Genomic DNA, 144,179 nt, shown 5'->3' on the forward strand with positions numbered 1-144,179 from the left:
CCTATTAATTTCACGAGAAGTGTATTGTTAATTAAAAGACTGCCTCCTGAAACTATTAACGTTAAAGAGATTTCTTCAGTGATTGGCATTCCAATATCCTCTTCTTTCCTATTATGAGTTCCATTAAACCCCAGAGCTTACTTAGTCAGTAGTATTGACAAAAGCACACTTTGAATAACCCTGGTGTGTTGCTAAATAACATTGGAATATTAGTATAGAATAGAAATCATGAAAGTAGGTGTAATAGCCTCAATTTTTCATTAACTATATTGTAATAATACAAGTACTACTGACATCTGAGATATGTGTTTCGGGACCCACTCTATTCTTCTGAATGCAATATGGTTTAACTGTTTTTACTTCTGAATTTAAAATTGTTGTAACCTATCCTGAACCTGTTGGTGAAGGGTGGATAATAATGTTGTTGTTGTTGTTGTTGTTGTTGCTGCTGCTGCTGCTGTTGTTGTTGTTGTTAAGAAGAAGAAATCATGTTGCTGTTATCTATAGTCTACAACTGCCCATTGATGCTGAGCATGACACAGTAATTTATTACAAAAATAATAATAAATCATGGCATAACTGAGTGAACTACACAGTACTCCACTCTTTACAGTTGTTGTCAATAGAGGAAAATCCTGGCTCAGTGTGCCTCTTCCAGGAATGAGTGCCTCTCCCTGACACTTGCTTATCTGACCAGATACTATACTATCCCTTATGTAATCAGAAAGATGATGTATGGGATGGTGCTAATGGAATGGGGGTGTGAATTCGATTAATCAGCTTCAAAACAAGAGACTCTGAACCAAGATAATTTTTAGAGGCATGTCTCAGCATGGTGATTTTTCTTGGCATTGAAAAATTCCTTATTAGCTAGAAGAACTGGTGAGCAGATGAAATGCCTCTGAATCCACTTGGAAATCACAGAAAGCAGTACCTTGCATACAGTGAAAAAAATACAGCAAGCATGGCACGATGCAAACAACACACCAAAACCTCCAACCCCCGACTTTGTTGACATGTTAAGCAGTCTTTGTTTGCATTATTCCATTTTATGTTTCTGTGTTCCACATTCATTTGGGCTTAAGCCAATCTCTGTCTGCCAAGTCGCAATGATTTCTGGAGAGCTTTCTCAGGAGTCCTTCAGGAACGTTTGGAGCACCAGCCCTCCCTTCTCTGAGCTGTATGAGACATTCCCTTTCTTGATGAAGTAAGTTGGCAACTCCTCAGCTTCCTCCTGTGGGTTACACAAGGAGAAAGCTGTTATTTGAGCATAGAAGAGTATAAAAATGCTGGCTCCACCACCCCTGTGTCTTTCCTTTTTTCAACATTCATGCTACTTGCCCCTCTAGAAGCTTTCCTGCACCTTTCAGCACTGTCAAAATGTCCAGTCTATGAAGCAGAGCAACCATTTTCAGTGTCTGGTGCTGATGATGGCATGTCACTGTTGATTAATGGAGAAACCACAATTTAAATACATATTATAGAGCATGTTGCAGGCATAGGACCTGTTCATGCAGAACGTACCTTGTGGGAACACTCAGTCAAGATGAATGTGATACTGTGAATCCCTGTTTTAAGCAGAACTCAGGTTTGGATATGCGCTAAGGAAAACTTACACACGATTCCAAGCTAGACATGAATAGGGCTTTTCCCCATTCAGGCGGTCCTTTGCAATTTAGGCAGTAGAGGTCTACCCACTGCAAGTTCCATCTGATACATTAGCTTGATAGGGTTTTGAAAAATTCAGAAGACTGAAGAAGCAAAGGAGAAATCACAAATATAAATGGAGCAATGCACATACTGCACCACCATGGATCATACACAGCCTCAGTATCTAGAATGTGATTGATAGTAGTTCATAGACATATTTGCCCTTGTTTGTTGCTTTACATACATTAGTGGGTTGAGATGAGTGGAAACTGCATTGAGATCCCCAGCATGGTGTCCATGGGCACCAGTGTGCTACCAGTACCTCCTATGGTGCCTGCAAAAGATCTCAATACATATCCCATCAATACATGAAAGACTGTTTAGTCTTCCTGCCTTTTTACACTAGCTTAGCCTCTCCTACACTGAACGCATATCTTGAATATGCCCCAATTTCATTGGATGCCTGGACTGGTCTGGACAACCATTCTCCTTTCTACTCTGAGCAGAGAATATGTGCAAAGAGCTTTTTTTCCTGTGAGTGAGCATGTTGGTGGCCGATTTGGATGCCTTTTCCACCATTGACTGGTAGGCTGATGGGAAGGAAGTCTGCACCATTTTGTGATCCTGTCTCTCTTTCTGCTCCTTCAGACATGGCAGTCATTTAGAGTTATGCCATATCCTATGACAACCATTTTTTGACTGGACTCTGTGGCACTTTCCAAAAGTTCCAAATGTGCCCACTCACACAAAAAGGTTGGCAACTGTTTTCCTGTACCTGTTTTCCATTTCATGGGTTAGTGTAAGAAGTTCCTATATTGTTTAGGGGGAAATATTTTTTTTAATGCTTTATTGAAAGAAAAACAAACAAAATCCATCCAAAAAGTAAAAACAGTAATATACGTTACCTGAGATCATGATAAATTCTTCTTATGTCTATAACGACTTAGGAAAAAAGATTTCAATGGTACCTTCCCACCCTCCTACTTCTTATCACATGAGATCAGTGGCCCAAAAGAAGTTTCTGAGGCATCTGTTAAAATTTTCTGAAGCTTGACCAATCTGATTAGGCAGTTTATATGCCAGTAAAGGACAGGGCAATTAAGCACAATGTTTATCAAGGAAGCTTCTGGAAAATGAAGTCGTGCCCAAAGGCCCAGCAATGCACAACATGATGTGCTTTTAGTACATGTGATACTGTATGATTGCAATCAGTTTCAGCTGGTCAGGAATATACCAGACAGCAAGACTGCCTAATGTTAAAACAGCTTCCCCTGTCTCATGACAGAACTTTTCAGAACACAATGCAATTCAGTAACATTGTTGCTGAGTTTAGATGCTTCGGCCTGGGCAAAAACTTTTGAGGGATTTTGGGAAAAGTGAAAATATTTGCAATAAAGTAGTGAAGTGTGTGTGTGTGTGTGTGTGTGTGTGAGAGAGAGAGAGAGAGAGAGAGAGAGAGAGAGAGAGAGAGAACCCTGATTTCACCTAATGGGAAATATAAGGTGAAGTAAGAGTTCATTGCTTAGATAAAACCTCTGATATACTTTAAGGGAAAGCTAAAAAGACTAAGAGTTGTGTGGAAGATGTATGTACCAAATCCTTACATATGAGCATAAGAACTGCTGGATCAGCCAAGCATTCAGTTCTCCACAGTGGCCAACCACTTCATGGTTCACCATGCATATTTCTCAGTACACAGACACAGAAAAAGGCAAGCCAAATTATCAAAGGACTGGAGCAACTTCTATATGAGGAAAGGTTCTATATGGGGCTTTTTAGTTCAGGAGGAAAAATAAGTCAGGGGAGACAAGATGCAGGTGTATAGCTGTATCATTTATATCATTTTAACACAACACTATACACAAGTACATATGGAGAAGTTTTTTCTTCCCGTCTCATAATACAGTGGTACCTCAGGTTACAGACGCTTCAGGTTACAGACGCTTCAGGTTACAGACTCCGCTAACCCAGAAATAGTACCTTGGGTAAAGAACTTTGCTTCAGGATGACAACAGAAATTGTAATGTTAACCATAATGTTGCACTACATGAGTGATCCTGGGGTGGGCCTCAAACTTGTGTGCTTTAGCACCCCTGTGATGTGAAGATTGGAAGCATCCACTTCCTAGTTTAAAATAAGCAGAGTTTTGGGTTGGTGGAAGAGGAGTTTAAAAAAGAAAAGAAAATGTAAGCCTTGGAATTCATTTATGAATACAGTGGTACCTCGGGTTACAGACGCTTCAGGTTACAGACTCCGCTAACCCAGAAATAGTACCTTGGGTAAAGAACTTTGCTTCAGGATGAGAACAGAAATTGTGCAGCGATGGCGCAGCAGCAGCGGGAGGCCCCACTAGCTAAAGTGGTGCTTCAGGTTAAGGACAGTTTCAGGTTAAGAACGGACCTCCGGAACAAATTAAATTCTTAACCTGAGGTACCACTGTACTAGAACTTGGGACCATCTGGACGGACAAGTAGTTTTTCATACAGCGCATCGTGAATCTATGCAATTCACTTGCACAGAATGCAGTGGTGCTCACCAATTTGAATGGCTTTAAAAGAGTATTACACTCATTCATGGAGGATAAGGCAATCAGTAGCTACCAGGCTCAGTTGCTATGTTGGAGGCAGGGTGCCTCTGAATACCAACTACTGGGAATCACAAGTGGGGAGTGCTGTTGCACTCTGGTCCTGCTTGTGAACTTCCCATAGGCATCTGGTTTGCCACTGTAATAACAAGATGCAGAACTAGATAGGGTTTTGATCTGATCCAGTAGGACTCTTATGTTCTCATTATTCCACACAAGATGTGCAGATGGTGATTTGCTTAGTGCTTATCTTATGTGATTCCCATTTCAAGTAGAGTGTCTCATCTCATTTATATCATTCCAGCTCAGAAAATCCATTTTCATATTTTGCAATGTTTTTAATGCTCCTGGGCAAGAAACTGAATGGACAACCAGTGAGATTGATTGAATGAATTCCAAGGTCACTGGACTTTGGTCCACAAGATAGAACACCAGTGGCTTTTGGCATTAGGACTGCAGCATGCTAATCTTCAGAATCCTAAAATTCATTTCACCTTCCATTGTCAAGCAAGTGACCCTAATTAAGAATGACAAGTTTGTTCTTCCAATTTGTCCTTAAGTATATTTCATTCCCACTGTAAAACTAGCGCTTATCATTCTGAGTTTTATGATTGTCCTGAACTTAATTTTTAAAATCAAATGCTGCTTCTTGTGGCAGGTTTGCACAAAACAGAAGTCATAAACAAATGAACAACATTGTCTATCATTCCAATAAGCAGGATGTGTTTATTAAATATGACAAGAGCAAATTTTCTTGCTAGAAAACAGAATCATGTACTCTGCTGCTAGAGGTTAGAAAGGACTGCACCAAACAGTAATGAAAAGAGAAATGAAAGTTTGGACCAAACATTCTGTTCCTATGAAAGCAAATAGGAAAGTTTCAGTTAACTTTATTGGGGCACTCTTAGTTGCCTGGCAACATTTCCCTAAGTGTGTCATGTATCTGAACCCGAAAGTTTCAAAAGAAAGTTAGATGATACAAGCTGAGACGTGGTTTGTAGATATGACAGACCTTGCAAAAAAGACATTTCTGGTCCTCACATATTATGTGGTGTATGAAACATTTGTGTGTGTTCCTGAGCAGTTTTCTAACTTTGTTTCATGAACAATTGTAAGGGCTTATGCAGAAGATTGATAAGAAAGACAGCTTGCTCTGAATTACTGATCTCCGCTCTACAATGCATTGAGTCCAGGAAATAACATGGTTATTATAATTATTATAATTCTTCATTAGGGTTATATGAAGCCTCCAGATTTGGAGGCAATATGCCACTGAACACTAGCTGCTACAGTTGGTGAGGACTAACATTCCGTTTATTCTGCATGACCCGTTGCACTACGGAACTGTGGCTTTTTCATCGATATACTGCCATGTCACATTTACTTTCATTCACACCAGTGGGTTTAGTGTGACACAACAGCAGGTGTCATTATGCATGTCATAACAATAACGTGCATGCATGCTTTGGTCCTCCACGTTTCCCCTTGCAGGAAAGAGCTGTATACCAGAATCATGCCGCAAATTTTGTCACATGGCATGTTCCATTACAGTGGGGTGGGGGTGGGGAATTACAGTGCAAAACTCCAACAGTTTTGTGTGTTAATGGGGTTGCAAACAGATCTTTTTTTCTGGAAGCAATTAAGACAGAAAGGAGCATCAAACCTCTGCTAGATTTCCAGAAGCGACTTTTACATTGTGTGAAAGCTCACATAAAATGTAAACATTATCAGGTAAGGAAACGTCTGGAAAATGGAATAAAGTGCTGTCTAAATGCAGGTACAACACAATTAACATTTGAAAGTAAATTCATCACTTGGAAAATAGCTTAACTATGGGTGTGATTGACCAAAGTAGTTCCATTAGTGCAAGAACTTCTGGCTGAGGAAAGGAACTTCCCCTCCCTCTCCTCTCCCCATGCCTAAATAAATTTGCCTAAGTAAATTTAAAATGACTTGTTAGTTTACATTGTGTAATGCCTTTTAATGTGATTCACACTGTGATTTAATTAGAGCAGTAGTTACGAACATTTTATTATTAAAAGGTGACAGTTGTTCACAATAGGTCCATTGACAGCTACTACCCCGAAAACCTGGTGGATCATGAAAGCATGCTGTGTACTTTTGAGAACCATCTCCTAACACTCTCCTCTCCACTATTCCAAAACTGTGGTGGCTTCCAAGGTGTTGCTGGGATGTATAGTTTGAATTCTCCAGCACCTCTGCTACTGAAGAGGACTCACTGGGGCACGCCATCTGGTTCATTTCTGCTGAGCAACAAAGTAAACTCCATACTCGATTAAGATGAAGAGGTATGAGTTGGAGTGGGGCTGTGAGTTTAGATGCTTAATGTTGGAAGGGTGCTTACCTTTACTTACCTGCTAATGACAAGCTGCTATCCTCATCAGTCAGGTTACACTTTGTTTCCTTAGTATTTATTTACATAGTACATTAATGCTCCTGTTTCCTTCCATCGTGGAACTCAAGATGGCATAGCCTTCTCAGGTAGTCTTTCATCCAAGCACTGCCCAGACCAGACCTGCTTATCTTCAACAAGATAGTTGCATCATATTCCCCCCAGGCCATACCCTGGCACATTTTATATTCACCCTGAAATCAGTCACCACCTATTCCCAGCAATGCAATATTTTATACAATTGTACAGGACAGATCTTATTGTGACTTATGTCTGATGAAGGCCCGCATTCCTGAACACACTTGAGGACTGAGCATGCTTCCTGAAAAGAACACCCCGCCGACTTCATTCCGCAGTAAGTGTCACAGGATAGTGGCCATCCTATGGCATCCAAGTGGCCGCGACACAATAATGTGGCCGGGGGGCAGACAGCTTTAAGAGTTGCGTGGTGCAGAAGAGGGAATCCGGTACAGCTTCTCCTGAAGCAGCGCGGCAATCTCCCCCTTCCGTGCAGCCATTAAGGGCGCAAGGGCTCTTTTTCGTCTCGCGGCCCTAAGCCCGAGTAGGCTCCCTACTATCTTTAGCGAGACCCTCCCCTCTGTGGAAGAAGACGCCCTGTTGAATTCGGCGGGGCTTAGTCCCATGTCTGCAGGCGTTAGGCCAGCCTAACCAAAACAGGGCAGCAGCGTGAGGGTGAGAGAGCGCCAGCCTCCTTTGCGCCTTACAGCGTCGGGCTGAGAGGCGGGGAGGAGCTGGAGCCGAAGAGGCAGCGGTTGCTGCTCCTCCGCCTGCGCTGCCTCCGCCCCTCCATGGAGTTTTATAACTTGCCGGGTTTCCGCGTCCTGTGACTCTGGTCAGGTGGTTCCCTCGCTCTCCACAGCCGCCTGCGGGAGGACGCGCCTTCCCACCAGAAAAGACGGAGTTGAACAAAGAAAGTTTGCCGAGCGGCTGCTGCAAAGCTCTAGGAACCTTCCCCTTCTCGCCCGGCTCCCCCTGAGTGTCGCTGGCGGCTGGGGAGCTCCCGGGGCAAGGCGGGCAGGCAGGCGGGCGAGGGGCGCGAGAATGGCGGGGGGAGGCGAGAGAGGCGGCGGCGGCGGCGGCGGCGTTGGCGCGGGGCAGCCGGAGAGCCGGGAGCATCTGTTCAAGGTGCTGGTTATCGGCGAGCTGGGCGTGGGCAAGACGAGCATCATCAAGCGCTACGTGCACCAGCTCTTCTCGCAGCACTACCGGGCCACCATCGGCGTGGACTTCGCCCTGAAAGTGCTCAACTGGGATAGCAGGACCCTGGTCAGGCTGCAGCTGTGGGACATCGCAGGTGAGGAGGCGACAGGCGGGCGATGCCGGCTCTCGTATGGAAAAGGCGCTCTGCATGTGCTCGGAGGCCATCCCTCGTTATGCGGGCTTTATGCGCTCTTGAGTAGAAGCTTGCTTTTGGTTTTGCTTACTTGGATGGAAAGTCAGTGTGATGTAGTGGAGAGAGGGCCGGGCTTGTCTGGGGAAGATGCGAGTTCATATTCCTGCTCACTGGGTGTATCTAGGTCAGCCAGTTTCTGTTTCGGCCTTAACTCGCCTTATAGGATGGGCATGATCAATAGGGGAAGTAGAATTCATATATGCCACTCAGAGCTGCTTGGAGGGGGGTTTACCCCAATGGGTCTGCCATTATTTACTTGTTGGGGAGGGGGAAGAGCCACTTTCTGCCTGTCAATTTTCTAAATGCATATGTTTGTGTTATTTGGAGATACAGTTTGATAAAGTTTTTCATGTATCTTATCTATGCTTTTCCATGCACACAAGTCTTTTGTATATACCCACATGCAAGCAGAGGTACTAAGCCTTAATGTGCAAACCATGTATATGTGTAAACTTTTAAAACATGGGCATAGGTTAAAGGTCTGCATGTGTGACAGCTGTGGAGGTTGTGGGGGTTCGAAGATGTTTCTACTCTTGTGTTGCATTCTGGATTTTCCAGAAGTTATCAGTATCAGCTTAACTAAAATATTTCTAAGTGTACTTTTTACATTATTCCAGACTTCTGGTGAAGTGTGTTAAAAACTCTGGATTTTGGAAATGAGTGTTATTCTTTATGATTTATGGCAGTTGCTGTGTTGTTCAATAAAAGGTGTTACTTCTTGTTTTAGACAAACTTCTAGTAACTGTAAGTTGCAGGGAGCTTTTGATGTGGCATTTTCTTCAGTTGCTTCACTACAAGGATGTAGTCTTGAAAGAGAAGTCTTCCCAGTTTTGCAAAATTTGTTGTAATAGTCTCTTCGGTTCCTCTTTTCCTTTGCTAGCTCCCAGTTTGCTCTACCTTTTAAGACTACAAACTGTTTTATATAGCAGTGGAATGCAAGAAGGATTTCTTTTTCATCTGCCAAGTTGACAACCTTCCAGTTATGGGATCAGCATTCTCTTCCTAGTACCCGCTCCCTCTTCACAACTGAGTCCAGCAACTATTTATCATAGAGTGGGTCAGTTAGGGGGAAAGCTACTATAACTGCAATCCCCCCACTCTTAATTTAAAGAAGTAATGTGATTACTGCAAACCTTTTGCTCTTCTGTCCTTTTAGTTGGTTGAATTGATGTGATTGCAGAGCAGCTTTGAATTGGGGGTGATGCATAGGCCGATTTGCAATGACATATTTGGATAGGCCAGATTGCATGCAGCAGCATTTGAGCTTTGCAAGTGTACTTTAACCTGGGTGGCATCAGGCAAGTTGCTCACCTTCAAATACTAGCCTGTAAAAGTGAATCATAATGACTAACTTAATAAGGTTGCTAGGACTGTAAAGCAGCCTTTATATAAATGTACTGTTAAAAACTCCATTCTGATAGTTGATTAAAAATGAAGGTTGGTCACTTCTCTTTTGAACATTTGTGTTACCAAAGCAGTCACTAATATGGGGAGTATTTATATTGGTGTGATTTTTCCAAATCCGCTAGTAGCCTAGAAATGGTCCTTGTTACATATACTTACATTTACACAACCAGTACAATTTAACAGTGCTAACAAGCACCACCTGTAATTTCTATGTTGCTGTTACTGCCTAATTTGGGGGCGGGATGGGGGAGTGGGTCTGATTATTGATCTCAGATTCATTTGTAATAGCTCAGCAAAGGTTTCTGACACCCAGTTGTTAAAGAGCAGCAGTAAAATGACTTTCCCAGCTAAATTAGGCTGTTGAATGAAACAAGCAAATCAGGAATGGATTTTTGTGTGAAAGAACTATGAACTTGGTACAGTTTGGCATGGAAAAAGAATTCCTGGACTCAGAATGTGCTCTGAGGGAACTTGTTGATTAATTTTAACAGTATGTCCTTTGCATCTGATTCTGAGGGGTAGGTCTTTGTGTTCTTCTAGTAAACAAAAGTACATCCGACAAGCCTGCCCACCCCAGGTGTAATGGTTGAAAAAACAGAACACCAGTGTTCAGTAACATATATATGAGTCTCAACTGACAGCCAAACTGTTGCAAATGTTTGTTTCAGATGCTGGGTTTCATCGGGTTCTATTGAAATTAGCTTTTCAAGATGAGGTTGCAGATTGATGTACTGATCTGCAGATATTGGGTGCTTTTGATCTAGTCTTTTATTTTTATTTATCTTAAGGCTGTTCTACAACAATAAATCTAAATAGTGTTTATTGTTTTCCTCGATAGAACAACAGAAAATGACAACCTGTTGGCAGTACTAATGAGACTGATGGTAAAGGACTAAGTTTCAGATATTCCACATCTTAACCTTTCCCAGACAGCATCAGATATGGGAATAGGCATGACAGGGACAGGGATAAATGAAGTTATGCAGCATCCTATAACTGCCTTCATTCAGCACTTGGCATAACTTATGCCAGCAGTGTCACTGGTGTAACTGAAATGCACCACATAGGAGTCAGTGGAAGGGAAGCTAGTGAAGGTTTGTGCTGGCCCCCCACCCACCGCAGGTAAAAAACACAAACCTGGCCAGAAGCAGTTAGAATGTGGCTTATGTTGCACCAGAGATACACGGGCATGGTTAGAATTCCTTTGTGACTGTTGTATTTTCATCACATCAGGATGAGAGAATTGGCTAGTTTAAGTCTCTTGTCTAGTTGGTTCCGAAGCACAGTGTGTGAAGAACCAAATTCTGGTCTCCAAAGCTTTGTGTTACTTAATGGTCTGATCTTTCTGTGGTCTGGCACCTTTCAGTTTTCAGCTAATCAGTGCCATGAAATGTACTTGTAATTGGTTGCGCTTCATAAGTTAATGAAGTGCAAGTCAGTAGAGCGAAACATAACAATGCAGAGAATGCAACCTACCTGGCAAGGAGCCCGCTGAACCAGTGTTCCTTTTGTCAGTCCCCTAGATGTTTTGAAGTGTGTCCAAAACAATTTTGCTCTGCACTTTCTACAGAAGTGGTTACCCCAATAATAGAACAATATAAACATTGCAAGATACAAACACAGCGATCACGTGAAGTACTGAAACCATACGTTCTTGGAGAAACTGCCAAAATGGAAAAAGCTGAAGTTTTACTAAGGTAGCTGTGTAAATTCTGATTATTCCTTTTATGAGCAGTCTTCCACACAGTGGAAGTCTTCCCCACAGTGGTAGAAACTCATATATATGTAAACTAGGCACCAAATGGCTCCTCAGACCAGGGTCACAATCACCAAAATGGAATGCCTTGTTTCATTTTTGGGCCAGACGACTTGGAAGTAGTATTTTTCAATACGACTTTTTGGTTCCTGAAATTCATTCTGATTGTGTAGATAAAATATAATGGATAGAATTCTACAGGATGTGTTGCTAGTGCAATGATCCCCAGGCATGTACCTCCAGATGGTGGAGACATCAGGTGCCATCTGTTGCCAAGAAGTGGTCAATAGCCAGGTGCAAAATGTGCCTGGCAACCTTCAAACTCTGCTTCCATGCAAGCAAGTCTCCCTGTCTGCCCATAGAAAGCTTCAAGCCGTTCAACCTATTTGTACTTGCAAGATGCCATTCAAAATCTTGTGACATACAGCCATTACTAATGTAACTTAATTTCAAGTGGATTTATTGTTACATGCTGAATTTTAAGGCCAGGAAATATGTGTGCCCAAATTAGGTTACTGAGGCATCTGAGTTGATGATTGCAACCAGGGAAGCTAAAGCACACATGTCTGACAAGAGCCACTCTGACCCTAGAGCCGATTATCTTCTGAAAGAAACAAGTAGGATCTACAACAAAATATTGTCATTGTGGACTGCTCTACTTCTATTTTCCTGCCAGTGCTTTCTTACAGGATACTCCAATCCATTAGTAAAGAGACCCCTGGCCATTAGGTCCAATCGTGACCGACTCTGGGGTTGCGGCACTCATCTTGCTCTATAGGCCGAGGGAGCCGGCATACAGCTTCCGGGTCATGTGGCCAGGATGACTAAGCCACTTCTGGCGAACCAGAGCAGTGCACTGAAACGCCGTTTACCTTCCCGCCAGAGTGGTACCTATTTATCTACTTGCACTTTGACATGCTTTCGAACTGCTAGGTTGGCAGGAGCAGGGACCGAGCAACGGGAGCTCACCCCATCACGGGGATTCGAACCGCCGACCTTCTGATCGGCAAGTCCTAGGCTCTGTGGTTTAACCCACAGCGCCGCCCGCGTATTAGCACACTAATGCAAAACTTGGAGTTGCATAAACATACTGATGTTCCCTCTTTTCCCCCTTCACTGACTGCACTTGAACTCCTGATGATGCTTCCCAGCTGAGTTTGCTATAAGAGGAAATAATGAAGGTTAGAAGTAGAGGTTCCAAGAATATTGGGGGGGGAGGTGTGAATGTTGAGCGTCCCCTGTAATGGGGTAAGCCCTTAACTAGGCTCTAATCTTGGTACATGCTAATGTCAGTGTCTCTGTGTATGTGCATTACAAAACCTCATGCTAGCACAAGTTGCCCAGGATTTCCTAGTTTACTCTTCCAGCATAATTTACGTTGCCATCCGTTTAAAATTGGGAACTAAGTTTTCTATGGGCTCTTATTTCAACGTTTGTTGATTTCAACAACTTTGTTTTTGTTTTTCATGATAGTCGGCAGGAGCCAACTCTTTTAAATGTTAAATCATGAGGGGTTTGGGGTGGGAAGGTGAGGAAAGCATTTAGAAGTAAGTTCCATTAAATTCAGTGTGACTTTCAGTGTAATCCTCAACATGACTACTCAAAAGCAAGCTCAGATCAACTCAGTGGGGTTTACTTCCAGGTAACAAATTATAGGATTATGGCAGTGATGGCCAAACTTGGCCCTCCAGCTGTTTGGGGACTACAATTCCCATCATCCCTGACCACTGGTCCTGTTAGCTAGAGATGATGGGAGTTGCAGTCCCAAAACAACTGGAGGGCCAAGTTTGGCCATCACTGCCATAATCCCATTGCAGGGGACGCATACTTGTAAAGGAAATGATGAGTAGTAATGAAGAGCAGGCAGGCTGTGAGAAAGTTATAGTAGGGATATGAGGCTGCTGCTCAACTGTTTGCTAGGCTGAATATGTGGTGCCTGAACATGGAAGTTGCTTTTCCAAAGAGAGTATCCACCATAGGCTAATGGGAAGTGGTTAAGCAGCTAACAGGAGTGTTTGAGCAACAGAGTTTTTTAAAAATAAAAAGTGCATGGCAGTAGACTTCTCTGAAGTACCATTCTTGATAAAGATAAATGAGACTCTATTTTATTTTACAGTAGTCTCAAATTAAAAATGGTCTTTTTCACTTGAAGAATTCAAAAGGAACAAAGCATCACACTGATAATCTCTTAACCATTCCTCTGACAACTCACCCAAAAGAATTGTAGGCTGCAGTCCTATGTGTGTCTATTCTGCATTACAATAAATTGTCCTTGGTTAGGTACCAGATGAATGTTTCGCAGCAGTAAATATGTTTGGGGTGCATGCAGATAGTAAATGGAAGGGTCACAATGTTCCTACAGATGAGTTCCAGTTGTCAGATGCATTCATAAACTGAACGTGCAAGTTCTTAGTAAAGCTTGCCCTTTAGAAAAAGGGAGTGACGATCCAGAGTGAGCATGTGATAGTCATTCTCTTTAATTTTTCATATTGTCTGTCTTTGCAGTATTGATGTGTGGCGACAGGCAAAATAATTCTAGGCTTGTTTTGTTTTTTAAAATGAAATGTGGGTATCTGAAGCAAATAGGGAAATGACTCATCTACATAAAATCAAGCTTAAAATCAATCAAAGTTGGTATTTATATCATGTATAAAAACAAATTGTATTTTCAAGTGGAAATGCGTGGCTAACTAGGGGTAGAGAATTTAATTGCAGGAATCAAGAGTGAGTTGAGACTGTTTCAATATACATATGATGGCTGCTGCTGATGTATAAGACTTGGTACATACTTCCATGCCTTTTCTTTTTAGAGCTTTGGTGGGCGCAAGTGCTGCCCGCAAGTAATTTTTTGTAGCCACCCTTTGGTTGGCTGTGAGTCTGCCTCTCAATCCAAAGCCCTTTCTGAATGGGCTGACTGGGAATCCAGGGATGGTGAAGCTGAAGTGGGGAATGGAATACAAAGGCTACCTCATCTCCATTGATGGTTACAAGAGCATGCAGCTTGCAAATACAGAAGAATATATTGATGGTGCATTATCTGGAAACCTTAGTGAAGTTCTGATAAGGTGTAACAATGTCCTTTATAATAAGGGGTGTGAAAGAAGATGGAGAAATGAGAGAATAACTATTTTTGACTGTGTTAATAAATTTAGCTGTCAGGTTTTGTGTTTTTGTTTTTATATGAGAGACTTGGTGTATAATTGTTTTGGCCATTCTTCAGCGAGTACTGAGTGCAGCCAGTAGGATAAAACTACAACATTAATTTAGGGCTCATCCACACTTACTTTTTGCCCTGTGCTTTCAAGGCACAAGTCTGTGTTTTAACCCTCTATATCCTAGCACCTTCCGTCCCACCACCTCTTTCCACAGGAAGACCTGCTCTTTAACATTGAATCGGAATTAATGGAAATTTGGGTTTTCAATGAATTGCCATTTCATCCAATTCAGCAGTAAAAAGCTGGTTTTTGTGTGCCTAGAAACCCGGCAGAAAAGAAAGTATGGATAAGCCCTTGGACAGGCATACCAGAACTATTGGGAAAGATACTTGACAGAGCATCAGGCTTGGAATTGATTATGACAGCGTGTCTCCCCCCCCCCCAACAAACCCTAAGCACAAATCTTGAAGAAAGCTTTTCTATATTTATCTTTTGCTGGTATTGAGCACCCTTAAGGCTTAACAGGGTAGAGAGGAGAACAGATATACGCTGAAGGTGTAAATCGTGAGCCACGCTGATATGTCTGGTATTTTTGGTTTTGCCTGAAAATGTAAGCCTTCTACAGAGTCATAATAAATTAAATCAAACTTGCAACAGGATATGTCTCTTCTGAACACTCATTAATCTTGTCATTTGGCTATGCATGATTTGGTTATGTCAACGGATATAGGATTGTTACTTCATTTATTAACAGTGGCCCATATGGCAACTTGTTTTAACTGGGGGGAAAACTCATGGACTCTTTTGTCAGACGAGTGGATTTTGCAGGTCTGGAAATTGGCAAATATATTCTACTGTAACAATTATATGACAGTGAGGGAAGGTGGACAATCTAATGATTTGTTTATTGAAAAATAGAATTATTCTTATCCTTTACTGGTGCAATAAAATGTGACAATTTCCATCCGCATTTAGGAACACCATAAAGATATATTGAATGGATTTACTACTATTTGGGAAGAATTTATGGATAAAAGAAAGTTTTGTTTACTTATATTGTGATAATTATTCATCTGGCTACTTTGTCTTTATAATTATTTTATTACATCATCTTTTACTATACTTTTCATTGTAATAATAATAAAAATTTAAAGTAAAGTAGTTATTGGTAAGTAAAAAACATGCCTGTGAGCGAGTGGAGTTAGGGAATGTGCATATTCTGGATAGGATTGTATGCCCTCCAAAGATATGGGTATGCAGTCTGAGGAGACTCCTTGATCCATTTTCATCACTGGAAACCCAAGCAACCTCTGTGTCTAACGAGTGCCTTTTGCCTGTTTCAGCCAGTGCACCAGCAATAACCATTGGCTACTAAAGCCTGGCCACAGTACATTAGCAACCTGAAGACTAGGCTACAGCAAATGAGTGTTGTGTGGGGTCGCCCTTAAGATTAGCTCAGAAGCTGCAATTGGTACACAACGCAGTGGTTGAGTTGCCAAGTGGGCCATCCTATTGTGCGTGCGTAGGCAAACTAAGGCCCGGGGGCCAGATCCGGCCCAATCGCCTTCTAAATCCAGCCCACGGGTGGTCCAGGAACCAACGTGTTTTTACATGAGTAGAATGTGTGGTTTTATTTAAAATGCACCTCTGGGTTATTTGTGGGGCATAGGAATTCATTCATATGTTTTTTTCAAAATATAGTCCGGCCCCCCACAAGGTCTGAGGGACAGTGGACTGGCCCCCTGCTGAAAAAGTTTGCTGACCCCTGCAAGTATTGCACATATATATGACTCCTGCCTTAAAAAGAATTGCATTAGCTGCCAAGCTAGCCTGAAAAGGCTTCATATGCAGGAGCTGTTTCAGGAGAAGTCCTTGCCACGACCCAAGGCACTGTGAAACTAGGTATATATTTACAAGGGGCTTTAGGCAGTTGTGCCTTGAACAGCAGTCCTGTATGAGAAATCACACATTTTTTAAAAAAATGGTGGGAGAGGGGAGAGAATTGGGACTTGTACTGTGCCTGTTAATTGCTGCTTGCTTGCTTGTCTCCTCAATTTTAAAGCAGAATTTTTTGTTTAAAAGTTGGAATAAGCTGCTCTTGGGTGGAGGTGGGTAAACTTGCCACTCATTTGCATACACAACTGTTTTCCCCTATGCTTTATCCTGGAAAGAAGACTTAAACATATAAATAAATAGCCTTTGGAAGACAGATTGGCAGGAGTAGCAGTCCAAAGCAGCTAGAGGGTAACATGTTGACAAATGCCGAAATAAGGCATGTTTATTTCCCCTTTTGCAGTAGACTTCCTCCTATGTATGCACTATGAGTGTTTCAGTGTGGCATAGGAGTCAGCTTTTCTGGAAATGCAGGCTCCTCTTGATCCCGGCCCAAGTATGTTACTTGCTTAATACAGGTGGTGGATTGCAAGAGCAGATCACAGTGTTCCAGTTCAGATACAACTGCCACAGAAGGCCTTCCAAAAATGAGTAGTGTGTGCTAATGCAAGACTTAAGCAAAAGTCCCTGAGGTCTTGTGGCTTGTGGCTTTAGTTTTGCTCTTGTGGAAAGACATGGTAAAATGTAGAAGTGACTATTCATTCTTTTTATCACATGAGCTAAGTCTTGTGAATGGAGATCCATTAGCCTGAGTTTTAAGCTTATTTTCAAGACTCCCGATTAAGCAAGATAATAAGGAAGTGCTGTTTTGTGTAAATGTGTGGTTTCAACTCGATTTTGAATTAGAAATTTGTTTCCTCTAAAGCAGAATAATATGTTCAAGCTTGTGCCAGTGTGCAAGTCTAGGGATTGGGGGTTCAAATCACAGGCTGCCAGAAGTTGATGAACATCTGAGGCTAACTAGAAAAACAGGAAAAGTTACAGAAAATAGCTGCAACGCTTGTGTCTACCCACTAACCTTTCCCCGGTTGTTTTAAAAGAGTATGTCTTGAAGATAACTTTGTCTACTTTTCAAAACGTATAAACAACATCACCAGAGTAGGAGGTAACAGAACAAACAAACAAAACCCCCCAAGAAAATTATAAAGTTGCAAATTAAAATGGCTAAAAATGAAAAACACAGAAGCGGGATAAAATCCAGATTTAAAAGCAGCAGGATGGAATCACTTGGTATAAATTCTAGGCACTGACATGAAATCAGCTGGGTAAATAAAATAGTCTTGGCATGACAGTTGAGAGGAATGGTGCCAAGTGGGTCTCCGTATCCAATAATAATATCATGGAGGCCCAAATCTCCACTTGGCCATTAAGGCTTCTGGGTGCCCTTCTGGGTGCCCATTTGTGGTGGTAGACTGGTGATAAGTGGACTGAAGATGGTAGAGCATAAAAGTCTTAATCTCAGGGTCATGGGTTTCAGCCCCATGTTGGGCAAAAAGATTCCTGCATTGCAGGAGGTTGGACTAGATGGTCCGTGGTCCCATGATGCACAACCACCCTAGGAAGAAGCACCTGTAGCAAAGAACCCAAACATGAGGTCCCCTGCTTCTCTGCAAGGAAGCTGGGAGGCAAGCACTTGCAGCGCAAATTAAGTTACTTCCAGTGCAAGGCTTGCCAGGACATTCGTAGAAGGGCACAGTCTTGACTGTGAGCAGAAGAATCACAAGCCTCCAACTGTAAATCTAAAATGAGAAACAGAAGAGACTGGCAAAATTAGACTGGGATATGAGTTTTAAAGCTATGTCAAACGCTTCCCCAAGTCTGCTTAGATTAGGTAGTAGAAGGTGTTGAAAGAATACTGAGGTAGAAGGGATTTCCTTTCAGATATTATTAGCAACATAGTGTGCATGTCTCCGAGTCAAGTGGAGCTCTTAAGGTTAGTTTATGCAGTTTATTAGATGTCATTTCCAAAACAAGACTCATGGCATTGCAGAGCAGTTAAAATGCACTAAAGTTCAAAACAGTGCAACCCCACCCCCACCCCCAACACACTAACACATCAGGGATAACATTAGTGGAGGCCAGTACAGTGGTACCTCTAGTTATGAACTTAATTCATTCTGGAGGTCCGTTCTTAACCTGAGACTGTTCTTAACTAGAGGCGTGCTTTCGCTAATGGGTCCTCTTGCTGCCCCTGCTTCGCCGGCACACAATCTCCGTTCTCATCCTGGGGCAAAGTTCTCAACTCGATGTAACTCTTCCAGGTTAGTGGAGTTTGTAACCTGAAGCGTTTGTAACCTGAGGCGTTTGTAACTCGAGGTACCACTGTATGTATGAAATCAGCCCCTTGTATCACATTTTATGCAAATTCCTGACTTGCTTGAATTCAGTTCCCTGGATTCGTGTGTGTGGCTAAGAAAATGGTAGCCTGGAGAGAAGAACAAGCTGCACATGACTCTGGCCCTGAAATTTCTCTGCTAGATACAAATAAGTCAAATAACTTACAGCACATTTTAGCAGTTAGTTCAAGTCTCTTAAAAGGAACCAGGAAGAAGCACGCACCAGAGGTTACAACACCTCCCTCTGTATAAATTGGGTCATTCCTCTAACTGTTTGTGTTACTTCAGAAGATGAATGGCCTTTAAAATTTCATAAGGCAGAAGAGATGATAGAAGTGTGGTATGGCAGGTCTGCCAGTTCAAGAGGTTTCAACGTGTTTAAAACCTGTGATAGTTGTTAGTTGTTGGCAGAGCAGAATAATGTGAGAGCTTGCTTCAGCATGGGCTGTAAAGTGCCACACAGTATTGTGCAGAGATGTTAGACTGGCTTTGTAGCCTTGGCTGCTTTCCAGACAAACTTGTGGCAAGCAGATGGGAAAGGAGGGAAGAAATGAGAGAAGAAGGTGCTGTCACACCACTTGTTATGTTGTAACTGTTTCTCATTGGGGCAGACTATCTTTCAGTTAGGGTCTGGCTCAAACAAGCAGGTAAGTCATGGTGGATTATTATTATTATTATTATTATTATTATTATTATTATTATTTGAATTGAATTTATATACCGCCCTATACCTGAGGGTCTCAGGGCAGTTCACAGAATAAAATCAAGATATAAAACCACAAAATACCTAATAAAAATAAAAACAACAACCCGATAGCCCCCCGCCAAAAAAACCACAAAATTTAAAATGGCATAGGATGTAAATCGGATCAACCAAAGGCCTGGTTAAAAAGGAGCGTTTTTGCCTGGCACCTAAACGTGTATAATGAAGGCACCAGCGAACTTCCCTGGGGAGAGCATTCCACAGACGGGGAGCCACCTCAGAGAAGGCCTGTTCTCGTGTTGCCACCCTCCAGGCCTCTTGAGGAGGAGGCACACGAAGGAAGGCCTCAGAAGATGATTTCGGGTCTGGGTAGGTTCATATGGAAAGAGGCAGTCCTTGAGGTATCTCATTCCTGAGCCATTTAAAACAAAAGGAAATTGTACACTTTGCTTGTAGTCAGTGGTGATCAGTTGGGGTTTCCAGTATGCAACTTGTTGCCGTTTGTTTTTGCAAATATAGAAACCTCCATTCATTTCTCCACACTTGGATTCTGTACATGGAGAACCACTGAACAGGGCTGAAGTGTACACACTGTATGAAGCGTTGAAACCCCTAAGACAAGGCAAGGCGACTGTTGAAACTGGTTTTGAGCAATCATCTCTTCAGAGCTGACAAGTGCATTATGTCTTCCTTCTGTTAAAGGAAGTGAATTTTCAGTATCCAGAGCTGTTTTAATTTTAGGTCAACTTTTACCCTTAGGATGACAGGAAAAGCAATTAAAAATATATCTAAAACCAACTATAGCCTTTTAAAAAAACATACAATGGAACATACATTTCAGGGGGCTAAAACTGGTTTGTGACTTCCTAACACACTTCTATACATATACATATAGCCCCATCAAACATTGTTTGGTAGAAGCTCAACTTTACCATGTACCTGCAGCATGGGAAATGTTGGAGAAGTACCCAAGATGTAAGCAGGATGTGGTTCACCAGAACTTGTAAAAGAAGCATGAATGGTTTGGGGAAAGAATAATGAAGGTTCAGAAGGCAACAGTCACAGAAGAGAAGTGAGCTGACATGCATGGAATAGGCATTCAAGACTGAAGGGGCCTGGCCTTGGATGTGGATTTGTTTTTTTACTTTTTCAGGTGCAGTAGCAGTAATTTGATTCAGCAACTAGAAATAGTGGACCAGTGGTGGGGAACATGTTGCCCTGGATGTTGTTGAACTCTGCTCCCATCAGCTCTAGCCAGCATGACAACGGTCAGGCCTGATAGGAAATAGCAATCCAGCAACAACTGGAGGGCCACAAGTCCACCACCACTGGAGTAGATGGGTGGTCTCATCCTACTTACAAGTCAAACCCTACTAATCCTATTGTGTGCAAGCTAAAGAAACTTTGAGATCCTGACTTTTCAGTTCTGTGTTGTGCTTAGCAGAAGACCATGTTAAAGGGTTTCTGTCATGTTAAACTTCAAAACTTTTGCCCAGTTTTGAACACCTACAATCTAACAAGGAAGCTCTTGTTACTATAAGTTTTGACAGAATTTGCCTGCACCCTCACCATTACCTCATTGACTTGTATAAATATCCCTGGCTTCATCCAATTACTGGTGGAAGATGCTAGTTTTATTACCATTGTCCTAGGATTAATTCATGGTAAGTAAGAGCACATATGACCATTAGATATGGTAGACGTTCTGAAGACTAATTAGGCTTGCACAATGCTGGTGCATGTGCAGAGTTCCAGTTAAAGTAAGCTTCTCAGTAACAGTACAGTGGTACCTCAGGTTACATACGCTTCAGGTTACAGACTCCGCTAACCCAGAAATAGTACCTTGGGTTAAGAACTTTACTTCAGGATGAGAACAGAAATCATGCGGCAGCAGCAGGAGGCCCCATTTGCTAAAGTGGTGCTTCAGGTTAAGAACAGTTTCAGTTTAAGAACGGACCTCTGGAACAAATTAAGTACTTAACCCAAGGTACCACTGTACTTGCTGCTGGAGTTGATGCCCACATGAGTAGTGTTTTAACAGGCACTGTGTGCAATAACTAACTTTGTGAATTGAGAATTCCACTTTTCTCAAACGTGATATTGCAGAGAATACCAAAGGATTCATGGGGCAAGGTGTTTTGTGTGTTTGCCCTTGACTTGATCTAGGGATGGATTAAGGTATATTCTAGAACTGGTGTCAGCTTCAGTTTAGCTGATGGACCTAGTTTCAGCAGATTACAGAATGCTGCGTTGTAGCCAGATATGTGTGACTTCATGGGAAGCTGAAAATTGCACTGATTTTCTGGTGCCAGATCCATCATCTTCAAATGTTTTATCCTAGCACCTGAAGTATAGTTTTATAATGCGTTTAGTGAGAGGCTTTTATGTCATTAACTTGGCTGGTTAATATTACAACAGTGCCTACATGAACAAATTACAAGATAAAATGTGGAATAATGATCCAATTTTTCATTACTGTGCTGACCCCAGTACCATAGAAACAGCCTCCCCGTGCCCTGTTTAATTCTATTGCAATTTTTAAGATCAGCATGCATAATCCTCTTTTTGACTGTGTGATTTGTCTCTACAAAAGATAAAAGCCTTCCATGCAAGATATCCAAGATAACTTGGATAGTTTATAATTATACAGGTTTTTACAAACTTGGCATATGTGGTCAGAAAGGGCGAAAGGGAGGACTGGTTGATATAGCGTCTTGCATTGTTGCAAAAATCAGTTGATGTGGGGAGGAGGGGAAGAAAAGTCTTGCATAGTAGGAAGTCTTGTGGAGCCCATAACCCAAAATTGCTGCGGCTACTGCCTACCTAAATCGACTCAGTCAAAGCAATTCTCTGATAGTGGAAGAAAGGTGTGTTCTAAGTCCTAGCCCAATGGCTTCGTTAAGCAGCCTGCTCTCAACAGGCCAAAAGCCAATTAAATCCCCACACACACCTTAAGTGGTACTGTAAAAATTCTAAACATAGTAGCCATGTTAGTAGAATTGTTCTGTAAAACACACATGCAGTAGTTGTTCACAGTACTACCCATGAAAAGTTGGTTCATGTTGGGCTGCCCAACCTATCATGTGACAATGTTGGCCCGAAAACAAGAAGCAGAACTAGATGAACCATTGCCCTGATCCAGCAGGCTCTTCTTATGTTCTTAAATGATAGAATTTCATATTGTGGCATAATCAGGAGTCTGAGCTGTTCATGGTATGTCAGCTAATTCAGATGCCAACTCTGTCTACCAACAACTTGCCCAACCTTTCTGTCAACATCTTCTGGCCTAACTGTGAGCTATTAATGTTTTAACTGAAGTCCCTGGCACAAATTTGATAATTTTGTGGTGAAGTGGTTAAACTTTGGAAGGGAATCCTTGAGCATGGAGCTGGATGGACTTTTTTCTGTTGCTAGGTGGGTGGGTGTTGCAGTGGGTGAAGCCAGCAGCATGTGGTTTTGATTTATCGATCCAGAATTTGCTTCAGTTTGCAACATGGCCACCTCTCATTACAATTCCCAGTACCATACAGATCTCATTGGAAGTAAGCCCTATTGGTTTTAATGGGATCCCCTCAAAAAGTCTACAGGGGGTTTTGTACAACATTCCAATACAGCTACTGTTCTGGAGGTTAAGTTAAAGTCATTCCTTTCTGACTTTAGTGTGCTATATACAAATACACACACCAACATATATAATCATAGTAAGCAGTTAAGTGGCAGAAAACTAACAATTGTTCCCAGACAGCCAGGGGCAGAGGAACGTGGCATTTCCCTAACCAATACATCCAGGACTAAAAAAACAAACAAAAAAAACCCTGTTAACTTTTATTCTCTTCCTTTCTACGTGAAATGAGGGGGGATGCAGTTAGGAAGTCAGGAAAAACTTAAGAAGAAACAGGAAGGGAAGACCTCTGGCATGGAAGAACAGGGTAGATTCAGAAGGGTGCAGAGGACACACAAAACGATGTCAGGGACTTCAGGTTGGCCACCTTGGCATGTGCTCTGGTGGGATCTTTAAAAACTTGCTCCTCCTTTCTACCTTGTACACAGGGTCATTAGGCAGATAACCTCCAGCACTTGACAAGGGATCTCAATCTCCTGTTCATCAAAAGACGTCCTAGCATTCTTAGTACTTACTCAATGCTTGACCGTTAAGCAACTAGAATTCTTTTAAGTTATTATCAATGTGTAAATGTTAGTTTAATCCCTTGGAAATAGGGTACATGAATTTTGCAATAAAACATGCACACCTTCAGCCATGAATGATGGCTTTTGCTTGAACGACTAATCCACTGTTAAGCTGAGTAAAGCTATTGTTTTGGGGATTAGCTTGAAGGTAGATGTGGCCAGGGTGTGTCTGTGTCTCAAGCCTACTTTGCAACAACAAGGGGTTGGGCCAAAGGTTATCTGAAACCAGAATGGGTCCCCCAACATCTCAGGACATGCACACACCCCTGTGCAGACATCCTAGGCTCTAGGAACATAGGAAATGTCTTGCATACAAGCAGAAGAGCTTGATGCATCAGGCCAATGGCCCATCTAGTTCAGCATCCTGTTCTCACAGTGGCCAACTGCATTTATATTAAAAGCCTGAAAATAGAACCTGAGTGTAACAGCACTCCCCACTTGCAATTCGCAGAGTCAAACCACTGGTCTATCTAGTTCAGTATTGCCTACACTGATGGGCAGCCACTCTCCAGGGTTTCAGACAGTGGAAATTCCTAGATCTATATGGCGATGCTGATGACTTTCTGCATGCAACGCAACACTTTCTGCATGCAAAGCACCAACTTATGGCACTTCCTCCAGGCTCTAGTGCATGTCTCTGATGTCCTCTACATATCCCAGACTTCTGCAGGACTCTGTTCACCATAGATGGACAATGTGTTCAGGACCTTGTACAAATCGTATTCTTCACTCTTCCAGTTGACCCTTCCAGAGTGCCCAATCTGTGCTGTGCAGGCCAATGGTGTTTGGCCAGATCAATTGTTTACTGTTGGATTCCCTAAATTCTGTAGGGGGCGGGGATCCTCAAAGTCTTGTGCAGGCAGACTTCATTATTTCACTCATCTCTAGCTCTTCTGAGTGCTAGCTCAATTGGACATACATTTTGCCATATTCACATGATCGGCTGCCAGCTGCCACATAACCTGATTATCAGTATTGAACAACCCCTTTTTGCTTTGGCTACTTTAAGAAAACAGTGCCTAGTGCTGCCCTTCGTAACATTTGCCCTCTTGTCTTTCAGGTCAAGAACGTTTTGGCAACATGACCAGAGTGTACTATAAAGAAGCTGTCGGTGCTTTTGTAGTATTTGATGTCACAAGAGGCTCAACATTTGAGGCAGTTTCCAAGTGGAAACATGACTTGGACAGCAAAGTGCTTCTCCCAAATGGCAGCCCAATCCCTGCAGTTCTAATTGCCAACAAATGTGACCAAAAGAAAGACAGTGGCCAAAATCCTTCTCAGATGGACCAGTTCTGCAAAGAAGGAGGTTTTGCTGGGTGGTTTGAAACCTCTGCAAAGGTAAGAATATTCTTAAACCAGGGTAAGCTTTAAAGCTTATGTGTACATATGTGAAAAACAAAAGCTGTGCAAAGGCACACTTACAAATTGAATTACAAAAGTTTCTGGCCTAAATAAATGTTTGTTATCTGATTTCTTTCATATATCGGTCTGATTTTGTCTCAGATACAGTTTTGGGGAACAGCTATTATTATTATTATTTCAATTATTATTAGTATGATTACTTTCTTGTGACAAATTCTGTTACAAAAGAGAAAATTTGAATACAGCTCTAAAATATGGCATAATAAATTGGAAAAAAATGTCGCACAATGTGTATTCACTATCGCCCTTACCACCGAAGTCAATCTGTGTTTGATCATGTAAGAAGCCAAATGTCCCAGAGCTTATTGCCTATCCTTTATTAATTTCGATGTGGTTCTTAATTTAGTGTAAATAAATCTTCTTGCCATGTAATTATGTGGTATATGATACTTATTTGTTTTAGTCATATGGACGGTGAAGCATTAAAATCCAGGAAATGAAACTTTAGACCAAACTTTATAGTTAATGGCTGTGCTTTTGATCTAAAGAGCACATCGCCTGAAACAGTAACGGCTTCTAGGAAGCTCAGACACATGTGACTCTTAAAAGAAATGCAACCCCACTGCTTCTTGCTTTGAGCAAACATTTGAATAACTAGAATCACAACCCATTTCTCATGATAAATGTGTAAGGAAGCATAGCTCATTGGCAGAACATTTGACTATAAGTTCCAGTTCAGTTCTGGGTGTTCACTCAATAGTGGTTCTTGAAAGGAAGACGTGTAGCTCAGTAACTACTGTAAGTATATCCTTGATGTTCTAAGGGACCCCAAGTTCTAAGTTTCATGTATCACTGCTTTAAATGGCTTGAGGTAGAACAGCTGATGCTGCCACACATAGCTGACTAATTGGGGCAAAATTGCAGATGGGAGCTAGTATAATTTTATCCTTCTGAAAATCACGCATTCAGGTGCAGATGTTGTCCACTTTTGATAAGGAATGGGCATTCAGGTCTAAATAGGCACCCACATTCTGCCCCAACTACTTAATTGAACCACACATATGTAGATGCAGAGAAATCTTGCCCCATAGCAATGGTGGGCAATGGAACTGCTTGTACAGCAAGATAGAGAGATGTGAATAAGGCACTAGGAAGTAATCTTGATTGATGTGAAATCTCAACATGTTCACTGTCTGATCCCTGCTTAGCTAGGCTCATGCAGGGGAGAAGCAAGCTCTGAAAATGGTAGTGATGCAGCTGCAGGAGTGTATCTGTGCTGCCAAAGCAGCCCCCCCCCCCAAAGACAGGAAACTAAATTAAAAGCTTTTTAATGCAGCAGCTTCCATCCACCTGAAGATCATTTTTCTGTGTAGAAAATGAAATTCAACATGGCACTGGTTTTGCACTGGCCTTAGAAAGGTAAAGTTGCAGACTTTAACCTTAAACCAATTGCATGGAAGCTGAAATAACAGTCATGAAGTGCTTTGCTTGTAAACTTTAGTTCCGAACAGTTTTCATAAATGGTTTGAATCATTGTATCAAAACACCTTTTACACATATACAGCAAGTCTTCAACTTACGCATGGGTTACGTTCAGGGATCGTACCTACAGCCAAAATAGTGTATTGTCAAAACCCATTGAGTGCATTGGTGGATGGGATTGCTGAAGTCTTTTTTTCCTGGATGCCCAGCCCCTTTTTGCCCCCTTTTAATTTTTTTTTAGAAAAGATTTGCCGAGCACGTAAAGCTGAATGTGCATTAAGTTGTGGGCTTGTTGTACAAGGCTTGCATGCTGAAGAGGTGGCGTTCTTAGATTCTTCTACACACGAAAGCATTAACTTATCTCCTATGGTTTCCTCCGCAGGATAATATCAACATAGATGAAGCTGCTCGGTTCTTGGTAGAAAACATCCTTGCAAATCTCAAAGCCTTTCCTAGTGAAGAGAATGATGTCGGGAGACTAAAACTGGAACCGGGTCCTCTGACAGCAGAAAGCAAACCTCAGTGCTGTTAGTTACATCCAATCTTGCAGTGACACACTATGTCAGAGCAGCGAGATTCCTGCTCCTCATGTTGGACTGCTGCTATGGTGCTTCATCATGACAATCCTAATGGGGAATTGTGTTTTGTAGAGTTGATCACACTCCAGGCGTTTACACACTTTTTTCCTTGTTAGGTAGGACTTCAAATTGCCTTCTACGCTATATCATTGTCTGGTTGTGAACCATTTAGCACAGTTGAAAGCTGCCTCCAATACGAAAAGGCAGTATTTATCCTACAAGGCAAGGGTCAGTATGAGTGACTCAATCCCAATATTTATCTTTCACAGTGCAATTTCAGAACTAGAATAGGAACATCTGTCTATGAATGAAAATGTTCATTTTGATAAGTGCTATTATCGTTTGCTTATATCCCCTTTAATGCATAAAAATCCTGTAGCTGCCCCCTTTTGCTTTTCCCATAATGTCTCCTCCATTCGTCTTGAGCACCAGGGTCACCAAGCCTTTAGGGACACTTGGCACCCAAGAACACTTCATTTCTGAAAAGCACAAGACTGATATTAAGCAATGGTAATCTTAAACTCTATTGCTTGGAAAGTCGGGATAGGAAGATTATGCTGTTTGGAAGGGAGTGATAAGGATAAGTCAGTGCTGTCCCATCTGACTCAGATAATGGAAACAAACATTCCAGTACACTTGCATACATTGCATCTGTTCACAATTAAACTTTTAAGGAAAATCTCCCTTCTTGCACAAGCACAATTCTTTCTGTATGTTCTTATGGTATCTGATGGGTTAAAAATGAATAATGTGCCTGATTAAACTGTCTCAAGAATTTTTAAAAAATGAAATCAGATTGCAACACAGAACTGTCAACTTCGATCTTTTAACTGATAGGTGTACGAGTAGAGACCTCTTCTTAATCATGCTATATTTATAGTACCTGTATTTTTCCACTTTTACTATTCTACACAAGGAGTCACACTTGATTCAAGTCTTGCACAAGAACAATTTGCAAATGTGGAATATATTATTGCTTTTATTACTATTGCTATCTGCTAAAGCTGTGTGTGCAAAAATAAGAAATCTGAAGTATCTGTGCAAAAACTGCCTTATTCTTATGGTGTGTGAAATGGGGTGACTTCTGTAAAATATTTAACGCATTGCATATTACAATCTTAAAACCTGTTAATCCTGTTTTGGTTTCTGCACCTTACACCTATATAACATAGCATGCCAGCCACTAGACATCTTGAAGTACTTTTGACCTAATATTTCTGAAGGCTTAAACTGGGTCACATCTATTTATGTGACCAAAGATGTTTTGATATGATTTAAATGCCAGGCAAATATTTTTTATGATGTAAATGCACAAGCCTAGAGTTTTTAGAAGGTATGTTCAGGCACTTTGTCAAGAATCCAAAGAGAACATCTCATGTTCCTAGACTTCTGTTCTAGGCTTGCACTAATTTTGTTGAATTCCACAAAAGTCAAAGCCCCTTTTAATCCCGAATCCCCTAACCGTTGTGGTTTTCATTTAGTTTTCTAAAATAAGTAAAAACATTTGGAATAGATTTTAATACACATGAAGTGCAAACCCAAAATGTGAGGTTGAGTAACTCATTGTTTTAAAAAAATCAAAATACGCTTCCTAATGGTAAATGTAATGGTAAAGCATCCTATAGCCACCTTCTGCACCCCAAACTTGCTGCATTGGATGTGGAGGGGGTGGGTAATTGTGTTTACATTAACAGATGTGTGCAAATGAACATGTTTATAAAACCTCATTAGAGATGCAGGCTGCTAGCCTCCAGCACTTCTGAGTAGGGCAATAGACAAGAGACATTCTTTGGGGGCTCATTTTTGCCAGGCTTTCAGTGTTCTGCTTAACATGGCAGTCCTTTGAGCAGAAGTAATCTCTGCTTGTAAGGAAACAATCTTATGCACAGGTCAGCAAGACGGATAACATCACACTACTTGTTGATACTTGTCCAATGTGAGATCAATTTACAAGAAGAAGAAAAAATAGTTTTGTATACTTACTGTGAGTTCATGCTGTCCTTGAGAAAGCATTGCACCACTTTTTCTTAAGAAGGAATTCTCACTTCTGCAGCTTTTTAATTAAACAGTTTAGTTAAATCTTATCTTTCCAGTTACACGTTTTTGAATATTTCTTCCCAAAATCTAAGTGAGAAGTTTACATTGCATTTTGACAGTGGGTGTTTAGAACTCTGATATCGGCAAGCTCCTCTGATCACTTACAGAATTCTTAGAACATTCAAAAGCTAAACTTCATTGTGGCATATAAAAATAGGCTGAATTCATATCACATGATTTGTGCTATGTAATGGTAAAGCATCCTATAGCCACTAGAAATGTACCAAAGGTGGGGAAAGAGACATCTGCTAGCTTGGTGATAGTAGCAAGGCATTAATTCATGCTTACCAAATATTTATTGGTGTGCCTATTTAACTATTCAAAGCACATTACTGTTGATAGGGGGTCTTCCATGGATGTTGTATTGTTCTAAATGGGAGCAAAGCACTTGCATAAAGGGGCATGGTGGTGCATTTTGGCATAGGGGCCATAGAGTACTCACTGTTGGACCTCAGTCTATCTGTATAGTACAGAATGTGGTATTAGCTGTAGAACTCAGCTTAATTTAAGAAAACAAACAAACCTTTTGTGCCTCTTAAACTAGCTTAAAGCATGTAGGCAATGCTTGGTGGAGCTCAAAAGCCAGAGGCAGTATTATATGTAATCTCTAGTTTGGGGGGGAAGTGAAGCATTAGTGCCTGCTGTTCTCTGTGAGTAGCGGAAAGAATGTTGTAAAGTAAGTTGTTGATAGCTCCCTCCTTTCTATATCTTTTAACCTTAGCAGCATAATTGTATAACTTGACTTCCGTGCATGGCTCTTCAAAAGTCACTATTGTCCAGAGAAGACAATAGTCCAACAGCAGTGACCCCCTTTCTCCCTTTGAAGTTCATTCAACTCTTGTCTTATAATTGTCACTCTTAAATTTGAAGGGTAAATGAAATGTGGTTTATTCCCTGGCTTAATTTCGTGTTTTTCTCAAACTGCACAGTGACCTTACTGCTCCCTGATGAGCGACTGAAGGGCTGATGCCTTCCACTGTAGAATATTTAGTTAAAATCCCTACACTATAAGGGCTGGGAAAGATCTCTGCTATGTGCTTGGACAGCTGCTGCCAGTCAGAGTAAACAGTACTCGGGAAAATGGAATGATGGCCCTGGTGTGTGAAGCCTTTATATTTGTATTTCTAAGCTAATATTCTCCCTTAACAGCCTTGTCGTGAGGTTAATTTTGACATGATTGCCAGGGCTAATGATAGTTACAGTCCCAAGACACCAGAAGGGCCAGGATGGAGTAGGCTGGCCTAATTCGATTTCTAATTTCCTGAATGATGGGCAAGAACCATGTTCTGGTTCCCCCCCCCCCCTTCATTTTGCTGTGGTTTGTCCTCTAGTTGAAATGAAAGATTCTGTAACACTATACATACATGTGTGTACATGTACAATCACTGTTGTTTTTCATACATCTGTGTTGTCCACTAGCTCTCCGGGATTAAGAACAATTTCTTCTCTCGGAATAATTTTTCTTCCTGAGAACTAGTTGTCTCAACTTGCTTCTGTGTCCTTTTCTTTGTTCCTAATTTACTTGCTCCCGCCTTAAGTTTTTAACCATACTTGGGGATGGTCAAAAATTAGTTACGAAACTTTGGCCTTCCCCAATCTTGAGTCTCCAAATATTGTTGGACTACAGCTGCCATCATCATTCCTGACCATTGGCCTGCTGGCTAAGGATGATTGGAAATTGTAGTCCAAAAATATCTGGTAACCCAAAATTGGGGAAGGCTGACCTAAAGGATCCTTGCCACAATAAAATAAAGCTTGAGACCTATTGTATATATGAGATGAATAAACTGAGCCAGCAGGTGTAAAATGAATGCTTAGGCTGTGTCCAAACTGCTTACTCACAGAATATAACCCATGACATACTGGCAACAGTTGGTGTCCTTGCATCATCCTAGTTGTTAACCCTGTTTGGGACTCTTGATTGCTTCTGTATTTTTGGGTCCTGGTTGGATGTGGCACTTTATAACCATACAAGTTCTAAAATATTTCCCACATTAAGGGCATAATCTGCTGCCTAAGAGTTATATAGTGCACTCTAATTCTCATTGTTCAGTTTAGCTGTTTCCCTGCTTAGCATCAGTGCATAGGTGCATGGGCAGGTAATGAGACAAGGCAGTTTGGGGAATGTGTAGCCTGCATATTCCTTCCACATCCAGCTTGTGCCACCCTCTGCATCAACACTAACTAGGAAGATGGGTCTCCACTGAACCCTTTTGGAATCCAACATGTGTTGCCTGTGTCTGTTTAGGCACTAAAATATGTACCATATATTCTAAATATTTTTGGAAGAAAATATATGTTGGTAGTTTTTCTACTTTGTACACCAAGTTTTTAATACGAAATCCAATTGTGTGTGTAAAAGCAAAAGCAATTGTCTACTTTGATTTGCTCCAATACAGTGCTCAGGATCTGTTCTCTGTTCTCATCCTTGCTTTTTTGACACTATTTTTGTTTTCTAAAACTTTAAAGTGCTCTTTATATTTTGTATAAATAAAATTTGTAGTCAATACATTGTGTTTCTCTTCTCTTCAGTGGGAGTCAATAATTATCCCATGTGGGTTAAGTACTGTACTGGGAGATGTTTTGGTAGAAACGGAGTATGGATTAACAAACGTCCAAAGTAACTGAGTAATTCATTTCCCCAGAAGATCCATTATTCCCTTAAATTCTAGGAGGCTTCATGAGCTTTCATTGGACAGGTTTTAGAAGATGCAATGATCTGTACATTCCCTGCCTGCCCTGTAACTGCAACTGATACTGTAAAAAAGAACCCCAAGCAAGTCAAACAGTTCACAGGAATGAGTCAGACCCAAATCTCACCAGTCTTAATAAGAGAACTGGATAGGCTGCATCTCTCTGCTGTGTACATTTAAGGCTGGTCCGCATATGTAGCAGAACAAAGCTGTCCTACATGGGACTGCATATTTCAGACTTGTTTCACTTTTTTTCAACACTGCTATGTTAAACCTCTCTGCAAGCAGAAAGCCAATGCAGTTGGACAAAAAATCTTTCTCTCCACTGCATTGTCTTCTGCTTGCAGGATTTTTTTAAAAAGCAACTACTCAAAAGTACCGTAACACCACTCACTCCTTGTCTGAAGTGATGCATTCCATTCTGCTGTATGTATAGACCAGTCCTTCAGACGTAGTCCAGCTGGAGGACCACAGGATCCCCAATCCTTGCAAATCTGAGTTACTTGAAAATCTGTTGCATTTGAATGCCAAACTCCTTCCCCTGTAATGTTTTCTTTCCCTTGTTTCCAAGAAGTATTTTGCTTTTACTCCTCTTTCCTTGAGTGTGCCTCACTGCTTGTACTGAGCACAACAATTGATCTGGTAAGATACTCCCAGGGCAGGCCCAAGACATTTTGGCACCTGATGCAAACTGCAAAGTGGTGCTCCTTCCCTGCCAGGAAAGAAGAGGTGAGTGAAGATCTACATCAAGAATAAGGGTGGGGAATAAAAATCTACCTAGGGATCTGCAGATCCTGCTACCTGAGGTGGTCACCTCACCTTGCCTCATGGGTGGACCAGCTCGGGGTACTCCAGTATCATTATTCTGTACTGTAGGTCATAAATTTAAGAGTGGCTTCTGACACCCTTGTAAAAGGTAAAGGTACCCCTGACAGTTAAGTCCAGTCACAAACGACTCGGGCGTTGCGGCACTCCTCTCGCTTTACAGTCCAAGGGAGCTGGCGTTTGTCCGCTTCTGTAGACAGTTTTTCTGGGTCATGCGGCCAGCATGACCAAGCCGCTTCTGGCGAAGCCAGAGCAGCGCATGGAAACGCTGTTTACCTTCCCGCCAGAGTGGTACCTACTTATCTACTTGCACTTGGATGTGCTTTGGAACTACTAGGTTGGCAGGAGCTGGGACCAAGCAACGGGCGCTCACCCCGTTGTGGGGATTCGAACCACTGACCTTCCGATCGGCGCTCCTTGTAATGTAGTTGACTAGTATTGCCACGTTAGTGATAGAAAGACATCACAACTATTCCGTCTCGAGATCTACTTCTCAGATTAGGCTAATGTTAACAGATAAAATACTTGCTTTCAGTAACTCCTCTGGACAAATAACTTCAGTATGTGCCTTGCCTCCAGCAGAAAAGATGTACACCGTTGGGTTTTTCAAATTGTTTTATTTCTCGTGCATTATATATGTTTAAGTTGAACTCCGCCCCGCCACCTAAATAAACAAACACTAATGCAGATTTGAAGAGCCGTCCCCTTCTCACGCTTTGTATTTATGAAGATATTCAACACGTTATCAAGATGTGGACAGGCAGCGGAAGAACGACTTACGCAAGATGATATACAGATACTTGATTTTGTTGACAGTATGCAATTCAATTGTATCTAAATTCCCTGAAAACACACAGCCACACCGTCCTCTCTGCGCTCAGCTGCGCGCGAACCCCTTGCGCCTCCGGCATTGTTCACTCGTCGGGCTTTTCGCCCAACAGCGTAAAAACACAAACGATAAATAAAAACAGGAAGCCAGGAGGCGCGTGTTTTTATCTCTATGGACTCAGGGAGACGTCCATCTACCCGGCGGCAGCTCTATGGTAAAGAACATTCCCTGTCTACTGTGCTTTGGAGGGAAGGTTCCGGAGCGGAAGTGGGCATTGAGGACTGCGAGGCTGGTGTGGGCGACTCAAACTTTCCGTGCTTTTTATTTTGCCGGAAGTACGGGACGCGTGTCACTCTATCCCCGTTTCTATCTCTGCGGCTGAGTTGGCGTCTCTTAGCAACGGAATGGACGCTGACGCGGCCGACGCCTGAGGGAGGCGAGCTATTGCGGCGGCGCTGAAGCTCGTCTAAGGGAGCCTGGCATGTCGAAGTTAAGCAAAAAGAAGGAGCCGGTGAAGAGCAACAACGTTCTCCAGACGCCCTTCCCCGCTAAAGAGTAAGGCTCCAATACCCTCCGCTTCTCAGGCGGCCCCCGTTCCTTGCGGGTTGCGCACAACTCGCCGCCTCTTTCAATGCATTTCTGTTTCTAAGGTTAAGGACTCGCTCCTGGAAGATGTGAAGCGATAATAGCGGGGGAGAGTGTTTCTGGGCGCGTGCAGAGTGCACTATCCTTGCCAAAGCAGTGTCTGAGGTCTAGGGAAAGGTTGAGTGTATGATGATCAATTTTTTTCTTTCCAGCTGCAGTTTAGCTATATCTAGCCATCAGCTACTCAAGTAAGTCTTGCCTGTGCTAAATGTCCTTGATTCTTGTTTCTAGGCCACATGCTGTATTCTGCCACATGTACTTTGCAGCTGTCGGTGGCCTTGTTTTGATTCTTGAGGAACTGCTGCACCTGGGATTGCCTGGGACTCAAAACCTTAAATGATTCTGCATAGATTGCGCATTTATTATCTCTCCCTTCCTTCAAGAAACTTGGGAAGGAGCTCATCGTGTGACATACACACTTCCCTTTCCCTTAACAATAGGTACAGGAATCGGCCTTGGTGAGTGTGAAGGCTGAGCAGAGACTGAAGCTGGGTCTTTCCTCTGCAACCATCCTTCCACTTTCTACTTTTCCTTAAAAAAATAGATACTGTATCTTAGAAGTGTCAGATATTTTCCTTGTCTGGAATATGCAGACTTGCTATAGAAGTGTTGCTGTGCACCCAGAAAATGTAGTCTAGGTGGAATCCAAGACAGGCTGGTTAGAGGCAGCGAGAGCAGTAGGGGTCAGGTAGAGTCAGCCACACTTAAAAGCAGTAGCTGTGTTTCCTTGTTTGCACAGATGTATGTTAAGGGCAGCATATAAAGCAGGAAGGAGAGGCTCCTAACTTCAATGAAATTGACTGGCAATAGGCTCAGGACAGATGAAAGGAAGGACTATTTCACTCAAAACATTATTAACTTGCAGAATGTATTACCACAGGATGCAGTGATGATTGCTAGCATTGGTAGCTTTTTTATTACTAAAATTCATGGAGGATATGTTTATCAGTGGCTATTGGCTTTAATAGCTAAGGGCATCCTCCATGTTTGAGGAAAGTATATCTTTGAATATTGGACACTGAGGAATTATAAACAACAGGGAAGAGCTATTGCTTATACCCTCTGCTTGTGAATTCCAGGAAGTATTTGGTTGATGAACCTTTTGTTTAATGCAGCAGGGCTTTTTATGATTTCAGAACACTTGGGGATATGTTTTGGGAAGATAAGGTTAACTGCACCTCTCTGTGTCTGCTGCATGTTTGCAAACAGGCTTTCCTCTTCACATGTTATGTGCACCCTGTTGGTACACAGCAAGCATACCTGCCGTGGTTAAGAGTGAATTCATACAAAATATGGAAGAACTGTCATCAGTGGTGTTGAATGAGTGCTATTGAGATTCTGGGTACAGTACCAAATTGCTGGGTGTTGTACTGTCTCTTTGGTTTAGTAAGCCTTGGATTTTCTTTGTCTTCAGTGATGTCTGTTTGCCTCTCTCACCACCGCTCCCCCTAATCAACTAAAAGAGGAGATGCCACATCAGTCTCCAGGAACTTCTGAATGAGCCTATCAAGCCGTTTCAGCTGTTTCCTGGTAACTGGGAATTAAATAAGTTACTATATCAGAAAGCTCTCATACTTTTCTTGAGCCTTGAATACTAACGTCTTCTGATGCAGAAAGAAAGGAGTATAAGACTGCTTGTGTGGCCAGAAGACATGTCATGCCTACCTGAGAACTAACCATATTTACTGTTTTTTGGAAGGGCTGGGACAGAATTTCAACAGAAGTTGGCTAAACCAGTAGCTGATTGGTAATAATAGTTGTGCAGGGTCATGCTAAAGAGCCATCAATTCTAGCACTGTCAATTTGATGGTGGCTAACCACATGCCCCAGCACAAGATAATGACAGGTATTCTCAGCAGCTGAGAAGTGTCAAATACACTTACATCCATCATGGTTAGTGGCCACTGATAAGCAAGTCTTTGGGGTATTTATCCACTTTTATCCAATTCATTTATTTGCTAATACAGTGGACATTTGGGCTGTGAACGTGATCTGTGCCGGAGGCACATTCGCAACCTGCAGCGCCACATCTGCGCATGTGCAGGTTGCGATTTGGTGCTTCTGCGCATGCACGAGCGCTGAAACCCAGAAGTAACCCATTCCGGTACTCCTGGGTTTCGGCTCGTCTCTATCCCAAAAACGTGCAACCTGCAGCGTCTGTAACCCGAGGTATGACTTTATAGCATAAAGAGGCCTCACCTATTCCTCTTGAAAAGGGTACAAAGGGGAAACCTGGGGATGAACAGGAAATAAAATGTAGTACCAAATATAATATAATTGTCTGCTTTCCCATTTTATTTTAAAAAGTAGAGCACACCCCACAGCTGGGCTCTATATATGTCCTGGGTCCCTTAAAAGTTCAGCAGGCAGAAGTTTCCAAGCTCAGTTTCTTTGTTATAGATGGATTGTTTTGCTGTCTTGTCTAATATGAAAGTGGGGAAGAAACCCTTAAACAAATAACCTAATGACAACAACAACCAATCCTGACATTGTTCTGCAGATTGACCTTAGCCAAGTCACTGCTTATATATCCCAAAGGATATATATATATATGAAGTCTTTTACGAAGCTGTACTCGAAATAGTGTCAGGTCAGAGCAGCATATCTCTCTTCTACTTTGACAAACCACCAGCTAAGCCTTCTGGCCCCAGCTGTCAGGAAATATTTAAGTTTAGTTACTGCTGAACTGTAGCTAGTATTTAAATCAAGAGGTTGATGGCAGCTTGTTGTCATCTATTAAGTGACATTTTTAACTATAAAACTTTCAAAGAGGTCAGTTTCTTTCTCCTAGCTTGTTGGCATACGTCTGTATGCATAATATTGAATATTTAAGTCTGTATGTTAAAAATAAAGCACCTGGAAAGTATTGGGAAGCCTTCCAGCTTTTAAAAATTGGACTAATGAACACGCTTTTCCATAAGTCTGAAAAGCCCCAAATGCTGTAACCTTTCCTCTTAGAGATGTGGTTCCAGCCCTATGAACATTTGGTTGCCCTTTTCCACACATTTTCCAGCTCTACAGTATGTCTTTTTGAAGTAAACAAAGACACAAAATGTTATCTAAGGAGCTGTCACAATTCAATATAATAAGAGGAAATGAATTACCACCACCCTACAGACTATTACACAATGGGAAAATATTGGAAAATCTGCTTGTCTGCTATCTTGCACTTCACCTGCTTTGTTAATTTCTCTTGATGTTTGCCTTAGAGGTACAATAATGAAGACATGTTGAAGAAAGTAATTACTATGGTCTTTATAGACATTTTATGGAATTTTTTTTTATAGTAGGTACTTAGAAACTGGGACGCGGGTGGCGCTGTGGGTAAAACCTCAGCGCCTAGGACTTGTCGATCGCATGGTCGGCGGTTCGAATCCCCGCGGCAGGGTGCGCTCCCGTTGCTCAGTCCCAGCGCCTGCCAACCTAGCAGTTCGAAAGCACCCTCGGGTGCAAGTAGATAAATAGGGACCGCTTACTAGCGGGAAGGTAAACGGCGTTTCCGTGTGCCGCTCTGGCTCGCCAGAGCAGCTTCGTCACGCTGGCCACGTGACCCGGAAGTGTCAGCGGACAGCACTGGCTCCCGGCCTCTAGAGTGAGATGAGCGCACAACCCTAGAGTCGGACACGACTGGCCCGTACGGGCAGGGGTACCTTTACCTTTACTTAGAAACTAATCTGAATTCAACTAGTAAAATTCAATTGTTGGTACATTTGGGTTATTTTTTAGTTTTATTTTTTATTAGTCACTTGCTACCAAGGTCTCCAAGGGACTTACATTTAGGAACATAAACATAAATACATTATACTGTTAAAAAATAATATAAAACATTAGCATTCTCATACATTCTCCATACCTTCTCATGCAGACACCTACAATTAATGCACCCTCCCATCCCCTGGATAACATCTGCAGGAAACTTTCAGCAGCACACTAGCAGCAGAACAAAATCAGCTCAGCTTTGGAAAAAGTCTTCACCTAGCACCAAAAATATGTCATGCAGACCTCACTGGGAAAAGTATTCCACAGATGGGAAACCACAGCTGAAATGGATAGTGGTAGAAATGCAACAGCAGTGCAAGAGCAAAGTTTACTTCTCTGTGCAGGTGCAGACATTTAGTCGCAGCCCCAGTGAACATTTATATTATGTAAAGGATTCATTTGAGCTTGGTGAAGGGGTGATGTGCACTGTTTGTCAATAAGGCACCCTTGATTATCAGACTGGCACAACGCTGAACAAACAATCTCACTTTGAATGTCAAACAGCTCAGAGGTAACTGGCTCTTCAATTAGATGCTGCTGCTACAAGTAGAGTTTTCACTATTTCCCTGCCAACTGGCTAGTAGGCTTGGACAATAATGTCCCCCTCATTATTTGGGGTCATTTGTCTCCACAAAAGTTGCAGGCATTTTTTTAAGACTGGAGGGGGAGCAGTGTGTGTTTCAGGCGGGTTTCCTGATCACGCAGTAGAGCATTGTGATCTGTCTTGTTGAAACAAAACAACAAACAAAAAAACAACTTGCTGCTACTTCAAGTAGTGGCAGAGCTACAATAAGCAGCAGCCAAACAGCGTTCTTCCTTGTGAATGACCAATGGGAATTGCATTTCATCATAGAATCTTTCCCAGGGTCGTTCTAGGGAAAATAAAGATTTTTAAAGAAATGCTGTTCCCATTACTACAAGACTCTTGTTTTGGTTGTAGAAATGGTAATTGTTTATACTTTTTCTGAGGGACTGTGAGCTGTGTCAGTCATAAGGCACATATAATAAGCTGCTCAAATGATGTATTTCTTATCTCTTCATTTTATTTGTAGTGATAGTACTTGCATGGGGTTCAAAATGAAGATATTGTGCTTGCCAACAGTATGAAACTGAAATTAGAATAAGAAAATTTGGAAGTTGATTACCATGTAACTAACAGCAAGTTCTCTTCTCGTGCTCACGTTTTATTTCAGCCTTTGGGGTATTACTGGATCAGTCTCTAGTGTAAACCCTCAAGGTCCTTTGGGTGAGTCTAGGAAACCAAGATTTCCTATCTGGCCAGAATGGAATGAAGCAGATATCAATGTAGAGAAGTGGGATGCAGGAAAAGGTGCAAAGGAAAAAGATAAAGCTGGAAGAAGTCCTATTTTAGTAAGTTTTCTGTAGTAATCAGAAAAGTTCTTTCAGATTCATCAGTATTTGAGAATATGTATTAACCCTGTATCTTCTTAAGCACACCTTTTAAAGATTCATCATTGAATGAGTGCTCGCCATTCTAGTAATGCAATGAGGCTTTTCATTAAACTAATATTAAAGTTAAAAGTGCTTAGCTGTTCCTGAATCATACCTTAGCTCAACCATTGCCAACTAGTGGTCACATTTTGCATTTTAAGAGAGTGATGTGGGCACAAGTCATAACACAGCTGCTGGTGGAAGCCAGCAAAAGGACTACCGCAGTGGGTATCTCAGCACCCTCTCCTCCCTCTGTGTGCCCTCACGCCTCCCCTGAAACCACCAGGAGAACTCCCAGAACAGCATGTAGAGGAAGGAGAGCACTGCACTGATAGAAGGACCTTGTTAGCACCTTCTGATCAGGATTGTGTAAAGTTACCTCTCTGCTGGTATCTTTCACTAAGAAGATTGCTTCCTGTTGAGGAGGCTACACTATGGTGGTGGTCCCAACTTTGCCTAGGTGGGCAGACACCTACTGCTGGAGGTTTTCCCACCAGCAGTAGAAGGAGAAAGTCTGTAAATGAGGCATTTCTGAGTGGGATCACCAGTAGCTTTGGATATGCTGATAGGGTCCAGCCAAAGTTAAGGACTTTTTGGTTGAACTGCTCAGATGTGTGTACATCTGTGTTATAACCTATATTAAAATCAGTGAGATTTAAAAGTTGAGCTCCCCAATTTTTGGCTGACCTTCATGGGCAACCAAAATATTGTGATCTCTGGGATCGTACAATGGGCAACCAAAATATTGTGATCTCTGGGATCATACACCCTCCCCTGAGGGCCAGAGTCTTGTAACTGACTTGGTGCTGTGCTTTGAAAACCCAGTGTGAGGCTCTCAATGATTACTATCTGCTGTTCTCTCCCACTCCAAGCTATGAGCTAGAAAGCATTGAGAGGGATTTTACACATAGTAATAATGAGCTCCCACCCCTCAACAGCTCCATGCAGAAGGGGTAAAGAGCCTTGTGCAACTCTGTGCTCACCAAGTGCTCCAAGTGACTGGCAAGCACAAAGCCAAGCCAACATCCTTCTTCCTCTATCTCCGAGCTGTAGGGTGGAGGCAGAGACTTGTTTTCCAGTGCTTCCTCTTCTCTTCCCCTCCACCTGCAATAGTTCCAGGACTGAGAAGAAGCCTGAGACCCGTCACACTTCCCAGAGCTATCTGTGTACTTATCACAATGTGAGCAGCAAACAAAATAGTATCAGACTTTGACTGGTACATGTCCCAGATTAATGATGATGATGATGATCATGATGCTGGTGTTGATGATATATTTCTGAATGGCCTTTTACATGCGTCTCAAGGCAATTTACAAACATCATAAAACAGCGAAAATAATTTTGTGGACTGCACAAAGAATAGAAAATAGGTTTTAAAACAGTGCAACATAAAACCCTAAGGCAGCTGGAAAAGCTTGTCAAAACAAAAAACAACTTCAGTTATTTCTGGAAAGTATAGATAGTTGGTGTCCTGAGTTACTGTGGAGCTATTTATGCTCTTCTAATGCTAGTCTTTTAATGCTTGTCTCTACAACACACATTGTTTCTTTCCTTATATGATTGTTGTTATGCTATCTATAAAAATTCAGAATTAAAAATAATTGATAGTTTCCATTTCATACAAGTGTTTTATTTCTCTCAGTTGTTTAAGCTTTAGTTTTTGATCACTATTAGAATATTAGATATGCTACTAAAAAAGACTTGCAAGTGAAAAGTTTGCAACTTTTCTTTGAATTGTGTGTAACTGAATCTCTTCAGGATAAGCATATTTCATATATATATATATATATAGTAAATGAATGCTTTTTACAGCATGTCTTTGAAGATCCAGAAGGAAAAATTGAATTGCCCCCTTCTTTAAAAGTGAGTTTCTGGAGAAGGCCACAAGAATTCTTAGTCACTAAGGTGAGAAGATGTTTCTTATTTGATGTTTATTTTATACAGCAGAGTTGCTAACCCTGCACCCATTAGTACCCCCACCAGATTAAGACCTAAGAAAGAAAGAAAGAGAGAAAGAGAGAAAGAAAGAAAGAAGTGTCTCCCTTCCTAGAAAGACAGTTATGAAGCAAAATATGCAGATATAACCAATTTCTGTGAAAAGAGCCAGCCTGGCTCTCTTGCCTGTCAATATTTTAGCCAATGAGTGTCAGAGGTGTGATTGATAAGTGAGTTGTTTGGACACCAGACAACATGAATCCATTGAGTCCTACAGAGTTTCTGTTTCCTCCCGCCCTTTAGTGCACTTTTCCAGCTTGTGTGTGTTTTTTTAGCCGCTCTGTTTATTTTGTTTTTCTGCCTGTAAGTCAAGGGGCTACTTGAAAGGCTCTTTAAAAATGTCTTTGTTGTGGTAGTAGAAAGAATGTGGGAATTGCCTGTCAGTCATTTTGCTGCCTGCAAAGTTGTAGTGGTGGGGGTTGGGGGGTGCCCATTTCAGAGTCATCATTATGATCATCACCATTTGTTCCTGCCTGTTCCCAAGTTGTTTGAGTAGGGGAGAGCATAGTGCAATTGTAGAAGCATAATTACAATCATATCCTCATACACCTCTAATTTTGAGACACATGTAGATGACTTTCCTCCTCAAACATTGTCCAATCTGGGCCAGTATTATTTAACTATCCACCTGTTACCTATATTCAAAGGTTTTGCGGGTGTTTGCCTTCAAAACTTGCCTGACCAGTGTATGACAGTGGGGGGGGGGGCATGTACCGTATGCCATGGGAAACAATGGGAAACAATGCCACTATCACACTATTGTGTGTCATCCACTGATTATTTCACTAATGTCCAAACTCAGTTCAACAACAGTTCATCAGTCTTTTACAGAATTTTAGCATTGATTACTTTAAATTACCTTTCTTAACTTTTGATTAACATTTTGTAGGCAGTTATAAGTTATTTCAAGATTTTGAACATGTATAAGCGTTCATAAACATTTTAATAAAAGAATTACAATTATCTTTTTAGGTGCCTGTGGTAGTGAAAAATGAAGCATGGTTTGACCTTTTTTCAGCCAATGAACATTTAATGGGCAGTGAGGTATGTGTACGATCTCTTCTTAATAAAGAAAGCATATTAATTGTGTAGATGAGTGGAGGAGACTTTTGATGTTGTCATAAAACAGGTAAAATGCCTTGGCTAGGGCAGGGATGGCTCTACCATGCTGCAAGGCGAAGTGACCTGTTGCAGGTGATGCCACAGAAGGAGGGTTAAATGAAGGGAAGAATGAGCGCACTTACATTTTCAAAGTGGTGTAAGCTACCTTGAGCTATTTTAAAATTCAAAATGAACTGAGTTTAAAAATTCAGCTTGGGGGTAGAGTCCCAGCTGCTGAAGAGCTAGCTTATATGAAAAAATATATGATAACACATGGATTGAGAACAATTTCCATCCATTTTAACAAGGGGTTTGGTGTTATAGGGGAGCTACTGAAAGGGAAAAGTGGGGGGATCCAGGTGAATTTAAGCGTGTTGGGGTCTCATTGATGTCATTGGCCTTAAGGATTTGGATTGCATTTCGATTGCACCTTACAACAACAAGGAGTATGTTACCCTAAACCCAGTAAGGCTTGCTTCTGAGTAGGTAAGAATAGACTTGAACTGTTAATTAAGGGAGGACTACATACTAGAATACCTTAGGCTTTGGTTAAAATAAACTAAAGTTCTTGGCCTCAGTCTAGAGACTGGATGCTGTTCACCCACAACAACATACAGGATCTTCCACTTTGTCCCCATGCACATATGATCCATGCTGTCAGAGCTGCTGCTGGTGAACAACTGTGTGGTGACAGGAGAGGAAAGGAGTCGTCTATTCTCCCAGATGACAGGGTTCTGCTCCTTCTCCCTAACAACATTCTTTTGCTAATGTATGGCCACATTTGGTTCCAGATCATGCTTGCTACTTTAGGGTGTCTTTGTTTCAGATTATTTAATACTGACGCACCACCTGCTGTGTGTGATCCAGGAAGAGATCCCTCAATAAATTCATCTGGAAAAGTGTTCCCTGCTTTATTTTGATTTTTCTTCTGCTTTTTGATTGCCTACTTTTATAAATCACCATTGATTGGTGATTTATAAATAAAGTACTCTCTGCACCTTTTAATATGTCTTTCTGTCTCCCATATCCTTCTCTCTCATGTCATATTGGTGCTTAGATTCTGCTCTGTTGAGCACAGACTTCTTTTTTTAATGTTCTCTGTGCAGCACTTGCTTTATTAGCTTCTATACAATTAAATGGTGTTGTTATCGTTATGTATTTCATTTTAAAGTAGAGTTAGACTATATATGTATATATGTATGTATTGTGAACAAAACTGACTTCTTTTATTTCCTTCACCACCCAAAAAAACCCCTGACTTCAGCTGATAAGATGGATAATAAGTGAAATCTATGCAGTTTGGAAATTGTATAATGCACCTGCTTTAAGTCCTGATCCTAAAGCTAATGCAAATGAAGCACCTCAGCTTTTGTGGAAGCCATGGGAACATATATATTCATTATGCAAAGCTATCAAGGGACATATGCCATTGTACAATAGCTATGGAAAATATGTGGTAAAGCTTTATTGGATGGTAAGTATGCATCAATCTTTTTGGTATATATTATGCACATCATTTATTTTACATAGGTTGCAGTCCTGTTGTGGGGAGGGGTGGTTGAAGGCTGAAAGCCTTTGAGCAGCCTCATCCAAAGGCTTAATGATCTTTCGCTGGAAGGGTGGAAGTGAGGTTCTTGCACTCTTATGTCCTTCTCCAGTTTATTATTTTATTTTACAGTTTTCCTTTCATTAGTAGCAACAGCTCCAAAACTGGCATGGTTTTCTTCTTGGTTTGTAGGGGTGGGTGTGCCAGAGAATTGGACAGGCTAGGAATCCTTTGAATCAGTGCCTTCCCCCAGCACACACCCCTTTCACTCCTTTCCACACAGAGGCTGTGGACACTTCTGCAATGACAGGGAGGGGCCATATAGCGTTGGATCTCTCCATGTCTCTCTCAGATCTGACATGGTCTGCAGAAAGGGAAATCCAGTGCTTCCTATAGCCTTGGGCTGGGGAAGCTACAACTCTCCAGGTGTTATTGGATTGCAACTCCCATCAGCCTCAGCCAGCATGGCCAACGATTTAAATAAATGAATGACAAATTTTGAACCAAAATACTGACCACTATATGTTGCATGAATATAAAGAGATAGCACAGGCTGAAACCAATTTCTATCTCTTCAGCAAGAAATTATACATTTTAAAATTTAAGCTGTGCCCACAAGCTATTCAAAACCCAACATTAAAGCATATAAATTATAGTAACATTTGTTAAGGAGAAACCACACTTAGGTGAATGTAGGTTCAGGTTGATAAAATCCTGTATTGAAAAGGAGTTCAATCCCATATATGAGATGTCCTATATATACAGCATAGGCAAACAAGGAGGAAATAATTCTCCCTTGTTCCAGATGCTTTGGAAAGTTCAGAAAAGTGGATTCTAATATATTGCCATGGAAGCATAAGAAGCCATTCCCAAAGTACCAGAACATTCCAATAACATTCTCCCTCAATGGTTGTTCAGTGGCATCTGAGTAGCACACTTTGCCCCACCCCTTATTTCCACTTCATATGAGTAATAATGATAGATGACAAACTGCTTTTATCGTTGTGCTTTTATAAGGTGAGAACGTTCCAACTAATCCTTTTAGTTCTGAGAGGATAGTTTTGCATTGGTGAAAACCACGAGAGCTGACAACTGAGGAATAGCTCATCAGTACCCTGCAAACAATTTCGAAAGTACTAGCTGTGCTGCTTTCCATTGTGCAGACAGAATCTACTGGACTTTCATATTTGCTCTCCCTATTTATTAAAATTATCTATAATGAGGGTCAAGTTCTTGGAAGGTCACACAGATTTTCATGCTGACACAATTTTTCATTGCCACCTAATCACATTTAATTTCCTTTCTCTTTTGCAGGGGAGCTGGCGAAAGATCATTGTGGATGACAGCATACCTTTCAATGAAGACAATGATATGCTGCTTCCAGTAACAACATGTGAAATTGAACTTTGGCCACTGATATTATCCAAAGCCATAATTAAACTAGCAAACAATGAGTATGTTTTCTAAGCTTTGTGTCTGTTTTGAGATCAAAATAGAGCGATGGGCAACAAAGCTAGAATTTAATACATAGGGTGGATGCTTGTTTGTTAAGAATGAATGAATTGATAGGGGTGCTTTTTGAACCCTATAAAATATAGTAAACAAAGGAAGATCCTCAGCTGCAGCCAAAGTCAGTGGGTATGTTAACACATAATATACTAAGCCATAGTTTAATGCTACATGGATGAGCCTGAAATGTCTGGCTGCAGCATTAGCTTACATCCTCCCTGCTTTACTCCGCTTGCACATCTGGGAGGAGGACTTTGGCAGAGTTTAGTCCTACTTTTAAAGAATCCCAGCTTATTGTTAAACCAAGAACATTGGTTTAAAACAAACTGGTTAGTTTTAAGAACTGAGCTTCATAACCCATGATTTGAAATTGTTTTCTTCTGAAACTTAACCAGAGTTTGTTTTAAACAGGAACTCTGGTTTGAACATAATGCTAAACTGGGATGCTTTGAAAGTTAAACTTGGCTCTTTCCAGCTGTACAGGAGAAGGAGAGAATGCAGTGCAGTAGCTTAGACCTTTTACTCAGACTTGTTCAGGCTCATTCACATAGCAATAAGCCATGGTTTAATGTCACATGTAAATGCAACTGGATTATATTTACATTAATGAACAAACACTTTCATTTCAATCCCACAGAGGCCCAGGGTGTCCTTGATTTTCCCTTCCCTCTGCTGCAATCTGTACCCCACTGAACACCTTCAACACTCACATGAAGCTTTTTGAAGTAGACATGAAGTTGTAGTAGGAAGAATGAAGTGGGGAATCCCTATTCCATTTTTGGAACTCATTTTGCAGTTGTAGGTTCTAAGGCTCTGTTTTGTTAAGGAAGGATTTATATTGCACCCTTCAGCCAAAAAGGCTGCCAAAATGACTTTTTAAAAAATCAGCTTTAAGATGGTCCCTGCCCTTAGGTTTATGATCTAAAAAGATGACACATGAGGGAAAAGGAGTGGTCGGGGAGCGAGGTAGAGTGGGGAAGCAAACTGGAGCTCAATTTATAATGTTACAGTTATTATAACTGTTATAAGATTCTGTTTGTATAGAAGAACAGCATCTACTCACAGGTGTCAGAGGCAGTTATGGCCAGGGCTTTATTCACCAGAAGCACTCCCCTCCTCGGGTCCAGGAGCAGAACTGCTGAACAATGTGCAGGACAGAGCAGCTTCTGCCACCGTTCTTCCCTAAGGAAGCTGCCGTAACTGACTTGATGGCAGTTAGAATCCTCTCGGGAGGGGGCTTGATGGAATTATTTCCCTCTTCAGCCAATGTCTGTGGCAGCATGGGAGCTATAGACCTGGTTTCTCAAAACCCAAGGCCACCCAAACAAGGAAATGCTAGGAATGTTGGGGGGGGGAGATTCGGGGTTTTAGGAGGGCATATGTTATAGAGCTCACTGCATTGTAGATCATGAATTGTGTTGGCAGTTGGAAAGCTAACACAACAACTAACAAAGTACATTTGCATTGCCACCCTACATATTGGTCTGTTTGACCAATAATTCTATAACTTTGTGTCTAGCAGTTTCAGTTGCATAGCTTTGGAACAAATATAATGAAAAAATTAAAGAAACGTAGATGTTATAGCAGCAGAATTCCACCTCCATTGTGAGAGGGCAGTATTCCTCTGAATTCCAGTGTGCTTCTGAATGGCCACTGAGAACAAGATGATGGATTAGATGTGCTATTGACCTGAACCAGCAGGCTCTCTTTGTGTTCATACGTTAAAATTTTACTGAGAAGATGTAGAATGGCAATTTTAAATAGATTTATAGATGGACATTTAATATGAAAGCATGTCTTTATTGTCATGAAAGTTTATGGCTCAAGATAAATTTTCATTTTTCAGTTACCTTAAGACTAGCTGGCTAACATAAGTTTTCCTTTGGAATCTGTCAACTGAATTTGTTCACTAAGTTACAGCAAATTGTGTTGCCAATAAAAAGGGCCATGGTTTTTGTTCTAATTTCTTCAAACCAGGCTTCCTCAACCTCAGCCCTCTAGATGTTTTTGGCCTACAACTCCCATGATCCCTAGCTAGCAGGACCAGTGGTCAGGGATCATGGGTAGTCTCAGAACATCTGGAGGGCCAAGGTTGAGGAAGCCTGCTTCAAACCATTGAAAGCTTGAATTGCTTAATGCTTCATTCCTATCTGATGCTATATTTTGTTTCTGCGAAGAAAAGATAGGAGGCCTGTACCCTTCTGACTGCAGCTGTACTGTGAATTGATTTGTGAATATTCTTGTTTGCTTGCAGTGGAAATTATATATGAATTATGAAGAATTTGGAAGGATATGAGTGACTGTTGAGACAGAATTAATATCTGAATAGAATATTGATCTGCTTATATGCATATTTGTATTTGTTTTAGCATAAATGATGTAGGAAAAAGGGAGCTGGGGGAATTCACAGTTCTACATGCACTTACTGGATGGATACCAGAAATTATTCCTCTCCAGTAAGTTCCACTTTTATATGCAGTTCCTTCAGCTTTGCGTCCTGTGTACAGTGGTGCCTCGCAAGACGAAATTAATTCGTTCCGCGAGTCTTTTCGTCTTGCGATGTTTTTCGTCTTGCGAAGCACGGTCCGTCGCAACTGCGTCTCTTCAAGCGGCTTTAAGAAAAAAGCGAACAAACTTGCAAGACGTTTTCGTCTTGCAAAGCAAGCCCATAGGGAAAATCGTCTAGCGAAGCAACGCAAAAACCGAAAAACCCTTTCGTCTTGCGCGTTTTTCGTTTTGCGAGGCATTCGTCTTGCGGGGCACCACTGTACTTGGTTGATCTGGTGTTTGGGGTGGGATGGGGTGAACAGATACACAGTATAACTCAAAACTTAAAAGCAGTCAAAATCAACTGAACTCTGTGAATTTTTAAAAAAAACTTAAAAGATCATAAGTTGATTGTTGCTGGGATCTTTTTCTTGTCTTCCTTTCTGCCTGCTCAATACTCACTCGCTATTTAATCACTTTATGACTCCTTTAGTGAAATATTACCTTTTAAAATGGTTGTACACATGTTTTATTTGTTGGGTTTGTCTGGTAATTAATGGTGTCTATAGGATTCTAGGCTAAATGAATTTCAAATTCACACTTACCTGGGAGTTAGACCTGTTGAACTCAGTAGGGCTTTCATCTGAGGAAACATACATTGGATCGTGCTGTCCAAGGATGTAGGGGGAAAACTATGTTCATCGTATCAAACAATCATTTTAAATATCTGATTTTGAAACTGCTTGGTTTAGTTTTTTGTTTGTTTGTTTGTTTGTTTATGTTATTTCTGAATGGGTTTTACAGAGTAATCTTAACCTTCTGATCTGTGCTGCTAGAGAGAGTTAAGATAAGATGATGTCCCTCCACCAGTGGAGGACTCCATCGCTGCCAAAAGTGCAGGGGGTTGAAAGGCTGTTTCCAGCAGCTAGTATAGAGCTCCAAAACATAGCCTTATAGAATCATTAAGAGCGTGGGGCAGGTACAATGCAGAACCAGCCATAGATCCACTAGATGTAAAGCTGCTCTATCCCCTGAGGGGAGTGCCAGCATAGAGCCCCTCAACAGTATCAGCCTAGAGCCAGCATTGCAAAAAACATATTGACTGGCTCAAGTGGCAAGACTTGGGCATGTGGCCATTGTTCCACCACTTTACTCCCCTGGTTGGGGTTGCTTTTGCTTTGTCCCTAACCTTTTGGCAAACAGTTGTGCTTGTCTTCGTTAGTTATTTTCTCAGTACTCCAGAAAAAAAAATAGGTTGGATTTCTTTTCAAGGAGTGGATACATTCTAGATGACACTAGTTTCCAAGAGTGACTAGAATGGTTCCAGTGATAACCAGACTATTTAAATGGTAGTAAAATTCAGCATGGTTGCTTGACTTGACTTCTACTTGAAAACTTGAGTAGCATAATGCATATGCAGTAAATAAAGAGCAGACAGAACTACATTTCAAAGCAATGTTTATGTATATTTTAAAGATCTGGATATTTGGATAAAGTTTGGGAATTCTTAAGAGAGACATTGCCAGAATTTAAGTTACCAGAAGAATCCGTTCCTGAACTTAAGATGTCACTTCAAGACACTAAAAAAGATCTGAAATCATCTGACATTAAAAATGATGCCGTACCTACTGTTAAGCCACCAGAGAAGGTAGAGAAACCTGAAAAAACTGCCAAAGGTATGAAATTTTAAAGACTGTAAATGATATGCAACAAAGGACACCTTCTGGACAGAGAAACCACATCTTTATTTCTTTGCACTTTTCTGTATAGGCGTCAAATAATCACATTAAACTCCAAGGAGTTACCAGACTTGAAGGTGTTATGTGTATGTGTGAGAGAGAACTGAGGTTCGAAGTAAGTCTGCAATCCAGTGTACAACAAAGTACCTTTAAATCCCATTGAAATCAGTGCAACAGTGTGCTGGATTGAAAATTTAGGACTGCCCTCAGATAACTCAGCACCACTGAACTTAGTGAGACTTACTTCTGAGTAAATATACAGTATACTGCCACAGTAGATACATTAAGCCTTATTGATTTCAGTAGACTTAACTGTACACGGGATAGTGATGTGTAAGTTTGGTTGTAAGTACTGATCAAATAGGATACAGAAAAAATATTCTCCATGTAAGTATTTTTTAATCAAGTCTTAAATATTATCTCGGGTTTTCTTCTTTAAATGACATAGTTTGGAGGCAAAAACATTTACACCAATAGCAATTGCATGATTTTTTTTAAAGTAAATAGCAGGAATCACAGGAAGGTAAAGGATCTCTGTGGCCCGTCACATATTCTCTTTTTCTCTCTCTGTATATACTGTGTATATATACAGTGCACTTTCTAATTGCATGGAATGGGGTCATGTCAAGTTTGGCCCTTGGAAACTGAGGAGAGCTCTACTTTTAGCACATAGCAGCTTCGACCAGGAGTGCTGGTTTTTTTGCTTAGGTCTTGTGAGGCAGCTGTGCCCTTCCCTGGAGAAGGCTGGCCATCCCCACACATTCCTTAGTTATCTTGAAACTGGATTATTGCAGCAATTTATATAGGGTTGCCTTTGAAAAGTGTCCAGAAACTTCATCTACTGCAAATGGTGGCAGAAAGCGTTTTACTTAACCTGATTCTTTAAAAAATCAAATCAAATCATTGGACTCTGCTGCTTCATTGGTTTCCAATTTGTTTCTGAGCGCAATGCAGGTGCTGGCTCTCACCTTGAAAGACCTGAAATGGTTGTAATCCTGCCCATGCCACTTAGATCTTTAGAGGTTCTGCTCCATGACTAAGTGTGGTTGATCAGTATGTAGTCAAGACTTTTGTTGTTGTCGTGCCTTACCTCTGGAATTCCTTCTCACAAGAAGCCCAGATTAACTTATTATTTTTGGTGAAAACATTTTTCCATGGGCCCAGGCTACTGGGATTTGTATTTTTTATTTTATTTTATCCCCACTGTAGTTTTACTACTATAATGTTCTATAATATTTTATAGTTTTGCATAAGCATTATATTTTTATTCTATATGAATAGTCTTTATCAATATTGTTGTTAAGTGTCTTAAAGGTTCTTTAGAATGGAAAGTACAGTGTAAAAACACTTTAAATAAGAAAGAAAGGTGACTATTCGTTATCCTTTGTGCTTTGTTCTGCTATAAAACCGCTAGGCAGGCCAGTAAACAGGCATCGTGTTAGTTCTTTTCCAGAGAGACTCATATTATCTGCTCACGAAGCCCCTGCGTTGGCATTCCAGTCTTTGCTGGGGCTTTGCATGGGGGCATCTGTGAAGATCACAGTCTCTGCGTGGGTTATTGATTCTCATAGTTGCTAATGGGTGGTGCTGGACTATGGCCAGGGTTTGAATCCCCACTCAGCCATGAAGCTCACTGGGTGATCTTAGGCCAGTCACCATCTCTTAGCCTAACCTACCTCACAGGGTTGTTGAGAGGATGAAATGGGGAGGAGGAGAACCATGCACACCACCTTGAGCTACTTGGAAGATAAAGGTGTTATATAAATTTAATTAATTAATTAATTAATTTAATTAAAATACGTGGAAAGGTTATAGACAAGATATGAGTGGCGAGCCGTTTGTAAAGGTTGCCTTGAACACAGAATCATGATTTATCTTGAACTTAACATTTATCTAAAACAGAGGCATGAATTTTGGTTCACGGTTTTCTGCACTACCCATTGCTTGAGACAAGGACCACTGGGTGTTGTGTGACTATGTATGGTAGTATTCACACGTGCATTGTCTTTCTTTGGTAGAGAAGCAAGATCAAAAAGATGTTGGAAAGAAGAGAAGCAAAGATGGTGAAAGGGATAAATTTAGGCCAGGGCCTCATTCTGGACGCGTATCTTCTGACTTTCAAAATTCTCTCCAGCTGTTTCTTGATGGTAAATTATAATTGTTCCTAGATGTATGTAACAACTGATCTCAACAGCGAATATTTTATTGACTTCTGCTCATAATTAAGGATTGTAGGCTTTTCCTCAGCTGAATGAGACTGCAAAAGATCACACCAGTTTGCATGAAACACAAATTAATCTCAAAGGCAGGCAGAAAGTACTTCAGAGTTGGTTTCAGCCTCAGGGAAAGTGTATATTGCCCCACATTCCCATCTTCTTTTAGGTGGTCTGAAGAAGTTAACCTCTTCAGGTAAACTGCAATCCTGAACACGTTGCTAAAATTTTGGGTTTGTTGTGGGAAAAGCAGGAAGGTACATGGAACAATTCGCTTGGAGGTTGCTAGTTCCTTCCATGGTTTGGCTAGCTCTTTTTCTGCTCTAAGCACAAGAGGTCACGTAGGGGCAGATCAGTCTCTAGAAAAAAAAGTGAATAAAATGTATGCCGTTTAAGTGTAAAGCCCTAACTGATCATGAAACCACTGTTCTAAAGTTGCTCCATTCATCTGTGCCTGGAAGGTTACTTAACTTGAACAAAATTGGTGAAATCAAGTTTCATTTCTTGCCTTTATAGCAACATAGCACCTAACAAGGTCTATAATAGTTATGATAATATTGAGCTATTATCTGTGGCAGCATTTCAGGGGGGTTTTGTTACTGTTTTGGAGTTTTTTTATCTTGTATTTTTATCTTGTGAACTGCCCTGAAATCTTTTGATGGGTGGTATATAAATCTAATTAATAATAATATGCAATGGGTTCTTTTTAATAGGTTCTGCAACACCACTGCAACCACAGATGGTGGTATATGCTTGCTATATGCCTCTTTATGTGTCTGAAAGAAAGATATTTGTCTTAGGGAAAATGGTAAGGCTTTGTTTATTTTGCCTTCAAAATATGAACTAATAATTGAATAAAAACAGCAAATATATCAACAAAGAACACAAAACATATTTGTGAAAAGGGCTGTTTGTAGACCAATTTTCTGCCTCTGTCCAGCTCAGGTTTGTGGTTGGTTGGTTTTATACCTTAAGTGCTTTGACTTGTTAAAAAGAAATACATGTTTCATAAACATTCCTTTTTTGAAACTTGGTACAGCAATGTGCAGTTAATTGGAATCCTGGCATATATATCATTCTTACCATTAACAGGGATATCTTCCCAATGTTACTGGAGACTTTCCATGTAGGTCTAGCCAAGAATAAGTTGCCCATCATAATGAAGGATAATCTAGAAGTAGACAGGGCTGTAATTATGCTAGTGACTGGCCAAGTTTGCCAACAGTCTTTGAGAGAAATTACAGCTCAGTTACAGTGCAATATTTTATTTTCACTCCAAACCTGAGTCTTATTGTTTTTACAGGACTGTGCAGTTGTTCCTATATTCCTCTATATTCCCCTTCTACCTCCTTGATACTCTGTCTTGGTAACTGTAGGACTGGAGCGCTCAAATGGAGTTTAGGGCTGTTAATGGCCCCACATACAGAGGCAACACGGTGCTCTCTGTCCTAGAACAATTATGGTAGTCAGAAATTACATAATTGTGCCAAAATTAGTTTCCTCTTGATATTTTTATGTGTAACACAGCCTCCATTGTGCATTTTATTCCTCTTTCTTTTGCAGGCTGATTCATCTGAGCAGTTGCGGCAGTATGGTCTTTCCCACATATACAGTCACCCTGCACTGCTAACCAGAACAAGGTCTGGTCCCCTGGTAGCCCCTCCAAAACCACCACCTATTCCTCGTTGGAAACTTATCCGCCAGAAAAAAGAAACAATTGTAACTGATGAACCCCAAGGTTTGTCTTTCCAGGCTTTGCAGTATATTTTAAACTAACAATAAGCCAAAATGTAATACTTGTCTCTTGATTTCACCCACACTGCCATTTAGAGGATCAAAAGGATTGATATATGAAAATTCAGATGCTTTTTACTTTACCTAATAAGTATTATTCTGTGCTTGAAATGAATACTGAAAGTAGTACTATTGTGTGGTTTTTGTTGTGTTTCCCTTGTCTTGACCACATTTGAGACATAGGGATATATTGTGTCTTCTGAAAGCAATCTGACCCACAGCAATACACATACATACACAAAATATAGTATAGGACACTTCTCTGGTTTGGCACAGAAACTTGCAATGTGGAAAGTGTTATCATATTGATGGGAGGAATGTTGACTTTTTATTTGTTTGGGCCAGACTAATGAGAAAAGAGAGTGGCAGAGAAGAATATTACTATCATATTATCCCTCCCTCAAGCTCCTAATAGTCAACATCTGTCTTTGAAGCTTTACAGCTGTGGCAGAAGCAGCTGGAGGACTCTAGGCATCTGAGCCTCTTTTCCTGCCCACAGGGCAAGACTGCTGCTGGTGGGCTGACCCCAAAGGGGTGACATGAAAGGGGATCACCCAGTTTGGGTCATTGTTTTGGTACTGTCATGAAGGTGAGGCTGATGTTCTTTACAACATTAAGAATATTTTTTTCTTGTTAAATCTGTGCTGTTAACATTTTAACATAAACCTGCTAACCATGTTTGTCTGTGTGCACATTTCACCTTCCTGAATGAAAGGCAGTCTAATTGTATAGAACCTGCAGATACTATTCGCTGGATTCAGGTTGTTATTTTTCAATGAGAGTCTTTTTTTGTCGAGGGTTTCTTAAACTATGAAGAACTCCTGTTTTTGTTCTTTACCTTCCAGAACCTGTCATTAAAAAGCCAGAACAATTCATTGAACTTGCTAGCCCGTTTCTGAGCTATAGACTTTCTCCAATACCAATACCAAGAGACACGTAAGTATATGAACCAGTGGGCTTCAGTGAATTATATTTGGAAACCTACAATCAAGCGTTATATAAAATTTAATAAATAATGGTATTTTGTGCAATAAAGGTGAATTCAACAACAATTTAACACTACAAAGTATTAAAGGGGTGTGTTTATCAATAGAGGAAGAAAGGGAGGAAAGGAGGGGAAATGTGCCACAAGTGATTTGTATTCATAGAAGTTCATGGCAATGCTGTAATTTGAAATAACCTGAACTTCAAAAATCCCATTAGACATATATAACTTCCTATATGTCCAAAAGACACTATGTTGGAATCAGACTTGCATTCATGTTAGAGGAAGGAGAGGCACTTTTCTCAGATTCTTTTCCACCCCCCGAAAAACTGAACCAGAGGATTTGGAGATTCCCTAGAGCAGCACGAGAGGCAGCATGCATGTGCGAGGGGGGTGGGCTACATAAGCAATTGGAGATGATGATGATGATTTTATTTCTAATGTGTATTTCCCTGAAGGTCCCAGGGCAGGTTGCAAAAAATTTAAATACAACATTAAAAACAGATTTAAAAACAAAAAAGACAATCACAAAAAATAACTACCAGAAATGATGGCTTACAATTTATGCTTCAAAAGTACTTGTGCAATGGATGGTAATCAACACGATGCCCTTGTTTTCTCCCAGGCAGTGGTTTCAGCCAGGAGACAAGGTTCTTGCCCGAGTGGTAGCATATGCTAGACCAGGCTTCCTCAAACTCGGCCCTCCGGATGTTTTGAGACTACAATTCCCATCATCCCTGACCTCTGGTCCTGTTAGCTAGGGATGATGGGAGTTGTCCCAAAACATCTGGATGAGGCAAACCGGCAAGGTTGTTAGATAAGTAGCACCCTGGATAGCTCCTAGTAGCACCTAGGTTGGCAGTGAGACAAGGAAAGCTTGAATGTAGCTCCAATAAACAGTGAACCCAGACTAAGCCTAAAACAGGCCTCCCACTTCCTTGGAACAGCTAGCCCAGCCTCTGGTGAGCAGAGCCTCTGCTCTTAAAAAAAGTCTACCTTCTTTTATAGAACAGGTACCAGGATTAGAAGCTTCATTAGTAAATCTCACCTCCTCAAAGTGCAAGGAAGTGTTTTTGATTTCTGAACTTAAATTAATTTTCCTTGGATATTCCCTATTTTCCAGTAAGACTTCTTTTTATGGTAACTGCTAATGGAGTAGAGTTAATCGGCTGGACATTTTAATATATACATTTTATTTAGAGATGAATGTTAATTTATCTGTGTTTTATTTAGCCATTTCCCACCTTCTACATTCAAAAAAGGATCTCTTCCAGCATCCAGTCTTCCTGCTGTCACTGAAAATGATGAAAGCGTAATTGACTCTTCTGGAGATTCAAATTTAACAAGTACAGAAGAAATTTCTCAGGTGAAGATTTTACCCTGCATGGGTTGTTCTCCATTCATGCTAAAAATTGTGTACACTACTTCCTGTATGATCAGTTTTTTGAAAAAAGAAAAATGTTGCTGAGCTTTTTCTCTTTGCATTTGAATAAATCAGAAGACTGTGATTCATCTGAAGTTTGTAGTAAAAAAGTGATGTTCACAAATCATTCTAGATCAGTCCTGCACAACTTGCCAAGCAAGCACAACTCAGCCTACCAGCCACGCATGTATAACCTGTTGGGGTTTGAAATTGGCCCTGTTTTTTTGCAGTCCCAGGTAGGCAGCAAAAACAAGATGCTTATCAAGCACAAAATGCTGCTGGGCAGGTTGTATAAACCTCTGTCCCATTCACCAGTGTCTCATAAGTCCCATGAGAGGCTTTAAGGGCCTGTGTGGATGAGTTGGGAAATACAGCTTCCACCATCCGTCTTCTGGGGGCTATACAGTCAAACCTTGGAAGCCGAACTCCTTGGCACTCGCATGTTTTGGCTCTCAAACACCGCAAACCCGGAAGTGAGTGTTCCGGTTTATTTGGAAGCCGAACGTCCAGCACGGCTTCCGATTGGCTGCAAGAAGCTCCTACAGCCAATCAGAAGCTGCACCTTGGTTGCCGAATGTTTTGATAGTTAAACGGGCTTCCAGAATAGATTCCGGTTGTCTTCCAAGCTATGATTGTACTCTGGATTCCAGATTCTATCATTTTATAACCTTTATTGAGCATACTGTAACGTGGAGGACACAATTTGTAAAAATACAGAAATATTCCCTTAAATTGGACTACCAGTACTATATTGATCTGAGAGCAGAACATCTGTCCTAGAATGGAATTGGTGGGCATGATCCTAAATCTGCCACCATGCATAGAGGCAATTTGGTAGTAGAGGGCTGAGCATACTTCGGATTTAAGAGTTGTCCCTAGGGACGAGAACAGAGTTGTTTAAAGCATTCAGTTATTGCCTCACATCCTGCAGTGAAGCCAACACTAGCACACATGTGTGCACATGCACACGCAGTCTCATGGAAAGGGAGTGTGTAGTGAGGTTTGCCAGACTGTGGACGTTTGCTACAGATAACTAGCTTTCTATGACACTTCTAATTTATGACACATTTAATTTATTTTGCTTTTTGCTATTTTGTCAGTATTGTTCTAAACAAACTTTTCCCCACTCTGCAGGAATCTACTTTAGCTGCACCACATACTATGGAAGGATCCACCAGAGGTAACTAATATGATTGTGAATAATGAATTCTCTATTGAATAGGAAAATATTTATTCATTCATTCAGTTATTTAGCTATAAATGAAGTAAAAATTCTATAAATAGCTAGTTCCAAGGTGTCTTACAATGCAAAATTATAGGGGGAGAATAGCAATGAAAACTTGCCAGAGAAATAAGCAGTTGGTAAAAAGGAATTTCTAATATTGCATCACATTAAACTAGTATTTCCCTCCAATAATCTTGGACTATAGCTGACATAATCTCTGACCATTGACTTTGCTTATGGGGGGTGATAGGATTGTAGTCCAATACATTTAAAGAGCCTCAGTTTGGGGGAAACTATGCTAAACCATGGTTTGGTTTACATGTGAACCAATCCTATATCACACTCCCAAATGCTAAAGCTCTGTGTTCTCTGAAGCCCTCTTAATAATACCTAATCTCTTTTAATGCTTCATGAACTTTGTCAAAACATGCACAAAGTACATGAGTGCTTCTCTCTCTCAAAAGAGCATGTGTGTTAATATTTCACATTGTGTTATCATATAACTACAGAAACATCACATAGCAGTAACCTACCGTAAGTAGGGATGGATGGTTGTTTATTTCTGTTCTGTGTCACTTTTTCTTATGTTCACTTATAATTACATTTATTGCATCTCCACATTAATCTATATTTGGGGGGGGGGTATTAAATAGGCCTTTTCTGTCAAAATCTGCATTTCTTAACTTGCTTTCTCTCAAAATACACATTTAAAAATGTATTTCAATACTTTGAGCCAAAACCTGCGCCAAACACTAGTGAATTGCAAAAGTCAGTTAACTAAATTCAGGTTGTCATATTGATCCGGGAAATGTTGTTCAGCTCCCTTCTTATCAGAGTTAGCACAGACTGACTTCTAGGAGCACAATGCTTCCAGAACTTCAGTTGGGCTTGTCTCTTAAAAACAGATTATTTTAAAATATGGTGTATAAGATAGTTTCAAGGATGTGCATTGACAACCCTGTATTCGGCAACTTCTTTACTAGAGATTAGGTAAAACAGAGAAGCATTCGTTGCCGGCATGCTTCAGGGCTAACCTAGAGAGCCCTCTAGAGGTGAAGCATAACCGTTATGTTTTCATTTATTCAGTTTTTTTGTGAATTGGGTTTAAAAGGTTCACAGCTTCACAACCTTCATTTCAATTCACAGTCTTCAAATAATTTATTTCTTCTTTTTGAAGATGTATGAAATCTTCAGTATGCAAGCAATATGTTGGTTTGGGGGTCCTGTTTCAAGGGGTTATGGACAAATCCTCCTTGATTCAGTCATTATTTTGCAGCTGTCTTGGTGTATATTCAAAAAAATGCTTCTCTGCTTTTGAGAATTCTCTTCTGACGTATTGATAGTTCATCTGTGCTTATGTTGCTAGACAAACATGCCCTTCCCAACCTAGTACCTTTCAGATGTTTTGTACAGTGTTGCTGGCTGGGACTGATTGGAGTTGTATTCCAAAATATCGGAAGGGCACCAGGTTAAAGAGGGCTGCCTTACTGTGCTGCTTTCTGGGAGTTAGAAATTCAATCTCTCTCCTTTCTTTACCTTTTTAAGAGAAGAAAGAATAGTTCAGTCCATTTATCTTCAAAGCATTTGCCTTTGTAGTGCATGCAGCTTCACAGCAATCAGTGAGGATTTAGGCTGTTATGGGTATACATATACAGTATTGCTAAGTTGCTTTATGATAAATTACTAGGATAATTTTGCCCTGTTTATGTTTCTCAACTTTACCAGTAGAATATAGTCTTTCATTTCTGAGTGTAAACTTAAGGACATCTTTTTTTCCTCCCTTATCTGTGCAGGGGAATCGACTGAAAAAATAAGTAGTGAAGCAGCTCCAATGCCAGAATCAACAGAACCTACTAATAACCAGTTAGGAAATAAATCTCAGGAAGAGATTGAATCAGAAAAGAGCCCCATCTCCAAGGAAATATGGATGGACTATGAAGATTTCTGTGTTAGTTTTCAGTAAGGCATGCTTTTATTATTGTTACAGAGGCTATATCTTCTTTTGTGGACTTTTCCAAATTATCCTTCAAATTTGCGTAGGTGACTCATGGCTGCTACACAAAAAGCATCCTCAGTCTCTGTGGTGCATACTAGAAATTCAGCAGATTTTCTTATAAATCTGCCATCTGATGATTCCTAGCAATTTTCTGTATTTTCTTTAAGACAATGGATGGTGTCCAGTGGTGGCCACCACTAGGAGAATGGACTTCTACTGGTGTGACAGAACTTTCCCTTTCTTTCCTTCCCATTGCAGTTCCCTGCATACATTCAAAAGCTGTTCTTGATGGTTCAGGGAACCCCTGGAGTAGATTTGGGGAGGACATGATGGCAGAGAAAAAGGGGAAGTCCCATTGTGCAAGCAAAAGTCCACTCATGCAACAATGGATGTTGCCCAGTAAGAGATTTCTGTGATGTCTGATAACCTTCTTTAATAAATGTAACATCAATTTTCAAGAACAATTGTCTTCAAAAGCAGTTGCCAAACTCCTAGCATTCCCCCTCCATTGTTACTTAGAGAACAAGCTGCACATACCCAATGGCTAGACCCATAAGGTCACAGATGTCATCACAGCCCATAGGTCTGTAGGCCTGTCTGGTTGGTTACAAAAGCACCTTTGCAAGCTCTGTTTTACTTCCTCCACACAGAACTCTTGGTCCCTCGCAGTTCTTGCCATTCTGCCTCTTGCTGCCCCATCCCTGAAACCAGGTTCTTTGAACTTACTCTATATGCTTTCACATTGGTTTTTGGTTCTACGTCTCCTGGACATAAGAATGACTCACTGGACACATTCTTCCCTCATACATAATTGACTTGAAATGCCAAATATTATTTTATTTATGAAAACACAGTTACAGTGAAATGAAAAAATGTACAAGTAAAAAGGTCCTTTCACATAACCTTTTAGCATTTAGGGAAATCCTAAGCACATGGTTATATTTTTTACATCAGATTTGATGCTCATAAACATCCTAAATTCAACCTGAACATGATAAAGGGGTAATGGAAGAGTTCTGTCATGGCTGCAACTACAACTACCAGTGCAATCCTATGCGCATCAATTAAAAAACAAGTCTCATTCAATTCCATGGGGCCTACTCTCAGCAATGGAGTACAGGATTGTAGCCTAAATGAACAATGGAAACTTAGACTTAATTACTGCTTGCAGTTCAGAATGGTGACAGATTATTCACATTTTCAATTTCAGAAACTCATGTAATTTGGAAGTTAACTTCTGTTGCTAGATGGTAATAACATACTGAGTAACTGTTCAAAGAATCCTGATGGTTTGTTTCAGTTCTCTTATAATTCAGTAAAATGTGATGCACAGCATGAGGGGGAGGTTTCTGTATAATTAATGCTAAAATAATGATGTTTGCTTTCCTTAGGAATTTGTATGTTTTCCACAAGCCAAATACCTATAGCTACACCTATCAGAAGTCAGATTTTAGAGTAAGTGCACTGACTACATGATTCATTCATCTCTTTGTAAACTATAACGGCATTGTGAATCCCAGTTTTGTATCCATTCTGTAAACATTTTCATTCGCCAGTAAAATGTTATTATCTACAAAAACCTCGCACAGAAATAATTGATACAAATCCTAAAATATAAATGACAGACATTAAAAACAATGTTATCATGATACTTTGGGATCAGAGATACTGCAGAATTTCAGTTTGGATCTGACAGGGAAACTAGTTCCCTTAGCCTCATTTTGTATAAACACAAGTTTAGATAATTGTATTTTTAAATTTTTCCTCTGCCATCAATTCACTCAGAATACTTTGAAACCTCTTTGTAGTTTGTATAGTATAGTAGGCTGACATATGAGCTGGACAACAACATGAGAGATATGATGAACTTTTAACTAAGGTCATTGGCTATTTAAAAGGGATACTGTGCACAAAGGAATACTAATAGTTATCAAGTAATCAAGATAAGTGACTTTTAAAGGTAAAGGTAAAGGGACCCCTGACCATTAGGTCCAGTCGTGACCGACTCTGGGGTTGCGGCACTCATCTCGCTTTATTGGCTGCGGGAGCCGGCATACAGCTTCCGGGTCATGTGGCCAGCATGACTAAGCCGCTTCTGGCGAACCAGAGCAGCGCACGGAAACACCGTTTACCTTCCCGCCGGAGCGGTACCTATTTATCTACTTGCACTTTGACGTGCTTTCGAACTGCTAGGTTGGCAGGAGCAACGGGAGCTCACCTCGTTGCGGGGATTCGAACCGCCGACCTTCTGATCAGCAGGTCCTCTAGGCTCTGTGGTTTAACCCACAGCGCCACCCTTGTCCCTCTAAGTGACTTTTACCTCAGGCCAAATCCCTAAACCTAAACCTCCACCCCAGTCAAATGCAGCCACAACCCAGTCCAGTTACTTGAGTCAATTTGCCTCTGACCCACCAAATTCCTCTAGTTGCTTAGACAGTTTAGCCAGCTTAAAAAACCTGCTTGTGCAACCTTCCTCTGTTAAGACCTTTACATAGGGCAGCCTCTCAGACCTACTCAGTCACCAGCTCCCTTCTTCTGGTTTTCACCAGATGGAGTATTAAAAACACATTGGGTATTAATATTCAGGATTCAACTTTCCCCTCCGATTTCCCTGTCTTTCCCCAACTCCTTAACTGACCATTTTTCAACTCCTTTCCTGACTATTGGCACCCCCACCCTAGAATTTCTGTACAATCAGAGTCTGCTATCACCCAGCCCAATCAGAATGAATTTACATGCTCTAGGCCCTGCCTAATACCTTTTCAAAGTGATCACCTCTCTTTCCTCTCAGACCATGTCACCAAGCAACTACTATTATAGAGGTTTTCAACGTAATAACAGTATAAAGCCTCAAACTCTGTCACCAAATTTATATTGAGTTGAATCCAGATAAAAGCCTACCCCCAGCCATCTCATGGAAGATGCCAATGTCTGATTTTCTGTGATATCCCTCCCCCCACATGCCACAGCCTACCCCATTTAACTGGGTCCCCTGATTCTCATTATAAACTTTCTGGGAGTTGGAAGCTGCCAGAGGAATGAGGGGTAGGAATATCAACTTATCCCAGTCCACTGCTGTGGAATTTTCTGTGGATCCAAAACATTTTAGAATACAGTGAAATAAAGTTATTAGACATTCAGCCAATTCAAGTACCCCTTGTACCCCTTGTACCCTAAGGCCTAGAAGAAATTGAGGAGAATTTCATTTGTTCTACATTTTTAAAGCAAGTCGCACATTCTGGACCAATACATGGGAAAGAATTCAGTGTTGTACTAAGGTGATTGTTCCGCCAGGACAAGCATTTCAGCCTGCCAGATGGAATGATCCCCTTTCTCCTCTCACTCATACTGTTCTGGGATTCTCCTGACTCCCTCAGGGCCAATTTTGGGGGGCAAATGGAGAGGAGACTTGTGTTTAAGTAAAGGTAAAGGTACCCCTGCCCGTCAGGGCCAGTCGTGTCCGACTCTAGGGTTGCGCGCTCATCTCGCTTAAGAGGCCGGGAGCTGGCGCCGTCCGAAGACACTTCCAGGTCACGTGGCCAGCGTGACGAAGCTGCAGCTGGCGAGCCAGCACCAGCGCCGCACACGGAAACACCGTTTACCTTCCCGCTAGAAAGCGGTACCTATTTATCTACTTGCACTTAGGGGTGCTTTCGAACTGCTAGGTGGGCAGGAGCTGGGACCGAAAGACGGGAGCTCACCCCGCCGCGGGGATTTGAACCACCAACCTTACGATCAGCAAGTCCTAGGCACTGAGGTTTTACCCACAGCGCCACCCGCGTCCCTTATGTTTAAGTATTTTGTGCTAATTAAGTAAAATCTAATTGCAGAATTCCTAAACCCATTGCTTCATCATGTTAACTAGCTTTTGTGTCTTCTCTTTTAAAATATTTAGACCAGTAGTTTACGAAGGGCGCTCATTAAAGATTTCCCCTGATGTACTTCCCATGGACTGAGGCAAATGAAACTGGGCACAGTTATTAGTCCTTCTCTACATAGCTACCAGCAAGAGTCACACACTTCTCCCATCGCTTTATGCAGCTACAAATTACCACGTTACCTATGGAGAGATGTATACATGTACAATTTCATCCTCCTATGATAACAGAAGTGGGTCAGGGAAAAACTTTAATGAGCAGCCCTTGTAGGAAGCCATACACAAAATTATTCTTAGGATAAACTTAACTTTTTTCAGTAGATTAAAATAGAAACTAAATGTTATGGGGAAGCAAAACCTAAGGTTTTGCTTGATGACTTTTCATTGTTCACTTTATATCATACACTGATTTGAAAAACAGTGTTTAAAATATAACTCAAATGCTGCCAAATACTAGTTGCTCCAACACTAGATAAATAATAAACATGGATACTCTTTTTTTTCCTTACAGATGGTGGAGGATCGTATTGTCTATTATTTATCTGTAGATAGTTTGAAGCCTACTGATATCCTGGTTAGCTTTTCTGCATTAGTACACTGGGGGGAATCAGGAGGTAAGATCAGTATCAAATAGATAGGTAATGCAAGTATTGATTCTTGTGATTTTCTTCACAAAGAGGTACTCAAAGATAGAACTCTGTTAGAGCTACAGTATTTGTGATCTTCTTCTATGTTGACACACAACTTTCTCATTTTACCATGAGTGTTTGGTGAAAGTCTTGGATGCAGTTAATTCTTCTTAAGCCCAGAGTCTGTAGTAGAACGGCACATGTTATTAACAAACAAATCAAAGTTCCATCAACTTCCATCCTCTTCATAATAATTTGAGGCTGCTTTTATAGTTTGCCATAATTTGCAATTGAAAACAGCCTCAAGGCATATGTCAGAATAAAAAAGCCTTACATGTGGCTCAGTTGTTACTGGAGTTCTAGGGTCTGCAGCCCTGCTTGCTCTCTTCACCACCGTCCCTACCATTCCCCCTACATTAATCTCCTAGAGCTTCCCAGTCCACACAACTACTAAGCTTTCTATTTTAGGCTTTAAGGAAGGCACATAGTACATATAGTCCCTTCAGCATTAGTTCAGTGCACACGAGGCTCAAGGAAACCTATGAAGAACAAGTCTACTCTGTCTCCTATCATTGCCTTGAGTTTGGTTTGTTGGCCACCACAAGAGGCATCTCATTACCTGAGATCTGGAGGGGGTAACATAGCATGTTCCTCACTCCTTGCATATTCTAGATTATACCTGTTCAAGAAGGTGTAGAAAAGAAACATGTTAGACTGCAATTCTTTGTTCATGTACCTGAAGTAAGCCTCTTAGTGGTAGGCATATGTAGGATTTGAGTGTGTCATTGTTTCTTAGTAGAACTGCTTACAAATTTTAATTATTTGCTTTCCCTGGCAACTTGACTTAACATGTTATAGGTAGAAAGGAAAAGGCTGATGAGCTTCCTCCTTTCCTTTTGTTTTATTGTCTACTCTCTTGAAAGACTGCCTGCTGATATTTATAAGATATAAATCATGTTCTATGAGGTTTACAAGCAACAAACTACAAGTTACATCTAAGAACAACTTTCAGAAGACATCTGAAGGCAGCCCTGTATCGGGAAGTTTTTAATGTTTGTCTTTTTTATGTTTTATGTGTTGGAAGCCGCCCAGAGTAGATGGGGCAACTCAGCCAGATGAGCAGGGTATAAATAAAATCCTCAGCATATATAAAGATATTGGAAATGGTTTCATTTTGGTGATAAAAAAAAAACAAGTTATCTGTATTCTTTTATTTTATAGCAAGTGCACAAAAAGAAGGCCATGTTTTGCCCAAGGGATTCCTCATGGTTGAAAAATTCTCATGGAAAAATTTGGCGCCAGGACAATTAATCCTGAAGATCCATACATATGCCACTAAAGCTGCTGTGATAAGTCTTCCTGCTGGGTATGTGCCATTCTGCTACACCCTTTTGATCCCTTTTGAGTTAGAGGCATAGCAATAGTGCTTTAAAATAGTGCTTTAAATAATTATTTACACACCTTCTCAGATTTTCTAATCCTCACAGCAATCCTGTAAAATAGGTCAGTGCCATTGTTTCCATGGAGTTACTGAGGCTGAGAAATAAGCATTTATTTTTACGCCACCTCAATATTTAAATAAATAAACACACCTTTATGCTTTTATCAAAGCTATTGTCACTTTGTATGTTGTATACCCCTTTGCTGTATCTTGTATGAAAAATACAGTTTTAAATATTTAAATAAATTAATTCATGGTAGAGCTATGCCTCAGCAGAGGAACTCTCTGTTTTCTAGTGGGCAACAGGACACTTCCAACTGGGATCTTGTTCCTCCCTGTGCTTGCAGACAGGAAATGTTGACATTTTCAAAGAAGTTGCTGTGTGCCTCTCCCTTGGAAAGCCACAATCTAATTTCTCAGTTTCACAAAGCTTGTGCTGTCTTTCTGGCCTCTTCTTTCTAATCCATTTGTGATTTTTGTCAGTTTTGTATGTGTGTTTTTTCTAAGGTGGGGTGCCTTTGTGGTAGTTTCCCTCCCTAGCTGTCAGTGTTGTTGTTTTTTACCTCAGTATGGTTTGGACTTTTAGTGCTAACGTGTCTCACTAGTCTCTCATCTCTTCTCTTGTTCAGAGCTTAGCTTTATACCAGGAACTCTCTGATTCCCACCTCAGTTTCAGCCACAAGGGAGAGCTCAACTCCCACCTGAGGCATCTGTTCTTGCACGAGGAAAAAGATACCTATGGTTACTTAGTTTGCAAAATAAGCTACATATTTATTTGCTAGTGGCTGGATGAAATCCCAACAAGTCTTAGCACTTTTTCACATATAACTTTTTTTCAAAGTGTACAAACACATGTGGTCCACCAAATAGTCTTAGAGCCTTCTCTTTCCTTTATACATTAAATGTTTTGAGAGCCAAGCAATAAATAATGAAAGAGAAGAGAGGGGTTTACTTACACTGACTGTTTAGAATTCCTGTTATATTTTAGTTTCTTTGTTCATTAGTGTGCTTATTTAAATCTAGGCGCCATGTGTTACTCTTCACTGCGAGCTCTCCTGTAGGGCACCATATCCATCTTTGTAGCATGGTCCCATGTGTGTTTGGTGAAGAGGATATTGTCCTGCCAAATCTTGAAAAGGTATTTGTTACCGTAACAACTGGAGCTATATTCCCATTGGGAGAAACAAACGTTCATTGTCAAGTTTTAATTCCTATTGAAGTTAAAGTTTTGTTCGAGAAGTACTTAGTCTGTTTCTGAATGGAAAAGATCACAGATCCATAATTATCCTGCAATTTAATTTTAAAATGGGCAGAATCTGGAAGACACTTGCATCATCACAAAATAGTGCTTAAACATACAACTGCTTATGCAATTTTGAAACTTGGTTGCAGGCCCCACTGATGGCCAAAGGTAAGTGCCCAGCATTTTTTCTCCAAATCATACAGGGAGAAAATTCTTTGAAATGACTACAGACTGAGCTCCACAAGGATCTCACCTAGCTCTTCAAAAAAGTAGTTGTGGTTCAATTTCTGCTGGATTTTCTTTCTAGAGGATTTTCTTTGTAGGTTTAACAGAGCTAGCAAATACATTTATACAAGTGGAGTTACAGGGTAAAGTCCTTCTGTTCATGGTTCCAGACATTCTATTCTTTCTCCAGTCATCTCCTGTTTTTCTAAGTTTTCCCCTAGCAGACAGACAGCGTTCCATACCCACTGAGCATGCTCAGTCTTCATTCAATAGTTTCCCCCCCTTTTGTTTCTTCACTATGTTTAGGTTTCTGTGGTTCATGATCTGATCTACTGTATTGGCCCAAAAATAAGCCACACTTTTTTTCCAACTTCCGATCGTGAAAAGTTAAAGTGTGGCTTATATTCGCAACCTTATAGCACCGGCAAAGCAGCATGGCTCCCCTCCCCCCGAAAGCAGCCTGGGAGCATGGGGCAATGGTGCCCGTCCCATCCGTGGCTCCCAAGCCTCCCCCAAGCAGCCAGATTTTAAAGGTGCAGCTTATTTGCAAGTGCGGCTTATATTCTGGCCAATACGGTATATTGAATTCATAGATTTTTCAAATGATTCTTTATGTGGAACTCTCTTTCCTCTCCCCGGGGACATTAAAAAAAACTCTCATAGTAATTACATACGAACGTAATAGTCACTAACATAGGTTTAGTGCTTCAGTAATTCCTAATGAATTGACCATGTGCATGTTGTTGAAATAGTGATATATTTTTAATAGTTCTGACTAATGGTAGTTTATGTATTTTCTCCTCAGGAAAGCTATCGGTTCATAGAACAAGCCACCACTATCATGAAAGCCATTGGAAATGTGATACTGAATTTTGGAAATGCAGAAAACCTTCCCGCAGCCATAAAGACACTGGAAGCAACACATTGTCCTCCTGGCCTCTGTGCTCCAGGAACAACTAGAGAACACTTTAAGGTAAAAAAACAAGAAGAATCTTATCCTTCTGTTAACATGCAGAATATATTGTGCTTTCCAAATGATTTTTTTCTAGTGCAGCCCATTAGCTGAAACTCCTGATAATGAAAATTTAGGTTGTCTCTCATGAATTCCTATAAACATGCTCTTGTTAATTTCACATCAGATAGTTTGAAAAGTCTAGCTTTTCCTCAATGTTGACAAGAAACCTAACCCCATATTCTGGATGGTATGAACTAATAATCACACTGATGCCTGCTCTCTGGCTGCTTAGTGACATAAGAGCATAGAATCAGCAGCTGTGCTGTTGGACTGAGGTGATCCTTGGTCACTATGTAAATGAAATTATGGTCTTGTGCCAGTGTGGTACACAAGGGCCATTTTCCAAATCATGCAGGCACAGTGAAGAATGGATGAGATCAACAGCCTTGTCTTCAGAACAGATTTCCACTCCCTAATTTTCAGTACATTATATAAATAATGAGAAAGTGAAGTATGAGTTTTAGAGACAATTACAATATGCTCCACTGAGCAGCTGTGTTCCTCTTATCTCAAAGGACTGTCCTTTAGCTATGGCTGTGCAAGCCTTAGGATCATGCTGCCCATGTTGCAGTAGCTAACATGTTGTTGAACTGCCCTTTTCTCAGACAAAATACTTTGACTTTGGATATATCTTTCAGCTAACTGTTGTTGTTGTTGTTGCTGCTGCTGCTGCTGCTGCTGGGTTGTCAGTTGTTCAAACACCACAATGCCCCCAAATCTGAATTGTCCCCAACCTTTGACTGATGTTGAAAAGATCCATTTGTTTGTTCTGGTTGCTTATGAAATTAAATATTTTGGAAACAATAATGTCACTAGGCAGATATCTGATACTCTGAAAATATACTGTTTATATGTCATCATATTTTAAGATAGTGATCACATTATGTGGCTGGTTTGAAAGATCAAAAGGAAAACTCATTTAGTTGGAGTCAGTGGCGTAGTGTGGGTTGTCAGCACCCGGGGCAAGGCAAGTAATTTGCGCCCCCTAACCCGTGGATTTGCGCCCCCTAACCTGTGGATTTGCGCCCCCTAACCCTAAGCCCCAGATGTTGCGCCCGGTGCGGCCGGCCCCCCCTGCACCCCCCACGCTACGCCACTGGTTGGAGTGAGCCATTTTATAGATTCTACAAATCCACTCTATCTAGTAGTCAAATATACAGGTTGGGGTATGTGTTTGGTAATATTTTCCTCTGAAAATCATTAGTAGAAAATATTTGTTTATTTATAATAATTTACTGACCATTTCTCTTTTACATTTTAGGCTTTCAATAATGCTTTTTGGCATTTGATAAAACAGACATTGGGGAATGTTCCTCTCAACTATAAATTTGCTTACAGATGTTTCACTTTGGATTTTAAAGACAGTGATGTGTCTGTTGAAGATACAGACTCCTCAGGTATACGGAAAACATGAATAATGTACCAGCAATATTTATTTTTAAATAATCTATTAAGAAGATACCATTACAGAAAAATTCTGCTGAATGTTGAGATGTCCTGCCATTTTTAACACAACAAACCAGACACAAAATTCTTAGGTGGTATTCTCTCATATAACTGATGGAGCCTACAGATTTTTTGAACTTCATACAGCAGAGCTAACATGATGCTGCTAACTTTAATTCTGCATCAGCACACCTTTATGCCATTGAACTTGTTTGGTTTTTGTGTGATACTCTTGAGGTTTACCCATCTCTGATCCCAACTTTTGGGGCATCAGTGTGGAGACACAAGCAAAGGAATACAAAGGAAGACTAGGACAATGTTAGCAATAACAGCCCTGTAACACTTGAACATTGTTGATTCTCTAGACAGACCATTGTTCCATCTAGCTCAGTATTGCTGACACTGACTGACAGCAGCTTTCCAAGATTTCAGGCAGGTGTCTTTTACATCTGTATGTGGAGATGCCAGAGATCGGACCTGGGAGCTTTTTCATACAAAGTATATGCTCTAGCACTGAGCTACATCCTTTCCCCATTTCAACAGCACTGCAATCGTTCAAATCTCTGCAACACCTACAAAAAAAAAATCAGTCTTATATATGTTCTTAAACTTTAATTGGATTTCAGTTTTAATTAGCATTTGACACTAGGAGAACAGCACATCACTTACCTAAGCTTGCAAGACATAAGTCTAGCACTCAATACAAAAATCAATTTGCATTTTATGTTCCCAGACTTAAAGTGTAAATGCATTGCATCTAGTGTGGAGGATGAAACTGTCCGTGCTGTCTGTTTGAGGTCATCCTGGACCAAAACTAAGTACTTTGTTTAGCTAGTGCTTTATCTCCAATAGTTGCCAAGCCAAACTCCGGGAAGTTACAAGCCACTACTGTGGTTGGTGCCTAGAACCTGACAATTAGCAGTCAATTGCCTCTGAAAATTGAGGTTCCATTTTTGGCAATCAGGATTAACCAGGACCAACAGTAGATACTGCACCACCTAAGATGGCAGCAGATGCCACCACCATTTCTGCTGTTCCCCTCCTCTTCCTCCCCTCCACCAACCATTCCCTCCCACTCACGCTCTTCCAACAAAGGACTCCTTTCTTAAAGCAAGACATCTCAGAGATGCTCTGGGCTGCCATTTTTCTCCATTGGCAGCAAATGACTGTTTAAATCTTTTCTTTTCTTTTTAAAGGCAACTTAAGCAGTAATTTTCAGCTGTAGTACAGACACTATCTAGGAGTTTTCACTAACATTACCTTACTCTGGGGAAATACCCCATCCCCAGAGCAAGTCATGGAGTACATGCCACCACTCTTGGCAGCAAATAGGGAGCAGGAGGGAGCAGGGGCAGAATGAGGTGGCAGCAGGCAGCAGAAGGGAAAGGCAGGCAGCCAGTTGTGGGCTCGGGGGGGGGGGCACATAATCTGCCAACCATCCTGATTTGCTACCTGGCCTATCTGGGTTTTTACTGATAGATGCAGCACTAAGCTTGCTGATGTAAGGTCTAATAAACATTCATTAGATGAGAAAAAATGTTTCAGATCTATCAAACTGATCTAAATTCATGTAAATGTCCTGCAGTATCCAGTTACCTGAAAACATTTTGCAGGGAAACAGTACAGAACCATATATTTTCATCAGAAACGTTGCATTAGACTGCTTTCTTTGGGTTCCTGGATTGTAATGAACAAGTGGGAACTGCAACCAAATGTTGCAATGATCCCTCTTATGTGTGACTACATAAGAATCCACACTTGTAGATGTGTATTAGTATATAGGATTTCATCATAAAACAATAAAACACTCCATTGTTGATTTTTGTAGACATGATGTAAGTATTGTAATCTCACAGGCAGGTAACTTTTGTATTAATTTCTTTTTAGAGCTGACAGATGTTTCTGCTTGGCAAAGCAAAGATCCCACACCTGAAGAGGAGAAAGTTGCACTTAAACTGCAGGCTGCCTGGAAAGGGTCTTACGTGCGGCTACTAATGAATGGCAGAAAACCAGGTCAGGATTCTTCTGAGAGAAGTGACATTTGCGCCCTGACACAGCCCCTAGGGAACGGAGCAGGGCAGCACCTTCCTCCTTTGAAGACAGCTATTTGCTTTGGCTTCAACCAGCCACGGAGGATGATGGGATATCCCACCAAAACTCTAAATTTAAGTTGGCTAATGGAGGCCTACATGCAGAAATGGACTGAAGGAACCAAGACTTCACTCCGGTCCACCACTGAAGTATATAAGTGGGCTGCACTGGATGCAGCTCATGTGGTAGATAAGGGTTGACTCTTTAGTCTACTCCCAGAGGGGTGAGATGGTTCATTACCCTGCCTTTTTTATCAGGTGTGATATATGAGGGTACTCCTGTAAAGGGATCTGGATGGAAGATTCTGTCCAGAAGCCCAGATGAGGAGTGGAAAGGATATGTCTTTGGCTGCCAAAGACAATTTTCCTGACTTTCGGATTGGGGGGCCAAGGCCCAATCTTGACACCTAGAATCTTGAATTATTCACAGAATGCCATAGGAATCACCACAGTGCTTGTATAATGCAGTTGGTCATTATATCATAAAAGCTACCGTATTTTTCGCACCATAGGGCACACCTGACCATAGGGCACACCTAGTTTTTAGAGGAGGAAAACACACACAAAAATATTCTGAATCAAATGTTGCACTAAACTATTTAAAGCAGCAAAGCGGGTGGCTCCTGTCCGCTTTGCTTCTTTAAATCGAGCCTCAGAGGAGGGTAGGAAGGGGAACTATGGCTTATCTAAGTCCAATTAATAATGCTGAGCCTGACTTATGGCCATCGAGATTAGCCTGGCCATCTCAGTGGAAATCTGGGGAGGCTGAGGTGGACTTTCCAGTGGTCAAAGTGTGGTTGTGTCTTCCTGCCTAGCAACTATTTCCTGCCCTCTTTCCCCCCTGCATCCCCGCACCCTGCTTCGAGGGAAGGAAGCGGAGCCATGGATCCTCTGCTCGCAACTGCAGTGGATTCCCTCCACTTTGAAGCAGGAAAGTGGGAGAGGAGCTGCTTACACGAGTGTAAGCTGCTCCCCTCCCACTTTGCTGCTTCAAAGGGAGCCCGGGAGGAGGGAATCCGCTGCAGCCACAAGCAGCGGAGGATCCATGGTCCCCTTCTTTCCCTCCTCCGTGGTTGTTTTGAAGCAGGAAGATGGGAGAAGAGCTGCTTACACGAGTGTAAGCTGCTCCCCTCCCACTTTCCTGCTTCAAAGGGAGCCCGGGAGGAGGGAATCTGCTGCATGGATCCCCTTCCTTCCCTCTTCCGTGGTTGCTTTGAAGCAGGAAAGTGGGAGAGGAGCTGCTTACACGAGTGTAAGCTGCTCCCCTCCCACTTTGCTGCTTCAAAGGGAGCCCGGGAGGAGGGAATCCGCTGCAGCCACGAGCAGCGGAGGATCCATGGTCCCCTTCTTTCCCTCCTCCGTGGTTGTTTTGAAGCAGGAAGATGGGAGAAGAGCTGCTTACACGAGTGTAAGCTGCTCCCCTCCCACTTTGCTGCTTCAAAGGGAGCCAGGGAGGAGGGAATCCGCTGCAGCTTCCCCCACCTCCCGGAGAGCCCACAGAAGCCGTGAGCTCTTTAAAGGGGCTGCGCGGCTTCTCCTGGCTTTTCTGGGAGGTGGGAGAAGGGACTGATGCAGCCAGTCAGTCCCTTCTCCCTCCTGGGGAAAAGCCCGCAAGAGCACACGAAGCTTGTGTGCGGCTCTTGGGGGCTTTTCCCGCCTGCCTCCCCCCTGCATTCGCTCCATAGGACGCACATACATTTTCCCTTGCTTTTTAGGAGGGAAAAGGTGCGTCCTATGGTGCGAAAAATACGGTATTTATTTGTACAAAACATGGCACTGTTGGCTACAAATGTCCTCAGATGATGTCTTGCAGAAGTGTTGGTTAGATAGTCTTTTCAGCTAGACATGCTTTCATTCTGCTTACTCTCAGAGCTTTATATTTTACCTTATTTCTTTATGCCAGTGTTTAGGAATGATAACTATGTTGAATATTTACTAATAGCCAAATTTGTTTTTATTTGTCTTTTTATTTTTCAGGTACTAAGGAGAATACTAAAGTCAAAGACACACTTCAAAAGTTGTGGGCTCTAATAGAGCCAAATTTTGAACAATGTTCTTTGACACTTTTGAGGTAATACAAAGTATGGTTTCTGCAGGGTCACATATATAAATCCCATGTTTTGCCTCACAACACCTCCCCCCCTTATTTTCTCTCTTTAGTTTTTCAGATGTAAAAGTGAAATTTAAAGAACACCCTACTTAACCATTGAATCAATTTTTATTCGGCTTTATATTCAGGATAAAAAAATCAAGAGGCAGACTATGAATTTTACATCAATTTGTTACTGAAGAATTAAATGCAGTGTATCTGTCAGGGGTCCTTTACCTTTATGTGCAAATTGGCAAATGGGGCAACATCTCTTCTGTTTATTGATCCACATTCACATCTGTATTAAGGATACCAGATTGCTGTCCCAGATAAATGACTGAGCCCTGCATGAATAGATCTACAAATCATGGGCTATAGTCTGACTGAGTAGAGATGGTTGTCTTCAAACTGTGTTAGTTGATAAGGTGGAAGCCAAGTTTCTTAATTTTTTTTTTTATCATGAGGAAAGGATTATATATTTATAGTTTTATTTATTACATTTCTATTCTATCCATCATCCCAAGGATCACAGACTGGATTACAATATAAAAGCACAAAAATACATAACATAGTAACAAGCAAAATCTCACACACACACGCACCGTATATAATGGTGTAGATTTGCCAGGCGCCTCCCTGGGGGGGAGCATTCCACAAGTGCGGAGTTTACCACAGAAAAGGCCCATTCCTGTGTTGCCGCCCTCCAGACCTCTCATGAAGGGGGCACACAAAGAAGGGTCTCAGATGATGATTGCAAGGACTGGGTTGGTTCATATGAGGAAAGGAAACGTACTGTGGTCCTGAGCCATTTAAGGCTTTATAGATTTTGCACCGCTCAGTAAGAACAGACTTGTGACTTGAATCCACAAGAGCTTTCTTCTTGCTCACAGATTGAGACACTGCCTCTCCAATGTACACATCTGTTCTGTGTTGACAGCTTAGCTTCAGCCAGCAATAAGGTCTGAAACAGGGTACTGCAGAGGCAGACAAAAGGTAACCCTGGACCCGCTAGATCCAAAGTTCCTTTGTTTTCCTGATAGGCCCCAGAATTGGATCCCTAAACTATGCCAGCCTGGAGGTAGCATAGTTATTACACTGATACAGAGAAAGTAGTTTTTAAAAGAATGTATAGAATATATTTCTTGTGTCCAGTGATAAAGCTGCATGATCATATCTCAATTTCCCTTTGAACTTCTGCTACTCCTCAGGGCCACATTAGATGTGATGTGAAAGATTCAGAAATGCAACCCCCGACATCTTATTCTTCTCCAAAAACAGCCACAGAGAGGGGGTAGGGCTAGATTTGGGTCACACTGCTAGTCTAAATCCTCCCTCTGGGAACTGCTATTCGTTTCAGACAGTAAAATATATAGAAACAGTATGAGTTTCACTCTCCACAGCACACTTTCCTTCCACAGCTAATAGCAGCTGGTGTATGTGTGAATTAGATTGGCCGTGATCCAAAGTGGGGGCGCCACAGCTGGTTTTAGCAGGAAAAAAGATGTTGAAAGATGCATTTGAGCATCTCCCATGCTACTTCTAGTTTGGCCAGCTCTTAAAATATAAAAAGGTAAAGGACCCCTGACAGTTAAGTCCAGTCACAAACGACTATGGGTTTGCGGCGCTCATCTTGCTTTACTGGCTGAGGGAGCCGACATTTGTCCGCAGTTTTTCCGGGTCATGTGGCCAGCATGAAATATAGGTCTGGCTAATTAAGCATAAAGCAGAAGGAACAAGGGAGGTCTGGCTGTAAGAGCAAAAATGGTGTATAGTGAGGCTTTAAACCTGAGCTTATTGCGGTTTTTGCTCCAGCTGCTTTCACCTCCCAATTAGATTCAAGCTGACAGAGAAGTGAAATCCCAGTTAAACAGAGGTGATCCTCAGATTGGGGTATAGTTCAGCACCCTTCACCCCCATATTCGTTTTGCCCTTTAAATCAGACTCCTACTGTTTATTCTGGTGTGGGGAAGCCATTGGCCTTCCTTGCTGGGGCTGATGGGAGTTGTAGTTTAGCAGCATCTGGAAGGCTTGATCCCTCGTTTGTGAGATTGAGTAGACCCACACTTAAAGTGTTTGATATGCCTCTGCCACAAGTAATTTGTTGCTTGTTGAGGAAGGCATTTTTTTCATAATACAGTTGCCACTGCTTAATCTTTGGGATGCTATTATATCTTATGTATATATAGAGTGGAGGCAGCTTGAAGCCCAGTACTGTTGGTTATGATCTCAACTGATTATTTTATATTCTTCTTGTTGTGTTTCATAGAGATATGTTCAAAAGTAAATGTAAGTCACTTGAAAAATACCGTTGTGCTGAAGATGAGTGGACTAAGACATCTTTTGCTGATTATACTGTAACATATGTGGACCAGCCAGCAAATTTTTGGTTTGTGGTCTTCAGGTGAGGTTTCTTATTGATGAGTCACATACAGACCATCTATATCATATTATAGTTTAACTGCTAATTCTGTTTGTGTGACTGAAAGCCAAGTGACCACATGTTGAAACATTCTTGTACTTGTTCATGAAGGTCATGCTTGAGGAATTCAGTCTTCATTAATTTCGATATGAAATTATCTGATCACCATCTCTAGAACTGACATGTGGATCAGAACTTTGATATTCACTAGATTGAACCCTTCTTTGAATGTTGTGCAGTCTAGGCAGTTTAAGCATGTCAAAATCTGCCCGTAAATAGGCATTTTAAATGTATTTTTTAAAAAATTAGATTCATGGTGGAAGTGACATGGAAATACAGTGGTACCTGTTTACGAATGATTCGGTTTACGAACTCCGCAAAACCAGAAGCAATGTCCTAGTTTGCGAACTTTACCTCGGTCTAAGAATGGAATCCAAACGGTGGAAGGGCACCAGCGGCAGGAGGCCTCATTAGGGAAAGCGCACCTTGGTTTAAGAACAGTTTCGGTTTAGGAACAGATTAAGTTCGTAAACTGAGGTACCACTGTATGGGTAAAACCTGCAAAAATGGCATGAATTGGAGACAGACAGATCCCCTTATCCTTACTTTACCCTTTTCTCCCTTTTATTATAGAGAGGTGTTTTATGTTCCAGAAGATATGATCATAGCAGCAAAGTTTTATTCTTCCATACCTACATGCGCATTGCATGTCGTAGACAATGATACATTAGAAGAAATGCCTCGGATCTTTCTCAGGGTTGCACCTCATCTTTATACAAAGAATAAGGTGATAAATACAAACATCTTCATAGTAATTACAGTACTACTAGCTTACTAACAAAATGATACAAAGGACCTGTTACTACACACTGATATAAATAAAAATTATTTTCCCCAGGTACTGTGAATGCAACAACACAACCTGTACTTCTTCATAATGTACAAGTCTTGACTATTGTAGGGCCATTTGGGGGTATACGGTATTGCATCAGCAGCTATAATATTTGCTCTTTACTTACCAGTACTTATTGTATCATATTACTTGTGTTAATAGCTAACAAAATTAACTTTAATTTCAGAGAGGATATACTTTTATGGCTGAAGTTCAAACTGGTGAGTCACCAGTGTTGGCTGGGAAATGGAGGCTTCGACTCATAGGTTCCTACAGTCCCCTTCCAGTTCTTTCTCGTGAGACTATAAACAATGTATATTCCATTAAAGAAGTTAAGGACTATTATGTACCAAATGCTAAGAATATTATATTCAGGTAAGATTGAGGAAACAGCAAAGGTATTTGCATATGTACCCTATTTGAGTGTCCATATGTTACTTTGAGCATATTACTTACTGAAGCATTAATGAGTAGTAATCATAGAATCATAGGATTTTAGAGTTGGAAAGGGACCGTGAGTGTCATTCTAGTCCAACCCCTGCAATGCATGATTATTTTTGTCAAATGTGGGGCTTAAACCCACAAGATTAAGTCTTATGCTCTGGCTAACTGAGCTGTCCCAGTAATGCTTTTGTATCTTTCCCCAAATGCACCACGATGGGTATTTCTAAAATGCTGGGTCAAGACCTGGTCTTTCTGAAAGTCAGACATGAAAGTTGTTTTTCTATCTCACATTCATCTCAAGACATTTGCATGATCTAGGAAATAAGGTTTATATTCTAAAAACATGAAGGAGCAAACCACACAGAACTCAGTAGTTACTTCTGTGCAAACATGTATGTGATTTTTCCTAAGGTACTCAGGGCTTTGCAACAGGCCTCTTTTTTATCATTTGTCTAATGTTTGTTCAGAAAGTTTATTGTAGTCAATCTTGGCATTTTAACTGCAGTTTCATTTCGATAACTGGTTTCCATAGCAACAAATGGCCTGTTCTAAACATATGTGTTAACTTTCATCTCAGAGCTTACTGAGCTGGGGCTAGGCTGCCTTCTTGAATAACATTATTTTAAGGATTGAGATCTTAGACTTGCTGAAAATAATAAAATCTGCCTCAGTTAACTATATACTTTTACTCCCCCTTCTCCTTCAGGTATTCAGTAAAAGTAACAACACCACTTATGGCTACTGTGCAAGTACAGACCTCCAAGCCAGATGTAATCATTAAAGTGCAAGTTCTGGACTCTGAGGAAGAAATGGTGCACTCTGTTGGGAAGGGTCATGCTGTTGTTCCTGCATTTTATTTCATATCTAATGAGCGGCCTCTAAGTAGCATGTGTAAGTATGGTAAACTGAATTGCTATGATTATTGTGGACAAAGAGACTGCCAATACATTCGCATGTGCACCTGCCTTAATAACTGCGTTAATAATTTGTGGCATACGCCAAGACCTCATTTAAGGATTAGTGACTTTGCTTTGTCATGCTTGCTGCTGAGTGATCAGGCTTGCATATTTAGAATCGGTTTCCAGCATATGGACCATCAGACCATGCAGAATGGGTGTACCATTCCTTGTCAAGTGAATCAAATTCTGTTTCCCCTCAAATTACCCTACAGTGGTAAGTTAGGTGTTCCAAGAGAGCCATATCTCATATGTTGCTACACCACATCTATTTGGGCATTGTCTCTAGAGATTTCCACTAGGGTGCTATTAGGAGTCTCACAGCAGCTAATAGCAGGAATAGCAAAGTCTGATGTGATACTTCCTCATTCTGATGGCTAAGCCTTACTTAGCACTAACAAGCTTCCAATCAAGCAATTATTTTGCCAAGACTAATCGACATTTATAAGCTCCTTATAAACAGTTCTGAGCTGTTTTTCTGGATTAATTATTATTCAGACGTGCATTATTCAAAAGAATAAAGAGCAAAGAGACCAAATTCCATTTTAAAATATGAATTATTCAACTTAAAGGAGTGGGCCATATGGGCCTGCCTGTTCACTGAAATATTATTATTTCTGCCATTATAAATTTAGTGGGTGAAAAACTGTTTGGGCCTTTTTGGTGGTGGTACGTAATTATTACATGCTGTCTTTGAAGAGACTTGGCTCTCTCAATTAGGTGTCAGATGAAGACTTCTTATTTTCTCATTGCATTTTAAATAGGTATTTTATCTAATTTTTATACTGTTTGATATCAGCATTTTGGAAGTTGTGGTTATCTGTATTTTAGTATTATATTATTTATTTTACTATGTGTTAACATTCCCTGGGAAGGTTTATGAAGGTTGGAATGTAAATCCTTAGAAAGAGTCAGTAGATAAGTAGGTAAAGCAGGAGAAGGAGAGAATTACAGAAGTAGATATAAAATTGAAATTAGTAAGACAAATGACTAAATGCTAAAATACTCTTTAACATGTTATTGCCTCTTCCAGCAACATCAAGTAAAGGTGGAGTTGCCCAAAGCACTCCCAAAAAGGAACCTGAAGTAGTTGCAGTCTCTAAGAAAAAAGGTACTGTGGCAGCTCAGAAGAATGTCAAGTCTGCAGCCAAGATGTCACAGGAAGGCCCAACTTCAACAGAAGAAGAAACTATTGTTACCCCTGTTCTTGATGAAAATTTATTTCAGCAGGTGAGAGATCTTAAATATATTTGTGGAGGAATTTTGAGAATAATTCCTACTACGTTGCTTCATAGTGTAATAAACATCGTATCCTAAACTTCCTGTGGAAGGTTGAACAAAGCAGTTCCCCAGGAGTGAACTCTTAGGTATCGTGTTTCCTAAGGGGAGCGTTATCTAAAACAAGAGGATAAAAACAAGGTTCAGGTAATTCAAGATTCCTGCTAAATGGGGGTTTGGAATTAGATGAAAAGGAAGAACAGAACGCTTTGTGCAAAATGGAACAAGGCACCACCAGCAGTGGGGCTATCTTGCCGAGTCGCCACTCTAGCATGTTAAAATGGTGCTTTTGTTCTTCCCAGGGCTACTTAATGGCCAAATGGAGGCACATACTTGTGGTGGCTGTATTCAGGTGTAACACAATACACAAAGCGCAACAAGCTGAATAATAACAACTGTAAATATTTTATTGGTTATTTCCTAATGTAGAGGTCTAGCCCAGTATGGGCAACATATACAGTTCATATGTACGGTATATAACCTATGAGACTAATTACAATATTAATACATTGCTTCTTTACTTATCTTTTCTTATTGTTTCGCCTTGTAAGTTCCTGTATAACACAATCCTTAGGCTTTCTTATTGTTTCTTCCTGTAAGTTCCTGTATAACACAATCCTTAGGTGAAAATAGAAAAGTCCTCAAGGTAACAAGAACAACACAGCTGATGTAGACTGCTGGCACTAGCTGGCTGGTGCAGGTGCAAACTGCTAACTTGGGCAGAACAAGGTTTCCGGATATCTCCCTTGTTTCACCCCGAAGGACTTCCTCAGCTGATATTAAATCTATACAATATAAATAAACACATGGTAATACAGTGGTACCTCGGGTTACATACGCTTCAGGTTACATACACTTCAGGTTACAGACTCTGCTAACCAAGAAATATTGCTTCAGGTTAAGAACTTTGCTTCAGGATGAGAACAGAAATTGTGCTCTGGCGGCGCGGCAGCAGCAGGAGGCCCCATTAGCTAAAGTGGTGCTTCAGGTTAAGAACAGTTTCAGGTTAAGTACGGAGCTCCGGAACGAATTAAGTACTTAACCCGAGGTACAACTGTACAATATTTGGTATTCAAGGTACATGTTCATATTATAATGTACAGTGGTACCTCGGGTTAAGTACTTAATTCGTTCCGGAGGTCCGTACTTAACCTGAAACTGTTCTTAACCTTTTGCGTATGTAACCCGAGGTACCACTGTATTGATGCTTATGTTTGTAATAAGCTGCAGGTTGTTTGGAGACCTCTGTGTAACAAGCGACTAACAACTCGAATATATAAGTAATATGTGCAAGTTTTCCTGTAACAGAGAGGGCAGCTTTTGTATGTCATGGTTTGCTTCCTCTCTTGTGCTGACCCATGCCTTTGCTGGGCACGGTCACCTGCAGAGTGAACCTGTAGGAAACAAGGAGTTAAGGGACATGCTTAAGTTGTCAAAGAGGCAGCCCAGTAATGCCTTGGGGTGTGCTCTGTCTTTCCTTGCAAGCAGCAATAGGGCACCGAACCCGCTCTTTCTCTTCTGCTCCTCCAAACCAAGCCCCCTTGTCTGGGGCATATAGTTGGGCAAACCCCACCATGGTATTTCTTGCCTCTTTTACCCACAATCCCATTCCATTTCTGCATTAATTTGTGCATTTCTAAAAATTATTCTAAAAGTCTTTTCAATATACATATTTAAGTGCATATTTTGATACTAAACAGCCTAGAACTGAATCTTAGCATTCAGAGAAGTGAAAGAACTGGTGGCTAGTTAAGTTTCAACCTGCATTTCAGTCTGAGAGGTTTAGATCAGGTTGTTTTGTACAGGAATTCAACACATTCAGATTCTTCAAGCACCTTATTTGACCCTTCTTTCCTTCCCTACAGAAATCCAAGATAGCAGTCAAATGGGTGGTGGCTAAAAACAATGTTTTTTAAAATATTAAAATAAGAAGCTGTGATTATTTCTGAAAAAAGTAATTTATTGCATTTGGCTTTTACAGCCTCACAAGTATATTATACAAGCCTCAGTGTTGCATAACAGTTGGCCACTTACTGAGAACCAATTGGTATTTGTTCAGGCACTGAGAGAACTGGAAAAAAATGAAATCAAAGGTGAGTGAGTGACTTTGCTACATGCTTTTTTTTTATTGAAATGCGTCATAACTGAAACACCAATTTCTTTGATTTCAGTTAGCTAATTATGTAACTTACATTTAACAGAATTGTATGAGAACTTACAAATAGCAAATTATTTCTGAGAAATGCCTTTAATACCACCCTGAGAACGTTTTTACTGAATGGTAGCACAAAACTTTATTAAATAGAGAGAGAGAGGTCAAACCAGAAAAAATCAATTATACTCAAGTCCGTTAAAACTATGGTGCTTAAGTCTCAGGGCAATCCTATGCATTTTTACTCTGAAATATGTGTCATGAATTTCAATGGGACATTCTTCCTAGTAGGTTGTTTTAGGAATTCAATAAGTCTGGAGTGCAAATTTCTCTGGGAGTAGCTTTTTTCTTCTTTAGTATGCAAGTGTACCTTATTACCTTTCTTACACCAAGACATTAGAAACAGTGTACTGAAATGAACAAATATGAACATATAGTTGAAGATGAACTGTTGCTCTGATACTACGAGAATGATGTCACAATTTATTTATTTATTTATTTGGTCTTATTTTTCCAGCTTCTACTTTGGAGTGCCATTTGTTTTGAATTATGCCCCCAAATGATAACTTTTTTACCATCCTTTATAATGATTGAAATAATTATGCATGTCAAAGGATATGAAACTGGGTTTTTTTAGGTGGTGATGGTTCTATCCAGGGCTGAGTGCGGCCAGCCCTATTTCCCTTATGGCTGAAGCTATTGGAAGAAGCTGTTGCCTGTGCTTTTTATTTATTTATTTTTTAATTTTCTGTGTACAATGGACTGTGTGTTCCACCTGGGTCTGTGTGGGATCAGCTGGCCAGCCCACCTTCCTTGTGACTGACTGTTCTTAAGACCACTCACTGTTATCCAACTAACTGTTCTTAAGTTCTAAGTTGTTGTTGTTTAGTCGTTTAGTCGTTTAGTCGTGTCCGACTCTTCGTGACCCCATGGACCAGAGCACACCAGGCACTCCTGTCTTCCACTGCCTCCCGCAGTTTGGTCAAACTCATGCTGGTAGCTTCAAGAACACTGTCCAACCATCTCGTCTTCTGTCATCCCCTTCTCCTTGTGCCCTCAATCTTTCCCAACGTCAGGGTCTTTTCCAGGGAGTCTTCTCTTCTCATGAGGTGGCCAAAGTATTGGAGCCTCAGCTTCACGATCTGTCCTTCCAGTGAGCACTCAGGGCTGATTTCCTTAGGAATGGATGCGTTTGATCTTCTTGCAGTCCATGGGACTCTCAAGAGTCTCCTCCAGCACCATAATTCAAATGCATCAATTCTTCGGTTATCAGCCTTCTTTATGGTCCAGCTCTCACTTCCATACATCACTACTGGGAAAACCATAGCTTTAACTATACGGACCTTGGTCGGCAAGGTGATGTCTCTGCTTTTTAAGATGCTGTCTAGGTTTGTCATTGCTTTTCTCCCAAGAAAATCCAAGTTACTTTTTGTTTATTTAAAATACCTCCTGACAGTCTATCATTATATTAACTTGGAAAAGTAGTGGTAGTGTTTTGAGTGTGAAAGCATCCATTTTCAGAAAAAGGCTGTCAAGAAGAGTTGCAGACATGCTGGATGTAGTCAAAATTATTTTTTATTCAAAGATGCTGATACAGTCCTGCATCAAAAGAACATGTCACTTGATAATTTCCAGAAAACGCTATTGTGTAAATGGAAAAATAGAAAACCACTTCTATAAGCTTTCATCTCTCATCCTAATATTTCATAATGTAAGACAACAGTGCCATCTAGGGTAGATTTTAGTGTCCAAATTAAGTAGCTAGGACAGAACATTTTACTTTTAAAGAGAAATTTACAGCAGTTTGTCATAAATAAGGGAGAGTGCATAATTTTAAAGACCTGTTTCCTAAAAGTAAACTCTTCGGTAACAAACAATTATGTAGCTCCAGAAGCATAAATGGAAAGTATAAATAAACACTACAATGAAATTTACACAGCACGTCCTACTGAAAAACATGAAGAAAGTGTAAGTGTCCTAAGTCCAGACATTCACAGCAACATGGAAGGACAAAAATCTGCAGGCTCTTCCAAAGGAGGTCGAAAAGTGAAGGAGAAAACAACTGAGAAGGCAGAAAAAGCTGCTAAAGAAAAACCCGTAACTGTTGTTAGGCCCGAATCACAGGTAATAATCAATAAACGCGTTCATAAAGTGAATTTACAAATGTTCTGAATGATGTTGTATAGGGTAAATTTCTTTATTTTTCCAGGAGTGAAGGGGAAAATAGTAAAAAAAATGTAGTATGTTCACTACTATTGTGCTGTATTTCAGCTCTGCCTGGGTAGGTAGCTGTCTTGAGATTCTGTATAATTGAATGGAATGCAAACTGAATTGAATTCAAATTCTATTTGAATTTACTGGAGCAATGAAATATTAATATCAGTCACAATTTGCATCACTAATGTCACCGTTGTGACAACTGAGAGGTTTTACAACTTGTTCTGCCCCTCATACACATTTCATTCACATCTTCCACTATCATAATGATCATCGTCTTTATTTTAATGACCCTTAATTTAATGACCCTTAATAGTTTTTGATTCCCCTTTCTCTACACCTCCACTTGAGGGTGGAAATACATTGCCACACTTTTTAGGGTGTTCTCTTCTCTCTATCTACTTGGATCAACTCAAGTGGCCTCTCTTGTTTATTTTCATTAACTTGTTTCCATCCACATTTCTTCATTTTATATGGTGATGGCCTGGATAAGCCAAGTAATACTAATTATCCACAAGAGCCCCCTAGGCTACTTGGTATCTTAGCTATGGCAAATAACAACCATCGTCAAGCATTTGTAAATGGAAAAAGAGCCCCCCCCCCTCCTTTCAGGCCATTGATGTGCTGCAAATGATTAGTGCCCATGATAAACATAGTTCTACTCAAAGACTTCTCATAGTTTGGGTAGCAGAATCACATGTTCTCTTCCCTCCCCAGCAATTACCCCATCTGTCTCTTGGCAGTCATATGCTAGCCATGAATAAGGGCACTCCTGAACCGCAGTTTAGAAACCAGGTTTTAAAACAACTCACATTGGGGTTCACTTCAAATCCAGCCCTCCATTGACCCATTACTGCTCCTGTCTGCTAAAGAAGATATTGACTGAAAGCAGCCTTTGCTGCATGTGTCGGGGAAACAGACTAGTTTGGGGGATGGTAACTCTTGTGGGTTCCCTTGCAAAGTTGAGCACACATACGTCAAATGAAACCAGAGGGAGGCATTTGGCATTCTTTGACAATAACAGTCTATCACAGACAGTGCTTCTCGATAATGAATTGGCTCTTTCATTCATTTGAGAGTTTCAAAGCAATATGTGCTCTTCTGATTTTGCTTTGTGCATTTCATTTCCAGCAATCTGATCCTAACAAACCCTCCTGGATCTTGCGTCTAGTCATTGAACAAAATGAAATAGAAGCACTGGATTTGAGGAAAGACACTGAGAGAGCAGATGAGATCAAAGCTATGAAGCAAGCATGGGAGGCTGCGGAGCCAGGAAGAGCTGTTAAGGTAACCAGGGCTTATCGTTTTACACATGCATTTAAAATGAGTTCTGAGATTCAGCAGGGTAGTGTGGAAATGCCAACCAAAAAGTCAAATCCCTGCAGAGATTTTTTAGTATCAAACTCCTGTTTGAAGAGTGAGTGCTGAGGCTGAACTGAGAGACTGATTTGAATAAATCACGGTAGGCAGCTAGGCACTGAAAGCCCTGAATTTTCATCTATGCTTTACAGTGCTGGCTGGTAACATTCTGACTTGGTTATGGCTGCAATTTTTAACATTGGTGTTTTCATCACAGTAACCAACATGAGGTGGCTTACAATGGGTGCAATTAAATTTTGTGCCAAAGCAATTGCCCTCTCAGCAGAAGCATTTCTGCTTGCTCACACATGCCAGCTTATGAATAAGATTTCTTTTTTTGGGGGGGTGCACAGTGAATGTGATGTCAGGATGTTGGAGGAGCTGGGGCAGAGCTCAGCACAGTGGCAGCACAGTGGCAGCACAGCTTCAATGGCTGTGGCTTCTCCTGCTGCTGCCGCCACCGGCCTGGGCCTGTTTCCAGCCTCTTTCCCCTCCACAGCAGGAGGAGGAAGAGGAGAAGGAGCCGTGGCTATTGAGGCCACACTGTGCTCGGCTCCATGCTTTGGACTTGGGGGGGGGTGTTCAGCCCCTAGGAGATGGCACCCCTGTGCTTGCCAGACAGAAGGATTTCCCACCCCTCTGACTTTTCTAGGGGTTCTCCTGATCCTCCCAAGCTGATTTGGGAAGAGGGGGGAGCAAGGGAGTCGTACAGTGGGACTCATTACTCATTGCACTGGATTCTGCTAGCACAACAACTTAGTTTAATCCAGCCTAATATGTTTAAAAGACAATACCAGTCACTGTTGGACTCAGAATGCTGCATTAGATGGGCCTTTGATCCATTCCAGCAGGGCATATTTTATGTTAATAATTGAGCATCAACATGACTGCAAAAACAAAACAAGGTGTTTTTCTTCTATAAGCATTAATCATCTCCCCTTTTCAGTTGCTTTAAAAAATATTGTGCTTTATTCAGTGCATTTTCCATGTAACCAGTTGTTTTTGTTATTTAACAGCTAGTAGTCAAACAGCTTAAAATAGCATAATTTAAGGAGAAAATATTGATTTTTTGTTTCTGTTCCTGTCACTCCAAGCACTGCAGCTGAATGTTGTGACATGAGTCATTTACCCATGTGTGTGCTTTAATTCAGTGACTCATCATTCAGTTGTCAGCCAGACCTCCATCACTTATTAAAACAATTAAGCCGCTCGGCTCAAAATTTAAATGATACGTTCTCTTGGTGTGCAATGATAACATGCTACTGTTGTACAGCCAGACCAAATCTGAAGAGATTGTTGTTTCGTATGCCACTGCAATTACATGCATGTGCCTATGTTGCTATGGTAACATCATAGGCAATACAGGAAGCTGTCTTATGCCATGTCAGGCTTTTTGACTATCTATCTGTTGCTTGCCCTAACATTGACTATGCCTGGAATATTGTGACCATCTTACCAGCAGCGGCTCTATTATGGGGCAATGGGCAAAGGATTGGGTGAGAAAATACAAACTTATTTCTTTGTTTTTGTTCTCTAAGATAGTATTCAGCTCAAAAACAAACTAATGGTCAGACAGGGGAGAAGTGGGCATGTAGCAGACATGCAGTGATTTAGACTTTCCTGTCTTCATATAAGTGCCTCACATGAAATAGATGTGTTAGTAGATGCAGGGCCATCTTTACCCAGGGTGTGGGGCACTCAGGCACTGAATTCTGGGGGGTGCCAAATGTATACCTACTGCTGTATACTAGTCCCTCTCGATTGGTGACAGTGAAAAGCAATGGAGTGAAAGTCCCCGCCCCCCTCCTCTGTTGCTCTGCTACCCCGTAGTGTCAAATATTCTTGATGAGTTAGGAAACAAAAGCAGCTTTTTCCACTGTGTTGTTGTTACAGGTGAGTGATTTCCCCTACCAAAAAAAGCTCAATAACTTTGAGTTTGCCCTTCCCAGAAAAAGCTCAAAAGCTCAATAAAAGTTAATTTGGGGGCAGCTAAACTAATTTTTGGGGCACTGGGTAGCACATATGCTAAAGACTGCCCTGAGTAGATGTGTCTCCTAACATAACCAGTGAAGTGTCAAATCCTGGCTTTCTGTAGCATGCCTTTTAGTTTCTTTCTCCATACAAAGTCAGACACAATAGCTGCCTTTTGGAGTTGAAAGAAGACAAGCACCCATCACCTGCTCATTGGAGCTGTCTCCCCTAATTTTGAACTGTGTGTTTAGCTACTCCCCGCCAGCTTGCCTCTGGTTTTGGATTCTGCTCCACTGCTCTCCTGTCTGAGAAGCCGGATCCTCCCCCATCCCATCTGCATGACAATTATTGAGATCATTTCTCTAATTGTGACACATTTTTTGTTGTTGAAAACTTGTGCCTCCAAAAAAAGGTAATCTCCTTTCCCTGAGTTCAACTTATTTGAAGGGGGAAGGGAATAATAGCTTTCCAGATTACTTTAAGAAAAATGGCATGAGTGGAAAAAAGGGAGTGACCACCTACTCATTCTCCATCACAGACAACAAGGTTATGGATGACCTTGCTTTGTATTGCCTGGCTTTTTGTAGATCTGCCTCAAGGACTGCTTTATCAGTCATTTCAAAATTATAAAATATAGGGGAGTATTCCTGCCTGGCAACCTTTTCCTGGAGACTGTCAGCCATGAAAGGACCTCCTGTTGGCAGGATTTGATTTGGAGCAAATAGGCATTCCAAGGCTACAGTGTGTTAATTTGGACTCACATTATTGCAATAAACATCAATATTATGTGGGAAAGGAAGGGAGGGTTTAAAAATTGCTTCACCAGTTGTCGCTGTATAGAAGAACCCTATTTCCCAATGTCCCAAGTCTGTTTGCAGTGCCAACCCAACAACAAACAGGCCAAGCCAATCTTGTTTGTTTACATGTGAACTGGGAATCATAAACAAGATGTTGGCTTTGGAAGCATCTTCTAAACAGACTTGAGGGTGGGACAACTATTATAATTGCTTTTAGATATCCATGCTAGATACATGTTGGTATTGATAAAACCAAGAGGCTTTAAATCCATGTTGATAGCCAGTGCTTACCAGTGCACGGATGCATAGAATTTTTATGATCATATTAAGCTTTTAGCCTAAAATTCTGGCTTTTGCACCTATAGAATTCATGAATTATTGAATATATCTTTTGCCAGTGATAAAAATTTTCCTATATAAAAATGGCTTGATAATTAATATAGCATGCAGTACTTCAAATATTTGCAATAAAACTCTCTTTGCAGGCTGTTCAGGAGCGCATGCAGTTTATTAATAAATGTGCTCGGAAAGGTTTAGTTGCGTCTGAGGCCGACAGTGTCAGCACTAGAGTGAGTTCAGGAGAAACAGGTATGTGTATGCCTACATAAATAGGGTTGCCATATTTTGAAGACCAAAAAAGAGGACGCTATGACGGCTATAACAGCCACTCAAAGCAAATGAATGCAATTTATCTCAAATTTTAGCACTGAAAGGTGTCCTGGAAAAAGAGGACACATGGCAAGCCTAAAATAATACAAGCTTTCTTACCTATGAAAACCTTGAAGAAACTGTTTTCAGGTGTAGGATTTGTGGAATGAAATAGTAATTTCTATCCGCCATAAAATGGGTGTTGCTTTTCAAGTCACTTCTAAATATACCTTGCTTTTGGAATGCATTTTAGCAAAAATGTTGTTGTTGTTGTTTAGTCTTTTAGTCGTGTCCGACTCTTCGTGACCCCATGGACCAGAGCACGCCAGGCACTCCTGTCTTCCACTGCCTCCCGCAGTTTGGTCAGGCTCATGTTTGTAGCTTCGAGAACACTGTCCAACCATTAGCAAAAATACTGCAGTCTAAACTGTTATTATTATTTATTAAATTTGTATACCGCCCTATACCTATACCTATACCATCTCAGGGTGGTTCACAACATAAACAACCATGTTGCACAGGTCCCTGATCCAAGTCAGGGGCAGCAGCTTGGAGGAAGGATGTATCCCTCGCTATGTTTTCCTAGTGAAAATCCTCCTGGCAGTCTGACATTTGGCCCAGGAGGGAGGCTGCTCTTTGTGTCCATATCAACTCCCCTCCTGGGAGCTTCACTGGCCATTTTTGTTGGGAGAACAGCATGGAAGGAAGGATTAACATCCACTGTGTGACTCCCAGTCAGAAGGCCTAATGGCTCTTGTATATACACACATATTTAATCATGCACTTAAGGTATCTGTCTTTCTGTCAATTGCATTTGTATCATTTGTGTATTACTCATACAACTAAGTTCTCTGGGCAGTTTACATAAATTACAAAATATAATTCACAGTTGAAACACACTGAAATAAGATAAGCTGCAAAAACAAAAAAGCTGAGCAAAAAAGCAACTAAAGCAAGCAGAAACCTAGAATTTAAAATAGTTAACACTAGCTTAAAATCCCTTGCACAAAAGCTGAAGCACTCAATGGGTTGTAATTATAAAAGGCCTGGAAAAACAAGGAGGTCTTCTTCTGGTGTCATAAAGACCATAGTGAAGTGCCAGGCAAGCTTTTGGGGGGCGGGGGAGAGATTCCATAAATGGGGAGATACCACCACTGTTATGTACTGAGTTGAGTAGGATCCAAACTGCAGCAGTCTGATTGGTCCTAGAACAATAGGATTCAGAATGCAGCAGTCTGATTGGTCCTAGAACAATGCAGCAGTATGATTGGTTGGCAGGAACCACCCAATCATGCTCCAGATATGAGTGAATCCACAACCTGATTGGCTTACAGTAGAATTGCAGAATGAGCCAATCATGTGCAGCCCATTGTGTAAATAATGTATATAAAGCAGATACTTTGAGGGGACATTCATTCATTCCTCCTCACCACTATGAGCTGAATAAAGAGCATGAAATCACTTTGTGACTCTGAGTATATTTCAACCACCTTTCCCTTGTAGCTGTTTTTTCTCACTTAATTAGGTAGGAAACCTGGAGGAGGGCTTCCAAGGAAGTTGCAGGGTCTGGACAGATAGGTATGAGGGATGGTGAACTGTCAGGTAACCCAGCCCTAAGTCATTTTAGGGCTTTAGAGGTTAAACCCAGCACTTTGTATTGGTTCCAGAAACATAGGTGTCAACGTTTTCCTTTTTTAAGGGAAATTCCCTTATTCCGAATAGGATTCCTTGCAGGAAAAGGGATAAGTTGACAGCTATGCCCAGAAATGGAGTGGAAGCCAGCTAATTAAGTCTGTAGCCTAGTGATTGGAAGGATATAGGAAATATGGCACAAGGAGAAAGGCTTACACCTTGCTGTGCAACCAGGGATCTCATACATAGATAGACATGGTCTGGAGGTGCAGTTTCATTCAGATGGGTAAAAAATTGTTAGCTTTGACAGTACTGACAACCTGTTTCTATAGACTGGGATAGAGCCCAAGCTCTTCTACCAGGCAGCAGTTCGGTTTGGGTAAAGGTGACTTCACTGGTCATCTGATCATCATGTCACTTTGCAAATATACATGCTGGTGCATATTTATATCTTTGGATCAGGTCAATATATAACTATCATGTCTGGGATAATATGGTACTAAAGTTTTGACCAGTTTCTCTTTTCTGGCCAGGGACTGCTTCTCCTGTTTCTGAACTAGTGGTGTCCCCCGCTGGAGTAGTTGCTGAAACGCAGCGGAAGGAACCTTTAGACCTCTCTCCCTATATTAGGTAAATTGCAGCAAGTGTTTAAAGTTTGGTTACAACATATATATTTTTTAATGTGTAAAAGTTAAGAAATGTAGGGTTGCCATATTTCAAATGGTGACGGAAAAGTTGTTGAGCTTTTTGGTTTTGTTTTGCAAAAAAATGACTTTGATGGAAGTTCGGCAAAATTGACATCGCCAACATGGGTTGCCATTACATCTTGAAGGTTTTACCGATTTCCACCTGGACACTGTTGCCAAATGCAGTATTCCCTATATGGCCAGGAAATTCCAGACATATGGCAACCCTAAGAAATATTTTAAAGTACTCATCTAGCTCCTATGGTTAGTTGTACCCCATGAAGTTATCCCATTAGCACAAGAACTCCCACTTGTGTGATGGGAATTCCCCTCTAGAGGGCTGAGAACACAACATGCACTTGAGAAGTCCATTCCGCTCAATCAAAAGTCCTTTTGCGAAAAGGATGGCTTCCTCGGATACAGACCTTTATATGCCTTTATATTTAGCAGTACACCGTGTTGTCTTATTTGTGCCTAGTCCCATTTTCTAAGCATGTCCTGCTCCCAAAGCTATGGAGATGGAGTGGATCTGGATCTGAGCTTCCGAAATCAATTCTAACTAAGCAGCACATCAAAGGGAACTATTTAATCTCTGCTTTACCCACAGAAAAACACTACCTGAACCTGTCTTGAAAAATGAAGCTATTATTCAAGAGCAAGAGATGCGTAAGGCAGAAGAAATAAATCATTTTAGACAATTTCGAGAGATGGTTGGAGAACACAGAGGGCAAGAACACACAGCTAGGAATCAGTTGAAGCAAAATGTACTTGATATGTATGACAATCTTCAGGTAAGTATGCATAATTCTGCTAATCATTTGAATAAATGTCTTATTTATTTATTTATTTATTTATTTATTTATGCATGCTTACCTGTTACGTTTTTGCTCGGTTCATATTTTTCCTGATTTCCTTTCACTTCCTTTTCTTCTTTTTCTTTTTTTTATCATCAATCCAAATTTGACATGCTGAGGACAGAGAGGAAGTACAACATGCAGTTATAGTGACCATAAATAAGAACAACATGATCCTGTGCTTGTTTACTCAGAGAAGTCCTGCTGGGTTCAATGGGGCTTGTTCCCTAGGCAGTTTTTTTAGTATTGCTACTTTGAGTTATATATGAACAAGCAGCCCCTAGACACACATCTGTAAAAAACCTTCAGTATAATACATCTGTGTGGTCATTAGAAAAATAAAAACTTTGTGAGAAAATATACATGAGCTCTAGGCAACTAAAATACTCATGCTTTTATAAAAGTTGTGCAGCCCACAGTATTGAAGAGATAATACTTAGGATTTTTTATTACAGTACCTTCTATGCTACTACAGACTTCTGGGAAATAACATCTTGTAATAATTTGCATACACATTTGATGTGTCTTATACTTTAGAACATTTGTTGCGTTTTAACATTCTTGTATCAAGATGCAGAATTTTTCCATAGGTAGAAAAGGCCTGGTGTCAGATAATAAGTAAGGAATTCATTGTGCAGTTTTCTTGGTTGTGAAGTAAGCGTTACAGAATTTTAGAACACTGAAATCTGCTCAAAATATTTGGTTGTTGTTTTAGGTATACACCCAAGATATATAAGTATACACTTGAAAAGGCAAATGATAGTTTCTCCCATTTGATATAATTAAACAAAACTGACAATTAAGCCATGTAATTGAGAAAAGGAAAGGACCCACATATTTATGGACTAAATGAAGTACTTAAAATATCACTAGAGAGGCGCTAGATTTATTATATACCTATAGGTTTAATTTTGAATGGAGTGGATGTGTTTGTCTTTGGATAGGCATCCTTAGATGAAGCACGAGGCAGGGTGCTCAGCGTCCGGGAAGCATACAGAGCTAAGCTATTAGAAGCTGAGCGCTTAAGATTAGAAGCACTAGCAGCTGAAGAAGCCGCTCTTCGAGCAGAGCAAGAAAAGAAAACCCCAGATGTGCAGAAGAAGAAAAAGGGAGGAGGAAAAGGAGGAAAAGGAGGGAAGAAAAAATAAATTTGCTTGAAATAGAAGCTGGGTAAACCTCCTTACTATTCAGAAAAGAGCACCAGTTTTTGCAGTATTTTGGAATGCAATTCTGTCTTTTTTCCAAGTGTTATTTTTGAAATCCATTTATAATCTTTAAATGATGTTGATTTTTAAATTGATTTTAAAATTGTAATTGTATGCCATTACTTTGGCATTATATTTTTATGCTTTAATTGCAATAAATGTTTGCAACAAAATTACCAATATGCCTTTCAGTATTGTCAGACAGTTTTTAGAATAAATGAACATCTAAATCAAAGAAGTCTAGCGGAATGGAAAGGAGAGCTACCTTGGTACCACCCTCAACCTTTCTGCCAGGCCAAGAGGTGGTGATACAAGTAAAAAAAATCCTGAAAAAGAAAAATCTGAGCAAAACGTGACCACGTGCCAGCTTCTGATTGCCATTTTGCTATATATTTATGGATTTTATGAAGTGCAATAACAGCTCTAGAACCCCTTGTTGTAGAAGTAACTTTTGGGGGAGGGGGGAAGGATATATGAATCTAGACACACAGCCTACAAAATACAATGCACAGTAGAGGAACGCTAAAATATTCTTAGGAATCTCAGTATTGGTATTTTGGGCTGTCTTTGTTCTTCACCTTTTCTAGTGAAGAGAGAGAGTTTGTGAAAGGTTATGCCTAGCGTTACAAAAAATTGACAAAAGATAAGGATGCCTGATTCTCATGTGTGATAACTAAAGGAATGTTTACAAATTATGCTCAGAACATTGGTCAATGATATATTTTTATCAGCTTACTTTCAATTCTCAAGGAGCTAGTTTCATCCAAATCCTATACATGACCTATCATTTTTTCATTCTTTGTTTAGTTCTCTACCAACTGAGAGTATTGTTTCCCAGTTAGTACTTTAAAGGAGTATGGTATGTTCTGAGATTAGCTTGAACAAATGCTCTGCAAAATCCTGTCATTTAAATCAGAAGGATGGCAAGATAAATAATTTTGCTTTGTAGAAATGCAACAGAATAATCCGTGAATCCAATTTCTTTTAATGACACAGGTATTAGATCCCAGAACCTTTCTCACACTACCAGGCATTGCTTATTGGCAGTGTGTCCTAGCCCACATAGGTGAGCGCTGACTAATCTCATTCTGTGGCATTGCATCTGCACTGGCCTTTGTTTTATCCAGCTGGAAGATGTTTCTCCCATAAGCACCCTAGCTGGATGATGAATAGAAAGAAAAGGAAGCAACAAAATACTTTTTGTCCCAGAAAACACTCCATTCTATTACTCCAAGTAAGAAAATTTGTTGCTTAGAAATAAATACTGGGGGATTGGCAATCATAGATGGTGAGTGTTTTGCAGGCTGGGGTGGTAAATAACTTCTGAAATTGGGTTGGCTCGGGAAAGTAGCTAAGGTATTTCAATTTTGTAAAGTAGTTAGACTTATTTTCCAAGTCAGTCTGATGTTGGCTGATGGGAAATCACCCATCACTACTCAGCACTCACTTTCCTGAAACTTCTTTACTGAAATTCACCTTTTAGCTCCTCTGCTACATCTTCTCTGTCACCAGTGTATTTCTCAAAGTTAGTATCTTATTTGCCATCCCTATTTTCTCCATCTGTCCTCTGTGAATGGCCGCATACGAAAGCCAATGAAGTCTTCCCCCATGCACACAATAGCAATACCATTTGCACAATCACTGCATATTTGTCAAGCATCTTTTTCAAGACTTTAGAGATGTCCTGTGGCAACAATATTGAGGCTGGTGCATTGCTTGCCTGTAATCTCTCTTCTCTAATCAGCAGTAAAAACTGTTGTGTTTTAACCTAAGGGCCAAGGGCCAGCTCTAAGGTTCAACAACATTATCAGCATGGATAATCTGATTTTAAGCAGCTGCCTGTGAATTGAGAATTCTAGTACTCTCCTGGCCTTTGATAGTTGTGTGAAGCAGTCCTGTAACTACACCAAGCCCCTGTTTTTTACTCAAGTTGTACTGTTGGAGGCTGGGACCCATAGTACTTATCATTTTCTCCTTTTGATTGATTGATTGCTTGCTTGTGGTGTTTCAAAGGAGGTCGGGGTGATTAACATGGCTTCTCCCTCCCTCCCCTCCTAAGACATCACGTTTGCATTCTGAACCAACAGGATGGAATCTTGGTACTTAATAAATATTAACTAGTAGCAGTAGCAAGAGTGTTGTGAAACCCTTGCTTCCTGCAGCATTACAGTGCTATCTTGGTTCTTGAACGGCTTGGCTCCTGAACAAATTGAGTCCCGAATGCCGCAAACCCGAAAGTAAGTGTTCCGGTTTGCAAACGTTTTTTGGAAGCTGAACATCCAACGTGGTTTCTGCAGCTTCCAATTGAGTGCAGGAAGCTCCTGCCGTCAATTGGAAGCCGCGCCTTGGTTTTCGAACGGTTCCAGGAGTCAAATGAACTCCCGGAACAGATAAAGTTTGACAACCAAGGTATAGGGTTGTATAGGGATAGCTCAGTCAGTAAGAGGATGAGACTCTTAATCTCAGGGTCATGCCTTCAAGCGCCACATTGGGTGAAAGAGTCCTGTACTGCAGGGGTTGGAATAAATTAGGGTTGCCTCACGTCCAGGAAATCCCAGACATGTCCTCTTTTGGGGGGCCTACACACCCATCTGGGGGATGTTTACATTTATAGCAAGTGTCTGGGGTTTGGGGGTTCAGTTTTGGGGGGTGCAGGCAGCTCAGGCGCCGGCGGCTCAGGCTTCTTTGCATGCCGTGGCTGCTGCCAGTCCAAGCCAGGGAAAGATGGGCATGGGTGCTCTGCACACTGCAGCCACTGCCAGCCCGAGACGGGAAGAGAAATGCATGGCAGCCGCACATACCCGCGCATCCGCCTGGCTTGGGCTGGCAGTGGCTCGGGCTGTGCTCTTTTTTGCTCTTCAAGATAAGACAGCCCCAGACTAAATGATCCTTGTGGTCCCTTCCAACTCTGTAATTCAACTTCAGGCACATTGAGTAATGATGCTGTGAGACTCTGAATGGGAAGAGAAGAACTAAAAATGTGATTCTCTTTGACAGGCATGCATGCACACACACTTGAAAAGTCTGACCTTATTTGTATCAGGTGTAGTTCCTTTTGACCTGGCCCTGACTTAAGGTGGGATTTGAACTCTGTGCCCACCACCATCCAATTATTCCTGAACATTTGCATGGTGGGAGTGGGGGGAGTAATGGGAATCAGAGAGGTCTCACTTTCATACTGGAGAGACCCTGCAAGGCCTCTTGTTTAATGGGAAATAGCACCTGTATAGAGCTTGCAGCTTTTGTAATTATATGTTCCATAATGTCTGGGAGGAGGTGATGCTCCATTCACCATTTCCAACTAAGGGGAAGCCTTGCAGGGCCTCCATTGATCATTTTTCTTAGTTTTTATTTGTATTTTGAATTGCTTTCAGTTGTATGCTATGTAATTCTGTTTCATTCACCTTTGTATATTTTGTTTACTTATTTTTTGTTGCTTCCTTCCCTTGTTATCTATTTGTGTTAAATGTATGATATGTAAAGGCTGCAACATTCATTGAATTAGCCTAATAAATTAATCAATTTAGAACATTTCGCTTGACTAAAGGTGCCTCTAATTAATCAGGCCACAGGTTGTTTCTTTATATAAAAAAAGTATTTTTAATGCACACAGTTATAAAAACCAGTGTGCCAGTTTAGAAAGGAGGCACTCCTTTTCTACCATGCGGCAACTTTTTTGCTGCTGCCTAAAAGCAAGACTTTTATAAGCACAATTGTATTATCATATGCAAATTTATGCACAAAAGTATTGACTAAATCTTACAGGATTAATCAACTACATTTTTTATTGAATGGCAGCCCTAGTAATAAGATCATGAGAAATAAAGTGATTTTTAATAAATGTAGAAATTGCTTTTTCTTATTACTCATGACAGATATGAGTCTTACAAAAACCTGAGGAGTAGGGGTGGTCACTCTAGGCTGACATGGTCAGAGTTGTGGTCACAGGAAAATGCTTCCCTTCACAGATGCACAAAGCTCAGTGTCTTACAGGTGTGCCAACTTGAATAAAATATTGAGGTGCCTAGGTAAGCCCCACCCCACATAAGCAATCACATGACATGGTGCACACACACCATTTAAACGGTAAGGCCCATCAACTTTGGGAGCCCCTGGCCCCCACAAATATTTTATTGGAGGGGGCATAGACCCCTTCGGCCCCTAGAAGTTGGCTCCTATCTTACCATACTTTTAAGTACAAAGCTGTAGAAGCACAACTACACAGAGACCCAGTTTCACTATCATTACACAACAGAACAGTCGGTAGTTACAGGTTGGCAACAGGGTGTTCATAAAAACACCCCTTGCATGTTGAGGAGAAAGTGGGATTGTGCTGGCTGGGCCATGCCTCTCTGATGGTTGCAAGTTCAGGCTCAGTGGTAATGGGCCCTGCATGTGTGCGGATGTACAGACGTATGGCTCCTCCAAATGATGGGAAATCTTGATTGGCCCGGGACTTCCAGGAGTCCGTGGAGGAATGTTGAGTTTATAATGCCCGCTAAGGCTGAGCTTGCGACCATGCACTGCAGGGAGGGCATATCTGGCTGATGCAAAGGGCCATGGCTGGACGATGCAATTCTCATGTCCCCTCATATTGTGGAAAGGGATTGTGTGTATTCCCTCCCCAAGTACTGTAAGTATAAGCAAGGAACCATGCAACATTAATCCAGATTGTGTCAGGCTCAATTTAAATAAATGTGCTTATTCTTTTTAAGAAAAATAGGAAATACAGATCAACAAGGGAGGGTAAAGGTGCCTTTCAGAGAAAAAAGAAGCTAAAAAGAAAATATCAAACTAAGGAAGACCAGACCACTATCCATGCTGAGCTAAGAAAAAGAAGAGCAAAACCCACGGTTGAAGCATGTACAGACCACCACACCTACTGACTTCAGAAGGCCTCTGCTATGGCATAGGCCCAGCTATAGTCAAGCTTTGTGTGACTAATGGGCCAGGTGTGTGCTTGCATCCCTCCATATCAGAAGCATCCATCAGGCTCAATGGTAAGCAGTTCACATCTCCATCTGGACTGACCATCTGCGTGACTGACGTGTTCAGCTCTCTCTTGCAGGATTTGAAAAATAGAGGAACTCACAATCTCTTAGCCTATTAATACAGTGGTACCTCTGGTTAAGAACTTAATTCGTTCCGGATGTCCATTCTTAACCTGAAACTGTTCTTAACTAGAGGCGTGCTTTCGCTAATGGGGCCTCTTGCTGCTGTTGCGCCGCCGGCACACAATTTCCATTCTCATCCTGGGGCAAAGTTCTCAACTCGAGGTAATTCTTCCAGGTTAGCAGAGTTTGTAACCTGAAGCGTTTGTAACCTGAGGCGTTTGTAACTCGAGGTACCCCTGTACTTGACTTTACCTTTCACTTTAATGCCACATTTAAAATGCTCTAGTGCAATGTTAAACCGGATTGATACAATGAATTATTGGTTGTAGCCACCTATTTATTTCAAATAATTGAGAGGTAGCATAAAGCAATGTTTGTTCATTTACCACCCTTTTATAGTTCAATACATTTTAGATAATATCATTCATCTGTATGTCAGAGGCTGTCTCTGTATTTATTTATTTTTTAAGGTGGAGAACTGATCATACTATGTTGACATTTGTCAAGGTTATTCACTGTATACAGCTTGAGCCTTTCCAAAAGTGTTGTTACAAATATTTAATGATTTGGTTCCCAAAATGGCAATGTCTTCTTGGTGGTTCTACAAATGGATTTCATTTCCCCCCAGTCAAATGGCACTTTTCCCTGGCAATGCCACTGCAGAAGGGAGGGAACAACCTGTTGCTGCTTGAAAAAGATTTGGCAGACACAACTTTTCTATCAGGAAGTCTTCTGAAGTTCTGCCACTCATGCTGGAATCCATTCTGGATTCTGGATGTCCTGTTCCACCAGTTACTTAATTGGCTTTGTCAGCTCTGATACTGTGGGCTACAGTCCACAGATGCAAGAGGCTTCAGTATTTGTGTGGGGTAGGTTTCACTGAAGATGTAGACCGTATATTTGCTGAGGCATTTGTACTGACAAGATTCGATGAATGATATTGTGTCCCCACGGAACATGATTCTGTACAAGTGCAACACAGCATCCAGGCAGCCTTCCAGCTTTGCAACAAAACTCACCAATTCCAAATCCCTATTTTTGGTGGCTTAGTTATGCTGAAACCAGAGATGTAAATCACAGCCAAGGTGCTGTAGTGGTTATTGTGTTGGGTTATACCTACAGATACCTGGGATCAAATCCCTGCTTGGCGAGAAAACTTAGTGTGTGATTTTAGACCAGGCAGTCTCCCAACAATACAGGCTTTTTGTGAGCTTGGAGGAGGAGGGAAGAGAACCATGTATGTCTGAAAAAAGGCCTTGGGGAAAGCACACTTCTACAAATAGGAGAGATCATGGTTTGTGTTTGTGTGTGTGTGTGTATGTGTAAAATAACAAGTTATATATTCCTTAACTAACAGCAAATCTGGAAGCAAAAAGCTGAAATCATTCCCATTCTTTTCAAGAAGCCCAGAGAAGTGAACACCACTCTGAAAACCTGAATAGGCTGCTTATTAAGATGGTCAAACTAGGGCTCGGGAGACCCCACTGCAGACCCCCCACCCACCCAGCCATGAAGCTCACTAAGTCACCTTGAGCTGGTCACTACCTCACAAGGTAATTCTGTGGAGCCAAATGGGTATGCCACCTGGCACGAAAGTTGCAAAGTACGGTAAATGTATCGTATTGGCCTGAATATAAGCCTCACTCCCCCCCCCCTTATTAGCTTTCAATCCACCAAGATAGTAATAAGCATGTTTCATGCAGAAAATGCTACAGCAGCTGCTCAGCAACTCCTTCTCCCCCAAAATATGTGTACCTATGATAATAAAGCATCCAGATTAGTAGGCTGAAATGAGTACATTATCAGTATACCTCTCTACGTAACAGTTTCACTTACTGAATTATAAAGGCTTTGTCACTTTAAAAAAAAAATCACATCTTGATGAAAATACAGTAATCTTCATTATGTTCTAGATGTGAGTAATTGGCTATAATTTATCCCTGTTACATCTGAGAAAGATGCTGTGGTAGAAGAGAATATGCTAGTTGAGAATTGTTTCAGGTCTTGCATCCGTTCTAGCAGAAATTCCGTATTAAGCTGTTCATCCACCTAAGTGTGCTACAAGCCTCTCACAAGTGCTATCAGAGGAGAGACAAGTTGATGGCACCACTTCACAGCTCCTGAACCCAGTACCGGACCCAATTGCACTGTGCAGGACTGACACCATCTTCGTCTACCCTCATGGTAGGATCCAAATTTCATATAATATGATTACAAAGGCAGGGAGCTGGGAATTCCACACCTCACCTCAGCCATGAACTCGCCAGTAAGCGTTTGACAAACCACTCTCCTCTGGGGCAGGGCTTTTTTTTTCCAGCCAGAACACGCTGGAACTCAGTTCTGGCACCTCTCAGGTGGGCGCCATTGCCATTCTAAGAGAACAAGGGTTCATGGTGAGCTCCTCTTTTTCTAGAAAAATAGCGCTCCTTGGAGGTCTCAGCCCCCCATCTGCAATATGGTGACAAAAACACAGCTTTGGGAAGGAGGCATGAGGGCTCTTGCAAATTTTTGCACCGAGTTTAGTTAACCAAGTTAAGCTGAAGTATTTCAGCCTGAAATTCTTTATTCTCACAGGGGGGCTAATACAGTAGCTTAAATTTAAGCGCTCATGCATAATTTTATTCGCCTGGAAGGTAAAATCTACAGCAAAGGCTTAAGGTTGCCTATCGAAAGAGGTCAAAAATTACCATTTTTAGTCACTAGAGGGAGGTATTTCTATATCTGCCTAATATATTACAAATATTTTTTATTCCAAGGCATTTTTACTGCATCAAATACGGGTTTGTTTGCAGCTGAGCAGCTCCTGCAAAGGGAGCTACTTGTGACAATGAGGTTTCGACTTTGTTAGGCTTGAATGTTGATAATGCACAAAACAAGGTTTACACACACAGAGAGAGAGGGAGGGAGTGGAAAGTGTACTGTCCCTCAAGACTGCTTAACAAAAATAAGTAAATAATAAAACAATAATCATTTTGTATCAAATATAGGGTTGTTGCTGATGTACAGCTGACAGAAAGGCTTGTTAGGGGTTTTAAATTTTTATTTTCTTATTACTATTGTTATCAGTGCTTTTTTTCTGGGGGGGCGCAGGGGGACGCATCCCCCTAAACATTTTGTGAATCTAAGTTTGGCCTCATTGGGGGGCAGTATTTCAATATGGGTATGAAAATGAGAGTACCCCTAAACATTTTTTTTAGAAAGAAAAAAAAAAAGCACTGATTGTTGTTATTATTAGTAGAGGTAAAAATAGAAAAAGTGGAATAGGAAACAGACTGACATCCAAACAATCATTACCTGGTTTACAAGGATGTATCAGATTGTAAGTGAACTTTAAATAACAGTGATTATTATTTAAATCCAAAATATAAAATCAACAAAGAAGAAACATATAGAAATAAAAAAGAACACCAAAGGCGTGAGAAAAAGAAAGAGAAGAGAAGAATATTTTCCTTTTGCCTTGTTGGACCCAAAGCATCCAGGTGATTGTGCTTAAAGTTCCAAAAGTATTACTGTATAAACCATTCCCTTAAACAGGGGTGTTCTCCCCTCCCAATATTTTGCATACAAAATCCTTGCTGCTAAAACCATATGATATAAGAATCTCTCTCTGCCCTTGGGGGACTGCATCTTTAAAGAAAGTTATTAAGTACGCTTTGGGGTCTAAGTGTACTGAGTAATTGTATTGTTTATATTAGACACAGTTTTATGCCAATATTTCTTAGCCTCAAGATAGTTCCACCAGCAGTGGATAAAATCTGCTCTATCCGCTCTACGTTTCCAACATCTATCATTTCCTGTCTTGTATCTTCTAGATATCCCAGATGGTGTTAGATACCACATTATCCAAAGTTTAATAGAATTATCTATCAATGCTAACAATGCAGTATATTTGGTAATATTTTCCCATATATATTTCCAGATATTTATTGATGTCCCAGTCACTTCTTTCCCATTTTTTGTGACATAGTCAACTTGTGTACTGTCTCCCGTATGAATAACAGATTGACATATGTGAGGCAGCCATTTTTCTGGGTTTTGACAAAATTATCTGGCTGCCTCTGTATATTGGCAACCAATAATTTTAAAAGCCTCTAATCTGAAAATATTTGTATAGCATAAATTATGTATCTCCCAAACCGCCCCTCACTTGATCTATGGTCTTTATCTGATTATTGCCAATCCAATCAACAAAATGTTCAAGCCCTTCTTTATGTCAGCTAGCAAATCACCCTACAGTTCCATTTTATTGAACTATTGATGAAATAGCACAGATGTGATTGTTAATGTTGATAGGAACAGTTGGTTTGTTTTTTTAATATATCGGATATCCTAAATACTGCTGGAATCTCTTCCCTACAGCAAGAGCTGTACTCGGTGCTGAGTAGCTGCTATAAATAAACAGCCCAAATCAAAAGCATCACTGAAAAGCATTGGCTGGCAAAACAGCAAAAAGTCTGATGCTATTCAAGCCACAAAAAGCTGCTCTCTTATCTTGGCCAATAGAAAATCTTGACCTCCTAGACAGAAAGCGTCAGCACTCAAGTTTCTCTGTACTATGACTGTGCTCTTTTCCTTTCACCTTGGGCAGTTCTTCTTGATAGAAGAATGGATAAGGAAGTGAATGCCTTTCTTTCCTTTGGAACCAAGCCTTGGAATCCTGCAATCAACACTTTTTGTGTATTTGCCGAGGCGAAACCTGCAGCCGACGTGATTGCCATATAACATGCAGAGTCGCTCTAACATGCGTGTAATTATTCTTCTACATGCAATAGCCAAGATCTATTATATCAAATACAGAATGCAATTAACTTTCCTGGTATGAAATATTATGGCCCTCAAATCTAATTGCTGTGGACTTTTGAGATCTGAAGGTAATTAGAAGCTATTTTTTGTTTTGTCCTCAGTCAGTGTAAAGCCTTAGAGGACCTCCCTGCTCCTGACCCGTTAGGCAACGATACATGGTATTGATCACACTGCAGTAAAGATTCATGCTGGAATATCAATAGCCAATTACCTTGTGCAAGAACAGTAAACTTGGAAAATGCAAGTTTTTGTGGGGAGCAGATCAATTGTTAGTTCTTCTCAGCGTCTGTCGGAACACTGGCCTGCCGCAAATGTGATATGATTTTATTGATGTGGCCTCAGGACACAACGCAGCAAGAAGTTAGAAAACTGGGTCCAACTGCTGACAGCAAGAGCTCCTGCTCCTGTTTTAAACAGCAATGCTGAAGGTTTTTCTATCACTTCTATTAGGACAAAGGGTTTCAAAATTGTTTTTAAAATTAGTGTGAATGTCTAAAGATTGTTAGCAGGGCAGCAGGACCATTTTAATAAATAGACACTTTCATAGAATCAGAATTGTAGAGTTGGAAGGGACCCCAAGGATCATCTAGTCCAACCCCTTGCAATGCAGGAATTTGAACTAAAGCATGCATAACAGATAGCCATCCAACTTCTGCTTAAACACCTTCCACAAGAGAGAGATCACCACTTTCTGAGGCAGTGCTTTCCATCTTCTAATAGTTCTTAACCACCAGAAAGTTCTTCCTGATGCTTAGTCAGAATCTCCTTTCTTGTAACTTGATTTGGTATAAAACAGCTCCCTATGCTTTTCACTGCTTCTACAAATGAAGAAAACAATCAACTGTTACATCATGTGAAGCAGCCCAAAGCTTTTCTTTATTGATCTGTTTTGGCCAGAGCACCAGAATACTCTCTTTGATAATTCAGAAGCTGTGGAGGAGAAGGGGAAACACCTGGAGAATTAAGGGTCAGCCAGCATAAAAAAGGGCATGTCGTCATCACTGATAGTGGCTTTGGTATGTGGACATTAGTCATTTTTGCACTGCCCTCAGGTTTGATGCTTTCTGACAGAGACTCTGTGCTTTAAATATCTGCATGACAGCCATAAATTTGATATGAAATGTTTTCTGCTTGGAGCATTTCCATGCTGGGGGAGAGAGGGAGAGAGAGAAGACCCATTTACTGAATGTCTCTCTGTCACGCAGCTTAAAGCACATCATCAACAGCAACCCTGAAGAGTTGCAACCACACTTCGATATGCAGTGATGTGCAAGGGTGTGTGGCTAAAGCACCCTCAGGTTCCCTGCTTGTATAAAGAAAAATGGTTGATTCAGAATCAAACCCTGTTTCAGCAGCCTCAGGCACCATGTAAATGAGCTCTGAGTTTGCATTCTGAGTGGATTATTCCTATGTAAGGAAGAGTGATTGCTTTGAAGAGGCTTAACATTTACTTTGGCCAGATTCTGTTCAACTTCACCAACAATGTTATTTCTCTAACTTAAGCTCAGACCATACAGCTTTTCAGTTTTCTTTATGAATCTGTTTGGTTTCAGTCTTTAATTCCTGTTGAGCCTTGCTATTTGATTGGCATCTTTCAGCCTTGAGCGCACTGTGGTGTCATGTTCCTGATATGATTGATTATTTATTTATTTATTTATTTATACATACCCCACCCATTCTGGACAGCTCCCAACAGAATTAAAAGCACAATAAACATCAAACATTAAAAACTTCCCTAAACAGGGCTGCATTCTAAAAGTCAGATAGTTGTTTATTTCCTTGACATCTGATGGGAGGGTGTTCCACAGGGTGGGTACCACTACCATGAAGACCTAAAGGAACAGGCTCCAAAAACTGTGAAGACTTTGTGAAATATGTCTATCTCTTGATTTGGGTGGTGTTTATTTTCTCCTTCTGTTGGTTGATTGTATTTTTAGTGATCCTGTTTGGTTTTAATTGTATTTTGATTCGGATATTATTCTCTTGTAAGTTGCTATGGGAAGATGGCTTGTAGGGTCAAAAGGAGGACATAAGCACCCTTATATTAATTGGTGTTCATAGAAGCATATATTTGTAGAGTTGAAAGGGACCCCAAGGGTCATCTAGTAGCAGTGGTGTAGCGTGGGTTGTCAGCACCCGGGGCAAGGCAAGTAATTTGCGCCCCCTAACCTGTGGATTTGCGCCCCCTAACCCGTGGATTTGCGCCCCCTAACCCATGGATTTGCCCTAACCCCAGATGTTGCGCCCGGTGCGGCCCGCCCCCGCTGCACCCCCCACGCTACGCCACTGTCTAGTAGAACCCCCTGCAATCTCAGCTAAAGAATGCCTGACAACTGGCCATCCAGCCTCTGTTAAAAGCCTCAAATGAAGGAGAGTCCACCACCTTCTGAGGGAATCTGTTCCACAGTCACACAGCTCTTACCGCCAGAAAATTCTGTTTCCTCAGAATCTTATTTCTTGTAACTTGAATCCATTGGCTTGAGTCAAACCCTCTAGAGCACCATAAACAATCTTCCTCTGTCTTCCATGTGACAGCCCTTCAGATATTTGAAAATGGCTACCGTATCTCCTCTCAGTCTCATCTTTTCCAGGCTACACATCCCCAACTCCCTCAACAGTTCGTCATAAGGCTTGTTTTTCAGACCGCCTCTCCTGGTATGCCCCACAGAGAAACTTACAGTCTTCAAATAAAAACATCTTGAAGGTCCCAGGCCACAAAGAAGTTAGGCTGGCCTCAACTAGAGCAAGGGCTTTTTCGGCTGTGGCTCCGATCTGGTGGAACACTCTGTCACAAGAGACTAGGGCCCTGCGGGACTTGACATCTTTCCGCAGGGCCTGCAAGACAGAGCTGTTCCACCAAGCCTTTGGCCAGGGCACAGCCTGACTCCCTCCCTCGGCAGTCTTCGCAGAGCTCTGGCCCAATGGTTCCCAGTGGCTTGAATTAATTAATTTTATAATGAATGATTTTAGAGTGTTGTTTATGCTGTACTTTTGTACTGTTTTATTGTTGTTAGCTGCCCTGAGCCCGGCTTCGGCTGGGGAGGGCGGGATATAAATAAAATTTATTATTATTATTATTATTATTATTATTATTATTATTATTATTATTTATTATTATTATTATTATTATCTTGGTCACCCTCCTCTGCACATGTTCCAGCTTGCCAATGTCCATCTTAAATTGTGGTGCCTGAAACTGGACACGGTACTCCACGTTGAACAAAGTACTCACCTTGAACAGAGTGGAATTATGACTTCCTTTGATCTGGACACTATACTTCTGTTGATGCAGCATAGAATACCAGTTTTTGGTAGATGCATCAGGTGTTTTATTTCTTTTTTGTTCTTATGACAAAACTTCATAATGTCAAGAGCTGATTTTCCAGCCAAGGATGCCATCCCAACCCCAGATATCTGAGAGTAAGCCCCACATAACTCAAAAGGACTTGCTTCTGTGTAGACATAAGGATTATAGCCTTGAATTAATATGAGAGGTTTAGTAGGATTTCTACATCGTGGTAAGTTTGTAGCAGGTTCCTCCAGGCACCGACAATAGGTCTGCCACCTATTTTGAAAGAAGTTCCTGCACAGTTACAAGAAGTTCAGCTGAGAGTGTTTGCTCAGTTGCTTAAACCTGTGACTGGAAAAAAAATGTTACCTGTTGACTTATTTGCAGCCATGTTACTTTTAAAGAAACAGACACCTTTGTCAGGAAAACTTTCAGCAACCCTGACAGAAGTAAATTGCTATCTATCTATCTATCTAACTCTAACTAGGATTACCAAGCTGCATTCCAGAAAATGAAACACGTTCCTTTAAATGCACCAGTAAAGAGGAGATGAAACAGCTGTGGTTGCTCAGGCCATATTCTTAGTCTTCCCACCTGCCAGCAACAGGGAGAACATGGAGACTTGCCCTTCTGTTGCCAGCAAGAGAAGCGGGCAAAATGAAAGCCTGAGGAGAGGGAAGGTGGGAGCAGCCACAGGTAGGGGTAGACAGTATATTCAATTGCATCTGCTTATTTGTTTCTTTGCTTGCTTATTTGAATTCACTTTATGTTGCAATGGATGTATCTTGAAAGGAATAGATAACAAAAAGTATTTTACAATTACTCAAGTTTAGACATTGTGTATATTGTCTCAAGGAAATTATACAGTAGTACAAGAAATGACTTTGGAGTGACATAAACTTCCTTTTATAAAAACACTGAGAAGCCATAACATGCGCTGAGTAACCACTCATCCATCCCACAATAAGTTTTGTCCCATTTGTCCTTATCCCGTCTTTGATTTTATTTTCTGAATCTGATAAAGAGGATTAATTCATCCATTAAAACATAGTCCCATGTATTATCATACCACTTTTTAATTGATGATAACTTGCCTGCATATCATTCTGTTTCCATTCCATGTCAATTTCATAGGCACTCCATCATAGATCTATGCTGCCCCATTTTTTTGTGGAAAAAAATCACAGTTTAATTGCATGCATTTTGTATGCATTCTTCCCCCCCCCCCAAAAAAATACACATTTGTAACCTTCTCATTGCATTTCCCCCAAAGTATATATTTGGTATTTTTTTAAAAAAAAATGTAAAAATATAGGTGTTTCTGACTACTAAAAAAAAAAAATCTAAACTGCATTGAAAAATGTGAAGTACATAATCCAGTAAATAACTGCATTCCAATCCACATGTAAATCAGGGACTTGCAAATTAGACTGGTTTGCTTTAAAATGCAAATTGAAGCACCCCCTCCCACCACATCTTTAGCAGGTAGAGTGATGTACAGTGGTACCTCGGGTTAAGTACTTAATTCGTTCCGGAGGTCCGTTCTTAACCTGAAACTGTTCTTAACCTGAAGCACCACTTTAGCTAATGGGGCCTCCTGCTGCCGCCGCGCCGCCGGAACATGATTTCTGTTCTCATCCTGAAGCAAAGTTCTTAACCCGAGGTAATATTTCTGGGTTAGTGGAGTTTGTAACCTGAAGCGTATGTAATCTGAAGCGTATGTAACCTGAGGTAGCACTGTATAATGGTTAGAGTAGCAGCCTAGTACTGGAAAGACCAAGGTTCAAATCCCCACTTATCCATAAATCTCACTTGACCCTGAGCCAAATCTTAGTCAAACCTACCACACAGGTTTGGGGTGTGTTTGTGAAACCCTGTTTATGCAGAGCAGATTGGAGGAAGGGCAGAATACGATGCAAGGAAAACAGAAATATCATGCCTTATCAATGCATTAATTGAAGGTGCCTGGCCTCTAGGTGTTGCAGTAGTGAATCTTTCTTAAAAGATCAATGTTGGGCTTTCAACCTGCCTGGAAACTGTACCCTCAAATGTTCCGCCATGGGAAAGGGCTGATTGTTGTGAAATTGTTTCCAAGACTGTCTTATTTGTGGTAATATTGGTTCGGAAACAGATACAATTTGTGAAAACAATTTGTGACTGTGCACCTCTCATAAAAAAATATCATTATATAATGCCAATTTGGCTAGGAATGGCTTATGCCCATCACACCTTAGATGTGAAGGCCTCATTAGCAGGCCTCATAAAATACAGGTTTTCCTTCAATGTGAGGATCATTTCTAAAGACTAGTCTGACATCTAGTGGCTGGAGAAAAAAAGACACTTTCCTTAACTCATTAATGCTTGCTTTGAAAATTACGGTAATAGTGAAATGTAACAAATGTCCTTAAGTTCCTATTTAGTTCCTTTTTGGTGCAGGAATGTTGGGTTGTGTACAACTTGATAAAAAAATATTCTTCTGTTGCACTTTTAAAAAATGATTTCAATGTGACTGCTGCAAAGCTAGGGGAGGGGGACAGATTGCAGGGACTCCTGTGCGCTGCTAGGCCATTATGGTGTTGCTTTTCCAACCTTTCGTTCTGCTCCAACTTAATATGCACACAAGCTAAGCCAATTACACTTTTTCTTTTTTATAAAATGGAGATAACTTGCTCCAGGCAAAGTATGGTGTTCAGGGGGTCCTTCATACATTGTATGAAGCCTATCTCACAATAAACTGCAAGCCCCTGAGCTGGAAATCATTCAGGCATAAATGCAACTATTTCTGGAGAAGCATTGATTGAGGGTGGGGGCAGAGAAACAGGTTAGCTAGAACAGCCTTTTCCAAGGGTGGGAAGGTAGGTGTTCATGGGATATTTTGCCTCAGGTGGCAAAATAATTTGGTGGCCCTTGGATGTAATAGACACCCTGATGGGGAAGCAACAAAACGCCTTGGGCTGCCCCTGCTGTAACATCAGACAGAAAGGAGGATGGGATTTCCTGCACATTCCTCTCCAGCTTTCTTCTTCCACATGCCTGGACTGTGCCCAATAGTGGAGTTGTTGTTTTTTCAAACGCTGGTGTCCTGAGAAGTGGCAACCCCTTTCTTTCGTCATTACAAGGTGAATTCAAAACCAGTACGAAGCCTTTTCCCTTGAATCCACATATATTTGGACTGTCTGTGTAGGTACTGCATTCAGCTCGCCAAACAATATGCTTTTGGAGCCTGTCAGTTTCCTGTTCTGCCTCTTTACACGCTCAATTTTCCCTCTTCGCTGCTCCTGTGATTGCTTTCCTTCAGCCCCTTCTCTCCCCTCACAAGCAGGCCTCTGCCTTTCTAATTTCTCCCGAGATTATATCAGCAGGGATGATCAGCAGCTGAGTTCCTTTCATTAATGCTGATGCAGGCGGACTGGCAGACTCAAGCTCCCTGCAGAAGCCCCTGGGTCAATTTTTTCCCCTCTTCTAAAAAGAAAGAATGAAAGGCAAGCTGACAGATAGAAAAGTTGGCTCTTCTTGATGCTAGTTTCTTTTGTTGCTTTCCACTGAGAGTGATGCAAGGGAAACCACTGGTGAATTACAGTTGCTGGATTTTGCCAAAATTATAAAGCCAGGGTTTATAGGCCCCAGCTTTCTGGTCTATAAACCTCAGCAGCTCTGAACATCAGAACCCAAAGAGTCTTGATTTTCCTCTCTTTCAAATCAGCAGCTCTTTCTCATCCAGGGCTTTATACTGTAAAAATACTGGATGGAATAACAGGAAGCAATGCACACCATCATTGCCCTGGGATATCCTGTAGACTCCGCTGAAGCAAGAGGCATTGCTGTAGGAGAGTCTCTTGACATTGCTGGGCAGGCAATGCCTCAGACATCCTGCCTATACCTTTAGAGGGAATGGGAGAGGAAACCACAGCTATGTTTCCTACCATGCTTCTTTGTCTATCTCATCTGTGGAATCCATATAGTCCTCTCTACTAAAGAGCAGGGGTGGGGAGCCTCCAGATGTTGTTGGACTCCAATTCCCATCAGGCCCAGCCTGGGTGGGACATGATGGGCATTGTAGTCCTGCATGGGTAAAGGGACCCATGGAGGAAAAGGGCAAGAAGTGAGGTGAGACTCTCTTCCCACTCTCTCGAAATGTTTGCAGACAGAACCTAGGCCAGTTTGCTTGGAAGTATTCCCCACTAAGTATGCATAGGGGCTCAGCCTCAAAGGTTTAGGCAGGAACCATAGACTGGGATCTGGTCACCTTTTCTGTGTGTGGCAGATTGATGGTGGGAGGAGAGTTGGTGGGTGCTGCTTATGCTAAGAAGACTAGACAGACATGGGTAGTGACTGATTATGCTAGCATTGCCTATGTGTTCTTATCTGTCATTTAGAAGGATATAAAAATCCCTTCCTGTGAAGGCCACATGGTTATATGAGGAGCTATGTTGAGAAAGCCTTTTATCCTCCCACCTCTCTCACTTCTCCTACGGCAAAAGGTCCACGCTTGCTCTCCCTATTCCGCCGGCCCAGCTCCTTGGACCATTTCCTGCACATAATGGTTACACTTCTGGCATTTCCCCGTGTAATAGTCACAACCACAAACCCCTTTTGGGAAAGGAAAGATCGGCACAAAAATTATGAGCATTACACAGTGAAATTCAGTATTCTCAGAGCTTTCGGTGTACTGTATATTCTGTTTAAAAATGATTCTCTTTGCTCGCTGTCTCACATTGAATTTTTGGCAAGCTACTTACCTTAGAGCATTGTTGTTATTTAAAATTTAAAAAGATCAGGCAGGATAGATAAGTTTTAAATTAACTAATAAGCAACACTCAAAAGCAGTTTGTTCTAGGTTATTTGGGGCTATCAGCATCCCTTTGGGCTCCCACGTCAACATGGGTTTTGTTCCTCAGGGCAAAGTGTGAAATATAGAAGTGTTGGAAGAGCTGTAAAGGTTGACTACTTGGACAAATATTGCCCTCAGACTGTTTGCACAGCACCCAGGCAGCTGTTCTGCAGATCATTTCTGCCTGATGATCCAAGGCTTCATGAAAAACTAATGCCATGTTCCTGCAGAAAAATCAACCTTTGTTGTTTTATTATGCACAGAGAGTGAGGTGGTGGTTGTGTTTTGTTTTTGATTTCTTGTTGCTAATAAGCCTGGAAAGTGGGGGGGGGGGCTGACTCAGACAAGCTAAAGATTGTCTTAAGGACTGTTCATTTTTGCAGAAAGCATTTCATCCACTCTGGGGAGAATCATAAACATAAACCTGCCTGCTACCTCATAAATTATCCAGCCACTACTACTCAGATTATTTTCCTATTTATATGAATATTTATCATGACAGCTACCTGTACCATGGATTGCTCCACACAGCTGTTTGATCTGTAGTACTGACATACTTCATCAGCACGTATGTTCGGGGTAGGGCTTCAGAGCTTACCTCAGTCCTGTGGTTGGGAAGAGGCTTTAAAGAGAAACATATTCTACAGTGAACCAGAACCCAGTATTATGTTTCTTCTCACTTCTATCATTTTGCATTTTTATGCGATGATGGACTGTATCACCAAGGCTGGCTCAGTCATCCTAGCAGAGGTGGCAGCTCCAGTTGAAGGCTCATTTCAAATTCACATTTCAAATGATGGCACCAAGGCTAGTCCCCCACACCAGTGAGAGAAGGACACATGTAGCCAAGCTTTTTAGAGTGCTTTCCATTCATTAAGAGATGTCCCAGGCCCAGATCTGTACTATGGTACTTCAACAAGGGTGGGCCAAAAACATTGAGCCAGCATTGGCTGCATAGCAAGTATGGCTAACCTCCCCCCCAAAAAAAAACCCCCATATTTTTCTGGTTCCCTATGACTCCACCAGTTTTGGCAAGGTAAAAGTTAAAGCAGACACAGCACTGCAGTGGGCAGAGACTAGTGCGCTGGTGTGCAAAGAAATCACACATACACCCAAATACCTCAGCTTTGTTGTCTGTCCGTTTTTCATTTGTCCAGCCTGAAATTCAGCTCTCTATATTTCTGCTTCAATTTGCAATTTTGAAAAATCCTCATGAACATTTCACCTTTGTAGGGCAGCCTAGTTTTTACACATCCCTCTCTAAACTCCATCCAGGCTCCATCAGTGTTCACCTAAGCAAAAGCTCTCAGGGGACAAAGCAGAGTGAGTGATAGGTGGGGATGTAGCTTCCAGAAGGTTCCAGGGGCCAGAGGTTCCCCACGCCTGCTATAGAGTCTTTGACAATGGCTGCTGCAGGAATAACCTACTTAAGGAAAACAATGAATCTCTTTATTGGAAAGCCCATCATTATTCCTCAGTGCGGCTGATGAGAGAGCTCTTCAAATGACTCAGTGTTTTGTCTGTATGATGCTTACCTCCAGTTTAAAAGTCCCCCTCAGTGCCCCCTCAGCCACCATCAAGAAACCACAATACTGTATTCAAACCACTTTCTCTAGTGTAATGCCATTGACGTCAATGAGGCAGTGCAGCTGTATGTTGCTTCAGAGTATCGACCTTCTCTCTGCGCCCAACTTTGTAAAGCATCATTATCTAAGATCCACAGGAGGATTTGTAGAATGATGAGCTCATTTAAGATGTAAGAAGAAACTATTATTTTTTCACCTAGGACAGTCCATGAGAAATACCAACTTATTTCAGACAATCATATATTTATTGAGGTATGTGGGTTACTGAGTCATAGCCTCCAAAAAAAGAAAAGGGTGGAGTGTTGTCACCTTTTCCTCCTGGAACTGCCGTAAGACACACTGCAAATGAATTATTAGAATTTCTCATTTTCTTCACCTTCTTTGACTTTGAGCTACTATATTTCAAAAATACATTATTTTTTACCCTTTCTGAATGAGGAAGTGGGGGGGGGACTGTTAATAGACCCAAACTACAGCTTTTTATTTCTGTAATAAAAGATTGTACCCTTGACTGATGAATGAAAATTAACCAATAAGCAAGAAGCTTATGGTCCTAATCCAGAACGCATTAGTCATGCTTAAGTGCCATTGAACCAACAGGGCTTAATTGATCATTTATTTCTAGAGAGAGGCTAATACATTTGTTTTGCATCAAGGAAAGAACCCAGCCAAATTAAAGGTATTTACTTCAACCTAGCTATGTACGCCTTCATAAGCATCCCTGCTGTTGAAAAAGTTCAGTACTGTTAACTCTGCAGTCTTAGCTTTTGTGTTTTATTATATTGTACTTTTTTCTTGTATGTGGCACTGAAATCTAATATCATGAAGTGTGGCATGTACATAAATGAAGCACAAGTCACCTAGTGGGGAGAGTAAATGAGCTAAGCTCAGTTCTCCCTACTTTCAAACAAGTGATCCAGCGATCTCACCTGCCTAAATTGGACTATGCTGACAGCATATTCACACCATACAATTAAAGCACATGGCCTTCCCCAAAGAATCCTGGCAACTGTACCTTGTTAAGGGTGCTGGGAATTATAGTTCGGTGAGGGGTATACTACAGTTCCCAGAATTCTTAGGGTGGGAGCAGGTGAGTGGTAACCACTTATGTGGCGTAGGTTTGTCCAGCAGGGGTGTATGTGGAAGTCTGCATCAACACCCTCATTGCCATTAGAAATGAGTGAGAAGCTTTGTGGCCATCCCAGAATGCATTGGGCTCTTTGAGCATTTCAGGCAAATGCTGGAAAAGACCCTCAAGGGTTTTCATTGTGCCCACAGCATCTTCACTTTCCAAAGCGTTGGAGGAAGGAAGATAGGCAATTTCCTTATCCAGAGTCCTCTAGCTAAGCGCTGTGACAGACTGATGGGTAGTGTCTCTTTCCAAGGTGTTCCCAGCCGTTCCTGGAGATGGTGGGGATTGGACCTGAAACCTTTTGCATGCAAATCATGTGCTCTAGGATTAGCAGGCCTCTCTGAAGCCTGCTGAATGTTTGTTATTCAAGGGATAGAGGAGCAGGTGGTGGAGGGCAAGGAGGGCAAGCAGAATCGAGGCTAGCACAGTCTGCTCGCAGCAGGGCATGCCTGCTTCAATTCTGCTTGCAAGAATTTGAATAGGAGCCTTTGAGTACCTCTGCTCAAATTTCAACACACCTAATCGCCCTGGCTAGAGAGAGGGCCAAGCACATACCCTCCAACATTTCTCTGATGAAAATAGGGACATCCCATCCCATAATGATGATTTTACTATTTATATCCCACACATCTTACTAGGTTGCCCCAGCCACTCTGGGCAGCTTCCAACATATATAAAAAATAATAAAACATTAAAAAAAACTTCCCTATACAGGATTGCCTTCAGACAGCTCAGAGGTCACATATCTTCAGTGAAAATAGGGACACCCTAAGGAAAGTGGGACATTCTCTAAATCCGGGATGTCCCTGGGAAACAGGGACGCTTGGAGGGTCTGCAAGTACAGTTCAGTAGATGGCAACTCTTTGCTACAAGAAACAATCAGACATATTTCCCCCTTAATCTGATTCTACCTGATCTGATTAAAATAATACATTTTTATCAAAAATCTGGATTCATTAAGCAGACAGATAATATACTGCAGATAATGATATACAAACAATGCCAAAACATGTTACTAATTACGTCAGTCTTCCTGCCAGCATAATTAGGATTGTTCCCAAGCTAAATCAGTCAAAATCCAGTGTAGTTAAAAACACTGAACAGTTATATTGGATCCACAGAAGCTTTTTGCTCTAATATTTGCCGTAGAGAAAAATGAGATAGTTAATGAAGGTACAATATTAGTGCTTGGAATTAGCCTTAATTAGGAGAAGTGATTAGGCATGAGTACTACAGACAGGTAATGCCACAGTGACATTTCTCTTAATGATGGAAATCTGAGGAAGATCTTAGTGTCTCAAGGCCAGCTGATTCATTGGGAGGAAAGGGGTATCCAAGATACCATCTGTTTTTGAAGGCTCTTATAGAATGATACAAACAGATGTGTGGGTGACAATATGGCACCTGGCACTATTTAATTTAAGCCTGCTATTGAACAATGGGGGGAAAATAGTCATTTTCCTGCCACTTGTCTGTGTGCCCTGGCAAGGGGGGGGCACAGAACTTAGAACAGAATAAATACTTAGAAGCTGGAAGACAGAAAGCATCTTTCATGAACCTCAACCAGTGAATCTCTGTTTACCCACAAGAAAGCCTGTGTAAAATTTATATGAATTATTATGCATGCATTATTTTTTCTGGGACCTTTGAATATTTTATTAAAACTCAATATTACTAGGCCCTCTTCACTCAGCACTGGGCTTGATATTGACTCACAGCACATTCCTATACATGCCTCTCTAGAAGTGAGCCCAATGGTGTTGATTCCACTGAACTCATTAGGACATATTTCCAAATGGGCATGTACAGGACTGTGCTGTTAAGTGTTTCTACCAAATCAGCTGTTGCCTTATTTTAGTGAGGTCCGTCTATCCATTGTATACTACATGTTGCTCACAATCCATTCTTCCTCTACTCCAGCATCCTTTCCTGAGCAAGGAACCCATCCAGTATAGGATCTAGTAGTGTTATCTAGAGATCTGGGAATGTTTATAACTCACTTAGCATGTCAGAACATGGGTTACTAAGCTCATGGTGAATGTTGAATCAGCAAACATTTTTTAGATAGGTAATCACACCATAAGATGATAACAAGCCCTTTGTGAGTGGGTTCTTCTTCTCTTGGCTCAGCTGGATTTTTTCAGCCACCATATGGCAATGGTGGAGTCTCATTAGCTGTTTTTCATTGCAAGGTGAGTTTTGTGCTCATCTCATGAGGCCTCTCCTCCAAACTCACTATGCAAGATTGAGCCAAAAACAGAACTTAATTTGGGCTCAGTCTTGGTATGCCAAAGCTCAGAAAATAGATGAAGCTGCCCCTGAGGAGGCAGAATTTTTCCCTTCAGCACAGAATAACTGTAAAAGCCAGGCTAGCGGATCTTTGTTAGGAATGAGATTACAAGGCAATGGTCATGACGAGCCTTACCATTTCTAGTTAGGGGGCTACATTAGTTTGTTGTAGCAAAAAACCACAGAGCCTTGTTGCACCTTATTATTGTTTATTAAATTTGCATACTGCTCTCTATCCGCAGGTCTCAGGGCTAGAGTCAGCAGTCCTAATATAGTGCTACAAGACTCTTTGTCGTTCCCACTAGAAGTGTCACTGTGGGCCACGGTAGACATTCTCCTAATATGTTGTATGCAGTTACAAACTTTGTTTTCCCTTAGAAACAAGATCCAAGGGATTGTGGTTTTAATTGGGAAGTAAGCATATGGGAAGGGAGGTTACCTCTTCACTTTCCCACCATGATTGGAATGGAGATTGTCCCCTACAGAGCCAGGAACCTTAAGGCGGTGGTGGAGTCCCATGAATGACCTTCTGCAGTGACAGGCATTTTCTGAAAGACTTCTGCTATAGTAAGTTCATTAAAAATGTGTGTCATTCAAAACTGGCCATTCAAAATATCCAACATTAAAGGTAAAGGGACCCCTGACCTATAGGTCCACTCATGGACATCTCTGAGGTTGCAGCGCTCATCTCACTTTACTGGCCGAGGGAGCCAGCGTACAGCTTCCGGGTCATGTGCCCAGCATGACTAAGCCGCTTCTGGCGAACCACAGCAGCGCACGGAAACGCCATTTACCTTCTCACCAGAGTGGTACCTATTTATCTACTTGTACTTTGATGTGCTTTCGAACTGCTAGGTTGGCAGGATCAGGGACCGAGCAACAGGAGCTCACCCCGTCGCGGGGATTCGAACCGCCAACCTTCTGATCGGCAAGTCCTAGGCTCTGTGGTTTAACCCACAGCGCCATCTGCGTCTGAAAACATCTTCAATTTTGACTGATTCTAGTTCTGTCTAGGTATACTTCAGAATTCTAGCACTCTAATCCATGCAAACAATAATTACTTCCAAGTAAACATGCTCAGGATAGCAGCATCCTTGAAATTCTGCTCAGAACAGAAATAAGTGAGATGGCATTTATTCAGATTCAGTTGATTCACTTCTAGCTCAGAGCAGAACAACTTATGAGTGAACCGAGCTCAAATGTGTCACCATTTTGAGTGGCCTTATCTTTTCTTGAAAATGTCACAGGCATAAACTGTGCCAGAAACTAGCAGCTGAAAAAGGAAAAGATTCCAAGGGAAGTGAAATGCATGGCCTTGGTATGCCTCTCAAATCTCTCTCATCGGGCAGAAGAAAATTAAAGAGTCTCCTCTTGTTATCGTAGGAAAGGTTAACAGTTAATGAAGGCAAAGGGATCAGGACAGATAAGAGCAGAAGCAATACAGAATTCTGCAATAGCACAGTCTAAAAAAAGAAAAGTCCCTAACAAAACACAATAAAAAAGTGTTATCAGTCAAAGAAAGTCTGTTGTTTGCAATATAAACTCAAATTAAACACACAAAAGGCCTTGAAACACAGTTCTGTAAATCACAATTTAATTTTATGGGCCTCCTAAAAAACACAAATGTTCCTCCTTATCCCCTTGGCTCACCTGCCCAGATTGGACCAGCCTAAACACACCATAGTTGAGGTATTAAACTGGCACACTAATAATGTGTATTCACAGCAATAACTGCAGAGAGACAGAATTTCTGAATATGTCTCCTGAATTTGTACTGGACAAGGTCACTGTTTGAGAGTTCATAGGTGGGATAACATTCTCATCAAGGTTCAAGACGTGGCCTTGAATATTTTCACAATTAATTTTTAAGCATATATTTGAAGCGTGAAAAACGTAACATAACAAATGCTAGGAGAACTATAGTAATGTTTTCATGAGGTTTAATATGATCAGTCAATATATATCAGCTACCCCCTGCCCCTTAAAAAAAAAACCCAGTAAATAGGTTTATACCTTTATTGTGCATGCCTATCAGTGTGCATAGCAATGTCCATTGTTTATATTAATCTGTGTGTGACCAGTTGCCCAGAAACAGAGGAGTCCTGAGAAATGATAGGTAGTCTGAGCTTGGGGAAAGCAAAACAATGTCTACTCTCTCCTGAACTCCCCAAATGGTATATTTTGAATTGGTTCTGCACAACTCAATAGTCTTCAGCAGGATTTCAGTTGAGTCCAGTTAAACTAAAACCAGGCTCTTAAAGAGGTACACTCAAAACCCTTTCCTCAGTGTCTGCCCCCCACAGCACCATGCTCACCTCCAGTTGTAGGGATTGGGGCGGGGGGAATTGGATTCATTTGACATTAAAGGCAAACCTCACTAATTCACACTTTCTGAAACAATGCACAAACTGAAACACAGCCACCCTTCAAAATTCATCCTTTTCTGAATTTTGCATTCAGTTTCTCTAGCCAAGTAATGAGAAAACAACAACAACAACAATACTAGGGTGAAGTGTGCACACAACTGCATATATGAGTGGAAAAAACATATACAAACATATTATGTTAGGGCACTGGGCAGGTTGCTCTGCACATGTGTGTATATTAGGCCAAATTGCATATAAAATGTGTATATTGGGATAAATCCACACTAAAATACTGATACATTTTCATGAAGATGTTGGTGCTTTTCAATGCAAATTGATGTGCAAGTGTGGAGAACCAAACCTTAGACTGGAAAATGGAAAACCAAGAGAAGCTGCAATTGGCAGTTTCACCCATCCCAACCTGCAGGTTACGGTTTTCACTTGCTGTCTGAATTTTGCCCCACCAGACCCTGGCATTATCTCTCCCACTTTGCACTTGTGACATTGAGGCACACATAATTAGAACCATCACCCCTCCCTGTTCAAAACTGCTATCACTCGCACTGGTTACATCCATGCTACCCAGAGAAGCTTTCTTTCCCTTCTCTTAGCTTGAGCCGCTGTAACATCCTTGCTTCAACAGGGTGTTTTAGTATAACAATAAATAAAGGAGGTCAAATATTTGCCTTTCTTCTGCTGTTTACAGTGTTGGTTAATTCATGCCAGTACAAATGCTGTGAGAAAGGCAGCTCCCGCCATCTAAATGGCACATATGTACTGCCTGGAAAATAATAGTTCTGTGCTCCCGAAATTACAAAGGTCAGATTAATTCCCTCTGATGTGATGTGATGACTCGGGGCACTCTGTACATTTTATAGTATCGGTCAGGTTGCTTCATTTCTTTACAAAAGAAAGAACTAATAAAAGCTACTTGTGGAAGAAAACATTTCTTCTTGTAGTTGATCTGAGGTAGTCCTGTCATATCCAAAGAAGCAAAGGCCTTCAGCTCCCTGCTCCATAGCAGGGCAGGACTCTGGTGCCAGCAGAATTCAGCAGCTCAGGAGCACCATTTAGGGCAGCACAGCTGGCTGGGGCTGTTGAGAACAATAGACAAAAGCTGATTTATGGGGCACAAGAAGGGAAGTTCAGTGGCTCTTCCTGAGGAACACCTAGAAACACAAGAAGCTGCCTGATACCATGGGCTTCTGGAGCAATTTTCTCTCTGTGTGTGTGTAAATTAAAACACTGAAAGGAGGAGCAGGCTGATTTCTGCCAAGAAGTTAAGAAGGATAGCATATGTACATTTTGTCTCCTGTCTCAGGTTCTACAAATGCTACAAACTTTCTATTTTTTTAAAGGAAACTAGGTCTGGGAATTACGGTTTATTGGCGATTTCAAGGAAACTTCCTGATTTATATCCATGCCTAATACTGAGTCAGACCATTGGTCCATCTAGTTCAGTATCGTCTGTTGTGATTGGCAGAGTCTCTCCAGGGGTTCAGATAGGAGACATTTCACACCCAACATGGAAAGGCTAGAGATGCTTTAAGCATCCTTTCACATAGTCTTCAACTATGGAGATCTGTAAAAATTCACAGGACAGTAAAATCTCCCCTTTCCTTTCAAGGAAGGGCTCCCTCACACTTCTCCTTACATTTTTCCTCACTTCAATATGCTTCTCAATACTATGCTGTGGCAAGAAACACAGCCTTTACACAAAATTCCCTGAGGCTGCTGAATAGACTCACCCCAAGGTAAACAACTCCCCTTCTCTATTCCCTTTCCTCTGGTGAATTTTCAAAACACATCCTCTCTTTTTCCGCTGAGGAGCTTTAGCCTTTAGCTCAGCTGGCTAGTTTGCTTCTTTGGTGCTGTTTATTCCCTTGTTCTTATTTTGCAGTCTTTTTCTACTTTCCGCATGCTGCCTTGAGTGTGTGAAAAGCTGGCTAAAAAGTTCTTTAAATAAATAAACAAATACAATTTCCCTGCTGAAAGGACCGCTTGGGCTCTGAAAATGCACACCAGTCTTAACCCAGCCAGAATGGGTGGGGTAAAAATATTATTATTATTATTATTATTATTATTAATTTATCATTATTATTATAAAAATTAATTATTGAAGCCCAGTTCCCTTTTCTTTCACAAGTGTCTGCCTGCTTCACTGGCTGAGAGGGATGAGCGTCAGGCACAGCCCTGCTCTCGGTTTCAGGGAATCCCTCTTGGTGATGTAAGAAAATGGCCTCTTGTGGACTGGGGACACATGGGCATGGAAGGAGATGGGCAGATCAAATCAAGCCTTGCTATGAATATTGCCTCCCCACTCCAAACCTGAACTGCCACTTCTTGTCACTTCCTTTAATAGTTCTTCAGAAGCTGGCAACAGCAAAAATTGCCAAAGCTATGCCATGTAATGTATACTGAACCACCCATAGGAGTCAGCTCCTAAGGGCTGAGGTCCCTTTGTGCCTCCCCATAAAATATTTGAGGGAGCCACTCCCAAGCTTATGGGCATTGCCACTGAAATGGCGTCTAGTGATTGATTATGCGGGCAGAATGCAGCACATGACTGCCTCATAGAACAGAAACAGCCTTTCTTGCTTTTGGCTTCTATGCTACCTCATAACATCCAGCTGCCAAGGAGACCCCATATCTCAGGGGCCGAGCAAAAGCTTTCTATACATAAGGTCTTTCCAGGATAGGTTCAGTCACTGGTCTCTCCAGCATGCTTTGCCTTACTGCTTATATCAAACACTGGCAGACATTTTGCATCTCTAGGCAAACCCGCTTTGCCTTCGGACAGTAAGAGCCACAGGCAACGGGAGCTGAAAGTGCTTAGTTGAAATACTTGCCAAGTAGTGGGGCTGAGAAAGGCTTTGGAGTAGGCCGTACCTGGGCAGATGAACCCAATGGTCTGGCTCAGGAGGGAGAGGCTTAACCTTCATCAGTTCTCCCCTTTGGAGCAAAAATTTTATCTGGTAATTAAAATACATGTTGAGCACTTCCTATACACTATCTATTTGTAATCCTTATAACAAATCTGTAATGTAGGGCTGGGGAACCTGTGGCCTTCCAAGTCTGGTAGGATTACAACTTCCATTATCTCTGAGCAGCAGAGGATACACGCTTCCAGCAGTGTATCCATGTAACCCCCCCCCACCTCTTTTCCAGGCTGCCCCACCCCACAACTGTCCAGGTAAGCTGCAGCAACACTGGTGTCAGGAGGGTGGCTTCATGACTCCTCTCCAACAGTCACTACTACTGTGCTTGAGCATTGGCCATGCTGAATGGAGTGAATAGGAGCTGGAGTCCAACAACATCAGGTTCCCCAGTCCTGCTGTAAGTCTGCAGTATGATCCTCCATTTTGCAGCTGGAATGACTGAGACTGAGTGAGAATGGCTTGGCTAAGTCCACCTAGTGGCCAAGGTAAGATTCAAAGCAGGGACTTCCTGATTTATAACGCTGACTGTGTACACATTACCACTTACTGTGGCTTCAGGGCTCTCCCACTGAAACCATGTTCACATGCCATTAACCACAATTCATACCCATCCTGTAGTTTCTTGAGAAATATTGCTTTTGGATACTTCTCCCCTCAAACCAGCTTCCATCCAATTTGAAAAGTCACATTTATTTCTCAGTTTAGCTGAGGTATGTACATTTGAGACAGCTATTGCACATGTGCAGATTGCAGTTTTATAAATAGGATTGGGGGAGGGGTTCAGGCACAGGAAAGCCACACAAGTATTGTGCATTGGGCAAAGTTATCCCCACACCCTCTCTGGTGTGTACAGCAATGTGCAAATGTGACTTGAAACGCAGTAGGAGGGAGAATGACCTTGCTGTGTTTTAGGCCACTAATGTGCACATAGCCTCTGTCTCTTAGGCCAATATGCTACATCAGCTTTCCTAATTATAGCCCAGAGTGAGGCTTGGAAAGGCAAGGGAATCTTTTGCGAGCCATGAGTAGCCCATATAGCTCTGAGGAATGAGGGTGGGATCGGGCAAGTAAAGCTATTTGGGTTTCTTCCCTCTTGTGTTGTGGCTGCGCTGGGGAAGTCAGAGCTTCTCACTGTCACCCTCTATCTGTCTCTTGCTGAGATGAATCACACACACTTTGCACACTGCGTTTCCTCGGGCAAAACAGCTCATGGAAATGCAAGCTGTGTTTAGTCATAGTTGGAATATGATCTGCTAAAGCGTTCTGTGCAAGTAGGTGTGGGTCTTTGCCGTGAATGAACCTGTGGCCTGGACCACAGCTGTAATTTTATTTCTGGCTGGGGGATTTTTCATGCCTGGACTATGTGGGGGAAGAGCAGTGAAACTACTGGGAAGGGGGAGACCCTCACAATGAAAATGGCCACTTCCGCATGCACTCTGCGCAGCCTATGTGACACATGGTCACATTGAGCGATGCTGTGAGCATCGATAGACTTTGTGCGTCACAGTGAACTGCCTGGAGCTGACTGGAGTTTGGGTTTCACAAACATTGCCAAGCCTGTGGGTTGGATTTATTTTAGGGTTTTGCTGAAGAAGTAAAATTAAATATTTTTTTCTAAAAGGCAGCATACTTCTTATCTTCCTTCAGAAAGGCAGATATGACTTTGAAGGGATCTTTCAAAGTGGTTTGATTTAATGCGGGTAACAAACGCTATCGATCGTTATTATTATTAGTATTCCTTGGTATTTGTTACTTCTGCTTTTCAACGGAATACATTATTATGTAATTTTACCTCACACTAGTTTTATTATTGCAGTTTGTAGCAGAGAGGCCGAGTTTGGGCCTGCTTTTGGGATTAGCATCCTATACTTGCTTGGGTAAAACTAGAGTGCAGTGTGCCCTTGCCTCAGACTCAAAGGATTTCAAAGCTGTTTGCTGAGAGATTAGTTATCTGCCAGTGGTGGCTGGGTGTGGCCTAACCTTTCTACTTTGTGAACCCCTTATCTGAGTATGTAAACAGATAAGAGAGCTGCACTGTTCTGTTTTCAGGCAATAGCCCTGCTGTGCAAACTATATGTGGTCCTCATCCTTTTCAGAGACTGGTGTGGCAGTTTATAAGGCCGTTGTTACATAGTAAGCTTTGTGCTTGTTGCTAAAACAAGCTTTCAACTCAATTCATTGTAAGGGTATGGCAAAACAAAAAACCCCAAGACAACAATTTAGGGCAGTCTTCAAATGTGACTGTTTTTTTAAAAAGTAAAGGGATAGATAGACCTGATTAAACTTTGTTCCAAAGCTCTATATGTGGCAACCAGATTTAAGGTGCAGACAACAACATTGTGTGTGACATGTTTAAAGCCTTTATTGTGTGTTGACTTGAACACCACTCTGTTAATTGGTGGCAATTTATTTGTTGAATTGGATGTTTACAAAGTGTCAAACATTTACCACCCCTACCCTGTATCCAGCTGCAACTTTCATAGTTGATGTACAACTATTTCAAACATTTGCATTATCCTCTGGAAACTGTGTTATTCCCCCGCTGCCCAAATCCATGGCTGTCATAAGTTCAGGAAGAACATTTTGGTTTTATTTAACAAGGAGACCATTAAAGCAAGTTTCAACCATTGGCAGGTTGCGTTGACCTAGCTTCAGGGATATTTGAATGATGCTGATTATCTTGGCCCTTTTTAGTCTGTATTTTGATCAAGTTTGCTGCCTTGGCTGTGAGGTGGACTCCTAAGTGATGAATTCATATGTTAGTGACATCAAGACTAGATTATTGCAGAATGCTCTACATGAAACTGCCTTTGTCAACAGTGACTTTGTCAGCTTCCAGTTGGTTCCTGGGCTCAGTTCAAGGTACTGGCTTTGATCTACAAGGCCCTGAATGGTTGGAATCAAGAATACAATAAAGACCTCAATCTCTCACATGAATCTGCCTGCATTTTAAGATCTTTCTTCATGGCAATGCTCTAGGTCCCACTGTCATTGGTGTTATGGTGGAGGGCTACATAAGACAGAGCCCACTCAGCAGTGGCACCAATGTTGTTGGTTTCACCTGAGGAAGATCCACAGTCTACCCCACCTCTACAGATGATTAGGTGCTGAGCATGGACAGTCCCTGTCCCCTGCAATCATTTGGGATTGTCAGAGTTTTCTATCAGCTCCTGCTGCTAATTTCAAGTAGTTTTCAGTTTCCTTTTTTATTCTATTTTTTATTGTGGGCTTTTAAAGGAAAAATTATGGGTTTTGATTATTTTCTTTTGTATTATGCATTTCAAAATTTTAGTAAGCCACCTTTTAGATATTTTTGAACCAAAATAGAAGTTTCAAATATGTGAATAAATTAATACACAAGAGGTCTAGGTTGTTAATTTGAGTACATTCAGAGTTTGACAAAAACTACAAGTTCAAATGGTTCCAGCTACTGATGTATTACCCTATAAAGTTCTTATTTTCTATCCCTATAAGAGACCCTCCCCCATTTATGATTAAACTGTGTTCAGTTCTTATAAATAAACACTCTGGGATTAAACGCACTCACAGGAATTAAAGCAACCTTATGCCAGTTTGCTTAATCCTTCTACGTTGCATAAGCAGTTCATATAGTGGTTGCCAAAAAAGCATTGCTGGATTGCTGGCGGGGGGGGGGGGGATGCTGTACTCTTACAGCATATTGGCAGATATTATTTGTCTTTTTCTTTGCTTCCTTCCCCATGTGCTGATATGAACTTTTCATTCCTAAGGTTGCTGGTTCAAGACCAGCACAGACTGATAGAATGTCAAAATAGAATAAGATGAGTTCCCCTCCCCTTCAAGTGGGACATGTACATTCAAGGAATTTGCAATGGGGGGGATGTTGACATGAAAACTGAGGGCACATTACAGGAAACCTCAGGACTATGCAAATTAATGTAATGAACTGTCTACAGCTTGTTTGTGATGACATTTGGAATTTCTGCAGAAAAAAACTGCCCCCCCCCCTTATTACTTACTCGGTTTTACACATAAACAAACCCTTCTTCTTCTTTTTAAGAACTGGCCCCGCCTTTCTACCATAGGAACAAGCTGTGTGGAAGAGTGCTACAGATGCAACGTTCCAAAGCAAAGTTTGTGATATGTGAAGACATGATTTATGCCAAAAAAATTCCCTAAAATCCCCCAACGTCTTAAGTGACAAGTAGAAATTGGGCCACTATAGATCACTACTATTGGAATGAACACCCCGATTTTGTTGCAAAGGACTTAAGCACAGTAGATTTTTTAAAATGGAAACGTACATAAAATAAAAATTCATCTAATGTTAGCTGTGCAACAAAACAACTGTCATGGTGGCATTGGGTGTTTCCCTGTAGCTACAGAGTGGAAGCAGCAGTGGAGTGTGCTCACACTGCACCCGGGGCAGATACGTGGGGCATGGAAAGCGAAGGAGCCCACTGCACCTGGCCAGTCCTCAGCACCGAAGTGACACCAACATTGGCTTGAGGAGGGCAGAGTGAGCAACATGTCCGTCCCCCCACACTATGCCCCTGAGTGGAAGAACATGCCCTGAAATTATATGTACATTTTAGCTTTCCTTTGAGCAATGTGTGTGGCACTCGTGCAAGGGAATCAGAGGGTGCTGGGGTATAGCCCAAGCTAAGTATGAAATGGTCCTACCAAAGATTCTCCTCGTAGTAGATGCTGTGCAGAGGGATTTCTCCACAGGGACCAATAGTGCATGCCTAATAAGTAAATATTTCAAGAGGGACGTGGGTGGCGCTGCAGTCTAAATTACTTAGCCTCTTGGGCTTGCCGATCAGAAGGTTGGCGGTTCGAATCTGCACGAAGGGGTGAGTTCCCGTTGCTCTGCCCCAGCTCCTGCCAACCTAGCAGTTCAAAAGCATGCCAATGCAAGTAGATAAATAGATACCACTGAGGTGGGAAGATAAATGGTGTTTGTGTGCGCTCTGGTTTCCGTCACAGTGTTCCGTTGCACTGGAAGCGGTTTAGTCATGACCCGGAAAGCGGTCTGTGGACAAATGCCAGCTCCCTTGGCCTGAAAGCGAGATGAGCACCGCAACCCCATAGTTGCCTTTGACTGGACCTAACCACCAGGGGTCCTTTACCTTTTACCTTACCTAGTAAACATTTCTACACCTTCATTCAGAGAGTAATTAAAAATGACAATGGGCTTCCTCCAGCAAGCATCTTCCCCCAGAGGTTGTATGTATGTATGTATGTATGCATGCATGTATACCAGGAACTTGATAGGTAGGAGGAGTTCCCTGTTGGTTTTGTGGCTTTAATTGTGCAATCAATGGACCTCATGGCTGGTACTTTGAGGCATCATTTCTAGGTGGTTCTTCTGGGAAGGTGATGTTGGGAATTCCTGTTTGACATCTTAGCCATTGGTCTGTGATGTCCATCTTCCATCTTGTACCCCAAGCTATTTAACATCTACATGAAAATTCTGGGGTCATTGGGAGTTCAGTGTCACCAATATAATGATGATACCCAACTTTATTTCTCCTTTCCAACTAAATCAAAGGAAACTGTTCCAAGTTGAGTATAAGCGCCTGATATTAGTAATGAAATTAGTTCAGTGATTTCATCTTTGTTTTAAGAAAAACTCTATATTTGTTTCTTTATTTTTTGAAAACTAGTCCACATCACACACAATGCAGAGACTCTGTGCCCTGTGGAAATCTGAAGGATGCATGCTTTCATCTGGATCACAGCAAAGTGCTTATAACTAGGTTAGCTTGCAGCCAGTTAGGACAAACAGAAGGAATTCTATAAATAGGATTTATTTATTTTAGGTTATTGTGTTATTGAATCAGTCACAAATGTGTCCTGCCTTAGAAAATATATTACATAGTTCCTCTATGTTAATTTCCACTCTCCCACCAATATTAGAAACAAATACCGTAGGTCTAATACGATGGTTCGGTTGCTTAATCTATCCCTTGGGCTCTTTAACTTCTGGGTGCCTACATTTAAAATAGTTCAGCAACAATGGAAATCATTCAATCAAGAATACTAAAAGGATAGGGCACAACTTAACATGCTTCTGAACTCTCCCTTTGGAATTTAGCCACTTCCTTTTCTGAGTACTTTATTTAAAATTATTGAGAAGAAAGGAGGTGTCCTCTGAAAGGCCATGCCATCTTCTATTAATGTCATCTGGCTAATCAAGACAATAACGTCATTGATTTTTAGGGCAAAGATCTAACAATCTCTTCTGCAGGAACAGAAGACACTACTACACCATTGGTTGCCTGGGCAGCTAGTAACAAAGACAGGGAATTGTAAAATTGCCTGACAGAATTCTGGTTTTAATTATAGCTTTCGCATGCCACACAAATGGTAATACCCCCACCCCATGCTCTGTGTTTGCATTTTGTTCACTGTAAAAATTAAAAGATGCTTTGTTCCTTGAGTTTTCATAGGGAGCAGAAACTGCAACTAACTGCTATAAACCCTTAAATAGGTTCTGGCCTATTAGAGGTGGAGTGGTATCAGTATTTGTTAAAAAGAACCCAAACCTCCCTTTATTAAAATCTTGGCTTAAAGTTATCTTCTGGGTAAACACTGCTAAGCCTGACAAATTTCCTCTGTAGAGTTTTTGGTGTTAAATTCAAATTGCCTTTCTTTTTCTTTTCCTCTGTGTCTCCCTTTTTTACATTTAATGCTGTATTTTTGTTGTATAAATATTATCTGCACCTTTGTTAAGATTTTCAAACTAACTTTTAAGTAAAAAAAAACAAAACCTATCTGACTTTCCCTTTTCTCATCTCATTTCCCAAAGTGTAACTAAAAAAACCCCCACCAAAGTGAATGCTAGTTTGGGATTATTGGCTCTTGTCCTCATGCCAAGAGCAAGGAAACAGAGGGAAATAATAGACTGCAAGTCTAGAGAAGCCCACTGTGTGCTTTTAAGATCTCTGGCGGATTAAAAGAAAGGAAAGCTGAATCCTGAAAAAAATGAAGAGGGGAGCATTGTTTTCCAGGATTGATAATCACCATGATATATTCAGCAGAGACCAGGAAATACTGAAATGTTTTCCAAGTTTTTGTACTCATGCCTTAATCAAATCACATGGGGGCTGTTGAATTGCCAGATGCTGTTTTATTTTAGAAACATAGGGAGCTGCCTTATGCAGAGTTGGACTATCCATTTTGCTCTGTATGTAATGCCTAATCGGGTCCTCCCTTAAAGAGGGGATGTATTGTCGTGAGACCTAGAAACAGACACCCTGTGTTGTGGGTGGGTACGATTGGTCAGCCACAACACCCGATTGGTAGGTCCCTTGTAGCTGGGTGCAATCTGGTCAATGGGATGCAGTCCAAACAGTTTGAGGGACCTATTTATACCCATGCACGTGACCCAGAGCTTTCTCTTTTGGCGTGTGCATTTGGAACCACCAACCCACCTCTCCCTACTTTTAGGGTTTTGTGATTGACCTTGCTATGCTGTCGTGTGTCGTCTGTCCTTGGGACAGGGGCACGGCAGGAATTTCCCCACTTGGCTGATTGGCTGTTGCCATTTGGGTTTCGCCTGCTGCGTAGCAAATCATCACAACTTGTAAGGTTGCAGATAGACTCTGGTTCAGGTGATAGGTATGGGAGAACACTCTCGCCATCCCTATGTGAAGAGTATTCCGTTAAAGGAATCCAGGGACTTGATGATTTGGTCATCCCTGAAAGGGGGTTGTGCCCGTGCCTGAGTCCAGGGGGACATTTAGGTGGCAGAGATAGCCTGTTCCTGGCTTTCCGTTTATCCAGGTGTTCACCCTTGGCTGACCTATGCTGGAACCCTGGGTCAGCGCTACCTGCATGGCAGGGAGCTAGTCAAACCAGAGCCTATGCAACCAGTCACTTTCTGTAATCAATAAAGTTGTGGCCTTAATTCTGCCAAAAACCAAAACCAAAATTTGAGTCGTGTGAATTTATTTATGGGGGAGGTTTCTTGGTCTGAACACGCAATGCTGGTTGGCAAGAGTTCTCCAGGGTTTCAGGTAGGAGTTGCCAAGCCCTGCCTGGAGATGCTGGGCTTTCCACATGGAAATCATAGGCTACAACCTCCCCCCTAAAGGAATTTCAAATTAATCTCTTATTCCAGAATATTACACACCTATAAAACACAATGCTGATTCTATACTGTCCACCTGACCAGATCAGTTAGTTTACAATGCCTATTCTTTATTTTCACTTTTTCTTTTGACAGTTTAAAAACAATAGGTGTTTGTTAAACTAGCTGTGTTATACCTTCTGATTTTTGTACTAATAAAAAAAGCTGCATCCATGCAGTGATTGCCTTGTGTTTAACTTATTCTTCTTACTTTGAAAAAAATATATTAATGAGTGGTATGAAACTCAGTTGTCCTCAGAGTAGACCTTCTGAAATTAATTAACGTGACTACATTAGACCTGTTCATTTCATTAGGTCTGCTGTGAGTAACAGTTGAACACCAAGCTACATGTTTAATAATATTGTTAGCATAACTGTGATTTTTAAAAAGAGTGGTATGATGAAGCCACCCCATTTTGGATACATTTTGTACTTAAGCTATCTATACATTCAACAACTGCATGCAAGGTTTAATCACATGGATGCTGAATTAATCAGATCCCAGGAATCAGAAAATGTGGTGGAAGGGAACAGTCTCACTGTCTAAATAGTTACAACAGCTTTGTGTCAATGTCAGGTAAACATGGGGAGTTTTCTTCTTGTCACAAAGGTATTCAAATTACATAGATGCATGGCATTCAGGAATTCTAGGCTTCTCTAGGCTTTCAATTGAACACATGGAGGTTAAAAGTGCGTAGAGGCATGGAGTGTGGGCCTGTAAGCTTTGGCCCAATGGCCCCTGGTTTATGGGCTCCTCTTTCAACATTGACTGCAAAGATCTGAAGGAGGCTTCTCCAAGCATTGGAATGAATGTGCTTAAAACCTTCCATGTTACTGGGAATCCTGAAAAGACAGAACACCTCAACTCATAGAGGCTTCTAAGAGGAGCTTGTGTGCCTGGGGACACTGTGGGTGAGGCTTGTGTATGTGTGCACACAATGGTCTCTATACACACTTTTAATACTTACACATTCAGGCAAACACCTGAAGATGGCTATTGATATTCACAGTAAGGAAAATGTATATCCTCTTCCGTAGGATTCTTGCAGTTCCACTATATAATCTACTATTGCATTATGTAGATTCAGGTTCTATAGCTTTGTCTATAAATCTTTCACATGTCCTTTATTGCTTTCTCTGCTATTCATTTTCACTTGAGCTTGTCAAATATGCTTGCAAAGTCTGGTAACTTGAGCTGTATAAGGGCTCATGAACGCAATAATTTATCTTGTAGATGAAATCTTGTATGACTTGTTCTCCCATAGCGGTTGTTATAGATACTAGCAAAAAGAAAGAAAGAAAGAAAAAAAGCCAAGTCAAATGCATCCAACAAACCTGATTTCACTGTAATAATTATTTATTTTCTGATCCTGTCCTTATCTTTTAATCTCTGTACAGTGCTTGGGAAATTTTAGACACTTTATAAGTGATAAATTATCATCATCATCTGCAAACACAATGACTGCTTTCATGCTTTGAGAGAAATTATCCCACATCTGGACTTGCTTTTGAGTTCAGGTTCATCACTCTTGCTACATGAATGAATAATGCATTTAAGTAAATGATGAGATCTAATATAACCTGCAACAGTGAAATGTGGTGGGAGAAGAGATATATTCTAGGGCGTTCATCATAGACCTATGTTGACTCCAGTGGTGAATGCTTTTGAAAAAGCTAGTAGTTATTAGGATGCTTATGAAATCTTCGTGCTCCAAATGGGGTGGGTCTTGAATTATTTATTTCCTGAATTTCTCCTGTCACAGAACCCAATTATCTGTTCTTCTTTGGAGAGTAGCACGGATATGTCGACAATCTGCTATTCTTCCGGGTTTCGTTTCTGGAGTTTATACAGACTGCAGCATATGGGTAGATTGCTATAGCTCTCAATTCCTTCTATTAATTCATAGCCTCCCCCTCTGCCAGAATGTTGATTGTGAATGCTCACAAGCATGTGTGACACTGGCACAAAAACAGCACAAAAAGGATTCTCGATGTGATTGATGGAGCACTCAGCCTCATTAAGATTCTTCCCTGCACCGTTAGTGCGCATAGGCACTTATGCAGGTCAGTCACCTGAATGTGAAAGAAAAAGCAGATATGAATGAACAGAAGCAACAGAAGGGGGGTGAGACTGCACACGTGCCGGTTTCAAAATTAGTTTTGCAAATTATCTGTGTCAAATTGGACCAAAGGTGGAGCAGAAGACAGGGAAGAGTCAATCCAAAGAATAATAGGACACTTCAGTGTATCACTGTTTAGATAGTGCCATCAATATTTATGACACTTAAAGAGCAAAATTACTGGCACATGGGCAAGTTCAAGTCCAGGTATTAGGCAGTGCCACTCAAGCAATACATTGTGAGATAATGTAGTCATTCCTGCCTTACCTCTGTGGTTTGCCACCAGCCCGTTGAACTCAAGATCAGCCAGCAGTGTAGACTGGCTGAAATGAATCTGCCTGAATCCTTCCTTTCCGTGTCACTTGCAACGTGTCACACAGGTGCTACAAGTTGTATCTAAGGAAGTTGTCCTGTTCACACAAGGACTTCTCTCATAGATGCCATCTTGTGCCAAAGATTGTGGGGGCCCCCGGAGCAAAGGGCTTCAACTTTGCCTATTGACTTTGTGGGGGCCCAGCCCGCACAAATGTATTATTGTGAGTGCCGAAGCACCCATGCCCCCCTGGAGTTGGCTCCAGGGACTTCTGCTTTTGGAATAGCACATCCCCTCCTCCCCCGCCCTCCTGGAATCTGTCTGGATCCCCTGCCAATCCTCCAGGGGAGATTTGAGGGGCTATGTGTGAGCCTCAACCTCTTGAATAGAAATGGCCCACAGACTGCACTTTTCTCAACCGCCCTCCCCACAAGAAAACAAAGGCTGAAAATACTGTAACTTGAAAACTTATCCAGTACTAAGATTGTACCAATCTTCCTTTCTGCCAAAATCAGGTGCTTAGATGCTGGGGAATAACAATAGCTAATCATACTTGAACATGAACATTTTCAAAAACATTCCTGTTAGTCTGTTGCAGCAAAACCAGCAAACGTCTTGTTGCACATAGAGCCTAATGTATTTATTATGGGAACTCAAGAAAAATTTCCTACTATAAAACAAGATCAGGATGTGAATAATTAGCTTTTCAAAATGTATATTTTAACCCTGATCCTAGAGAATTTGATGGAAAGCATTGCCAGGTTCGTGGGGTTGGATGGTTAGCATAATAACAATTTAATATGTCCAGATATATGTTAATCGGTGCTAATTTAGAGCTTCATAGATTTAGCATTTGAAGACACTCAGTGTTTGCTTGGTCATTTACATGTAGGGTTGTAATGCTTTAATAATTCTATATTAGTATAGTTTGCAAGTGGAAAGCCGAAACACAGAGTGTTTGCAGTGTATTAAAAGGTTCTGTGTCTGCAAACGTTAAATCTACCTGATCATTTCTTAGGCACTCCTTGGTCCATCCTTCCAAGGTAGCTACCAATGTTTGAGCACAAAAGAAGGTTTTGCAGGATGATTTATGGGGAGTGTAGCTTTTTCATGTAAGAAGCAATGCATTTGTATATTGCTGGTCACTGGCTCATTTACCTTTTCTTTGTTTACTATGTGATTCCTTTTTGGTATATTTTCAGTTGTTTTAATGTAATATGCCTTTAATTATGCTCTACCCCACTTTAGTATAACACAGAAAAGGTGATAAATAATTTTAAAATAAATAAATTGTTGAGGGTAAAGCAGCAGCGCTTGAAATAAGTTCCCTGAAAAGGCAAGCTGTTCTCTATCCTGATGTATTCTGTCTCTTTTAGTAACGACTTGTTTTCAGGTAGATTGCGTTCTCAGGTTTTACTTCCTTCCTGCTGCTTCTCCAAGTTAGTTACAGCATGAGTAGGCATAGGATGGTGTTAACTACTTGACTTCATTTTGGCCAAATACAAAGCCTGTACTCGGTCAGAATGGCATTGTTTGCCAAGAGTAATAAACTTATTTTGCGTTATTCTTTCAACCAGCAGTCTTACCAGGCTATTTAGTTCTGCATTCTGCTGCAATATATTCACCAAACTCCGAAATACTCCCTCCCCACTTTTCCTGGATTATATAGCTCTAATGAAAGTTGAATGCAAATAAAAAGCTTATCCCTCCATCCCATCTAAACCCATTCCAAAGGATTCTTTGCTGAAATGTCTTCCTCAGATTAGACCTTCCTTGAGTTTGCTCCAGTGCAGAGTGCATGCATTGGTTCTTGGGATACTAGTTTTAGGGTATTATTGCAAAGGTTGAAGGCTTCCTAGGTGGGGTTGACATTCCCAGTAGTTAACAATGCTGGACACAATCCAAAGCAGCAAATAAAAGTACTGGTAGATAAGAGCTACCTGTGCAGATGGGACTTATTTTGGAATTTGTCTTGCAGCGTTGTGCAGTTGGGATTAGCTACCATTGCCACAGAGGAAAGTAGTTTATTTTTAAAAGCACCTTGTCTGTTGAGCTGGTAAAACAAACAGCTTCAAAAACATTCCAGCTCCAAAAGCAGTTCTTCCCACTCATGCATTTCTGTGTGGATGCCTGTTCGTAATGGATATTCATGTTCCTTCTCTTTTATTTGCTTTCTGAATGTTGTTATGTTATGTAAACATAGGTGAAGATAGGAACATCCTCTGTAAAGTGCACTTGTGCCCTCACACAGCATTATGAAAACACTGGAACTTATTAAGAGTTCAGTGGCTTTAGGAGGGGATGAAAGGGGAACTTGCTTTTTCTGCCTTAGAGATGGATGAAGAATACTTTCTTTTAAAGGCAGAGATAAAAGCTATAATATATTAGGAAGAGGAGCCCTCTTGAAAACAAATCTGACTAGAAAACATGCCCTGACCTAGCCACTGTGATCCACGCGACGGTCACCTCCAGACTGGATTATTGTAACTCGCTCTATGTGGGGCTGCCCTTGAGACTGACCCAGAAACTCCAGCGGGTGCAGAATGCCGCAGCGAGACTCCTTACGGGGTCTTCGCTGCGAGATCACATTATTCCAGTGCTATACCAGCTGCACTGGCTCCCGGTGGAGTACAGGATCAGGTTTAAGGTGCTGGTTTTAACCTTCAAAGCCCTATACGGCCTAGGACCCTCGTACCTACGGGACCGCCTCTCCTGGTATGCCCCACAGAGGAACTTACGGTCTTCAAATAAAAACATCTTGAAGGTCCCAGGCCACAGAGAGGTTAGGCTGGCCTCAACTAGAGCCAGAGCTTTTTCGGCTGCGGCTCCAACCTGGTGGAACGCTCTGTCGCAAGAGACAAGGGCCCTGCAGGACTTGACATCTTTCCGCAGGGCCTGCAAGACAGAGCTGTTCCACCAGGCCTTTGGTCAGGGCGCAGCCTGACTCCCTCCTTTGGCAATCTTTACAAAACTTTAGTTTATGGTTGCCATCAATTTTTATTTTAATTAATTTTTATAATGTTTTTATAATGTTGCACTGTTTTAGTGTTGTTAGCCGCCCTGAGCCCAGCTTCGGCTGGGGAGGGCGGGATATAAATAAAATTTATTGTTATTATTATTATTATTATTATTATTATTATTATTATGTGTGTATGTATGTATGCAGTGCTTTTTTCTGGGGGGATGCAGGGGTATGCATACCCCTAAACACTTTGTGAATCTAAGTTTGGCCTCATTGAGGGGCAGTATTTCAATATGAGAAGGAAAATGAGAGTACCCCTAAAAAATTTTTTTTAGAAAAAAGAACCGTATGTATGTATGTATGTATGTATGTATGTATTTAACTTCTGAATTGCTTCCCATAAAAATATCTAAAAGTGATTTCACTGTAAAAGCAATAAAAAAACCAATAGCACAGTTTCATATATACAAAGAATCATAGCAATCAAAAATCTGATACAGAGACATGCTGGGATAATGATCCATGTGGACCTGGAACACAGGAAGCCTGTCTTAGACCACTAGTCAATCTAGGGCCGCGTTGTCTAACCAGGGGCAGCCAATGTGTCGCTCTCCAGATGTCAGACTACAACTCCCAGCATCCCTGATTATTGCTTGTGTTCACCGAACCTGATGGGATTTGCAGTTCAGCAACATTGGAGGGCGCCACATTGGCTCTTAGTGGTCTATACTGATTGGCAGCAGCTCTCCGGCATTTCAAACAGCTGTCTTCTCTAGTCATACTTTGAGATTCCAGGATCGAACCTGGAACCTTCTGCATGCAAAGCATGTGCTTTGGCACTGAGCTACAAGTCTTTGCACCTTGAAGTAAGTGAGGTGATGTTTCAGTCGGCCATCTGGATTCAGAAGGATGTCCAGTGTCCAGACATCAATAAGGACTGCCACTCCAACCTCAGGAAATGAAAAACAAACAAAAGGACAAAGAGAGTATACGTTACCATTTTCTCCAGTGTTCTCCCACTGCTGGTGTTTGAAACTGAGCACACATGATTTTTAGCCACAATCCATTTGTATCCTGTGGGTTTTGAGAAATACAGCTGTTTGATACATTTTCCCTCAAACCAGCTCCATTTGATTTGAAAACGTAAGCTGCAGGTAAGCTGAGGTGTGTGTATTTACAACAGCCATTGCACATGAGCAGACGGCAGCTTCGTTGAGTAAGAATTTGGAGGGTTGCAGGTGCAGGGAAAGAAATCAGGTAATGTGCATCAGGCAAAGAGATGCTCAGCCCCATCTCTGGTGTAAAAATATGACTTGGACTGCAGCTGGGGAAATGAATTTACAAAGTTTTAAGCCACTAATGTGTACATAGCCTTACACAGATTTCTCAGACTGTTGAAGGACAACCAACATCGCCCACGATATGCATACTTATCCCACTGTCATCTCTGGTAAACAGGTTTTGCAGGGTTTGAAGAGCTGCTAAAAACCTGTTTGATGAGAGATGATGGTGGAATGAAAGAATTGTCTTTGCAGAGTTTTATGATTCCCATAAAACTTTTAACTCTTAGACAAAATGGTGTCTTCAGCCCTTATTTACTTCTAAAGTCCTCCTCCCACAAAATTGTAAATTTCCCAATCTATGACTCCCCAAATGTGAATTGTCGTTTGATTTTGTAGTCTGTCTGTAATAACTTTGCAGAAATATTAATAAGGCAGAATGACTATCATGTCAAAAATTGTTTACCTGTGTTTGGAACTATAGGTATAAATGTGTGTGTGTGTCATTTATGTTTGGGTGAAGTGTGGATATTTTGCATTCCTATTTTTCTTTAGGTTTAAAAAATGCTGTGTGTGTGTAGTTGGGTGTTGTGAGAACAGAATGCTGCAATAGATGGGCCTTTGGCCTGATCGAGCAGGCTCCTTCTACTGTGCCAGTTCTGCATTGTACTGTTTATAGAAAAAATAATCAGTTGCAGAACCTTTTTAAATACAAACACAGGTTCCTCATTACCGAGGCAGGTACTGTACACTGCATTATCATGCCAATTATTTCTGAGGTTCATAGTTCCTAATCAGGTCTCCCCTGCTCAAGTTTGTTAGAGGAGGCTGTGGTTTGCGAGGAGACTCTGGTGGTGCTAATAGTTATACCCCTTGGGCTGCATCATACTTTAATTGGATAGAATACTGCCTCCACATTTTCTTTCCCAGTAAGCCAATTGGCAAAAAGCCTCCCTGTCTTTATACCTTTTTTTAAAAAAAACAAGTATACCAGAGAATTTGAAGACTTAACTTTAAAAATCCTCTTCTTTGTCACTGATTCATTCTGTGAAGTAGGATGCATTACTCTGGTATCCTTTCAATCACAGGAGAAGCCAACTAGCCCTGGCTTTCAGCAAAAATGAAACAGCAGTAAAGTAGCACTTTAGAGGCTAGCATATGTATTATTCCATAAATTTCCATGGATTACCAAGAATGATTCATCTGCTGAACTGGACTTTAGCCCCCCAAAGTTCAGGCTATAATAAACATATTGTTGTTTATGGTCCCAGAACCGTTCTTTGTTGTTGATTTACTCAAATTGTGCAGGGCTGTTGTGAGAATAAAAAGAATATAAAACACTCTGGCAAATTTAAAATGCTGTTACAATACAAAAAGTAGGATGGCACCAGAGTTGGCTCAGAAGAGAACTCTGCATGCAAAGCCTACATGTGGTATGGCAGCATGAATTGCTTGTTTTAGATGTTTTGCATTAGAAATGAGCACAAGAAGAGACAGCATCTTCAATATACTAGGCCAGGCTTCCTCAACCTCGGCCCTCCAGATGTTTTTGGCCTACAACTCCCATGATCCCTAGCTGGCAGGACCAGTGGTCAGGGATGATGAGAATTGTAGTCTCAAAGCATCTGGAGGGCCAAGGTAGAGGAAGCCTGTACTAGGCACCAATAATTTCAAAATACATTCAGCTGACAAGATTTTGCCTGCATTTCCCAGTTCTAAATTGGGTAGAAGAAGACTGGAAAGAGATTTTTTTTCTTTTTCTTTCTTTTTCAGTATTATGTTAATTGCCATTCCATTTTTCCTCCAAGGAACTGAAGGTGGCATTCATGAGTCTCTTCTTCCCCATCTTATCCTCACAACAACCCTGTGAGGGAAGATAGGCTGATGGATAGTGTGGCCCAAGGTCCCACAGTGAGTTGCATTGAGTGTGGTTTTTATCGGGATCTCCTAGGTCCTATTCCACTTAATATCCCTTCATTTTATTCCTCACTGAGAAAAGAAGGCTTGAAGTTTTATGAAGATTTTTCCCCCCTTAAAAAATTGCTTGACATTTTTCTTGGTAGGGCTAAGCCCTAATTGTACTAATGAACAAGCTAAGGTCTCCAGCCATAATAAAAATAAAATCACAACACATGAAAGCAAAACAAGGAATAAAAAAGAAGCAGCAAAATACACACAGAGAGAAAAAAGAGTGAAACATAATCGGGGTTAGATCACTGCAATGCATTATATGTGGGGCTGTCTCTGAAGACAGTTCAGACATTTCAGCTGTTGCAGTGGCCAAGTTGCTCACGGCGGCAAGACTGATTGACCATATTACACTGATCCTGGCCCTACTGCACTGGGGGCCAGTTAGCTTCTGGCCTAATTCAAAGTGCTGGTTTTGACCTATAAAGACTTAAATGGCTCAGTACCTGCAGTACCGCTCTCCATATGAACCAGCCTAGACCCTGTGATAATCATCAGAGGCCCTACTTCATGTGCTTCCTCCATGAAAGGTCCAGAGGGTAGCAACATGAGAATGGGCCTTTTCTGTGGTGGTTCTTCATTTGTTAAATTCTCTCCCCAAGGAGGCTCGCCTGGCACCTTTGCTACATATCTTTGGGCACCAGGAAAAAAATGTTTCTCTTCTGCCAAGGCTTTGGCTAATTAAACAATCTATGGCCTTTTAAACTGGGAGTGGTGATGGTAGTATTGTTTTGTTGGTTATTATGCATTGTATTTTGTGTTTTTATACTGTAAACCACCCTGTGATCCTTGGATGAAGGGCTTTATATAAATTGAACAAATAATAAAATTTAACAAATACTTTTCTAGACTTCTTTCTGCGCAAATGCACTGTTTATTGAGGGATAGTCTTGCTTTCACACAATGTCACAGTTGATTTTAAGCCTATGACAAACTCTATTATCATTTAACAAAAATTATGTCATGTACCAATTCATATCTCTTACTTGTTTCCATTTGTAACTTTAAGCTGCTCGAGTGCATCACAATTTGATCGGTGTTATGTACTGAAGTTCTCACCCTGGGCCAGCAGGGGGATACTGTAGATAGTTTTCACTCAGGTCCGCATATGCAAATAAGGAATTGAAAGTGACGTTTAGTGATTGGATAGTTACAGAAAGTTGTTACTGTTGCTTTGTAGTTGAGCTCTATATAAGCAGGCTGGCTGAACCCTTCAGTTCAGTTCTGTTCTGGCCTGTGAATAAACAAGAGCTGTTTGAAGAATCACTGTGTCATCTGATATGTTCACCCACAACTTAACAGTCTGCTGCGCACAAAAACAAGTTGTGAAACTTATCCTATGCTAAGTAATTAACAAGGGGCCACATGTGAGACCCCCTTTGAACCTGAGGCCCCATGCCAAATGGCCCTTGTGCCCCCCACCCTTAGCCCCATGCTCTACCAGTAAACTACGGTCCTTCTTCAAGAACTTAAGCACTGTGCAGACTCAGGTCTGTGATTACATATGAACAACTTGAGCGGGCTGACTGCAAAGCCACCTAGTTTCTGCCTGTGTGATGAAAAACCACAGCTTCTGAAACTAGCTCTCTTATTTCTTACATCAGGAAGCTAGCAGGTTTGGATCTTTTTCTGCATTAATTCACTCTACTGTTTCGCTATGAACAGCCTAAACTACACACAAATACACACACACACACACACTCCTATTGGATTCAGAAGATGGTCACCATTAGCCACTTGGAAAGCAGCAGTTGCTAGGCACCAAGAAGAAGTTCAGCAAAAAGGTGGGTGGGCAAGGACGCACACACAAAGATGTAAAAATCCAACAGGGATAATGATAATCGCTAATATAATCACTAATGACATTGTTTCCTTCAGGTTAACTTGCTCTTAAAATACTACTTGTTATTTTTAAAAAGAGCATTCTGAGTTAGTTGTAAATTATATTTTTAAAACAGTTAAAGGTTTTTGTGCTTAACTCTGTATATTAATTACTATAAATAAAGAAATCTGGACAAGATGCTTTTTGTGCATATATATATATATATATATATATATATATATATATATGAGAACCCAAATTTGGGATTGTGTGGAAACCCTCCTTAGCAATTAGCAGAGGCTTTCCAATTCCTTGAAAAAAAATTATCTTCCAGCATGTTCCTTTTTTGGAAGGGTGTGTCAACAAGATACAAAAGATCCTGCTCTTTGCTTTCCCATATTACTTTCAATTTTAAATTCTGTCTGCTGCATATTGCTGTTCCTTAGCTGCTGTTAAGTACTTTCATAGATATAGGATGCCAGCTGCTTTAATACAAGTAAATAATAGGGCTACAAAACTGTTTGACGGCAGGGTCTTTGTAGAAGCGGCACAGTGCCTCCATCTGCTAGATCTATGAAGCCTAATTGCAAAACCCTAAACGCTGCGCTGGATTCCAAGAGCATATTAAAATGGTGTGTTCTCTTCTAGATAGAACCTTATTTCTATTTACCTTTAAGACAGGAGTGCTTTAGCAGAACTTATAAGCATCTAACTGCGCTTTTCTAAGGCAAGCCAGTGATCTGCAACATGGGAGTAATACTTAATATACCTTTTACAGGATTACTGTAAAGGATTACTCCGATAGTGCTGGAGCAGACACCAGTAGCTATGAGATTTTTTGCTCCTTTGTCCCATTAGCTCCAGGGTTCATTCTACAAACTGTTTAGCACCTTGTGAGGCTAATCCAGTTATACCTGCATAACCCTTCCTGTGCTTCATTTTAAGACTGTTAAAAATGGCAGACTTGGATGAAGCGACATCATGTTCAGCTTTTATTACTTCACCTTCAGTTTCTTTAGCATCCAGCCTGATTAGGTGTTTTGGAGAACTCAAGAGCTGGCTAATATCTTGACAACTTTTTTTACTATTCTGGATTGTATATTTTATTTAAAAAAAACCAACAATCCTAATGAACCCAACACAGCAGCCTAATTCTGTTGTGAGACCAAGGCTGCCAAGGCCCCACAAAATTCCAAATAAAAGAGCCGACCACCCCCAATTTCTATGCCAGCCGCAAAAGCATGCCATGGGGCATCCTCCTCCTCCTCCTTCTCCTCCTCCCTATTCTTTTGCGATCACTTGTAGCCGAGTAAGATTGTCTTCCATAAACACGGTTTTAACAATGAGTCTGTAAGTGACTGTGGAGGCCAATTCTGGATCCACACGTCCTTCCACAGTGAGGACATTGATTTCCGGGTAGGAGTTGATCATGGTGTGGATTTGCCAAGCGTACCTTCCTCTTAGCATGTTTCTCCCTTGCGTCCTAAGTTCAAGTGTCTTCAAAGCCCATGACACCTTTGGTAAAGGCTGTTCTCCAACTGGAGCGCTCACAGGCCAGTGTTTCCCAGTTGTCAGTGTTTATACTGCATTTTTTTAGATTTGCCTTGAGACAGTCTTTAAACCTCTTTTGTTGACCACCAGCATTACGCTTTCCATTTTTAAGTTTGGAATAGAGTAGTTGCTTTGGAAGATGATCATCAGGCATCCGCACAACACGAACAGTCCAACGAAGTTGATGTTGAAGAATCATTATTTCGACACTGGTGATCTTTGCTTCTTCCAGTACACTGATATTAGTTCGCCTGTCTTCCCAAGTGATATGTACAAATTTTCAGAGAGACCGTTGGTGGTATCTTTCAAGGAGTTGGAGATGGCATTTATAAGTGGTCCATGTTTCACAAGCATATACTGTAGTAAGGTTGGTAGTTACAATAGTTTTGTAAACAAGCATTTTGGTTTCCCTGCGAATGTCCCGGTCCTCAAACACTATGCACTTCAATTGGGAGAAAGCCGCACTCGTAGAGCTCAGGCGATGCTGGATTTTGGCATCAATGTTGGCCCTTATGAAAAGATAACTGCCTAGGTAGGAGAAGTGATCAACATTTTTCAACGTTAAACAACTGAGTTGGATTTGTGGCGCTGCAGAGGGGTTATTTTGTACTTGTTGGTACAGCACTTGGTTTTTTGGATGTTGAGTGATAGGCCAAGCTTTTCGTAAGCTCCTGCAAAGATATTTAGGAGGTCATCCTCTGAGCGTGCACACACTATGTTGTCATCAGCATACTGAAGCTCTATGATGGAAGTTACAGTATCCTTATTCTTTGCTTTCAGCCTGCTCAGATTGAAGAGCTTTCCATCTGTTCGATATATGATTTCTACTCCGGTGGGGAGTTTCCTTTCAACAAAGTGTAGGATCATGGCAATGAAAATATTGAACAGAGTTGGGGCAATAACACAACCCTGTTTCCCACTGTTTCCCACCCTGTTTCCCACACAACCCTGATCCCACTGTGAATGGTTCACTTTGAGAGCCAGTGTTATCTGCAATGCATGCCATGGGGCATCCACGCACATGTCAGCACCCCGTGGCACACACATGCAACATCAAGCCATGGAGAACACTGACTCATGCGTACATGCTGCAGTGACATCACACAGCCCCAGCCCCCTTCAATCATGGGGGCATGGTGGTGCATGTGTTGCGAGATAATGTAGGTGAAGCGCTTTAAAAATGCAATGTAACATACTGCCCTATCTCCCCATTACTTTTTATATCGGTCCTGGAGGTTTTGCTTAATATGATTAGGAGGGACCAGCTGGTTAAAGGGATTCAGGTCGGAGCTAAACAATATAAATTGAGAGCATTTGCAGATGACTTAGTACTTACATTACAAGAGCCAGAAGCTAGCACGAAAAGAGTTTTGGAAATAATTCAAGAGTTTGGTCAAATAGCAGGATTTAAATTGAATAAGTCTAAGACAAAGGTTTTGGAGAAAAATTTGACACAGATAGAAAAGGAAAGGTTTCAGAATGAGACAGGGTTAACTGTGGTTAAAAAAGTGAAATATTTGGGTATAAATATGACAGCTAAAAATGTGAATTTGTTTAAAGATAATTATGAAAAAACTTGGAGAGAAGTGAAAAAAGATTTGGAGATTTGGTCCAACTTAAAGCTTTCCTTGTTAGGCCGTATTGCAGCTATAAAGATGAATGTATTGCCAAGAATGTTGTTTTTGTTCCAAGCACTGCAAATAATTGATAAAATGGATTGTTTCAAGAGGTGGCAAAAAGACATATCTAAATTTGTCTGGCAGGGCAAAAAGCCCAGAATTAAATTTAAGATATTAACGGATTCAAAGGAAAGAGGGGGGTTTGCCCTGCCAGACTTTAAACTTTACTATGAAGCGGCAGCTTTCTGCTGGCTGAAAGAATGGCTACTTCTTGAAAATACAGACATTTTGGATTTGGAAGGTTTTAATAACATTTTTGGGTGGCATGCATATTTGTGGTATGACAAGGTCAAAGCACATAAAAGTTTCAAAAATCATATTGTCAGAAAAGCACTATTAAATGTCTGGGTCAGATATAAAGACTTGCTGGAAAATAAAACTCCAAGGTGGCTGTTGCCAATGGAAGCTAAGGCAGTTAAAAAGTTAAATATGGAGTCCAAGTGGCCAAGATACTGGGAAATTTTGGAAAAGGAAGGGGACAAATTGAGATTGCAGAGTTTTGAGAAATTAAAAGGGAAGGTGAGAGATTGGTTCCACTACCATCAAATAAATGAAGCGTTTAAACTGGACAGTAAAATTGGCTTCCAGGTGGAAAAATCAAAATTGGAGATAGAACTGTTAGAACCCAGTACTAAGAATTTGTCCAAAATGTACAATTTGCTGTTGAAATGGAATACACAGGATGAAACGGTTAAATCGGTCATGATTAAATGGGCTCAGGACATTGGTCATAATATTTTGTTTGCTGATTGGGAAAAGTTGTGGACCACCGGGATAAAATTTACGGCATGTAATGCCTTAAGAGAAAACATTATGAAAATGATATATAGGTGGTACATAACCCCAGTCAAGCTTGCAAAGATTTACCATGTGCCTGACAACAAATGTTGGAAATGTAAAGAAACTGAAGGTACATTTTTTCATCTTTGGTGGACTTGCCCGAAGATTAAGGCATTCTGGGAAATGATCTATAATGAACTTAAAAAGGTATTTAAATATACTTTCCCCAAGAAACCAGAGGCCTTTCTCTTGGGTATTGTCGGCCAAGGGGTGTTAAAGACGGATATAACTTTCTTTATGTATGCTACAACAGCAGCTAGAATACTCATTGCGAAGTACTGGAAGACGCAAGAACTACCCACACTGGAAGAATGGCAGATGAAGGTGATAGACTACATGGGCTTAGCAGAAATGACGAGCAGAATCCGAAACCAGGGAAG

General features: G+C 41.1%; 2 protein-coding genes, 2 long non-coding RNA genes and 1 pseudogene across 8 annotated transcripts; 3 read left to right on the forward strand and 2 right to left on the reverse strand.

Moving 5' to 3' along the window:
- Window positions 1-635: 635 nt before the first annotated feature.
- Window positions 636-6,696, reverse strand: LOC310760034. The gene is made up of 3 exons (XR_014546709.1): window positions 6,610-6,696; window positions 1,617-1,751; window positions 636-1,234 (listed from the first exon to the last, which is right to left on the reverse strand). It is a non-coding gene; the product is annotated as an uncharacterized lncRNA (long non-coding RNA).
- Window positions 6,697-7,480: 784 nt separating this feature from the next.
- On the forward strand, window positions 7,481-31,527 carry RAB32 (RAB32, member RAS oncogene family). The gene is made up of 3 exons (XM_083607845.1): window positions 7,481-7,962; window positions 24,560-24,837; window positions 26,726-31,527. Exons 1-3 carry the CDS (start codon window positions 7,710-7,712, stop codon window positions 26,873-26,875), a joined length of 681 nt encoding a protein of 226 aa, XP_083463971.1. The 5' UTR covers window positions 7,481-7,709; the 3' UTR covers window positions 26,876-31,527.
- LOC310759013 (small nuclear ribonucleoprotein F-like) lies at window positions 12,817-14,348 on the forward strand (annotated as a pseudogene). Its single transcript has 2 exons — window positions 12,817-12,866; window positions 14,101-14,348. The product of its transcript is annotated as a small nuclear ribonucleoprotein F-like (transcript).
- A 2,008-nt stretch (window positions 31,528-33,535) lies between the features above and the next one.
- On the forward strand, window positions 33,536-98,336 carry ADGB (androglobin). Of its 4 annotated transcripts, none has more exons than XM_083607569.1 (35): window positions 33,536-33,920; window positions 38,963-39,140; window positions 41,034-41,126; window positions 42,189-42,260; window positions 43,582-43,791; window positions 45,178-45,317; window positions 47,742-47,828; window positions 49,336-49,535; window positions 51,617-51,745; window positions 52,525-52,619; window positions 53,375-53,549; window positions 54,451-54,541; window positions 55,824-55,956; window positions 57,148-57,193; window positions 59,032-59,197; window positions 60,626-60,689; window positions 63,623-63,725; window positions 64,962-65,106; window positions 66,205-66,319; window positions 67,455-67,622; window positions 68,926-69,061; window positions 70,998-71,123; window positions 73,178-73,271; window positions 75,556-75,690; window positions 76,342-76,495; window positions 76,788-76,975; window positions 77,751-77,935; window positions 79,034-79,230; window positions 81,260-81,371; window positions 83,370-83,554; window positions 84,779-84,934; window positions 88,260-88,362; window positions 90,588-90,684; window positions 91,348-91,531; window positions 97,515-98,336. In XM_083607569.1, exons 1-35 carry the CDS (start codon window positions 33,847-33,849, stop codon window positions 97,683-97,685), a joined length of 4,707 nt encoding a protein of 1,568 aa, XP_083463695.1. In that variant the 5' UTR covers window positions 33,536-33,846; the 3' UTR covers window positions 97,686-98,336. The 4 variants fall into 4 exon arrangements, with proteins under 4 accessions (XP_083463695.1, XP_083463694.1, XP_083463696.1 ...); XM_083607568.1 differs by lacking the exon at window positions 97,515-98,336 and adding an exon at window positions 92,539-92,975; XM_083607570.1 differs by lacking the exons at window positions 33,536-33,920; window positions 38,963-39,140; window positions 41,034-41,126; ... (1 more) ...; window positions 43,582-43,791; window positions 97,515-98,336 and adding an exon at window positions 92,539-92,975 and having other exon boundaries at window positions 45,178-47,322; window positions 47,457-47,828.
- Window positions 36,283-46,514, reverse strand: LOC310760009. The gene is made up of 4 exons (XR_014546679.1): window positions 46,423-46,514; window positions 40,205-40,313; window positions 39,601-39,677; window positions 36,283-36,432 (listed from the first exon to the last, which is right to left on the reverse strand). It is a non-coding gene; the product is annotated as an uncharacterized lncRNA (long non-coding RNA).
- Window positions 98,337-144,179: the final 45,843 nt, after the last annotated feature.

The sequence above is a fragment of the Podarcis filfolensis genome, assembly GCF_964270895.1.
Source record: "Podarcis filfolensis genome assembly, chromosome: 3".
Taxonomy (NCBI): Eukaryota; Metazoa; Chordata; class Lepidosauria; order Squamata; family Lacertidae; genus Podarcis; species Podarcis filfolensis.

Excerpts from the sequence above, each read along its gene's own strand:
- RAB32 (XM_083607845.1), top strand. The coding sequence starts at position 7,710 with ATGGCGGGGGGAGGCGAGAGAGGCGGCGGCGGCGGCGGCGGCGTTGGC. Across the intron at positions 7,963-24,559 it reads GCAGCTGTGGGACATCGCAG|GTCAAGAACGTTTTGGCAAC; the intron begins GTGAGGAGGCGA and ends CTTGTCTTTCAG. Across the intron at positions 24,838-26,725 it reads GGTTTGAAACCTCTGCAAAG|GATAATATCAACATAGATGA; the intron begins GTAAGAATATTC and ends TTTCCTCCGCAG.
- ADGB (XM_083607568.1), top strand. The coding sequence starts at position 33,847 with ATGTCGAAGTTAAGCAAAAAGAAGGAGCCGGTGAAGAGCAACAACGTT. Across the intron at positions 39,141-41,033 it reads CTGGAAGAAGTCCTATTTTA|CATGTCTTTGAAGATCCAGA; the intron begins GTAAGTTTTCTG and ends TGCTTTTTACAG. Across the intron at positions 84,935-88,259 it reads AGCCAGGAAGAGCTGTTAAG|GCTGTTCAGGAGCGCATGCA; the intron begins GTAACCAGGGCT and ends CTCTCTTTGCAG.